The sequence below is a fragment of the Brienomyrus brachyistius genome, chromosome 23, assembly GCF_023856365.1.
Source record: "Brienomyrus brachyistius isolate T26 chromosome 23, BBRACH_0.4, whole genome shotgun sequence".
NCBI lineage: Eukaryota > Metazoa > Chordata > Actinopteri > Osteoglossiformes > Mormyridae > Brienomyrus > Brienomyrus brachyistius.
Window position 1 is genome coordinate 8,392,845 of NC_064555.1, and position 113,533 is coordinate 8,506,377.

At 45.1% G+C, this 113,533-nt stretch overlaps 13 protein-coding genes across 42 annotated transcripts; 8 read left to right on the forward strand and 5 right to left on the reverse strand.

Annotated features, from left to right (window-relative positions):
- Positions 1–14,885: 14,885 nt before the first annotated feature.
- Positions 14,886–21,181, reverse strand: LOC125719443 (protein FAM8A1-like). The gene is made up of 5 exons (XM_048994209.1): positions 20,642–21,181; positions 19,295–19,415; positions 17,927–18,050; positions 17,316–17,455; positions 14,886–17,201 (listed from the first exon to the last, which is right to left on the reverse strand). Exons 1-5 carry the CDS (start codon positions 20,988–20,990, stop codon positions 17,057–17,059), a joined length of 879 nt encoding a protein of 292 aa, XP_048850166.1. The 5' UTR covers positions 20,991–21,181; the 3' UTR covers positions 14,886–17,056.
- Positions 21,182–22,356: 1,175 nt separating this feature from the next.
- On the reverse strand, positions 22,357–25,659 carry lim2.4 (lens intrinsic membrane protein 2.4). 2 transcript variants are annotated; one of them, XM_048992810.1, is made up of 5 exons: positions 25,450–25,659; positions 24,429–24,624; positions 23,545–23,694; positions 22,779–22,913; positions 22,357–22,694 (listed from the first exon to the last, which is right to left on the reverse strand). In XM_048992810.1, exons 2-5 carry the CDS (start codon positions 24,601–24,603, stop codon positions 22,633–22,635), a joined length of 522 nt encoding a protein of 173 aa, XP_048848767.1. In that variant the 5' UTR covers positions 24,604–24,624; positions 25,450–25,659; the 3' UTR covers positions 22,357–22,632. The 2 variants fall into 2 exon arrangements, with proteins under 2 accessions (XP_048848767.1, XP_048848768.1); XM_048992811.1 differs by lacking the exon at positions 25,450–25,659 and having other exon boundaries at positions 24,429–25,397.
- Positions 25,660–26,784: 1,125 nt separating this feature from the next.
- On the forward strand, positions 26,785–35,302 carry LOC125718759 (upstream stimulatory factor 2-like). Of its 4 annotated transcripts, none has more exons than XM_048992803.1 (11): positions 26,785–27,625; positions 27,801–27,843; positions 28,633–28,676; positions 29,338–29,483; positions 30,652–30,771; positions 30,935–31,082; positions 31,239–31,326; positions 33,058–33,116; positions 33,539–33,633; positions 34,124–34,252; positions 34,420–35,302. In XM_048992803.1, the coding sequence occupies exons 2-11, from the start codon at positions 27,806–27,808 to the stop codon at positions 34,507–34,509; spliced, it is 957 nt and encodes a 318-aa protein (XP_048848760.1). In that variant the 5' UTR covers positions 26,785–27,625; positions 27,801–27,805; the 3' UTR covers positions 34,510–35,302. The 4 variants fall into 4 exon arrangements, with proteins under 4 accessions (XP_048848760.1, XP_048848759.1, XP_048848758.1 ...); XM_048992801.1 differs by having other exon boundaries at positions 26,786–27,625; positions 29,335–29,483; XM_048992802.1 differs by having other exon boundaries at positions 26,785–27,843.
- A 2,572-nt stretch (positions 35,303–37,874) lies between these two features.
- On the reverse strand, positions 37,875–40,574 carry si:dkey-211g8.9 (free fatty acid receptor 3). Its single transcript, XM_048992804.1, has one exon. The coding sequence runs from the start codon at positions 39,556–39,558 to the stop codon at positions 38,602–38,604; it is 957 nt and encodes a 318-aa protein (XP_048848761.1). The 5' UTR covers positions 39,559–40,574; the 3' UTR covers positions 37,875–38,601.
- A 135-nt stretch (positions 40,575–40,709) lies between these two features.
- tekt2 (tektin 2 (testicular)) lies at positions 40,710–47,499 on the reverse strand. 4 transcript variants are annotated; one of them, XM_048992798.1, is made up of 10 exons: positions 47,404–47,499; positions 45,080–45,274; positions 44,754–44,879; positions 44,411–44,616; positions 43,281–43,424; positions 42,429–42,543; positions 42,048–42,155; positions 41,754–41,897; positions 41,514–41,593; positions 40,712–41,334 (listed from the first exon to the last, which is right to left on the reverse strand). In XM_048992798.1, the coding sequence occupies exons 2-10, from the start codon at positions 45,233–45,235 to the stop codon at positions 41,139–41,141; spliced, it is 1,275 nt and encodes a 424-aa protein (XP_048848755.1). In that variant the 5' UTR covers positions 45,236–45,274; positions 47,404–47,499; the 3' UTR covers positions 40,712–41,138. The 4 variants fall into 4 exon arrangements, with proteins under 4 accessions (XP_048848756.1, XP_048848755.1, XP_048848753.1 ...); XM_048992796.1 differs by lacking the exon at positions 47,404–47,499 and adding an exon at positions 45,434–45,529 and having other exon boundaries at positions 45,080–45,254; XM_048992797.1 differs by lacking the exon at positions 47,404–47,499 and adding an exon at positions 45,434–45,514.
- Positions 46,237–56,733, forward strand: LOC125718757 (sodium/hydrogen exchanger 1-like). 5 transcript variants are annotated; one of them, XM_048992791.1, is made up of 12 exons: positions 46,237–46,803; positions 47,514–47,974; positions 48,726–48,976; positions 49,622–49,839; positions 49,985–50,187; positions 51,201–51,290; positions 51,875–51,945; positions 52,183–52,356; positions 52,664–52,778; positions 53,655–53,738; positions 53,897–53,969; positions 54,867–56,733. In XM_048992791.1, the coding sequence occupies exons 1-12, from the start codon at positions 46,542–46,544 to the stop codon at positions 54,893–54,895; spliced, it is 2,031 nt and encodes a 676-aa protein (XP_048848748.1). In that variant the 5' UTR covers positions 46,237–46,541; the 3' UTR covers positions 54,896–56,733. The 5 variants fall into 5 exon arrangements, 4 of the variants coding, with proteins under 4 accessions (XP_048848748.1, XP_048848751.1, XP_048848750.1 ...); XM_048992794.1 differs by having other exon boundaries at positions 48,926–48,976; positions 49,622–49,721; XM_048992793.1 differs by having other exon boundaries at positions 47,514–47,971.
- A 482-nt stretch (positions 56,734–57,215) lies between these two features.
- LOC125718763 (serine/arginine-rich splicing factor 10-like) lies at positions 57,216–61,074 on the forward strand. 2 transcript variants are annotated; one of them, XM_048992808.1, is made up of 6 exons: positions 57,216–57,374; positions 58,146–58,250; positions 59,258–59,361; positions 59,477–59,648; positions 59,828–59,884; positions 59,990–61,074. In XM_048992808.1, the coding sequence occupies exons 1-6, from the start codon at positions 57,310–57,312 to the stop codon at positions 60,273–60,275; spliced, it is 789 nt and encodes a 262-aa protein (XP_048848765.1). In that variant the 5' UTR covers positions 57,216–57,309; the 3' UTR covers positions 60,276–61,074. The 2 variants fall into 2 exon arrangements, with proteins under 2 accessions (XP_048848765.1, XP_048848766.1); XM_048992809.1 differs by lacking the exon at positions 58,146–58,250 and having other exon boundaries at positions 57,217–57,374; positions 58,459–59,361.
- Positions 61,075–61,504: 430 nt separating this feature from the next.
- On the forward strand, positions 61,505–64,811 carry LOC125718765 (akirin-2-like). The gene is made up of 5 exons (XM_048992812.1): positions 61,505–61,566; positions 61,680–61,868; positions 63,544–63,675; positions 64,029–64,100; positions 64,480–64,811. The coding sequence occupies exons 1-5, from the start codon at positions 61,509–61,511 to the stop codon at positions 64,488–64,490; spliced, it is 462 nt and encodes a 153-aa protein (XP_048848769.1). The 5' UTR covers positions 61,505–61,508; the 3' UTR covers positions 64,491–64,811.
- Positions 64,812–67,094, reverse strand: LOC125718766 (c-Myc-binding protein-like). Its single transcript, XM_048992813.1, has 5 exons — positions 66,941–67,094; positions 66,089–66,161; positions 65,952–66,000; positions 65,420–65,549; positions 64,812–65,021 (listed from the first exon to the last, which is right to left on the reverse strand). The coding sequence occupies exons 1-5, from the start codon at positions 66,989–66,991 to the stop codon at positions 64,980–64,982; spliced, it is 345 nt and encodes a 114-aa protein (XP_048848770.1). The 5' UTR covers positions 66,992–67,094; the 3' UTR covers positions 64,812–64,979.
- Positions 66,878–73,143, forward strand: LOC125718762 (four and a half LIM domains protein 3-like). Of its 2 annotated transcripts, none has more exons than XM_048992805.1 (6): positions 66,878–67,010; positions 70,901–71,062; positions 71,229–71,403; positions 71,633–71,802; positions 71,913–72,099; positions 72,548–73,143. In XM_048992805.1, exons 1-6 carry the CDS (start codon positions 66,960–66,962, stop codon positions 72,697–72,699), a joined length of 897 nt encoding a protein of 298 aa, XP_048848762.1. In that variant the 5' UTR covers positions 66,878–66,959; the 3' UTR covers positions 72,700–73,143. The 2 variants fall into 2 exon arrangements, with proteins under 2 accessions (XP_048848762.1, XP_048848764.1); XM_048992807.1 differs by lacking the exon at positions 66,878–67,010 and adding an exon at positions 68,893–69,315.
- Positions 73,144–73,149: 6 nt separating this feature from the next.
- stpg1 (sperm-tail PG-rich repeat containing 1) lies at positions 73,150–80,054 on the forward strand. 10 transcript variants are annotated; one of them, XM_048992825.1, is made up of 10 exons: positions 73,473–73,562; positions 74,944–75,076; positions 75,226–75,294; positions 75,382–75,491; positions 75,978–76,076; positions 76,771–76,950; positions 77,186–77,294; positions 78,629–78,797; positions 79,548–79,738; positions 79,855–80,054. In XM_048992825.1, exons 3-10 carry the CDS (start codon positions 75,279–75,281, stop codon positions 79,926–79,928), a joined length of 948 nt encoding a protein of 315 aa, XP_048848782.1. In that variant the 5' UTR covers positions 73,473–73,562; positions 74,944–75,076; positions 75,226–75,278; the 3' UTR covers positions 79,929–80,054. The 10 variants fall into 10 exon arrangements, with proteins under 10 accessions (XP_048848772.1, XP_048848782.1, XP_048848775.1 ...); XM_048992822.1 differs by having other exon boundaries at positions 73,528–73,562; positions 74,944–75,034; positions 75,240–75,294; XM_048992815.1 differs by lacking the exon at positions 74,944–75,076 and having other exon boundaries at positions 73,150–73,562.
- A 2,027-nt stretch (positions 80,055–82,081) lies between these two features.
- LOC125719326 (MAP7 domain-containing protein 1-like) lies at positions 82,082–98,421 on the forward strand. 7 transcript variants are annotated; one of them, XM_048993988.1, is made up of 19 exons: positions 82,082–82,443; positions 86,575–86,853; positions 87,236–87,304; positions 87,643–87,663; positions 87,933–88,096; positions 88,781–88,889; positions 90,133–90,237; positions 93,199–93,321; positions 93,554–93,663; positions 94,539–94,666; positions 94,930–95,102; positions 95,520–95,970; positions 96,144–96,258; positions 96,375–96,461; positions 96,564–96,614; positions 96,744–96,810; positions 96,963–97,041; positions 97,303–97,547; positions 97,720–98,421. In XM_048993988.1, exons 1-19 carry the CDS (start codon positions 82,398–82,400, stop codon positions 97,728–97,730), a joined length of 2,433 nt encoding a protein of 810 aa, XP_048849945.1. In that variant the 5' UTR covers positions 82,082–82,397; the 3' UTR covers positions 97,731–98,421. The 7 variants fall into 7 exon arrangements, with proteins under 7 accessions (XP_048849945.1, XP_048849946.1, XP_048849949.1 ...); XM_048993989.1 differs by having other exon boundaries at positions 96,378–96,461; XM_048993992.1 differs by having other exon boundaries at positions 86,575–86,778.
- Positions 98,422–99,520: 1,099 nt separating this feature from the next.
- Positions 99,521–110,395, forward strand: LOC125718889 (thyroid hormone receptor-associated protein 3-like). 2 transcript variants are annotated; one of them, XM_048993181.1, is made up of 11 exons: positions 99,521–99,826; positions 102,124–102,273; positions 102,384–103,097; positions 103,714–104,211; positions 104,314–104,486; positions 104,621–104,729; positions 104,817–104,898; positions 105,308–105,465; positions 105,561–105,747; positions 106,681–106,815; positions 107,208–110,395. In XM_048993181.1, the coding sequence occupies exons 2-11, from the start codon at positions 102,146–102,148 to the stop codon at positions 107,439–107,441; spliced, it is 2,418 nt and encodes an 805-aa protein (XP_048849138.1). In that variant the 5' UTR covers positions 99,521–99,826; positions 102,124–102,145; the 3' UTR covers positions 107,442–110,395. The 2 variants fall into 2 exon arrangements, with proteins under 2 accessions (XP_048849138.1, XP_048849139.1); XM_048993182.1 differs by having other exon boundaries at positions 107,282–110,395.
- Positions 110,396–113,533: the final 3,138 nt, after the last annotated feature.

Genomic DNA, 113,533 nt, shown 5'->3' on the forward strand with positions numbered 1-113,533 from the left:
ACAGACGCGCGCACACACACAAGCTGCATCATTCATGAGACGGTCACCTGAGTGTGTGTTGTGTCACGTCACCATCTGCAGTGCAGCCAGGATGAAATGAAACTCTAGTCTTTGGAATATGAATTACATACGTCAAGTCGGGCACTACTACACAACTTACTACGTGGACTGCCTCCTTCGAAGAGCGATCACTTAAGTAATCTTCTACTATTATAAAGCAACACAAATACATACAAAAACATTTTCAGCGATCAAAATGTTAGTTTATGCAACTTCCTAGCATTACAGCCCTGTAACATTGCCGCTTTATGAGATTACTGTAAAGAACGGGGTTTCTCTGAGAATGTTTTTAAAGCGTTAAGGCAGCAGACAAAACAGAATATAGGCTACTTCGTCTGTTTTATAATGTACCTGTGCTGTTATAGAGTACACTTGCACTTTAGCTGAATAAACAAATGTACTGATACAGAAGGGAACAACAATGGCCATTCTTATCAAGGCACTTGGTTCATGTTGATTTACTCATGCATATCCACTCTGCTATTTCTGATTCACTTCTGCGTAACGAAATCAAAACTCAACCAAAGCTGGTGGAAACATGGTCAAGCTGAAGTTTTAGAAAGCCTACACACATTGTAAATAGATTCTGATACTTTACTCATAAACTCTCTCTAGAAAAATCTGGCCAATGAGTAAACAATAAACTGTTATTTGCTTAGCCGAAGTGTAAATGTTGAAATTCTTCATTTTACCCATCATGCACCTGGACATTTCGACAGAGCCAGTTCTGCTCTAGGAAAAAGTAAAAGTGCAAGTCCCAAAATTAAACCATAAAACCTTTGGCGACACTTTAATCCACCATGTTTAAACACAGTGCTGCTTGCTGCCACAATCAAATTTTTATTCTTGATGGACTTTAATGGAGGGCATCTTGCATTTATGCAGTCCAGAAATTCTACAGTATGATCCTTCATGCATAAATAACTCACTAAAGGTAATCCCTGTATTCGGAATCCGTATCCACCCTCCAGTTAAATTCCCTTTCACCCTCATGCCTCTCCGCATGTGAATGGCCAATTGCTCTGTGAATTTAAAAAGCGTCAAATGTTTCTCGAGCCAAGCCTTGTTTAACGTGACTGGTATGAGGCTGCATCTGCGGCGAGCTCGCATGCAACGCTCCGTGAGGACCGTGAAACAAGTTCCTCGGCAGGCTGGAAACGAAAACAATTGTCATCAGACATTTTTCCCGACACGAGAGGCGTACGCTCGTTTTTTTTTTGTGCTCTAGTTTTTTTCCCTCCAAACAGAGCCAAGTGCGCCGTAGCTGTGAAAGAATTTCAAAGGATGTGTTAAAACCCACTGCGTTAAAAAAAAAATCAATTAAAACACCGTGCAACCCAAAGGCAGCAATGCATCTAGCACTGCAACGACTGGGGCCTCTGCTGGGAAAACCAAAGGAAGCGGAGAGAAGTCAGGAAATGCCTGTCAGACCCTACTGCTCCTCTGGCTCGACATTTGCTAGATGCCGGGCTGCACGAGGTACTGACGGGATCCGCACGTTCCAAAGGCAGCGGTCCACGCATACGCTGATGCAAAGGAGTTGCATTCGACAAATGAGAAACCTTCTTTGACAGGTTAAATTTGACTGGTCTTAGGTTAAAGTAGCGAGCTCCACAGTCTGTGATAGTGCTTTTTTATGCAAGGCTGAAAAATGTACAGATTTCCGCGTCCTTACATCGTTACCTCTTTAGGGCGTCGCTAATTGGACGGCAGATGTGCATCAGGCTTATGACCGAATAATACACTTTGTAACATTTCTGCAAAAGCAAGGGGGTGTGACATTTAAATCCCTGGGTAGTATTCCTGGCACCAGTGTAATGTATTCGCAATTTGAAAAAGCTTATAAAATGGATCCACTTATTTAAGAAGCTTATTAAACGTACCGTGAGCTTAAATGCGACATTTTAAAATTATTTTGTACTAAAGTTACAGCAAGCTAGATAAAAGTGAATTGAAATAATATTACATTTACGCCATATAATAATCTACAATTGAAATATTAATATTACAGCATTAACGAGTGCTTTTAAAGTATTTGTACGCCTAAACCAATCGTGAGTTTTTATGTATATGTTGTAGTGCGCCGCCTGTTCAAGTGCTCACTACACCACCTACTGGTAGTACTAGAGAATTGCTACAACAGAACAGCGAGCATCCAGCGCTGATCCCACATTGAATCTCTCAATAAAACAATAAAACAAAATCATTGACATAATAAATAAATTATCCAAGTGCTAACTTTCCATTTCATGAACTCGTTATCAGAAGCATTACCAATATAAATCATTAGATGTATGGAAAAGGAAACAAGTCACCAGTAAACATATTCCTTTTGAGAGGTGGTTAGTTAGCTTGATGGTTTACTGGTTAGCTGGCTGCACCAGGTACCAGCTTCATCACTGCTGAAATATGTTTAGATGGAACTTCACCTCACCTTGAAATTCACCTGGTATGTACATCTTGTCCACGATGTCCCCTGACTGTCCCGTCCATCTCTGACTCCAGTACTGAAAAACGGATGGGTGGTTCACTTACTTATCAAGCTTCCAAGACCAGGGGAAAAACAAAAAGTTAAAGTCGAGAGGTGTTTATGTTCTTGCACTGCAAACACCTGTTTTCCGTCGCGAGAGAGAGCCTCTACGTCGGAGCAACGCTGCTGAAAAAAATACCCATAACACCCCACGGTAACACCCACCTACAGAACGGACAGTACCGACAGCTGTGATCGCTCCAGAAGGTGTCACTGACAATTAGGTGCAAACACAGTTATTCTCTATAAATATGTTCTATCATAGCGAAAACATTAGCAAGTGGGAATATCATTCATCCTCCCATTTATCGAGCTGTTTGTTTTGCTATTTTTCTGCCTGTTCTCGTCTGAATACTAATTTTACAGAGAAGAAAAAATAATGGAAATTTTTGGAGGCCTATGTTAGAAACCTGACACTGTCCCCAAAGATGGGAATTAGTAGGGTTTAGTTTTATTCTTTTGATAAAATGCCTTTTATATCCAGTATTGAAATAAACAGAAGTCTGACATTATGGTGATTCTCACTCATTGTATTGCATTCCTTATTTTGTTCTTGCTTTACTGGGGTATTTTATTGTCTGTTAAGCAATGAATTCCACAGCTAAATGCATGTCAACGGAACATCAAGTGAGGTTACAGTATCTGCAAGTTCGACAAAAGCAAAATTCATCATTTGAAAGACCACTCCATAATTCCCATCTGTCATGGCAACAGGGAAATAAGTTATCCAGATCAGATGCATCACGTTCATAATCTTTGTACTAAGAAGACCCAATTTAATCAACTCATTTAATTCGGGGCAGATTAGCGGTAATCTTGAGGCACCTACTGGGATCATTGAGAAGTTTAGCCCTCAGTAGGCGGAGAACCCAACAGGACAAACATGGGGGGGGGTTACCCAGCCCTGTAATATGAATAATAAGCCTATGGGTGTTGCAAACATGTGGATCAGTTTGTGAGTGACACAGCATGAAATAGTCCCCACAAAGTGTGGGGTATGTTACAGCAATGAAGTCATGAAATACTGTGATCATGTGGGAGCCCAACACAGCATCCATCCGTCTATTAACCACTCATCCTGAATGGGAGCCTTGGAGCCTCACACAGCACACAAGGCCTGGGTCCACCCTGGACGGGATGCCAGTCCCCCATTGGGCACTGCACACTCACTCACTCCATGGGCAATGTGACCTCATACTATCATGCATGTTGCCATGGTCCAATGCGGTTAGACGAAATGGCACCTCTAAATTGTTTGTGCCTCATGATGGACTGGCATCCATTCACACTTTCTCCTGCCTAGTCCTCCTAAGCGTTCTGGGGTAGGCTCCAGGTTCCCTGCCCTCCCTAATGGTATGGAGGACGGACGCATATTCTCAAAATGTTATTTTATAATCACTGCGTACATCTGAGAAAGAACCAGAACTTTTTAACAGAAATGAGCAGAGTTACTGTCGCCCCCATTGAAAGGTCTAATCCTGAAACCTTCGATCTGCTGTTTGTTCAAGTCTATGTCAATACAGTAGCCTGACAGCCCAACTGTGAATCCTCCCCTCTTTTAATATGTGCCAAAATCAATAATTTCCTCGAAGCTAAACACCTCCAACAGCCAGATGCCCTACTTAAGCTTTTCTTTTCCATCGGCGTTGTTAATTGCTGGGTAGATTCCCGCTTGCTCATTTCCTTCACAACGAAACCCATGGTGCAGACGTGTGAGTGTGCCGCTCCCTCCTCACATGTGGGTTAATTGCTTTCTTCTCTAGTTTCTCTACTATTTTACTGGCCTAGAGCAGTGTTTCCCAATCCGGTCCTCGGGGACCCGCAGACAGTCCACGTTTCTGTTCCTTCCCGACTCCCTGCCAGAGCTGGGAGGAAGCAAAAATGTGGACCGGCTGTGGCCCCCCCAAGGACCAGGTTGGGAAATATTGGCATAGAAGTTTGAGCTGTGAAGATTTTCTTAGCGTTGAAATGTATATATAAGAAGACAAATTTAAGAAATGATTGAGGAAAATGAATAAAGAAGCATGATTATTTTAAGAGACAGCATGCAAAATTGCATACATTCCCTATATCAGCTGGTTGTCCCTGATCTTTCCACAGGGTCTTCCTTATCTAATGACTGTACCTTTAAATCTATGCAAGAAAAATTGTTTGCTATACTTTCTTACAGTAGCAGAGATAAAGCTCTCACAACTCCCTGCTATGCCGAGACCCACAGTCCCCCACAAATTCACCATCCAGTGAAGAGCACAGTACCAGCCTCCCAGGAGAGTAAGAGCTATCAGTTATGATTCCTGTCCTGAACAAGCTAGATAAGATTTCTAAAAAAAATACTCCCCTTGTCAGGGGTGGGAAGCCATAAAATCTGAATCAGCTTTTTTAAAATGACAAATCAAACCACTTTATGGTTTAAACGACACACAGCAGGGAGCTGGTTGGCTCAGCGGGATAAGCCTCTATGAGTGTAAGCAGAAGGTCATTGGTTCAAACCTGGTTTCAGCAGGATAGTCACCTGTGTGTGGACCCTTGAGCAAGGCCCTTAACCCTCAGCTCCCAAGGTGCTACATGCTGGCTAACCCTGCTCCAACCAAGCTTGCTCTCACCTTTCTGTGTGTTCCACAGTGACCAAGATACAGTAAGAGATAATTCTCCCCATGGGGATTAATAAAGGGTTTCTAATGCAATATGCTAGCTACAGAGTCTTCCTAAGCATGAAGAAAGGCAGCATGTGTCCATCATGAACTTCAATCAGTGAGATACACTCATGAAACTAAAGACGATGCATTGCTATGTATTTTATAACCACAGGCCGATTCCACGCTTGCTCTCTCCCTCTCTCTCTCTCTCTGTCCGAAGTCTCTGAAGATTTAAATGTCTGACCATCATAGATCCGGCCATTCAGATTATATAGGTTTACCGTCAAGTCACTCTATTGTCATTTCACGCACATGAAACGAACTTGGGATTCTACGGAGCTTCGGCAGCCAGCAGAACAGCTAAGCAATAAATCACGGAGGGATAAATAAAAGAATGTAGATAAAATAAAACGGAAGACAATAACACACTTGGACGTGTGACTTATTATTCTGTGTCTCTTTTTCTCTGAGCACCATCCTCCAGCGGGGCGTAAATAAAGCCCTCGCTTTCTAGCTTCGGCTAAGTGCGCTGAGAGCGGCACTCGCGTACCGGGAACGGCACGGCGCCATCGCACCGGTGGGTACCGTCATACATCGCGCCGCCGCTTTCTGTTCGTGGCTGCGGCTGATGAGGGACTTGCTGCCGCGACGGCGAGGTGCAGTTAAATCCCCGTCCGCACCGGCACCTTCCACTGTTAATTTAAGTTCACCTTTCGTTCTTTTTTTTTTGTGGTGGAGCTAAGATAAGGGGTGCGAGCATGGGAGGGCGTGGCAGCAGCGCGGAGCCGCCGAGGGCTGCGTAGTCTGCCATCAAAACCGGCTCCGTTTTCTAGGTCAAGGGCTCTCCCTGTGGCAGCGCGCCAGCATCCGCGCTCTCAGCATCCAGCGAAATGAATCAAGTTCCCATTGAAGCTCCCGGCTCGGATTCTGAAAGGGACAAGCGGGCCAGAGTTCAGTGTATGGTCCCGGAGGGGGACAGAGCCTGCATGTGAGTGTGTGTGCGTGTGCGTGTCCTTCTGTTCCTGAGCCAGCATCTGCGCTGTGCCTCTACGTGTGTCTGTAAATGTGTGCGCGTGGGTAGACGCTTGTATCTCTGTGTGTGTGGAGTCAGCAAAGGGGGAAGGACTGTAGCATTCGAGCAGGCAGAGAAGAGGTGACCTCTCTGGGTTTCTGCGGCTCCCTGGAGAGGGTTTACTGTACACAGAGGGCTCCAGAGAGGAGTCCTGTCAAGCTGAGAACAAAATCTGATATAAACCGGGTCCTGAGGCAGCTGGGGGCCATTCTGGGAACTGTTTGGACAAGCTTTTCGTCCCTCGTGTAAAGCCCAAGTCACTTGTCCAAGGACCAAGTTTTTACAGATGGTCAGCAAGGAGGTCCATGCTGGTCGCTGCCTTCCCAGCAGCCCCTCTGGTTCATGGAAGTTTCCAGAAGGACAGCAGAATGGTGCGTGCAGTCCACTCACCATCCATCCATCCAGCCAGCTTTAGGCCGTCTGTCTTTGCCTCATGGTGGCGCTGCAGGCCGCATGAAGACTAGCACCCTGGTCCAGACTACAATTCTCCCCTCACTGTGTGTGTATTCAGGGCCGGTTTCCCTCCAGGCCTTCAAGCTCAGGGTTCAGCTCTTCTGTGTCGAGTTCAATGCTGACAGTTATTTTTAACACGCCCCGGAACGGCAGAGTGCGCTCTGAGTTAGCGAGCCCTCAGCGATCGCTGATTGCGTTTCGTGACTCATGTCTTATCAGAGCAGACACAGACCGTGGCTGGACGCCATGTCTATCGTTCCCTCTCTATTTATGTTGATCAATAAAAGGCCATCGGAGACATCGAGCGAAGACGGCGAGGCCTGAAAAGCTATCAAAGCCAGCTCACCCCCCCCCTCCCAAGGTCAAACTCCACCAGGGGGCCGCGTCTTTACGCTGTTTCATAGCGTGCACATGAGCGTCACGGGGACACCTAAGCCGTCCCAGAAACTCACACAGACACACGCTGCCCCATGTGTGATTATTTTTGACACTAGTGCCGTGGACTCCTACCATACAGTACATACCTCAACCAACCTCACTAGCTTCCATGTCTGCAGGGAGCCCAATGTGGGCGGGGGGGGGGGGGGGGGGGGGCCTGGATGCCACCTCCCCCAGACTGGACTGCTGTTATTGAGAAGACCAACGCGCGCTGATGAGCCTGTCTTCACAGCCCAGACAGATTAATCTTTCCACCTTCCAACAGGTGCCTTGAAACCATGCAGTGGTCCTGTTGTTTGTTATGGTGGTATAATTAATTCCTGTGGTCTTCCAAGGTTAGGCGGTCCTCACCGTCCATCATCAGAGGCAGCGTGCGAGTCTTCGCTGTACCTTTAAACGGGACTCACAACGATCACATTCTCCCTGGGGGGCGTCACCTGATGCGCCCAGGCCAGCTGGAATACACCCTTGTTTTCCCGTCAAGACCCACAGGTGGTGTGAAGAGCGTTCGCACTGATTGTCACGGGGAGAATTCCTGACTCTGTATCGTCTGTAGTTCATCCTGAAAAGCCTGTCATTCCTGACTGGAAATTCGAACCCACCTGTGATCGTAAATCACAGGGCTTGTGTTTTTTTTTTGCCTAGGGGGCATGCGTGCGGTCCGCATTGCTTTGTAGTAACGTGATGATCAAAGCCTACGTTTAATTAGGCTGCGTATATTTGGCGTTGAGCGGGGGCAGTGTGTAATTAACGGCGGGGGTTTGTGGCACATTCATCAGGGCTGTAGAATCTAAGGTAATAATGAGTGGTGGAATCCCCTGCCTCAGCCCCCCCCCCCCCCCCCCCCCCACACGACCGAGCTCTGTCATCGAGTGCTTAGCCCCCCTAAGCTTGGTAGTACTACACGGCACAGCTGACAGCCCCGGCGAGGCAGCACATTCCACAAGATTACTACTTTGCATGCTTTGTGGGCCCCGAGCTCCCCGATTGGTCAGCTGGGCTCGAGCACAAGGGACGGAAGCAGCCAATAGGGAGTCGGCTTGTGAGACCAGGGAGACAAACTCGTAGTAAAACACAGCGGATTTCTTTCAGTTGGGATTTTGCCAATGGGATGAATTCAGGCCGTCCGTAACTGGGAATCGCGGTCAGAATGCTTGATAGTATTAAATTACTCAAGTCCCTCAGGCGTTCACTCTCTCTTCGTCATTATTTACACCCAGCCACGGTTATGCTAAATCTCGTCCAGGGGGGAAGTACACAATCAGCGAGCACCCCCGGGCTAGGCTCACAGCTGTGGCCAGTCGTGGTACGGCTCAGGATTAATAGCACAGGCGTTAAAATGTGCTGTGGCACTCCCTCCACTCTTGGGTGAAATCCCCGGCGAATCGAAACAGCTGACAGACAAGTCTGGGCAAACTCCCCCCCCCCCTTACTCAGCTGTTTAAAGTGTTTCACAAACAGCAGTTGTTCATGAATCAGTACATTTAATGCTTTGGATAATATCTCAAGTGAAATCCCAAAGCTTTTCGACAAAAACGCAGAGATAGGAATCTTATCAGGCCCATGGGATGTTAAGTAGGATGTATATCTGTAGCTTTTATTTCCTGAAATTAAATTCCACGTTAGTCTGTAAATGGGAGAATCTGATACATATTCCCTGAGCCTGGAAAAACAACTCATTTTGTCTGTGTCTTTCCTATGTGGCTTTCAACAGGCCTTTTAAGGTAATTCTATATGCACAAACAAAGCACAGTGAACACAGTAATCACGCCTGGGCCACTTAAAATACTATCAGTTATATTCTGCGGTAATAATATCCATGAAGAGCACAAGTTAGCAAATCTGCTGTCTTCCGGATAGTGTGAAGCGTGGGTTTAATTATAACCCGGTTCCCCAATTCCGTGAGGCTTTGTCACGTGACTGCCACTTCTGCTTCTCAGTTCCGTGGTGCATACTGGTGAACATATTGTCTCCTCAAATCCTCCTGAACTCGTTTCACTGTGAAACAAACACACAGCCTTGGAAGACCGGCCAGTAGGTATTTGATGTCTGAGTGTACGCTCTGTCTGACAAATCGGGCCATCTCTGCGGTCGTCGTGACGGCGTGTGCAGTGAGGAAGGTGCCACTTCTGACAAGCTATGATCTGCTTCCAGTCAGAAAGCCCGAAACCGTGACGTGTCACTTCCTCTGAGCATCGACACAAATCTGGCTTCCATCTTTGATACCTGTTTATATTAAAACTAATATACGGTTCAAGCTGGGTTGGGGTTAGCTCTCAGGGTTACGTTTTGGGGAATGGCAGTCAGCACTGCTGGGTCTTACTGCTATGATGCGAATATGTGTAGCTTGTAAGACTGGGAGCTTAGAAAATGTGGATGATACAGGTTAGTGATGGGGAGGCAAGAGTGTGGAGGTAGAGAAGTGAGAGTGGGGGGGTGAGGAGGCGGGGAGTGAGAGCAGAGGGAGTAATATTGGGGGAGTGACAGTAAGGGGAGACTGGGGGGGCGGGAGTGAGAGTGGGGTTAGGGTTAGTGAGAGTGGGGGGAGTGAGATTGAGGGGCAGGGTGAGAGTGAGAGTTGGGGGGGCAGCTTTGTGTTTCATCATCTATCAGAATATGATCATATATAAACTGGCATGGAAACATTAAAAAAATTAATTGCCAGAAATCGCCACAATCTATCGGGCAGAGGGGCATCACGCCGTTTTCATGCTATAAGTGCCTCGTCTGCATGTACTAGAACTTTCCAGCAGCCGAGCTGATGAGAGCCTCAGCGAGAGAAGCGTCAGGCGGGTCGTGCTGATTGTAATCCGCGGTTAGGCCTCTTCCTGACATTTATATTTATATATAAATCGTATATAAAAAAAGATATATGTTCTGTGGGAAGGAGAGCGTTGCTATGGTGACGGGAATAATGAAGGTGTAGGCGTCATTTGAATTACCAGAACGTTCAGAGACTGACACAAGCTGTAGCGCCTCGACATGGCCTGGTTCAGTCCTGGCATCACATGGCCCGGTTCAGTCCTGGCATCACATGGCCCGGTTCAGTCCTGGCATCACATGGCCCGGTTCAATCAGCCACGACGCAAAATGACAGCCGGCAGTGGTTCCTGTTATTAACCACATACACACGGCTGACAGATGTTATGCGAGTAAAGGCTGCAGGCAGTTCCTGCACCTGAGTGCGACCCTATGTTTACCACAGCGCCCCCTGCCTAGTGTGGCTGCCTCACGCCCTACCGATAAGCAGCCTGCCAGACACCTAGACAGATGTGGCTGAACAGAATCGTAAACATCATGTCCGGGGGACCGTATATGAAATACGATCATTCACAGTCTGACGGGATCATCAGTCCTCGCTACTTACTGGCTGCGTAAAACACTATGCATTTACATTAACGTTAAATCACTGGCGTGACACGGCTCTCGAGCTTGAGGGGCACGTGCTCACTCTGATTGGAACTCAAGTGCAGGAATAAACGTGCCCTTCTGTGATCTGATGGCACGACGCCTTGTGAAACGAATGACATTAAGCCGTTGTTACACTCTTGTTAGGTTACAGGCTGTGCTGTTCTTACATGTCTGCAGTACATTTCAGACGTATTAGACACGATCTGCAATATTATTACATTAATCAAAGTATGTTGATGGCTTTCTATTTAAGAATGTTTATGTTCGCTTAATATAATCCCCCAGGCCGACCCCCCCCCCCCCTCCCCGCCGCCATCTCAATCGTACGTAGCTTTGGATAAAAGCATCTGCTAATTATGTAAATGTAAGACGGACGGACACCTCCCACCTAGAACGTCTACCAGCCATTGGTTTCCTTTTTTAGTTCGTAGGGTAGCACTGACGAGACGGAGAGTCTGTTCACACTTCACCGTATCACAGCACGCAGACACGCTGTTTTCCGGGCCGCTTGTCGGCAGACTTCGCACCTTCCTCCGCCTGTACCGAGGTAGGGGCCCCACCCGTCGCGGAATCACTCTCCGCGGATACCCCTCCGAAGTACAGCCGACGGCTGATAAGTGGCACCCCTGCATGTACGGCATTCACACGGCGCGCTTAAAGCATTCGGCCCCCAAACAGAGGCAGGCCTGTTCCACGCACTGTCAGATATCAAACGGCTGCCTAACGGGCCGAGGGGCGATTGCTGATTCATCCCACGTGGGTGCAGCAATGCCAGCAGCCTGGCGCGGGTGCCACACGTGCCCCCTCCCCACCCGCAGGGTGCAGCATCTGCCACATAGGCAGGAGGTCCAGCCGCCGCCGTCTTGCTCCAGGGTGGATATTAGTCAGCGGGGACCTGGCATAACCGGCAGGAGCCATGGGGGGAGGAACCGTCCCACTAATGGAGGGGTCAGAGGTCAATAGGGGTGGTACACAGCGGTGGTGTTTATCACTACTCAAATCATGCATTTGTGTGGGGCCCTTGAGGTTCGGGGGGCCCCTGTCTGCTACTAACAGTCACTACACTTTGGGGGCAGGGGGACCCAAAAGCAGCAAACTTGGCCCCTGGTGAAATGTCAGGAACATGTGGCCCTAAACTCTCCTACATGCACAAGTCACTACCCTGTCACCAGAGCCCTCGTCTAGTAGGTTAGGGGAATGTCCAATAGGATGAATCATGTGACTGTAGGTCAAAGGGCCCAGACACAATCTGTGCTGTCACCACCGTAACCCTGCTGATGAATGGAGGTCACGAGCGTGCTCCAGGTAGATGAAGGTAAAGAGATTTAAATCACTCGGGAGAGCTGGAAGAAGGATGACGTCATCTCTCTGCCTCGACTCACGTTTTTATGAGCCGTGCTCAGCCCTGAACTCCCAGAGGGCACACGAGCTGCCCATAACGCCGTAACCCTCTGGGTGTGGAGAGGGACACTTCCATGGGAGGCGTGGAGATATCAGGCTCATTAGAGATATCAGGCCCCTCTGAAGACCCCGATGTGATAATCTGCTGATTGCTAATGCATGAAGATTAATGGAAGCTATTCAGGAATCTCTGAGCAATTTGGGAGCGGAAATGGGAGAGGGATTAAATAATAATCTGGAATTAGGACTCACCTGTCACCATGCGACAATGCCCAAAACCACAACTCAGAGGCTGCTGCATTCCCCAGCTGCGAGAGATGTCCAGGTTCTGTTTGTCCCTCCTGTGCGGCCATACAGTGACCTCAGACATCTGTCAGGCTCCACACGTCATGTGTGATGCACATCAGCACGCATATGGTCACACTGACCATCGTGGAGATGCGGGACCAGCGTGGGGGCCAGTGCACCCCCAGGCCTGACTGCCTTCCAGTTCCTTGGTCACCATCACTGACCAAGCTTAGGAGCCCTAAATAATGCCATATGTTTGTAAAGGGGGGCGTATGTTCTGTTCACTTTATAGACAAGTCACCGTTGAAAACAAATTAACAAGGTATGTATTTTTACATTAACGCGTACTTAATTATTCAAAGTTTAGAAAACATGTTCACCGCAAGATGATTGGTGGGTCCTTCAACCTGACTGGCCAATCGCTAAGCACTGTAAAGTTTAAATGGCACTGCTGCCTTCATAGAACTGGAAAATGTATGGCAGAAATAAGACAGAGCCAGGTTACTACCAGAGAAGCAGCTCTAACAATGAGGACAGATTATGCAGTGGTGACTCGATGTTTTGTATCTTCCCATGCAGTGTTTGCTCTGTAAAGTGCAAATGCTTCCGGATGATTCTGTGGGGAAGAGGACAACTTCAGCCCGTGATCGTACACCCAGTGTACGTGTATTCTCTGTGGAGCTATTAAACGTCTGATGTGTCCGTACGCCATCGCCAGTGAACGGGCAGAGCTCCCACCGAGGCTGCAATCACGTTGGCCGTTTTCCCTGTGCTCGGGGGGCTGAGATGGTATCTGCAGACACCGTCAATGAGTAACAGGGAAGGATTCACGGCCTTCGCAGGGCTGCCTGGCAGGGCAGGCAGGGAACAGATGTGCAGGGCAATAAAATCACTTCGGACCACATAAAAAAATAAAATTAAAACCAGGAGGAGGGATGAAAGGTTGCTTTTCTCAGAAAGGAGGCGGGCTGCTTGGCTGACAAAAATGAAGTCCCGCTTCCCAGAACAAAAACCATAGACATATACATCCCCCTCCCCCACCCGGGTGAGTGAGGAGCAGCATCACTGGGGACGGCGACGGAAAAGCGTCACTCGCCACGCCACCGATTACTGTCATTAGGCCGTAGTTTCACGGCCCAGGCCTTTGGGACCCCAGACGGACCATATTTTTGGGAGGGAATGTGTGGATGGTCTGGAGGTCCCTGAGGACTGGGACTGTAGCGGTTTCTCAGTTGTCTTCCCTGGAAGGTCAAGCAGGTCACCAGGGTGGGGACTTTCTGTATCTCTGGTGGTAAACTGGGACATTTGGTTAGGTGACCCAGCAACGAAATTCACCCAAGTCCACAGAATGAAAACCAGAGCCCACAGGAAATGACACCTGGGCAGAAAATCTATATAGTAAACTACACATTCCATCAATCAAATGCTGTTTTTTTTGTTTGTTTGTTTAGTGTTAAGTTTTTAAATTGTTTTTTAGACCTCATTCACAGCATTTCAGAAAAATGCTCTTTTCTCTTTTGTGAAAAAAGAACCCCTCCTGGATTTACACAGGAACAGGAGAGACACACAGCCCCTCTCCGGAGTTTGACGCCCAGTTCTATGTGACTCCCCAGCCCCCCACCCCCACCTCGCTTGTCTGTCTCTGCGGGGTTCTGAACGTTTCCCGTTAGACCCACGACCGCACCGTGCTTCCAGAACCGGGCCCTCTGGCACTGACACATGCACGTGTCATTTCCAAAGCACATACAGAACCTGCCTATGACACAGATTTATAACATTTCTCCGAAGAAGCCAGCAAATTAGAAAACGAAAAAAAAAATAAAACGGCAGAATCAGTAAAGCCTCATTAGCAAGAATATCACACGATGGAAATGTTAGCGACAGTACTGCGGCAGATGTCATGATGCAGTGCACGGAGAAACAAAGCCAAGGCCATTACGATGATGAAAAATAACCTTAGTTACGATGTAAGCAGAACGCAGGGAATAATAAACAGAGAACGTAAGGGCATTTTTTCGCGGAGGAGATGGGACGCACGCAGCGCCGTGTGCCTGCTGCCGACTCTCCCGCAGCTACGCACCAGCGAGCCGCCGCTTCCGGCCTGCGCTCTGACACCAACCCGGCCGTATGACCTCAGCCGAGCGCAAGAAGCAAGCCGCCCCAGCACACCACACAAACCGCCCATTTCCCCTACGAGTCAGAATTAAAGGATCACAAAACATTTTTTTTTCATAGTGTCCCGATTTCTTCTCTGACATTACACACTTAAATAAAACCAAGTCCGTCTGGGTCTACCGAGGTCAGTTGGAAACTAAAGCACATCGCGTGCTTGAAAATATTCCCACCGGTTACTAGACCGAGAATCACCGCTGCTTTGTTGCCCTCTAGTGACGAACTGTTATCCCTGCAAACAGTCAAGCTTATTAAATCTACAGAACTGCAATATGAATATATAATGCTTGTATGCGTGAAATGTACTCTATATTACCACAATTACGCACAGGAGAAGGAAATGGCATTTTGTCTTAAAATCAACTTGAATTGTAGGCGTTTTTACAGCTGACTGTTTACAATCACAGCCGGGAATACATGAAACTTGTTGCAAGAATGTTTATTGTTGCAGTCTCATTGAATAATACAAAACAAAAATACTGAAAATTGTATCAATATTTATTTGGTAGGGATGTAATTACAGATTGATATTCAACAAGGAAAGCAGAGAATGCCAATGGAAAGAATCAGCAGTTAATGCTGAAAAACACTCATCTCGTTTTCCTCCACTTACACACAAAAACCCAAATTAAAGTTACTTAAGTTTAAAGAGATAAACTATAGTGACCTTTTAAAGCACCAATATCCCGGCATTAAACCCACCATTAACGGCAGACGTCCCAAGTGTCGGCAGGTGACTGAGCCTCGTTAGGGACAGTAACCCCCCCACCAATCCGGGTTAGAGTGTCCCCACACTGTACACCCCCTCCCACAGGTCCCAGTTCCATTCTCCAGCTGAGTCCACTTAGCCCTATGTAAGACAGCCTCTGGACCTCTTTCAAAGCTCCCTCAGAAATGCACATATAACAAACATCACATGCTGACCTGGCCAGACCGCGCAGCTATGAAGCCCCCCAAAGCCCCCCGAAGCCACCAAATTAAATCACCCAAAAAGGAGTTTGCTCAAACAGCCCATTTTCTTCCTCAGAAGAATACAAAACGTTTTCCAAGTTAAAACATCAGTTTAACGAGCAGCGCTTTTCCCTCTGGCGACACACGTGCCTTTTACTCTGGATGCAGTTCAGGGCAAAGGTTCACAGCGATGGGGGGGGGGGGGGGGGGGCGCTCACACAGACCGGCTTAATGATGCAGATCAAGTACAAACCAGCACACTCCAACCACCACCAAAAACGCCCACGCATCCACTGTACGGCCACATTTCCCGTAAGGAGCTGGAGGGGGCCAAGAGCCTTCCCTACACAGGCAGGGGGGACATTCGGACGGGGCTCCATGAATTACCAATACCTTAAGTCCATCCATCCATCCATCCATGCTACAAGTGCAAGGCAGGAAGAACCTCTGACAGGACGCCCAACCCATTGCAGGGGACACAAACCATTCCAATACCTTTTATGTCAATACAAAATAAATAAAACTGGAATAAGCACTCAATCCAAAATACTATACATAACATACATAATAGCATAAGCACAGTATTACATTAGCAAGAAATACATAATGGCTTTTTAAATAATTCATAAACATTTTAAAACGCCTTTAAAACACAAAGCTGTTGACCATTTCCTGGCCAAATAGTGAAGTGTTAAATATAAATGCGGAGACACTGAAATTTTATTAGCAGGTTAATTTTAAGCGTCTGCAGAAAATGCACAGGCCGTAGCCCACCCCGTCTCCCTGATTTATTTAATTGCAGCTTATGAGGCGCCTGACGGCAAAGCAGCACCAAATGGTCCCACCGCAGGGCTGGATCCTCGGCACAACATGTAACTATTTCACAGAAACATTACAGAAACGCCGGGTGCATGTCGACCACAGGCTCGGCCGGCAAGGCCCATAAAGACAGGGGTCAGCTAAGGAACGGTCCAATTAACGGGTGACACTCTGAGTCAAGCCTCCACAACCACACAAGGCAGTTGGTGGAGAGCCGTTCAATGCTGCAGTGGCTCGGCACGTTCCCTCTCAGCGAGGCTGGCCAACAGCCATCTCCAGCGCTGCAGCTGACGTGATAAAACTCCTTCGAGCTCTTTGAGGTCTCTGCGGAAAATGCAAACCTTCTGGCCAAATGAGTTAAGACTGAGAAATCCCGTTCACCTTAAACGGATCACGGAGGTTCCCCACAGGTGAACCCTGAACGCGACAGCTCAGAAATGCCCTTGCCGTTTACATTTCGGGAGGTCAGACTATGCGGCAGGAACCTCAGGAATCTCGTCTCGGATGCTGCGAGGTACCTTCCCACAAACCACTTAAAGCCTGAACTCCACATTCCTTGATCAATCAATATCCTTAACAATTAGAAGTTTAATTTACAACTATAACCAGACTGACAATCATACAGCGAAAGAAAAAAAAAAAAATTAATTAAAAATGTGAATCGTGAAAGTGTCCCTGAAATGGTCGGTAGGTGTATGGAGAAGCTCATGGTGAGAAGCAGTCCTCAGGCACTCAGGCAAGCCCCCCACACCCCCCCCCCAACCCAATGGTTCGTCCCAGTCCCGTGTCTAAGGTAATGGGCAGTGCAGGGGCACCTAGCAGCCATCACCTGGCCCCGCTGCGTTTGACCACGATGGTGCCGGCCACAATGTCGTACACCGTCCTGTTGTGCTGAAAGAGGAGCAACGTGATGAAGGCCGGGAAGAAGAAAGCGATGGAGAAGTTCTTGTTCAGAGCTCGAACCGTGGACCTGGAAGGGTGGGCAGGGTTCTTATCATCGGGGGATCCGATAGGTGTCACATGACAACTACGCGTTCCACAATGAGCCAATGATATTCAATGTCGGGGGCCTCCCATTACTCACGCAGAAAGGGAGACGTTGGACGCAGGGATCACCCGAACCCGGCTGGGCCGGACCAGGATCGCCGAGTCGCACGTGACCACGCGAAGATCCAGGAGAAACTTCCCTGGGGTAGCTCCCCCTGCCCCCCATATACAGATAATCTGTAGCCAGGAAAGACGCAGACACAGGGGACAGATTCAAGATGCTATTACTGCCGACACGATTAGCCGATTAGCTTTTCTAATAACTGCATGTTATTCTAAGGACAGAGATTTCAAACACTGAGAATTCTGGAACCTGGTGAAGATGAATCGTTAACATAACATATCCACGATCAAACCTTTAACTTAGGCTGCACTCAATTCCTTAAAACACTGCTGTTAGCCAACGATTTTACACTGCGGACAGACCTTTCCACTGCCACATTATATTGGAAAACAGACTCTGCCTGTGATTTCTGTAACACGTGCAAAACATCAAGTTTAAAAATAAAGTCAATCGCAGAAGTGCCCGACTGTATGACCTAAACCCGACATTTCCGGAAATGTCAGTTCTAATTAGAACAGGTTTTGAGAGAGATGCATACTGTAGAAAAACAGTCATGCGAGTCCGGAGGTGTCTGAAAATCTCACCTCATAAAAGCAAACCAGGACCCTGTAGACCAGAGCCACTACCATCATTTTCTGGAGTTCCTCCATAGATGTGTCCTCGCTGATCTCTTCCACGATGAAATGCAGGGCCAACTTGGAGACGTCCCTGGGAGGAAATCAGCACGAACACTTTTTATGTGAGACACAGCTGTTCCAGCAAGTCAGCCAGAGGCCATTCAAACGAAAAAAAAAAATTAGAGCAAAAAAATAATCATGAGTGTTTCAGGGATATGGCTGATCTTTTAACGACTCATACTTGCAGAGGAAGAGTGTGACACTGCATCAGTCTGAGAACTTGCATGGAGCTATAGAGACAGGAAACACTGCTGTCCTCATTGCTGCTTTCTGGGCCGATATTAACACGTCTCATAGACATATTAAGGGCGTGCACTAGCCCACTCAAGGCATCCGCCCTGAATCCTTGGTCTTATTTACACTCCTTGTCGCTAAATACGCAGTACGGTAAATATTTTCACATACAACTTCTTGACCAAAGGAAGTGCCAGATAGCTGAATTTATGATTAATGATTTCATGTTTGTGCATGAGAATTTGCACGACTATTGTTATTAGGCAAGTATGTATTTTGCATGCATCTTCTCTCCCGACCAATAGTCTCAGTCTAGATTAATCTCCAAATAAGAACGGACCGTTTAAAAATAAGGCACGCTCAGGCCGAGTACTTTCCGAAACAGGAAACCACAGATACTGTCCTGTGCAGAATTAAGCAAATTATTATTACTATTAAAACAGATCATATATGACCTTACAGAGAGCGGAAACAACAAAATAAAGAGTCAGTCAGAGGGTTGCAAAACAATCGAAATCGCCAGACTTTGAAAAGTAACCGCCGTACAATCGATCATTTTGTGTTTTCTTTCAGTTAGTGAAGAAAGGTGCTAAAGTACGTCCTTCAAGCAAGCGAAGGGTAATAAACATTTGTAAAGCAGGGAACATATGTAGCATTTCTTCATTTTTCATTAGTTTAGTGCTAATTTTAATAGAATAGTCCATCCATCCATTTTCTAGACCTGTCCTATGCAGGGCCTAGGAACTCTTGTTATTAATTTTTATACTGAGATTAATTGTGGCAGGTACTCCAGCGTAAAAGTTACCTGAATGCTGTATATGGGAGCGTTTACTTATATGTAAACTTAGGGTACAACCCAAGACGCCACTGAGCATCAGCATAAGAGTGATGCAGTCACTACACGTTAGATCACCATTACTGAGTGACTGTAACCCCTGGAAAGGGCCATGTGCACCACGTCGATGTCATTCACCCCCCCCCCCCCCCCAGACAACCTCGAGACTGCGGACGGGTTGTAAAATTCATGGTTGTGTGACTCACTTCATACCACTTAGGTGCATGACGGTGAGGATAACTGCAGCCTTCATGCAGAACAGGATGATGAAATCCAGTACCTCGGCACAAAAGCGGTGCAGGGGTGTGGGGATGGTGAACTCGTGACCTGAAAGAGGAGAGAGGAGGGGCCTGGAGCTGAGAACCACATGGACAGTCGTCGTCAGCCAGAAGGGGCATGCCCTCCCACAGAAAAGGAGCAATACCTCAGAATCACAGTCCAAGTGATGCAAAAATAACGCAAAAGACCATCTAGACGTAATAAAGAAAAGCAAGTAATGTGACTCAGGATTTTTAAAAAAAACATTTGTTTGTGGGCAGTGGTGGCTTGATGGTTAGGGAAGCGCACTTATAACTGAAAGATTGCAGGTTCAAATCCCCAACCAGCAAGGCACCACTGAGGTACCCTGAGCAAGGTACCGCCCCCAAGCACTGCTCCCCGGGGCGCTGAATTAGCTGCCCCCTGCTATGTCACATTGTCACATATGGGTTAAATGCAAAGGACACAATTCATTGTTGTGCACTGTGTCAACACTGACCACTAAAATTCTTCCTTCCATACAACAAATTATTAGAAAAATAATTTTCTATATCAGTAGTTTCCATCAAGTGATACTACAGGGAAAGGCACCCCCAGCCCATAAACTTTGCTTGAAGCATGTGCGTATCTTTTAGCACAGGGCCCATTAATCACACCTCCTACACATGTGATAGGAAACTGGGCAGCACTGCATCTCACACTTCCAAGGCTGTGGGTTTGATTCCCACCCCAACTCTGTAGGTGGACTCTGCGCATTTTCTTAGTAGACAGTGAATATTCAAGATAGACTGGTATTATATCCAGGATGTCCCCTGTCCTGTATGTCCTGGAACAGGCTAAAGAGTCGACGTGACCCTCTCTGAATAAACATGGAAGATGGGTGTGTATTTACGAAGACCATAATCAAGTCGATCTTAGTTTAACTATGACTTTTACTTGTAAACAATGGTGGTTCGCAATCGGCTCATAGTTCAAGGTCAGGACACCCAGCATTGCTATAAACAACTCAAAAGTAATACGTCAATACTGTTGGATAACTACGGAAACATTTTTTTACACAAATATTTTCTTTCTAAACATGATCTGACACGAATTTGGAAAGTTATGTGCGTTATCCATGAACGTTAATATTAGAGAATCAGCAAATGAGCTGATTGTCTAATATAATGATAGCTATCTAGGTGAACAATACAAATGCACATTTCCTACGCGCAAGCGTCTAAGGCGTTTTAATGCACCAGCCTGTTACAGTCTCATACTGCATCGTGGAGTGTCATGCAGCCCGACTGAGTTACCTGCTTGCGGAACATTGCCGTTTTGCTGCTGCACCGGCCTGTCGGGGGAAGCGGGGGAGCCCGGGGCCGGGGAGGCAGCGCGATCAGAGGGCACTGTGGCGAGGAACTGAGCGTAATACCAGCTGCGACCGTCCAAAGCCGGTTGCCCCTGAGCCTCCGTCTGCGGGCTGCAGCAAGGAGGCAAAGGGGCCGCAAACGCTGCCATCCAGCTCTGCCAGTTCAGATAGCCGCAGTAATACTGCCACATCCATTCCTGTAGTTTGGCGCAGTACTCCGAGGTCTCGCTGTGCACCGGACTCTGCATGCTGCCCAAGCTCTCTCGTGCCTCCGAATCCTTTAGTGTTGCCATATTTCATTACCTGGTTAATCGTTTCACATTACCAAACTCTCTTCACCTGCGTCCGAAACAGGAAACGACGCGATGACGCCATGAGCGTGGCGAACGTGCATTAATATGTAACGTCGTACGCACAATGATGGAATTATCATGCAAAGTGTAAGTATATACCTAGACATAAAATGTACTATTGTGTCCTAAAATAATCAATTATAAAGTACGCCCACAAAAAAATGGGGTTGTTGAATTCAAAGCACCCCTATAATTTAGCAGTAATGGTATGGACCACCATGCCGATGTAGGCAAAGTGGGCGGGGCGTATGCGGTGGGAGCTCCGCCTTCAAATAGTCGCGAGTGTCACTATGACTGTGAGAAATATTTGCTTATAGTTAACATCGAAAAGGCAGTAAAACCAGTGAACCCATCCGCAGTGCGCATTCTTACATTAAGTCAAATTGTAACGTTAAGGTGCCATTAAAATTCTTTGATTCCACAAACTCCAGTTCTTACTTACACAAATGCGTAAATTAAAACAAATCTCTTACGCCAGCGAAAACACTGCAACCAGACATGAAATAATCAGCTAAATTATTTAAATATAAAGTGCTGTGACAAAGTGCTTTTTATCCCTTTCTTGACTGATATATTTCAGTAAGTTCTTTTGATCGCAGCATGGTGTGCAGTTGCTTGAGACCTCTTATCCAACTCTGCATTGTTGGAATGGTTCCGTTTCAGTGACGCGTAGATTCAACAGGGCTGTCAGCAAGGGTGTAATTTTGGCTGAAACATTGGGGAGGGGGGGGGGGTCCCCACCCCACCCATTACGGGAAAAACATGATTAATAGGGGGTTGTATTACCTGGTTTTGATTTATTGGACAGGCTACAACCCTCCCCCCACCCCCCTCATAATTTATGCCCATGGCTGTCAGTAATCAAGTTTGAATGTGTCGACTTTAATTTAACCTGTTATCATTTAGATTTTGTTCACTGATTGATCGAGTATCTATAACTTTGTCACATGGATGATACAGGTGCTGGTGAATTATTTTCCTTCAATAAATGAAATTATCGTTCAAATATTGTTTTATATTTACTCAGGTTGTTCTTTGTGTCATACTAAATTTTTATGAAGATCAGACACCAGGGTTTGCAGTTAAAAGGTGGATGGATGGATAAAAGGCTGCATGGTGCATTATATTAACAGTTATCTTCACTGAACACTGTAACTGAGCATTGCTAATGGCTGCACAGAAACTTACATATGCTTCCGGTATCTCAGGCTACAGTTCTTAGTCAGCATGTTTGGCTCTTTTGAGAAGAACGTTTACATACTAATTTTACCTATCAGTGAAATTGAAGGCAATAATTAGTCACCCAGATTGTAACAAACTTTATTGATCATTCAGTGAATGTGATTCTAACAGCATAGATCAACCTCTTTTATAAATAGGTAAATAGAATTGTAATATACAAAATCTGCTGTTGTCCACGTGATTGAGAGGGTCCACATGAGAGGGTCTCGCGCATGAGAAACCCAAACCCTCCATTACAGTGTTGCTCACACTGTGCTGATCCCAAACGGCTTTATCTTCTACCTCTTCAGTCTGGATCTGACTCTCCTCTTTTGCCATTTACTCATTTATAACCCCAGTGTTAGCGAGATCCAGTCACCCTTCTGCACTCGTGCATCCTGTATGCGCACATATAGAATATTCCTGCAACAGAAATTCGTTGGATGGAAATGCTGGATGGGGATTTTCAGAAAGTGCAAACGGTGCAGCACAATGTGAGGAACTTGCCTGCAAAGAACGTCATAAGTAGGGCCACCCAGCCAAGGATGTAGGACCATGAAAACCGCCAGTCGCCGAAGCGCCTGCCCAGGAAGTTGACGGTGACTCCAGTGTAGATGGCCATAGCCAGAAGGACAAAGAGAGCTGAGGAAATGGGTTTGAAGCAGAGCACGGCTTATCAGGTCAGGCAGAGAAAGCTAAGAATATCTACTTTTGTTGCTGTCATGTTTGTCTCGAATGCTTTTAATGCACAAACTGCATTAAGGTCAGGCTTGAACATTAGTAGATACACTGTAGCTTGTGCCATCCAGCCGTCCACTAATCCAGTATAGCTTGTGGAGAGCCTGTAGATTGTCATGGGAGGCACAGTGTACAATACAGGGGACACCCTGGCAGTCCATTACGGGCCACACACACCAAGACACACTATGTTTTTAGAGATGCCAGTTCACTTAACCTCATGTTTTTGGACTATGGAGGGAAACAAGAGTATCTGGAAGAAACACAGGTTAGTGCATGCAAACTACACAAAGGAGGAAGACTGGTAGGTTATTATAGGTAAATCTGGAAATAATGCTGCTTTTCATGTTATGACAGGTAAATAGTCTTTCAAGGAAAATTGATTTCCTGCAATTACAATTTATAAATACCATTACAGCATATTATGTCAAGCACACTTGGGAAACCATGTTGGAAAGAGTAGTGGAGAAAAATAAATGGAATTGTGGGGAAGCTCATTATGGGAGCTGTGGAACCTGCATGTCCTGGGACTCACCGGAGATGAAAAACATGATGCCAGCAGCGAAGGAGCGGTTGAACCTTTCGAAGGCTGAGAAGTGGGCGAAGGAGAGGATGCCCGCGATGATGCCAGCGAAGCAGGACATGGCAGAGAGAATCATGAAGGCTCGTGTGGCGTTCCAGTAAGCTGGGGATGGACCACATGTCAGTTCCTCTTCCGAGGTTATCCAGTTAAACTGAACTGTTTTGTACTGAACCACTGGTAGGAGTTTTACTTACACAAAAATGTTCTGAGGGCAGAACGAAAAATTATTGATTCAGAGAGATAACCAATCAGATTGTAGAGGAGACGAGGCCAACCAATCAGATGTCTTGGTCACACCTCCTATAGTTGCTTGGACCCACCTCCTCTACAATCCGATTTGTGATAGGTTTGTGTCAAAGGGAAAAAGTCTAGGAAAAAAAACTGCTGATACTTAGGAGTTAATAAAGACTCTGGGGTCCATAGGGGGGGCTGGCGGGAACTGGCCATCGGGAAGCTCAGAAATTTTCCTGGTGGGCTGGTCTTGTCAAGGGACGGACCTTCTTCCCCAATGCCACCTTAATGTAGTCTATATGAACACAACTGGAAAAATATACTAAAGGCAATTACCACCCACCCCAGTTGTGATAAAATATAGCCCGGGGGACCCACCCCTCAAGTTCGTGGCCAATTCCCGAGCTGCTTTTTGTTGCCAGTCCACCCCCCTGGAAGTGTCAGTCAACATATGGTGTAACCTCAGATGACCAGCAGGGGGTGATATACCAGCCAGTGACTGACAGAGTGCAGTGATCCTACCCATCATGGTGACCCGAGTATCGTATCTCCCTTATTCCAGAGTGACTGCAGGGAGTCAGAGATGCAACCACGCACTGACTCACCAATGCTGTCTGCTTGCATGTAGCACTTGCCGGACATGCAGTATCTCCACAGGCCCTGGTGGGCGAAGCTCCCCGAAAGTCGGTACTGCATCCAGTAGTCGGTGGCGGTGGACACCACCAGCAAGATGTTCGCCACAATGGCACAGAAGAGGCCCCCTCCCATGAAGCTGTACATCCCGAGAAGCTCTACAACACACTAAGGGACGGGTGGCCCCCATCATTACAGTGCAACGGAGCCATCATGTAAGAGTTTGGTGCACAGACCAGCTGCTATAAAAACTGTTGCGTTTCACAGTAACAATCCTGCTATTTAGCAGCAGAATGACACAGTGCATCACTGTACAATAGTGCAGTCGCTGTTATCACTATAGTTACTGATCAGCACTACTGCTATGATCAGTTACTGCAGTCTGGGCTCTGTTGCTGCAGGGAAATTAACATTTGTTTATTTTTATTTTTTTCTCCACCTAGTCCTCAGGGACTCCCAGACAATCAAGAATGAAGCAAAACAATCAAGAACACTGAGCACCTGGTACAAGAATGTTGGGAGTTGGGAGGGAGCAAAAATGTGGACTGTTTGGGGATCACTAATTTAAAGTCACGCAGTAATACCATTATACTAAACAATTTGCCTGAAAATCAAATTATGTTAGGGAAAATAATGTGGATCTAGAGGACAAATGATTTATTGTTATAGCAGAGTAATTGAATTTGATTTCAAAACAGGCTACCAAATATATATTCTATCATTCAATTAAACTGCAATATTCCATAAAAAAAAAATCACAGTTTGCTCATAATGTTTCGAAGCCAATATTCTGACGGCCTGTCACTCAAAGGTACCAGTTTCACTCAGGACGAAGCAGCAGATCACAGTGTTAGCTTCTAAAAAAAATTATTTTTAAAACTTTTATTCTTTATTTGTAATATAACTTGAATTTCTGGCCAGTCACCATTTCCCTGGTTTTCAGCCACTTTACAGGTGATTCTCCCATGACAGAAGCCACCCACAAGTTCCTACCTCAGTTGTCCAGGGAAAAGTTGCCGAACAGCCAGCAGTAAGAAGATCTGGAGACGGGAGATGCTGCGAGGCTGGACTGAGAGAGAAAGCGGAGGGGACCTCCTGAAGCTGAACTCCAAAAGGTTATCCACTCTGCTTTTCTGTCGATGGTGGCGAAATCCTTTAAAACAATTGCCCCAGAACAAATGGACTAGGACTTGCCCCGGTTGGGGGGGGGGGGGGGGGGGGGGCATGTGATGGGCCGTGGGCTGGGGGAGCAGAGCAGACATGATCAGTTTTTTGTGTGGCCTTCTGGAACCGTGGATGTGCAGAGGTTTGCAGTCCTGCTAGTTTCAAAGTAACCTGCTGAAGCTGACACTTCCACACAAAGAGCCACGACGCAGCAGCAGAGGGGGTGGGAACACAGCGTACGCGGCACCCCTGGCAACCACAAAGCCGCACTCACGCACTCGACAACAACATTCACTAGTAAGAACCACTAAGAACAACATTCCTCCTACTCTTATGGCACAAGCGATGGAAGCATTTTAATTTTTGTATTTTTCATCTGTGGGGCCCATCTGATTGCCTCACAGATACAAACACATATCAGATCATTTCCTCCAGGGGCCTGTATCATGAGGCAGTATTTCTTGCTTAGCCAGGTAACTATTGGACTTAAAGCACCCCAGTATACCAATATTATAGGGTTGACCAGATAATTCATGTCAGGGGAACACTATGAAGTTTTACAAACTACTTTTAAAAACTGAAAGGCTCCTGTGCTTGGTTAAATAGTTCAGTTCTTCTTAGGCTTTGACTGGTTTGTTTTCTTGATTGAAACGTTCATCCAGCTGCATCACATTAACATTAGTTACACAAGCATGATTATAGGAAAGTGACCAATCAACACACAGCAATAACTCAACGCTTAAGTGAAATCTACATCTTTTTAATTGAAATGTAGAGTTTACAAATCCGGTCCTAGCTCAAAGTGCATTATTTGAGCCCCCTAATATTACAAACGTATGCCTGCAAGTGTAGTGTATGTCGTTTGCAAAATTCACTTGTACCAAATAATAGACTCTCATTGGAAGCCACAGAATTTAAAACCAAATTATACATCAAGAAGTTCGTGCACGATGTGTACAAGTAATCTCCCAGTACATATGAATGACAAACAGGGCTTGTTTATTTCGTCGAACACGTGACTTTGTCATGTGGTCTACCCAAAAACCCGGATTGGATCCCGGCGGTCAGCTGAGAGGCACGCGGATTCGATCCCGCGTGTCAGCTGAGAGCCACGCATATGCCATTATTGTGCACAATGTTCTGTTTTAACTCACAATATCAGTTTATAGTAGCTTGGCTCCTAGGATTTACACTGAGGCGTAAAGCTGTGCTTCGCGGTGACAGATGACACTCACGTTATTGATTATAATCACTGCTCAGATTTATTTTCTCAGTGGTGATGTCCAGTTTATAAAATAAACATCCCGCCATCGGACAATGGAATTGTAGTCACTACACCACACAATACCCACGCAGCGTAAACCGAAAATGATACCTTCTTTTCCTAAAAGATAAGCGAAATTCACAAATTTTGGGTGGGAATAGCTTAAACGTTCCGGAGGCAATGGTATTATGAGAATTTCTAATACGTTTTACTGCATGTATATCACAGTTTCTTTAGTACAAACAAATGGACGTTTTCGCCATCGGTCGCGAGAACGGAAAAAACGGGGTTTCGACCTCCCACGAAAAAAAACTGGTTAGTTCATTAAAATTCCATCTGCTTATGTGAATCCAAGCAGACGCCAGTTGAATTTTTACAAACAAAATGTCGAAACTGACGCAGACAAACGATCTTCACTTCCCCATTGCTTTTCGAACCGGGAAAAGCGATCCAGCCTTAAACACTCGCCTTCGCTGTTATGCAAGCAGCACGACCGACTCCACTCCATATTTTGTCGCAAGCAAAGTTTTGCACCGAAACCCGCCGCAGGCTCGCGGATGCGTTCGCCCGAATCATTTGCCGCCTCGACGCGAAAATCGATAGAATAAAACCTCGACATTTTAAAGAAGAGGAAATTAAACGAATCGCTTGTCCTAAGTCCACATTTGCCGGACGAGCCGGGTGTGCATCAGGAACCGGCGCTGCGATAAGAGAGAGGGAGGGAGAGACAGGAAGCCGAGGGTAACGCGGACAAAGAGCACAAGCTCCCGGCGAGCCGCGGTCTCCATTTTAACTACTCGCATATATCTCACGTGTCCAGGACTGTCTTTCTCACATGACCCGTGTGTTTGTCCCCGTGATCAGCACTTCCATCTCCATCTATTACTGTCCCTGAATATATCACTTTGAATTTCAGACCTCATGGATATGCTCGATCAGACTTTGGACACAGTACCGAGGTAAGCGGCGGCCCGTTTCGCCACTCTCGCTTAAATGGCTTCCGTGGCTCGGCCTCCATGTTCTTAGCGGGGCCTGTTTTGCAAGTTTAAGTAACATTTGAAAGCTAAAATTGATGATGATTTTACAGTTTGCAGTGATTTGCCACAGTTTGCGTCGGTGTCTTCTCAAACACACCTAGATGTCTCTCGATTTGTATGAACGGGATGTTGTGAAATTTTAGCTGTTTTGCGATTAGGTTAAGCTACCAATAAGCTCTTCTGACATACAACATAAAGTTAGATATCAGATTTTTTTTTCGAAATTCCAACTTTAGCATTTTATTTAAATGATTTGTAATGTATGAATTAAACTTATTTTTTCCAAGATTTAAAAATTTATTACTGAGGTTTTATTAATATAAGTATGTTGCTATGTTGCTACTTAATTAGCAATTTTATCTAAATAGAATTAATTTTAAAATGACATATATACAATGTTTGGTACATGTTAGAAATGTTAAAAATGTTATGAACGGGACGGTTACATTGTCGCCGTTCAGGTTTAATGATTTGATAAGGGGGACTTTAGATGCCCCTTTGGGACACGAAGTTTGAAGACTGCAGCCCTGGTGCCTGCAGTATAACGCTCGCTGCACAGGGACTCTTCAGCTTTCGCAGTGCACGTCACTATTATCTAATATATGATATTTGAATGATTAGATTACCTTTTAAATATTTCTTGCCGTTTTCATACATTTAATGTCGAAAATTAATTGAGTTAAAGAAAAACGAATTTTTATTCTCTTCTAGTCACGAGAACCAAGAAAGCGAGGAGGTTGTACAACTACAGGAAGGTGGGCCTCTTCGGATATGCCGATTTCCATGTTTGTTATGTGTGCATGATTTAAAATCTAGGAGCTCAATCTAAAGATGGGGTGGGGGGCGGATATCATAACGCAGGCATTGTACCTGGTAAGCGCTGTCTTATCGACCCGGATGTGGTCAAAGTCCGTACATGCCGGAGAAGGGCTAGGGTTAGGACTACGTTTCGGTAGTCATTTCGGAGAACGAAAGCTGATAGATATTTGTCGCGTCTGCATGCTACGATGGCATAGCATCCAGATGTGCCCGCGTTTTCCGCGACATTAGTCGGATTTATGATCGCTATCTGTACTACCCATTCGTTTAAGGACACTCAATGCCGTGATATCCAGCTGCCAGGGGAAAATAGCCATATTGCTTCCCGATTTACTGTACTTATAATTATTCGGATTGTTTTTTAAATGCAGTCGTAGCTTGAAGTTTCAGTGCAGCTAAAGAAGGTGGGATATTTCTGGAGGCTGACATCTGCGACTGAGTTTGTTTCACATAACGCACTGTCTGCTAATCGTTTCAAATACCCTGTCGTTTTCCCGGAAGTTGCTGTGAGGTTTGTTAGAGACTTTCCTCCCGCTGTTGGCCATATGGTGTTGATATGGTTAGGGTCCAAACCTCTGCTTCTCTGTGTCTCAGAAGAAAGTCTAGGTGGGGAGGAGCAAGATTCCGTTACCATAGAGACTGTGCAGCAGGGAGCTGTTACCATAGAAACGGTCCAGCAGGCTGCCGCGTTTTCGGATCATAATGTCCAGTATCAGTTCCGCACAGAGAACAGCGGCGGACAGGTAAGTTGTACAGGTGATCAGACTGCAGCCCCATTAATTGGCACCGAATTTATTAACTTTGCCGTGCTTTGAGATTAAATTGTGTAACGTGAAAGTATTGAGACGACGCTAATGGGCGCCTTTGCCATAGGTTGTCATGTCAAATGTGGAATGGAGTTAGCAACATTTTTGTTTAAACGAAAGGTCACAACACAGTTGTCAACAGACAAATGAAAATTACAGTACTACTTAATAAATAGGCAAGAATAAGCAAACAATCAGAACTAGAGATACATTATAGACAAACGGGAAAAGATGTAAATGTTTATAAGATACCATCTTAAGACAACAACCCGGATCTACACATCAGAGATCTAGAGGTAGATTCAGAGCAGGGGAACCTTATTAGGGAAAGATCATCCTTCTTTTGTTTCAAGTCATGTCTTTATGGTGACCTTTACTGAAAAGATCAAGTATCAGTAGATCTTTTAAGTCTTTTTTTAATTTTATTATTATATATTTTTTTTGCATCAGTAAGGTTGTAACAGCTTAGTTATATAATTTGTAATATCCGGTATAATCTGAAGGTTCACAATTACAAGCTTTAAAAGTATGAAATGAAAAATTTTAATTCAACTTCAAAGGCAGCGGAATTTATTTTATTTTCCATATTTGTGGATGATATGGTCCAGGAGTTTTTGATGGATTATAAATAAAATTCATGGAGTTTATGAAGAAGGGAACTGTAGGGTCATTGAGAATATTTGTACAGGGAATCATGTGTTGAGATGCACTCGGCTTTAGGTTTCAGAGTGATGCTCTCTCTAGCCTGTATGTGTGTGTGGATTAGGTTTACATTACTTTGTGGGGACCATTTTTTTTAATGTTGTGGGGACCATTTTTCAGGTCTCCACAAAGATCTGTGAATGCAGTCAAAAAAATAAAAATGCCAAAAGTCTCACATTTTGTTTGGTTACTTATGGTTAAGGTTAGGGTTGGGTAGGGTTAAGGTCGTGATGTTGGGATTAGATTTTTCCCCATAGAAATGAATGGAGAGTCCCCACAAAGATATAATTACAAACCTGTGCATGCGCGTGCACGCATGTGTGTTTGTATTTTGTTCTGTAAACGCAATGGTCTCTTTTATGCGCGGAACCTGCTGTACTATTTTGGCCCTTCCCCTTTCCAGGTGACGTATCGAGTTGTCCAGGTAACAAACGAGCAGTTAGAAGCCGGAGGGGAGGGAGGTGGGACAATCAGTGTGGTCTCCGCGGCTGCTTTTCCTGGAAACCCTCAGGCAGCCGCCCAGGTGAGAGCGTCTGGGAGCCCGTGTCCGTGTGTCTGACGCTGGGCCGGATTCCCGCTCGCGTGCCTGTACGTGCACGTCCATATTGTGGCTGCGCCTCTGTCCTTTCTCACTACTTAAATGTGAGCCTGTTGTCTGTAATTATGTCTCCTTGATTTCTTCCAAGGCCGTGGCCCAGAACACCTTCAGTAACGGCGGCAGTCCCGCTGCGGAGTCAGGGGGCGAGACTCGCTTTACCTACTTCCCTGCAGCAGCCGTGAGTGACGGGACAGCTCTCTCTATACAGACGGACCAGGCGGCCACACAGGCAGGAAGTGAGTCATTCATCTGGACTAATTGGTTGGCACAGAAAGGATTGTTACATCACAGCAGTTCAATTGAGAAGGACCTCATCAAGCTAATTGACAGATTGCCTTTAAGCTACTCTGGGTGCTGGTGTGCTAAGCAGCCATCTCGATCTCTTCATTCAGGTCAGTTCTATGTCATGATGACTCCGTCCGACGTCTTGCAGTCTAACACGCCGCGTACCATCGCACCGCGCACGCATCCCTACTCCACGTAAGTGTCACCGACATACCTGCATATGTTCATTAAGGTCAGATCATGATCTGCCTCTGGTCAGTGGATCCTGCAGTTATGTGAGGAGAAGCTGAGTGGACCGAGTGCAGTGAACGGGAGCTTGCAGTGCAATTACAGTGCCTGCACTGAACTTAAAAAGAAAATGTCTGTGCGGAAAATAAGTGCAGATATGTTAAACTTTGCTTGTCAAGGGACTTTTGTTATGATTCCAATAAATTTCCAGCATTTTTGCAGAATTTAGCAAGCGTCCAGTGTAGGCCTGCCACTAACCATTGTTCACTGGATTAAACTATAAACTATTTTATCGATTGGTTAATTAATTTAAACATTTAATTTTCCTCCAGAAAATCTCATGGACCATTTTAGTTTAATTTTATTTTGATAACAACAAACTCTATGTAATCGCAGGGCTTTAGATAATGGACGCTGGCTTTTTGGCACTATACAGACATTATATTCACCCATAGTTTAATAAGCAGATTACTAGTATGTCCAAAATATTATTGATATGCGTATTGTGATGCCCAAAAGTTAATAATCTGTATAAATTTGGCATTATGTTTATGCTTATTAAATTCAGTTAGTGGAACACCCCATGCTGCTGTTTTGGTAAATCACAGAAGCAATAAGCAGTGAAGTGGCGGTGAAGAAATGGACAGCTTAGCAACTGCAGCATCTTTTATAAGAGGAGATATTGTGGATAAATAAGGTAAAAAAGACATTGGTGGTGTGGTGGTACTTTTTGCTGATTGGACTCCGACACATTTTTGGTATATATTGTTTTTATTTTTGTTTCTGTTCACGAATTATTTTCTTGTATTTAGTGTCCGTCTTCATTTCGGTTTTTGTTTTACGATAATATCACTGGTCCCAAGAAGCCCGATGCGCACGAACACACGCACTGGTCCCGTCAATCAGCGTAGAATAACCCCAGATTTTAGCCTAAACGTTTTCTTGAAACCACTTATTCAATGGAGATTCTAAGGTAGCAGGCAGACAACTTTATGGCTTTAATAATGAGTGTATTTAGCAGCTACAAGGACAAAAGATATTAAAGGGTGTCCTTACTAATTTAATAAATATGAATAGACAGCACTGTGGTTTTGCCTGCTCTGGCGGTCCGTCATCCAGACTAGTGCCTGTGAGTTTTCTCTTCAGATGCTCATGCATAGCGCTAGTGCTGCGTCATATGCCTTCAGAACTTTACAATGTAAAACCGCCTTTTTGTTTAGTGATGATTAGAACTTCTCCCAAATTTCCGTAGTGATATTAAAGGAAAACAGGTGTTATAATGAACTGAAGAGTCTCAGAAACCATAAAGCTAATTTTGTTGATGTCGACGCATGACTATGTCAACTAATTGTGGCAGCTCTAGTCCAAAGACCTTGAATTTCGGGTTCCCTGTCTGTTCTGCCTGGGAGTTTTTGCAGTGTGTCCTGGGTAGGTGGGATGTAGCAGCTAAGGCTTTGAGCAATTATGAGTGAATGAGCTGATCACTCTGCGAGTGTGTTTTACCATACAGGGAAAATGAGAAGTTCATTAGGTTGGTGTAAGTTCTACATGGTAGCTTCAGGTTACCCCAGGGAGACACTTGCTTTTCTCCGGTGGATGGGGTAGGTCATAGCTGATAGTCATGTATCTCCTGTGTATCTATCTGAGTGTGTGCCTGACTCTTGCTTGTGAACGTTGCTTCGTTCTCCTTTTCTGCAGAAAGTTGGAGGGGCCCCGAGCTCCCAGAGATGAAAGGAGGAGAGCACAGCACAATGAAGGTGAAGAGACCATTACAGTGTCCCCAAATAGTGTTTCCCCAACCTGGTCCTTGGGGATCCACAGACAGTGTACGTCTTTGCTCCTTCCCAGCTTCCGTCCAGAATGTGGACCACCGCCAGGTCCCTGAGGACCAGGTTGGGAAACACTGCACTAGAAGATCTTGGTGCATGATCATTTTTGTACATGATACTTTTATAAAAGACCTGGACCTTTGATGTAAAAAAAAAAAAAAAAAAAAACAACTGTTTGGATTAGCTGTGATCTGGGTCATTCTGGCTCTCCGCAACCTGCTCTGCATCCAGGCTATTGGCCACAGATATGTTAGTTGGCCTCAGTTGGGCCGTTGATTGAATGAATTGCATGAAGAATCGCCTTCAGTAACAAAAGAAGAAAATCATCATGTGACCTTTGTCGTTGGCAGTGGAGAGGCGGAGACGGGATAAGATCAACAACTGGATAGTTACGCTGTCCAAGATCATCCCTGACTGCAACGTGGACAACAGCAAGACTGGAGCGGTATGGTCTCAGTGTGCCTGCTGTGTGATGATGAGATGCTCCCAGTCGCCGGCTGTGTGCGGCGCCGGCTGTGTTGTTCTGAGGGTAACGCAAGTTCAGTCATTGGGCTAAATTTAACAGCAAACACATTTCTTTGCATGTAAAAGTACTTCAATCCCCCAGGCAAGATAGTGCCGGTGATTAATTTGATTGGCGTTGATTTGGGTGGTAGGTGCTCCAAGGAGATTTAATTATTCCAGGTTTGACTTTTTGTATTCTATATCAGTTTAATTTCAGAGTCAGATTAATTAATTTATTTCTTATTGATAATTATTTCTTAATGTTATACCTGACCTTTGCATCGTTCCATGGGGTAGATCTGAGATTCAGTATGAATTCTGTCTATGAGCATGTACTATACTGCTTCACTGTGTCAGTCCTGTGTGTGTGTGTGTGTGTGTGTGTGTGTGTGCGTGCGCGCCAGCTTCTGAATTACCCTTCTCTGTCCCAGAGTAAGGGTGGCATTCTCTCGAAAGCCTGTGATTACATCCGGGAGCTGCGGCAGGACCATCAGCAGCTACAGGAGGGCTGTAAGGAGGTGGAACGGCTACAGGTGGAGAATGAGGTGCTCCGGCAACAGGTATCAGCCACCGGCAGCTGATCCGAAACATCGCAGCTCTGGGAGTGTCAGTGTTGTCTGTTGTCACTCAGTATTGTTAGCATAGCGTTGCTTGAGCAAAGGAAGAACATGATCTCTGAAGTCTCCGCCGTTCCCCGGTGACCCCCGGCTCTCCTCCTGGGCTTCAGATCGAGGAGCTGAAGAACGAAAACGCCCTCCTGCGAGCTCAGCTACAACAGCACAGGATCGACGGCGTCGGCGACATGGCCGCCCACTGAACGGGGCGTTGCCTCGCGCTGAGACACGCGCCCCCTGCTGGACGACTAAGAGGACGTCGCTGCTGAGAAAGGGGACGCTCATGCATTTCTTCACGTCCTTGGGCCCGTTTGCAGGACAGAGGCGTGGGAGGCGGCGAGCGCGGCACCCCCTCGGCCGTGACCCCCTCTTTCACTCTGAGGAGCGGGCAGCGGCCAACCAGTCGTTAACCATGGGTATGTTCACCCATCTATGAACTATGAGGGTTTTTTGTATAATTGTCTTCGTTTATTATAACAATGCTTTTTTTTTTTTTTTTTGGTATTTTTCATCCTATGACTATTAATGTAATTGTTGCTAATATCATTTTTTTTTCTTTTTTTGTTCGTTTGTTTTTAATTTATTGGTGTCGCGGGGTGAGATGAAAGGCTCGTGATAGGAAATAGCTTGCAAGTCATTTAATAATCACTGGGCTGTACAGTTTGTGCACAATTATGAACCAATGGCCCCGAACAATATCTGGCATATTCGCTATAAAATGCTGAGGCCTGAATATTTGTTTTCAGTTTATTATAAACCACTGGGGTCTAGTCTGCTTTTGGCCTGATTTTGGCCTGGGCTGGTCAATCGCTGGCCTTGCCTGCCTCTTGTTTCACATGCTTTTGGCCTGGCCTGGCCTGGCCTGGCCTGCCTCCCTGTTTGGCAAACTTTTGCCCTGCTCAGCTTCTGGTCTGGACTGTTAGTCTTCTACTCTGCTCAGCATTTGCAAAATAATGTGTTAGCACTTCAGAGCTAATAAATCTTTAGTGAAATTTACTCTGAATCGTTAATATGTACTTTTTATAAAAAAAAAAAAAAAAACTTGTAAAACACTTATAAAAAGAAATAACATTTTCCACTGAGAATGAAATTTAGGCATTCTCGTTAATAAACATCCTCCATTTAGCCATGTTTGGTTATGGTCACGTCATATTACACATCCATAATGATTCTGCCCTATCAGCCGGGAAGTTTGGTTCTATATCATTTGTTCAATGCAGTTCACCAGAGAACCAGAGGGAAACAGGAATGCACCTTTCATTTCATTTCAGGACCTAAATAATTGTTTGATCCTCACAAACGTAGCCTCGGAAGAAAAAACACAAAAAATTTTAATATGCTATCATTTTTTCCCATTTTTTTTACTCCTATGTTACATGACAGATAGGTCTCAGCTACCATGTTAGATATTCTTGACAGCACAATTGGAAAAAGTTTCCTAAATGAATACGGCAGCACGTCTTAGCTGTGCAAAATTACACCCCAGTAATGCACAAAAGTTCCGGAACAGTATGTTTTGGACCATTGAGACCAAGCTGGAGATCCTAAACACACTAGCCAATCAATACCTCAATAGCTGAAGATGGAAAAAATCAGGATATTTGAACTGCCAAGTCAAAGTCTAGACCTCAACCCTAATAAAATGCTATGGCGGGATCTACAGAGAGCCATGCACAAATGGAGGCCCTCAAATATCAATGAGCTCCATCCTGCAGAAAATGTTTATTGTTGCTAAAGATACTGTAGGTCTGAATGTTACTGAATTATTGGCTGTATAGTGCATCTTCATTCCCACATGGTTTCTGAATGGTGGCTTACTTTTTGGAAAAAATAGCAACACATTGAAATTTGTTTTTTTGAATTATTTGTTCATGGAAGTTAGTGAGAACCACACATGTTATTTAGGCCCTGATGAATAAAAATATATCATTGGAGGAGGACGTACTTAATATTTCTCATGACTGTACAGCTGTATGTCTTACTGGTAGGACTGGGCAGTTCTGGGTAAGCGTGTGGTATTTGTGTGGGTGTGTGGGCGAGATGGAGTGTCGCCGCCTCGTCCCACATCTCCCACACCTCCGTCTCCTGTCCAAGATCACCTGCTGCCTCTGTGCCTCCTCACTTCCAATCTGCACTGAACCTGTCCTGCCTCTTCAGCTGTCTGCATCTCCTGTATCTCAGTAAGGTTCCCTGTAATCATCTCCCATGCTGGTAATAATATATGTCCCCCACCAATTAACCAGACCAATTAATTGCCAAGCCTATAACTCCTTTATAAGTTAGTAAGAAATAATGTTAAACTGGATTGTTAGTTATAAATTGTATGGAACTAAATACCTCCTGAGATTGTCTTGATATCAACACTCACACTGAAGATTATTTGCCTTTTACACAGAAATCTGTTATCACTGGATGACATCACTGTCTGGTCTATGATGTGATCAATGTTTAATAACCAATAAGAATCAATGATAGAAGTTTGACGTCATATTGTCATCCATCCATCCATCCATCCATTTTCCAAAGCACATATCCTGCTGGGTCACGGAGGGTCCGGAGCCTATCCCAGAAGTAATGGGCACAAGGCAGGGAACAACCCAGGATATGGAGCCAGCCCATCGCAGGGCACACTCACACACCATTCACTCACACATGCACACCTACGGGCAATTTAGCAAGTCCAATCAGCCTCAGCATGTTTTTGGACTGTGGGGGAAACCGGAACACCCGGAGGAAACCCCACGATGGGGAGAACATGCAAACTCCACACAAATGTGACCCAGGTGGAGACTCGAACCTGGGTCCCAGAGGTGTGAGGCAACAGTGCTAACCACTGCACCACCATTGGAGTTACCAAATTGTCCACAGTGCATGTGTGAGTGAATGGTGTGTGAGTGTGCCCTGTGATGAGTTGGCGCCTCATCCTGGGTTGTTCCCTGCCTTGTGCCCATTGCTTCTGGGATAGGCTCCAGACCCCCCGCGACCCAGTAGGATAAGCGGTTTGGAAAATGGATGGATGGATAGATGGATATCACAAAGCCACTGAATAGTAAGCAAAAAAGTCACATTTTTAAAAGCTGAATCACCAAGCTTTTATTTTAAGCATATGAAAAACAGATACAATAATATACACAACAAATCATTCAAGTATCCAAACAGGGGCGGTCGGTAAATTTCTGATGTACAATATCCTCATTCCACATTGATGCTATGAACGCTACTGGCCAGGAGGTGGCGACAACTGCATTGTAGAGGCTTCAGTATTGGTGGCTTCCAGAGCAGTCGAGGGGTGACAGATGCTGTAATTAATCGTTAGATATGGAGGCGATCTATCCCCCAGAAAATGCTTGCAAATTGTATGGCAATACTGTCTGTTTACTTGTTGTTCTCCCCAAATTAAGAGTATTTTTGATTAACCAGGGGGCTGATTTTGTGTAGCAGGTGCTCATATTACGAGGTGCTGAACTGCATTCTTATTTTGTAAAGCTAAATAGCAGGATGCTGAGGTGTAGGACTACATGTGTGTGCTGCTGTAGCTTTTAATTGTGCCGACTGTGAAAAATGAGCAGCAGGCGAATAACATGGCCACAGTACAAGTTATTATATGATTCAAACCCTACAATTTCTTCAGTTTTTTTTTTGTAAATTGACAAGGTGACGAAAAAATGGGAACATCAAGTCAGTGTTATCGTGAATCTTGTTTAGCTAGAGCCGTTCTTAAATCAGGGACCAGAGAATGAGAATCGACAAGAGCCACAAAGGTGGAGATCCCTCTGCTATCATTGTATCATTTTCTAAGTACTGTGACCAAAAACGAAGCACTTCTTACCTTTCATATTTCTAGCTGCTGATGGGCTTTTTGCTGCAGAGATGCCGCCAGTGGCTAATGGCATGCACTGTACACAAGATTATCGACAGTGTCTTTTGTCAAGTTTTACAAGATCTTTCTGCATACCCCAGGGAGCCCCATGTTGAAGAATGAATAAGACCGGTGTCATAAAAACCGGAACATTGCTGACTGCTAATGAGGACTCTCCACAGAGAGGCAGGATCCACTTAAACATAGCATTAGCAATTAGCGAATTAGCATTAGCATCCCAAAAACTTTTGGCTCCCTGTATTAAAACCTGAATAAGTACCTTAGCAGGGCCAGCATTCAGCTCACCTCAAACACAAACATCAGAATCAGAGTGAAGTCCATCTGAAGCCGGACCCCACAGGGAAACCAGAGTTATAAATCTCAAGTCATCGCATTCTTCTTGATCTGATCTCTGTTGTGATGACCGCGCTCCACTTCAGGTTTGTTTGTCACTGCTGCTGCTCAGTCTCTGCTGTGAGATTAGTGTCTGGCAAAACAAGCCAAGCCCTGGGGCCTGGCGGCCACACAACCTGGCTCTCAGGCACCTGGGGGGCCCTGGAGACAGCAGGAGCATGACGACAGGCTGAAGGAAGACATTGCAGGAGCTGGAGAGCATGGCCTCCTGTCTCCAGCTCACGTTACGGCCCTGCACAAATCCTACCACGTGGGACAGGTTGTAGGGGCTGTAGCAGACCACAAACACCACGAAGGTGGACAGGGCCACGGCGAGGACGCGCTTCTTCCGGCCCAGAGACAGGCTGGACCGCTGGACCAGCATCAGGCAGCGCAGGGTGCAGGTGGCAGTGATGACCAGGGGCAGCAGGAAAAGCAGGATGGCCATCTCCAGACGTAGGGGCAGGAGCACCTTCAGCTGCTCCGGGGTGAAGTTTTCATAGCAGGCCGAGCTGTTGTCATGGGGGCGCGTGGAGACAAAGTAGACATTTTCCTCGGCGACCAGGGCTAAACTTAGATGCAGGAGGACCAGGGCCCAGAGCCCGGCACTGATGCAGCAGGAGAGCTGGGCACGGCGGTACATCTTGTAGCTGATGGGGAAGGCGATGCTGAGGTAGCGGCCCACCGACATAGCGGTCAGCATAAGGCAGCTGCCATAGAGCGAGGCGAACAGGAAGAAGCTGTATGCAGGGCAGAGCGGCTCCGGCAGGGCCCAGGTCTCCAGAAGGATCTCGGCAGCCTTCACCGGCAGCCACACCACCAGTACCAGGTTGGCAGTGCACAAGTTGAGCGCGTACACCACGTTGGGCGTGGCACCGCGCTTCTGCACCTTCCGCACGAAGACGGCCAGCACCAGCAGGTTGGCTGGCAGGCCCAGCAGGAAGGTGACGGAGTAGACAGTCAGAAAGACAGAGTCACGCGCAGCCACCCCGGAGGTCATCGCTCGCAGCAATTGGCGGACCTCCAAGACATCTGCATCCCACCGCCTCGCAGCCAAACGTTAGCGTCTGGGTGCTAAGCCCTGTTGCGACAACGCTAAGGAATCCTCTAAACATCCACAGGTACACTCTCACTTCTTCGGCAGCAAAATATCCACATGTAACCTCTTCGAGTAGGTAAGCCTTTCATTAATGGGAGTCCCAATTCCAGTCAGATACCATCACCATGTTAACGTAATTGAAGTTCTTCTGATCCTGATGGAGAAACAGGTCCTCTCCTCCACGAACATGCAGCTGGACTGAGATAGGGAAGGAATGCAGGACCTGTAGTATGGACTGGGGGGGGGGCAGTCACCCAGAAGTAATCCACCTGGGGGCATTCGGCCGGAAATGATCTCGCCAGATGGCATTTAGCAGACACCTGGCCAGCAGCTGCGGCCGCATCCGAGTCCTTTAGTGAAATGATTCAGAATAATTGTGCTTTTTACGCAAATAGTGTCAATAAATAACTATGTACAAATGTACCTTTGGGAAGACGTGCAGACTGTATCCAGCCAAGCGTGTGTAAATTAATCTTATGGTCGTGCAATTAGGCTATAAAGGCTCCTGCTGTTGGTTGCGTGGGCTGGGTCATCTTAGCGGAGTCTATGTGGGCGGGGCTAAGCCACCTGTCACCAACCGAGGATGGAGCTCAGTCTCTTTGAAGTTAACCATAGCAAATCCCCAAAACTGCACCCTGCAATCCCAGCTCAAAGTACATCTACACATCATCAACAGAGAACTGTATGTTTCATAAAAATTAAGTTTAGGGTTATTGTGTGTAAGTTTAGTCTGTAACATATTTACCAAATGTCTAGTAAACATTTGAATGCACATCCAGTACATGTGCTGAACTCCATACCTAGTGACAAATGAAATGCTTCTTCTGTGCTGTTAACTAAAGCCTTGCTTGAAAGGGACTCCATGAAATCCTTAAGTCTCATTTAGACAAATATGAAGCTCAGAATCCTATTGCCACTCTTACTGTACTGTTCAATACTGTTTTTTTTTATAATTCCCTCTGTTTTCTTTTCATGAGACATCTTCTCAAACACATAGGTCCATGTTTACAATTTGAAAGACATTCAGGCAATCAGTGAGACAGCTAAACGGTTTATTACCAATAAAATCCCATCCAGATAAGTGCTTATTGCAGGTTCTCTCTTTCTACATCCTAATAAACATTTCCATTCCGCAATCAAAATTTTTCCCTCTGTTAACCCTTTAATAACAGGTGGTTTTAAAAGTTGTACCGCAAACAGTAAAATAACCTCAAAGATTCATCAGAGTAATCCCGTTCTGTACTTCTCCCATAATACCTACATTCTCCCAAAGTACCTCAATCGTTTACTACACTCCCACACATTTAACAATTATATGTTTTCAGAAAAGGTTTGATTTCTTCATCCTGAACAAAATTTAAACTCATCTTGCCACTTTATTTAGAAATCTAGTAGATCGACAGTACATATTCACTCTTACAATTTGACTTCAAATCCTAGAATAAGAAGGGCTTCAAGTGAATAGAATTAATGAGGGAGGCTCAGGGCTGTAGCTTTCCATCCCTGGTGGATTTGGTGAGCGAGGTGACGGTGCCAGGGTCCAGCTGGTCTCTGCTCACGTTTGCCAGGTGTTTTCTAGTTTCCAAGCTCTGCTGCTCCAGTGAGAGGGCGTCCAACTTACAAGAAAGGTCCTCCTCCATGCAGGCTTCATGCTGCTTCAGAATCTGCAGGGAGTGCCTGGGAGGAGATGGGGCACAGGACCCGGTCAAATAAGCAAGAGCCAATCCGCAAAGAGTCACATGGATATAAGCCAATCCCCCATCAGGACGTGGCAAACTCTGACATCATATCAACCATGATGAAGCCTGACTTTAACACTTGTCTCATATAACAAAGCATAATGAACAGAGACTTACTGGGCTTCGGAAAGTTTTTGCTTCAGGGATGTGGCAGAGCCATCGAGTTGTTTAGCCTCATCCAGCAGCCCGTACTGCACCTACACAAGCACAGAGTCAGTAAGAGTTAACGGTAACCCACTGGCACATAGTGGGAGTGTGTGCCTTACAATGGGTTGACGTCAAGTCCAGCATGTCCCCTGCTTTGTGCCCTCTGTAAGCGAGCAAAAAATGGATGGATGAATGGATGGATGGATATACCTGGTCCTGGCAGAGGTCAGCCCCTGGCCTCATGGTTCTGTTCTCCAAGCGAGTATGGACCAACTTTAGAGGAGCGTCTTTCGCCCGAAGATCTTCTTCCAGCCCACAGATGTCACGCTCTAGCTCGGTAATCTCTTCCTTGGTCTGACAGAGAAGATTAAACAAGCACAGAGTCACCCTATCCATCCCTACAGGAACAATGGACATTCATTTAATCTCCAGCCTCTCATATTACAGTACACAGGAGACGATGTAAAGAGGAAGGCGATGGCGTTGGAGACGCCCAGAACTAACAGTCTTTTGTTGCCAGAGCAACTCGTCGTACGCCTGCTGCAGATGGTGAGCCTGTTTGCGCAGAGCAAAATTGGTGGCGATGTACTGGGCCTGGAGTTCATTCTGAACCTGATGGAAGCAGCGGCAGAGTGAGGACAACAAAGGACCATAGTCACACACATCTCCCTGTAATGGAGTTCACAGTAAGCATGGTATAAATCTACCTGAGTCATGATCTTGCTGTGGGTCTCCTCTAACTACCTTACAATCACGGTCTAGTCCCTCTGGTCTTGGACAATATTGACAATAATTAATCAGCTTCGACTGAAAGTCCCTCCGAATTATTGTTAAAGCCATGTGCTCCTCTACCCAGTGTAAAGGCAGGTACAGGTGGCCCTTTACCTGGGCAATGGTCAGAATTATATCCTCCCTCAGGTTCAGAGAGGCCAGCATCTCCTCCTCTGCCCGGCTCACATTGTACCGGCTAAACTGCTCCCACTGCTGGGGAGTCGTGGACCTGAAGCAGAAATTTCTTTATGAAATCAAAGAAGCCTACTGAGAGATTTCAGATGCTACTTATAACATGTGTTGGTCTTCAGTGTATATCTAGGCAAACCACATAACTAAGTGTAGGTTTAGGCCTGGTGACTGAGTGCTCTAAACAAGTCTGAAGTTGTGCCTTAACAAAATAAAATAATTTGTTACTTTACTGTTACTGGTGCAGGGATGACATCTGACAGCTTCATTATATCATTATCCATCCATCCATCCATCCTTCCATCCATCCATCCATCCATCCATCCATTTTCTATATCTGCTTGTCCTATGCAGGATCACAGGGGCCCAGGGATGGGGGCCAACCCATCACAGATATTATATGTGAACAAATTTAAATATCTAATTTATAGCAATAATAATTCATAATAAACTATAGCCTATTATAGCTTAATTCTTAAATAAACAATCACAGTAAAATGAATACCTGACACAAGCACAATGATATCCAATATAATGCAGTGACTATATATCGCATACAGTGACTGTATTATTTAGAGCAGTGTTTCCAAACACAGTCCGCATGGATCCACAGACAGTCCCCGAGGACCAGCTGGAGAAACGCTGGACGATAAAACACTGGAAAATGTAAGCTGTATATTTACATAACATCGACACGATGTGTGTATAATACAGTAGCTGCTTGTGCCTTGTGAGCTTCTGCCCTGCACAGAGGAACATGTCTGCTGCACGTCTTACCCAGGAGGCACACGCAGAGGGTCGGGCTTCAGCGAGATGTCGGCTGATGTGACTGTGAGCGACAGGCACGTTCTGTCAACATCCAGGGCCTCCGTCTTGCTGTTCAGGTCAGATATAACCTGCTGTCGAGCCTCCTGTAACAAGCTTACATATCAATTGAAAAAACATGTAATCAGTTGCCGTTGCATTTGTTTAACTGGCACTTTTGCTCAAAGCATGGAAAGGCAGACAGTACGTTATAAATGTACAGCTGTCAATTATGCATGTATGTGCAGCTAGGCTGAGCTTCCAGTGAGTGAGCACTTATGTTTTTACTGCTTTTGCTAATGAAGGTGTCGCCTCTTTGGTGGGGGAATGCTGATTAACACTGGCAGCAAATCTAGGCTGTACCACATCCTTGTTCCCTGTGTTATGTGGTAAGGATGGATGGATGGATGGATGGATGGATGGACAGTCACCTGTGTGTGGGTTGTGGACAGTCTTTGATACATATGGTCAGTTTGTGTAGCCCTTGCTCGCTGTATATTCCTCTGACATCATGGGCTAGCATGCATTATTTGTTGCTAGGCAACCAGTTATGTTTGGTTGCATTCAGTGATTCGAAAGGATGAGCGTGTTTTTCGCCAGACTGCAGAGGCTGCTGTCCCCTTACCCTCAGCACCTGCTGCCATTAAACTTATGGTAGGGAAGCTCAGCTAAACCACACATTGCTACCAGCGGAGATGTTTCATAGCTCTTGCCCTGGGTGTCGAGAGACCTTCACACAAGGTCCATAAAACTACAGATTTCACGAGACCTGAGCTGATGATATATTGATCCATGACCAATAAGGAACCCAGATGTTCATGAGCGTAAATTATGGATGGGTGTGGGTGGGGTGGGGGGGGAGTTGTAACCTACCAAATAAATCAAAACTGGCCAATACAACCCCCCCCCCAAATAATCTCAAAATGGGTGAAGACCTCAACCCCTCCAATGGTCAACCCAAAGTTACGCCCTTGCGTATGCCAAGTAGCCCACTACAACTTGCTACAAGGTAGTGCTCTCTGGAGGGATGAGTCTGTGCTGTAATCTTGTAGGATAAGCAGCAGCCTTCTATCTGCACGGCCTCCCCCTCAGCAGTCCCTCACCACAGCTGCTGGAAGGCCTTGCTGGTCCTCTGCTGCAGGCTCCGCTGCGCCCTGCCAATCGCCTCCACCTCCTTCCTCAGCTCGGCCTCCACGGGATCGATGAGGAGCTCCCTGCCCCGTCGTCGTTCCCTGATGGTCAGACACTCTGTGCTCACCTCCAGGGGAACCGCTGTGGCAGACAGGGCCCGTTCTGTTTCCTCCTTAATCTGGGGGTGGAACAGTGAGATGGTCCCAGTCTAACAGTAACACCAATGCAGCATATTTAAAAATACTATGGACATCACCAAACTAGTGAAAGTTAGATAAAAGCCACCTTTGCAGACATTAAACATGACAGATTCACCTTTGTAAGCACCTTGATCTCCTGCGCTACATCCTGAGCACATGACTCCAATCTGTCCTTCCAGTTGGACACCTCCTGGATCCTCTCACTCAGTCTGCGACTGCTGTCACTCTTGTCCCATTGAGTCTAAAAGGCGTATTATCAAGATCATGCAGGAACCACAACTTGTCGGACTAGCTGTAGCTGCCATTGTGCTTATGGTTCTCCTCGTACCAGTTCTGCGCTAGTTCTCATATATGCTCTTTATATCAAGCGGAGATACCTGCCTTTTCTTTCGCACCATCGCGTGGTTCACTAGCCCCATTTTTATTACTTAATTTGTTTACCTTATTAGCAGTCTCATCCCGCAGGGCTCTTCCTTCCTGCCGGATCCGCTGAGATGCCAGTCGGCTCTGGGCAGCCGTGTTAGACATCAGCCTGTTGCTGCTCTCCCATTCCGCCACGCTGCATCGCTGCCCCGGCTTTCCGTTCAGAGCGGCCATTCAGACCGCGATCCCTCGGCTGAAAAAGCGAACCGGCCCCTTTAGCAAAGAAATAGGCTCATAGCGGACAGATTGCGCGTGCTTCTTTATCAGTGAACGTTTTCCTAACTTCAATATGGCAACTGTGCGGCGACAAATATAAAAATAAGAAGTAATACGTGAAACACTCATGGACGCTATAATGTCCGAACAGCTTACCTGTAAGTTTTTCTGCCCAAATTTTATGTGACTTATCTGGAGACTCTAGCAGGCACCGTTTCACAAAAGCAAACACGCCGTTTCTAGGTAACGCATACATCCAATAGTAATGCTGCGGTCGCAGCTTAATAATTAAATACTATCGTAAAATACCAACAAATCTGTCAAATGGCACGTAAAATAACACTACGAACGTCGTGTATTTACTTTATTGACTTAAAATAATCAGTCACATTATGAAAACACATGCAGAGGGAAATAAAATCGCAATTTCTCTAACTCGTTTAATGTCTATCTATCTATCTATCTATCTATCTATCTATCTATCTATCTATCTATATATCTATCTATCTATAGCGAAAATAATGCATATGAAATTACCAAAACAGAAATGAATGTCTGAACAGTAAATCGATTCTGGAGAAAATTCTGTTCTCATGCAATTAGTGATTGCATAATTTTTAATAACCATTTCCTTCACCTCAAGCTTACGTGACTTTTTGAAGTATTTCTCAAGATAGCGATGGTTTGGTTTTAACATTTTATTTTCCATTAATGTTTTGAGTTATCCTTTTGCAGTTATACAGAACTCGATTAAAAACAACCGCCTGAGAGTCCATCCATCCATCCATGCACCTATTTTAATTGTATTTATAAATAAAATTGTCTGTGATGTAATGCGCCACCAGACCCGTAGGTGTCGCTGGAACCCCGTGCACCTGCCGTCATACACATCACGCCGGCGCTGCTTTTTAAAAAAAGCGGCTGTAGGGTACTTGATAAACTGTTCTGTGACAAAGTTAGATAGAGTCCGCGAAGGACAGTCATGGAAACATACCCCCAACGTGCTAGAGTCTTTATAGGGATGTAGTTTTTGCAACAAAATAATTTTCCTTTCAATTTTCTAAGAGTGTATTGTAAGTATTTATAAATTGGTTAACTGATCAATTATAGCGGCATGCTGTTTTGTATATGTACGGGTGAAGTATTGTGCTGGTCGCCCGCACTTGCACAGTTATTGAAGAATGCGTTTTAAGAGCTAGTCTGGGTGCCTAAATTTGGATATACTTATATACGAGTTTCAAGGACAGTTTGTAATCTCGGAAGTATGTGTCGGTGGCAGTGGGACGTGGGATTAGTAATGCTTATTGTGATGAGTAACGCACTGCCAGCTTGCGATGGTGGCACCGCGGCCGTTGCCCTGAATGGGACACAGAGGCAGTGGAATGGGACCGAAAGGACACCTTTCCAACATGATCATGCCAATAACAGCAAAAAGACTTTCCCTGTCCTCGGTTTCAATTACGACCACGTTCGGACACACTTCCAGATCTCACTCTGGATCCTGCTGGCTTTCCTGATGAAACTTGGTGAGTAAACTCGTTTCCATCTTTGGTGTCCGTTACTCCGGTCAATCTGCACGGCTTGCTGCTGCAGACCGGTAAACGTGAAAATATTCGGGATTGTTACCTAAAACTGTCTCTAAAATATGTAAAGCTTGCGTTGAACTGGCGTCAGTCTGCTGTCTCGCGTTATCTATTGGGGCAGCACATTTCAGCATCTGTATCGGCCCAGATAAGACCCGGCGGCAACAGCACTCAGTATCAATTTCTGTGAAAGCTGATGGCCCGTAATCGCGGGCCCTGTGTTTGGGGCCAAATCTAAAGTGAGTTCGCATTGCCAAGCTAAAATGCCGCATCATCAGACTCATGCGTTACGCAGGAAGCGCCCAGATGGCTTCTGTTTATCAGGGAGGGAATGAGTGGCCGCAGACACGTGAAGGCGATGCGGCTCCTGGGGAAAAACAACCCATTTTACGGGGCACAGGGAACATCTGAGAGGTTGCTGCAAGTACTTGGTTATGGCAGTGAGGAATTCGCAAACTCAGGTCTCCGTGCAGATGTCGGGCAGTAATTAAAAGTAGGTACATGATGCTCAGTACATTATGTCAGACTAATGAAGGTACTTACTCATTGATTAGTGCAAGGTCATTCAGACCCCGTGTTGACCAAGGTTTGACTTAGTTCGGTGTGTTCTTCCAAGGAATTCTGTTTTAATTTGAGTGTTTGATCCTGCTCAGGGCTCCAGCTGATCCCACGGCTGTCCTGCATCGTGCCCGAGAGCTGCCTGCTTATTGTAGTGGGGCTCTTTGTGGGTCTGGTTATCCAGGTGGTGGGGGAGGAGCCTCCAGTGCTGGATTCAGAGTTCTTCTTCCTGTGCCTGCTGCCGCCCATCATCCTGGACGCCGGGTATTTCCTGCCCTTGCGGCCCTTCATGGAGAACCTGGGCACCATCCTGATGTTTGCGGTGCTGGGCACCCTGTGGAACGCCTTCTTCGTGGGCGGGATCTTGTATGGCGTGTGCCGGTTGGACAGTGCGCACCTGGCCGGCGTGGACCTGCTGGCTTGCCTGCTCTTCGGCTCCATGGTGTCGGCCGTGGACCCCGTGGCCGTGCTGGCCGTGTTCGAGGAGATTCACATCAACGAGCTTCTGTTCGTCCTGGTGTTCGGGGAATCGCTGCTGAATGACGCAGTAACCGTGGTGAGGCTTCTGGCCACATGGCTGAATTGTTGAACCCAGCGCAGGTCTGGAGCAGAAATTATAACCCGTGAACATAAATGTATTTCTTGAATTCTATCAACCTGACCATGTTACATTTCAGTTAGGCATTCAGGTAGCTAACACCCAGACATACAACCCTGGAAGACCTCGCCTCAGTCTTATGTTTCACCCACTTCTCAGTGAATAATATATATTTTACTTTGCAAACTGCAGCCTGGTTCTTCTCTGTTTCTCATGAAGAGCTTCTTCCTCGCTTTATGGGACTTCAGCCCTGTTTGTAGGAGCCTAATAATGAACAGCGCGCTTCACACCTGCACTTAATGTGTCCCAGTCCCTTTAACGGTCACTTGATGACATCCTCCCATTCATGAGAAATTGTGCGATAAGCGAACAGCCATCTCTGGCATTGGAAAGTCGCTCCTTCTGTTTCACTTTATTCTTGCATGCTGCTGTCAGAGAAATTTCGTGCCTGTAAGCAGCCTGTCTCACAGTGTAGCCTTCTGCCAGCAGAACTGGGATTAAACCAGGATTTAAAAATGCAGATTTAAAAATAAAATATGAAGTGGCCTGTTGTTTTTTTCCCCAGAGCTCTCCCTAATGGATTATTCCAGAAAATGTTTTTATCAAACCTCCCCCCCACCACTCACAGTCCCTATCTGTTCGTTGCTCTGATTATTAAGGCTCACGTATGTGTGTCGTGAGCCCCATGTGACGCTTCATATCTGCACAGGTTCTGTACCACCTTCTTGAGGAGTATGCGGGTGTGGGTTCTGTCAGCGCGCAGGATGTAGGCCTAGGCGTGCTCAGCTTCCTGGTGGTGTCACTGGGAGGGGTTCTGGTCGGCGTCATTTTTGCCGTCATGGCGGCCTTCACCTCCCGCTTCACCCTGCACAACCGCGTCATCGAGCCGCTCTTCGTCTTCCTATACAGCTACATGGCCTACCTTTCTGCGGAGGTCTTCCATCTGAGCGGCATCATGGCGTGAGTGAGCTCCATCTGTCCTCCTGTATCTGTCTGTCCTTCTGTCCTCTCGCCGATCTGCCCATCCCATCCGCCAATCCATTCCTGCTTATTTGTATCAGTCCAATAGCAGTCCAATTGCAGGCCAATATTTGTCATTCGGTTTATTTATAAGTTGAGACTGAGACCCACGGAGAGAAATTATGATTGCGTCACATTCGGGCTGCACGATATCATATCGAGATATCACATTGTGATATGTGACATTTTTGTTAGTAATATGATGATACTAATGTAGCAAAAAAGGTGACGAAATTACCCGAAACAAACTATAGCCAAATAGAACTTGCTATTATCTACCAATAGAGTGTGTCAGATGAGTTGGTGGTGTTGCTGTGAGTTGTATCAACAGATACAAAACAGTGCCAACAAATACGATATGATTATTGCCTCGCACAGATTGCGATGACAATGCAGAAACGATATATCGTACAGCCCTACTTCACATGAAGACCAGGCTCTGTATAGGGATCTGCAGCAAACAGTCTACCTGATTACTATTCAAAACCTTCCAGTGCTGTAGATGAATGACCATTGACTGCTGGAAGTCATAAGGGCATGTGTTTCATCCAGGCTCCTTTTGTCTTTAAACACATATTCCTACAGGCTGATTGCGTGCGGGGCAACCATGCACCCATACGTAGAAGCCAACGTGTCTCACAAGTCTCACACCACCATCAAGTACTTCCTGAAGATGTGGAGCAGTGTGAGTGAGACCCTTATCTTCATCTTCCTCGGTGTGTCCACGGTGGCCGGACCACACCTGTGGAACTGGACCTTCGTCACCGTCACCATCCTCCTCTGTCTCGTGTCCCGTGTGCTAGGTTAGGCCATCATGCTTTTGCTAAGGCACTAACTTAAATGACATTTGCTACAACGCTTTACTAGTTTAATGCTACGTTGACTTGCTAACACCGCTATAAGCGGATAGCTGTGTATAAGCGTTCCATTCGCATGTGCTTGCTGCAGGTGTGGTTGGCCTGACTTTCATCATCAATAAGTTTCGCGTGATCAAGCTGACCACCAAGGACCAGTTTATCGTGGCGTACGGTGGCCTGAGGGGGGCAATCGCCTTCTCCCTGGGCTTCCTGCTTGAGAAGGAGCACTTTCCAATGAGGAACCTTTTCCTGACTGCCATCATCACACTGATCTTTTTCACGGTGTTTGTGCAGGTAGGTACAGACTGAGCATGTGTGTGTGTGTGTGTGTATACCTGTTAAAGTAAAGTCGATCGTGGCTTTAAGACACTGACAGGATAATTGAAGCTGCTGGCATGTCGTAGAGGGTCATTGACGAGAACTACACTATATGGACAGAAGTATTGGGACACACTTCTTAATCATTGAATTTAAGTGTTTCATTCAGACCCATTGCCACAAGTGTATAAGATCAAGCACCCAGCCATGTAGTCAGGTTTACAAGCATTTGTGAAAGAGTGAGTGTTTCTGAAGGTCTCAGTGAATTCAAGTGCAGTTCTATCACAGGATGCCACCTTTGCAATAAGTCAGTTTGTGAAATTTCTTCCCCGCTAGATATTCCATGGTCAACTGTAAGCAGAATTATTGCAAAGTGGAAGCGTTTAGGGAACAAGAGAAACTCATCCACAGTGTCCTGTTGATTCAAGAAATGCAGAGTTCCAGACTTCCTCTGACATTAACTGCAGCACAAATACTGTGCGCTGGGAGCTACATGGAATGGAAGTCTCACATCTCCAAGCCCAGTGCCAAACGTTGGATGCAGTGGTGTAAAGTAGCTGCCACTGGTCTCTGGTGCAGTGGAAACGTGTTCTGTGGAGTGATGAATCAAAAATTTCCACAGACACACTGCAACATCTTGTGGCAGCCTTCCCTGGAGAGTGACAGCTGTTATAACTACAAAAGGGGGACCAACTCCATATTAATACCTATGGATGTTATAAAAGTCCCAGTAGGTGTAATGACCAGGTATCACAATACTTTTGTCCATATAGTGTAGCTACTGATAGCCGCGACTAGCAAATACTGATAAGGACCAATGTACTCTTTGCCTAATTTAATAATTGCATCGCTTATTGTGAGAAAACAACAGTTATGTTATTATTTTGAAACTAGTGTCTACATTTCAAAAGAGTAGATAAGCTGATTTTGGCATGGTCAGGCTGAGTAAGTATGTTGGAGAGTGTTGTCCGTCTGTCCACCTCTTCCAGGGCATGACCATTCGGCCGCTTGTAGACCTTCTGGCAGTGAAGCGGAAACAAGACTCGAAGCATTCCATCAACGAGGAGATCCACACCCAGGTCCTTGTCGCCCTGATCGCATGACAGAGATACATATGTCTCAGGGATCCTGGTCAGGTTCACAGAGTACATAATAAAGGCACTTACCTTAATAACGCTAAAATAAACCAGACTAACTTTCATTTAGATAATGTATTACTAAATATAGCATACTAGCATTTGTAAATCAAAATAATCATTTATTCAAGGGGCAGAAATATTTTTATAAACTGTTTCTTTATCAGTATACCGTTATAGAAAACACGCACCCATCCATCCATCGATCCATCCACCCATCCATCCATCCATCCATCCATCCATTCGTCTTCCACCCACTTTTCCAGTTCAGGGTTATGGCATGGTCCCGGATCCTGTCCTTACCAACACAGGGCACATAGCAGGTGCTCAACCAGATGTCTGTCTAACTCAAAGCACATAAATATACACACACTAATAAAACAGAATCCTAGCCCACCTTGCAGTGGGGATATGAGTTTGACATCCTGTGGTTAAAATTACAGAAGTTTTCCTGATCACCAACCACTAGTATGATCTACAACAAAGTTTTCTTGAGTTGTTTTTTTTTTTATGCTATTTTCTTTCAGGTTCTGGATCACCTGCTAACAGGTGTCGCACATGTCTGTGGACATTACGGCCATCACCACTGGAGGGACAAGTGAGTAATTTCGGCTCTGTGTTCCTCTCCGATGACTCTGGGTAACAGCTGAAGCACATAATGTTGAAAGCATCGTATGCCTGAATTCTGCAACTTCCCAGCTGAATGTGTTGTGGACAAACTTTGAAAAAAAGAAAGCAGTAATTTTGAAAACCTTTGTCTCTTCCTCACTCGGTCTCAGTCTCACAATCATCCTAATTTCTCTGTCTCTCTCCCCTCCCTTTTGCCTTTTGGCAGATTAACCCGCTTGGATAAGCAGTATGTGAAGAAGTGGCTGATTGCAGGTCAGCGGTCCGAGGAGCCCCAGCTTATCGCCTTCTACAGAACGCTGGCCGTAAACCAAGCTTTGGAGCTGCTGGAGAGTGGAGGTGAAATGCTGCCCTCTGCTGGCCCGTCCACAAACTCCTTGCAGTGAGTACCCTCACCTGGGCTGCCCTACCACTGCCTGCTGTTTTCATGTATTTAACCAGCTAGCCAATGGTTATACACTTAATAGACATGTTTTATGATCCGATATTCTCTTGAAGCCTCATCTACACTCTGCCAGGGGAGGTTTTCCTTCATGATTTACTGTGGCTTAATTGGAGCGGAGTAGGACCTGGCCAGTCACTGCCCTTGGAGAGAAGATGACATCGCGGCTGTCCTGTCATGTGACCAGCTCAGGGTCATGTGACCAGCTCAGGGTCAGGTGTTTATCCCAAGGCTCCATGCTTCCTAGGACCTTGAAGTCAAAGACCCAAGAGAATGACCAGTCATTGGCAAGGATCTCAAAAGATCGGAAGGAGGAGATTAGAAGAATCCTGCGTACGAACCTGCAAAGTACAGAGCAGAAGGTAGGAGCCAGAAACGTCTTTGGGGGGGCTGGTAATCACTTTTTTATACATAGTTAGAGTGCTCACAGACAGGCTTGGCTTGGGACACTTGCTTAATTCTGTAAAAATGTTGCAGAAAAATGCAAATTTATTGGTTTCATAACAAGAGTCCATCGACGAGCGACGTTTAACATATCTGCACATATCTTCCGCACAGTCATAATTTTTTTGACTGACTCATTCACTTCTGTTCTTGCCGTTTTGCTATTAATTGAAATTGTAGCCAGTGGCTCCCAAAGAGAAACTAAACAAAAATGTTTGGTGTTTCATGCTATTGCAAAGGTCTTACTGATTAAAAAGCACCAAGTGAGACTGCCTGTCAGTCAGCTTTATAGCTCAGAGCAGAATATAATTTAGGTTTCAATTTATTAGTACTTGAAATGAATGTAATGCATAAAACTACTGGTTGCTAAGCTAATGTGAATTAAAAAAAACAAATTAATAGAGTAATGATGTTTTTGTTATGAATCCAATAAATTAGCAACATTTTAACTGAATTAAGCAAGCATCCCAAGACTTTCTGTGAACCCCGCATTTGAATTTATCCATCCAGCCATATTCCTACTTATCCATTTGTGGAGATTTGCACTGTGTGTATTTATTATTACTATTAATAATTTTGCACTGAGTACTGTTCCTTCTTGCTGGCCTGGCCTACCACTGGATCCCCCCTTTAATTTAATGTTCCCAATGGATAATATCATATCTGTCAGCACCTGCAAGGTATGGTCCACAATTCTGCTTCACGAGAGCCTTCCTGTAATGACTGATTAGGAGGGTTAAGGAAGCTGTCCAGTGCTGGAAGTTAAGGTCTGTCTTCTGCTGGTTTCTCCCCAGCTTCACTCCTACAGCCAACACACCCAGGATGAAGCCTGGACTTTGCGAGTCCTCCACCGGAAGCAGGCAGAGATGGGGAGAAAGGTGAGGCCAGTCATCCACTTTGCTGCTCCAGAGTGTCCACAGGCCGTAGTAATCCAGCCATATTTATGTTTTATGAAATCATCACGGTAGTTGATCGATCCTCTGTCTCTGCTGTGAGTGCTGAAACTGAGCTCACTTCCCTTCCCCTTTCTGCACAGATGAGCATCTTCCTTGCCGATGCAGCCAAGCTGCAGGTCTCCCCTGTGCAGCACAGATCAAGGCTGGCCTCAGGTGAGCCGCGTGAGGCGGCGTCCTCCCCTTTAACTGTAGACCAGTGTATTTCAACCTTTTTTGAACCACGGCACATTTTTTACATTGAAAAAAATCCCACTGCACACCACCAACCAAAAATGTTACAAAATGACACTCTGTAGCCTAGTAATGACAAAATAGTCTCTCAGTTTATTTATACTCACTCAATGTGAAACCTGAGCCTGTCTGGATGAACACAAAGCTGATACCGTGGCAGGAATTGAAGACAGACAGACACACAAAGCTCTTCCTCATCAGCCCTCAGTCTCTCTCTGTTTTTAGTTTTTATATGAGTCAGGCTTGAAAAGCTCAGCTCATACAGAAATATTGTGTAAAATGGGAGTAATGCCGAAATAGCTTTGTTTGTTAAGAATACATCACTATTACAGCCCAGACACTCAGCAATGGCATATTCACAAATAATAATTAATTTTCAAAAAAGTTTTTTAGTTAAGTGAAATTTCCCCTGGTACACCTTACGATCTATTAGTGCGCCGAGACAGTGGTTGAAAATCACTGCTGTAGACCACAGGCCCACAGGTTGCTATATATGTCAGATTCCCAGTGACCCGCTGGTGCAGGGAGGAAATACCAAACTAATTATGGGATTAATTTTCTTAAACAACCACTAATGTGCTTAGATAATGAAGAGCTGTATTTACCCCAACCTAAAATGGCCTGGTCAGGAGGTCCTTGCTCTAAATCATGAACACCTGGGCATGGTGACATTGCACCTCCTGAGATATATTTTCCAAGTGGTCAGGTTTTGAGCTAAAGAGGAATCGGCTCCTTCCTGTTTTTTATTTGCCATACATGAAAGTGCAGCAGTGAGACTTCATCCTCTCCCACTCATCCATCCCACTCTCCCTCCATCAGCTCCCCAGATCTACAACTCTCGCCCCTGAACAGTCATTCCTCAGAGGAAGTTGCGATGTCAGCCTGGGCCCCTGCCTCCACAGAGCCGGTTCTGATGTTCCCTCAGTTCACCCCCCCCCCCCCCACCCCGTGAGAAGGTTTCCAGCAGAGAGACACTGAAAAAGGCTGCCGTTCTGATCCAGGGCCCAGCACTGGGGGGTCATCAGGAGCTGCACTGACAAAAACAAGTTTGAATTACAACAAAAGATTGTCTCAAACAGAAAGCCACATGTCAAAGACGGCGTCTAAAAGCAGTTGTATTGTATTCCTCCATTCCAAATGCAGTTAATCTTTGACATTTTGGTTGACCAAGTGTGGACTAATAGAGTGCAGGTAAATATTGGCTGCCAGGCCACAAGAATGTGCACCGTGAGTTACTTAGCACGCGCTGGGTCCCGAGAACGTGCACCGTGAGTCACTGAGCACGCGCTTGGTCCCGAGAACGTGCACCGTGAGTCACTGAGCACGCGCTTGGTCCCGAGAACGTGCACCGTGAGTCACTGAGCACGCGCTTGGTCCCGAGAACGTGCACCGTGAGTCACTGAGCACGCGCTTGGTCCCGGGAACGTGCACCGTGAGTCACTGAGCACGCGCTTGGTCCCGGGAACGTGCACCGTGAGTCACTGAGCATGCGCTGGGCCCCAAGCGGGGGCTTCATGTCAGCTCCAGGACCTCTGCCTCAGCAGGCTGCACTCTGCCACCTCACACGCAACACCAAATAGAATTACACTTAAAATGTTTTTGAGTTAAACTTCGGAGCCAAATTGGGGCCCTAAGCAGAATTTTATTTTGAGGGCCCCCCATTACAAAATGCAGTTAACAAGACATTCAATAAATGATAATCAGGGCCGCTGGAAAACTTAATCTCCAGCCCACATCTAGACAGAATGATCCTCTCTTCTGCCTCATGATTAGCAGGGTAGCTGTTGGGATGTTTATGTCACAAAGTTTTTCTTTTTTATTTCAACAACAAACCCACCTTCACATGAATCACGATTCTCCTCTTGTTTTGACTTTTCTTTCTTTTGCTGGTTCCCGGTTCATATTGCCGTTTGGAGGCCATCTCTCCACCTGCATGGATCCAACTGCCTGTCGGCGCATTTCACCGCTGATTGGTCAGATGCTGCCTGCTGTCAATCATTGCGGCAACGTCTGCAGTGTCAGATTACTCATCTCTTTTTTTTTCTCTCCTGCCTTGGGCTGACTTGATGCTCTATGCGTGCCTCACGGCAGCGATGCGCATTTGCAGACAATGCATCCCCTTGCAGAAAATGGGGGCTCCCCATGGATCGTGGGGCCCTACGCACAGCGTGTGTTCTGCGTGTAGGGAGGGACGGCACTGAATAAATGCATATATTTCTTTATTTGTATTTTAAAAGTTGGTTGACTTTATTTTTTTACATGCATTCACCAAAATTAGTACATTTTGCTTATCTGATTTTTGGGGTAAAACTGTGCCACACATGCATAGAAAAATCCACTTTTTGGCCACTAAAATAGATGAGGTTACCTTCTGGATCATTAAACTCATCTGATAGCCATATAAAGTTTGATGCTTTAGAACATAATGCATTGTTGCATGTTTAGCTAATGAATAGTGTATTAGCACTGTCAGTGTGCTGCCCCTCCTCGTGTAATGGTGGTGCAGGACTCCGTGCTTTCATAACCTTTTTTATAACATTTTTTGGTCTTTAATGGTTAATAAATGATACCTCACCATGTAGTTTACATGTATTTATTGACTGAATCAAACCCATTATTGTCCTGCATTAACTTGAAACATCTACTTTGATAATGTTATGTATTAAAATGATTTATCAGTCTTGAATTCCTAATCTCTTTAGAGATAGTGTGTCAAGCTCAGTCCTTTGACAGAATGTGTTTATGACAAACATAACTCATTGACTGATAATTTTGATGTTTTTTGCAAGATATTAATTACATTTATTAAAAAGTAGTTTTGTCATACATTAACGAAACAAATATAAGTTGATTACAAATGACACAAAATTGCATTTTAAGACTTGGATTGCATTTTGTCAAAATGGCACTGCCTAATATACCCGCAAAATTCCTCATACTAGTACTTGTGCTTTTATATTACAATTTGCAATGCTATAATAAAAATTTGATTAATGAACAATCAAAATGTTTCTTTTATACTTATGATAATATGGGAAATTTCTTGACGGGTACTCTGCGATGGGATGGCGACCCGTCATTGAATAGGTTATGGAAATCGGGCAGCCACATACCGGCATAATTATAGCGGGGCGGACTTCGCCTTTAAGGAGAAGCCTTCTGCGCGTGCGCAGTATCCTTTCCACGTGGTATAAGGCTGAACGCTTCGCTTTTGGCGCTGCAGCTTTGAGTACGTCAACTTATAGAAGCAGAATTATTAAAAATGGCAAGGTATTTGCGTCCCCCAAATACTTCACTGTTCATCAGAAATATTTCTGATGAGTCGAGGTAAGTAGGCCTAATTGATAGAAAGCGTTTGAATTGAATATTTTTGCGTTTATTTTGGTTTAGAAAATGAAACGCGGGTTGGTTTGGGCCTTCGGGGTAAAAAATACACTTGGTTACGAGACCTAGATTTTCCTTGCAAAAATGTCCGTACAAATGCCAAACGATTGTATTTCTTTTATTGAATTTCACCAGTTCCTTCGTTTGCATACTTGAAAACATCTGATAAATTTAGTGGACGAGCCTCTTGGTTTCGTTTCAGCAAATGGCCACGTTTTCACTACCCCGGGCGTTGCGTGCGAAAGCCCTGGTTTTCCTTGGGGGGTCCTTCTGCACGGTAATATAAAAGCTTTACAAGCGGCCCCATTGGTTACATTTAAAATACAGTCTGGCGTAAGTATAGCATTCGCCAGATTTTGCTCCCTGTAACTTGGTCAGTGAAGTCGCCGGTTTATATACAGCCTTGCGTCGTAGCAAACAGCGCCGTCCCGTCACTGCAGGCCGCGATTTACTTTTGTTTTACTTTTGATTTGCTCGTCCATCGCGCGTAGAATGAGATCTGATAGTTTGAGTGCAGCCAGCTGTTGGGTTAACTTAAACCAGTAAACCCTGTATTTTTATCCGAAGCATTTGAACTTTCTGATTTGCTTGCTGCTGTAGTCTCTGCACTAATCACTGCAATTGTAATGTCGGGTATTTTAATTTTTGTTGGCTGAGTGAGGCAAACGAGGGATTGAATTTAATTATAAATGAAACTGTTTTGCGGTGCTTCAGGCCGGAGGATTTACGTCGCGAGTTTGGTCGTTACGGCCCCATAGTAGATGTCTACATTCCCGTTGACTTCTATACACGTCGAACAAGAGGATTTGCATACATTCAATATCCTTTCATCACACCTCCTTTTAATGAATGGTATTTCACATTTAACGGGGGGAGGGGTGTTTGACCCCCCATTACGTTGTAATTGAGGAATGGCAGTATCTGGGAGGATGGACAGGATGGCACATGCTTACAGAAAGTCCTTATATGGACAATGACATGCGGAGATGTGTTTTCCTCCTAACTTATTCTTCTGTTGTTGCCCTAGAATATATAAAGTCCTTGCCTGTGGAGGCCTCACAGTCAGACCTGAGTAGGGTAGAGTCCAGGAATTAAACCAAGCTGCACAGACCATAAGGAAATCAGGCCTCGAGAGTGAGATAGTGTTCAGCTTGAAGAGTCCAAACTGAAAAGGGGACCAAGTTGGGCGTCAAAGCATCAATATATCTGCAAAAGAGGGATTATGGGAAAGCACAAGCAGGAAATCCAAGTTCTTCTGGAATGCAGTTAAAGATCTTAAAGGTCAAGATGAAGGTCAGTCAAGCATGTTTAAGGTAACAAACCTGGTTTTTGTATCCTGCCAAAAGCATATAAGCACCATGCATTGCAGACTAAACTTGAACAATATGCTAAAGTTTTAGTTTCTCTGCTTGTGTTCTTCAAGTGGATGCAGTGATTTATTTCTCAGGCATGGTGGCTACAGCTGTCTGATGACATCAGTGGATCTTTAATCTCCAGAAGAACTCCTTTTTGCCTCTTGTCACATTAGTGGGAGGAGGATTTAGCGTAGTAAAGAGACCAGAATTATGATTGGAAGGTTGCCGGTTGAGTCCCGTGAGGACTTCAGTTCTTCTTAAAGTAAGCAAGCGTTCAGTGAATGAATGAATGACTGAATATGAGCCCAGTTACCTGATATGATGAACCCAAAAGTAAAGCCCCTTTCAAGCTACGATTCGCCGGTTCTGCCGGAGGTGTATGTGGTGGGGTGGGGGGGGGTCCTGGCCGTGTTGATGTGCATGTAGAGCCCTGAGCCACATGGCTAGTTTAAAAGCCTTGACAGGCAGCATGTTTGAAGATGTGCGGGATGCCGAAGATGCCCTTCACAACCTGGACAGGAAGTGGGTGTGCGGGCGACAGATCGAGATCCAGTTCGCCCAAGGAGACCGAAAGAGTAAGACTGAGATTCACCCGAGATTCTTGTCTATGGAGCAGCTGGAAGCTTCCGGTCTTTGCCGTGTGAGAGACGCTGAAGTGGCGTGTGTTGGTGTCGCCCTGTGTTCCTGCAGCACCCAGTCAGATGAAGGTGAAGGAGAGGCGGTCGCCCCGCAGCTTCTCCCGCTACGATGACTACGACCGGGATGGGCGGCGGAGACGCTCGCGCAGTCGCAGTTACGACAGACGCAGGTCCCGCAGCCCCTCGTATGAGCGGAGGCCGCGCCGGTCCGAGAGCCCTCGGGAGTAAGGAACCCTTGCCTCAATTTCCCCAGGGGTCGGGCTGGGGATGAAGGTTCTCTCTCATAGATGTGTTATGGATGCAGTGAGCATTGACTTGTTCTAATGTTCTATTAGCTTATCGTTGGACATTAAGGGCATCCCTGCTTGTTAGTAAGTGGTCTTGCTAACTGCTTCCCTCCCAGGTCCCGTGGTCGTCCGTATGGCAGGCCTCGACGGAGCAGGAGTCGCGACAACGATAGGTGAGTTCTCCTTTTTCTCCATTGCGTCACTGGTTTAAACTGGATTTGGGCTGTGGTTCAATAAACTGCATGTGTAATATGTTCTGTTCCTTTACTCCCCCTTAGACACAAAGGTCAGCGTCGGGACTCCAGGCCCCAACCTGACATGCCTTCCCACTCCAGGTCACAGTCGCCTCCCCGGCCCAAGCGGGAATCCAGGGGCCAGTCTCGCTCCGCGTCCAAATCTCCGAGCCCCCCCCTCGGCGAGTTTCCTCCACGTGCCACCTCTCAGGAGCCCCAGAAAGACGAGCAGCTGCATTCTCCGTCCCGCTCTCTCTCCCGCTCTGCGTCTCGGTCCCGCTCTCGATCGCGATCTCGCTCCTGGGCTGGACGCAAGTCTGGGGGGCACTAGGCCCCCCCCTGTCATCACCCCAGTGCTTCTCTGCATTCTTTGCTGCAGTACTAGATTCTGTCTGAGCTGGGACTGGTTTGGACTGAGTTGTTGGGTCGTGCTTTTTTTTTTTTTTTTTTTTTTTTAAATGAAAACACCCTGTTCACAGATCCGGCGCCTCTAATGTATGCACAAAACAGTGGAAGTTCCTGGTTTAGGTTTTTAGGAAAGTTGTTTTGTTATAGTTTGGACTTGGAATTTTACTTCAGTGTTGTAAAGGTGACTGATAGACTGCCCTGTCTAAGCTGACGCATCACGTTCTCTGAAGCTAAGTTGATGGGTTGTTTCTTCTGCCCGCAAGATTTTTGTACCCGAAAACCTAAATTGTACCGCAGTGCATCGTGGTTTTGAATCAAATTTTTCCTAGTTAATGGTCTTCCACTGTGTGACTGACTCTGCAGATGTGCCCTCCACTTCCCGCAAGTCGCTCAATAAAAACCAGTTTGCTGCACTAGTGAACTGGCTCGGGGTGATGGAAGACAGTTAACTTGTGGACGGTTTTGATGGAGTAACTTTTAAACTTGTTTTATGATGTCCTCTCCCTTTGTGTACCGTGCGATAGCTTATCCACGTAGTTGGGAATGAATTTCCGTTGAAGAGATGCTCATTTTCTGAATCTGTAATTCTGGCTTGCTGTAAATGCCCAAAAATTTCATAAATTTGAAACTTTGCATTGAAATACACATGTACAAAGTCTTTGTTACATTCGCTGTTATGTTGTTTTTTTCCCGATTAAAGTTTGAATGTGTGTGTGTGTAAATGTTTAATCTTAATACCAACTTTAACTTGACCCCGGGAGACGTAATATTTTAAGCTGTTTGCAAATAGCTTTAAACTGGCTTTGTGAGTTTGGAGAGCTAAGTTCGTGAAACTGAGTACACGCCTCAGGCGTAAATCGGCTTAGACTGAAGTGCCGTCCAGCAATGAACAGGTTTGTGTACACTATTGCCGTTTATGTACCTCGGACACACAATAGAGGCCCTTCTATCAGCGGGACTTTTATGTCCTCGAGGCATTGCCTTTCACCTTGTAATTAATCAAAATTTTGCCGATTGGCAGTTTTTGCCACGACTCTTCCTGGGTCCCGTGTGAAAAACCGTATGTCTTAAAATGAGTGCATCTATTTGAAGTATAATTCGCAGTGTTGTGCGATTCCGTATTAGTATTTCTGTTCGCCTAATAGACGCTTGCGCCATGCGCCGCCCTGTCCCCGGAACCGGCGATCGCTCCCAGCTGACGTATGACACATGTGGTCGGTACTGGGGTGGCACCAGCTCGGGTTGCCGTACAGGGTACCAGTATCAGGGCGGGACCGCGCTTTGCCCCGGCGCTTCTGTTTTCATGCCGGGTGATCTGTCCTCGCAGTGCTATCCGCCGGTTCAGGCATGGCGTGCGGCGCCACATTAAGGCGCTCCGTGAAGTGGGACGATCTGCACGCTCCGCAGTCCCCCAAGCGCCGGAGGTGCGACCCGCTGGCCGGTGCCGCCAGCTCCGTTGTCCGAAGGTGCACCTTCGGCCCGCCGCCTCCGGCTGGACAGCAGAGGCTGACTCCAGGTGAGAATGACCGACATTTCATTTAGTTATAGTGATATTTATTGATATTATTTACTGACCCCGGTTTTGTTATTGCTTTATGTAAAGCTGCCATGACCTGATAATACCCGATTCGTTACTAACGCTCCAAGATCCCCGTATTTGTTAAACATGTGACCTCATCTGTTAACTGATTTTTCTTATAACTCGATAAAAGCTACGTCAGCTAACCTGTATGGAGTCTTACTTTGCAGTTTTTAAAAATTAAGTAAACGATATATAATACGTCATTTTTCTAATTATGTCACAGGCAGCCAACGCAGGCTGGCTGGAAGGCTCGGTGTGTCAATGGAGAGATTGCGCGTTTAGGGTTATTTGCTAAATGTAACAGATTAAAGTACTTTTATGAACCGAAGGTAGACGATGGATTCTTATTACCCAACATAACTAGCTACCGGTGTCTCTTGAAATTAAATGGCAGGGCTGGGACACTTCACCTCTGCGTCTGGATTACGATACCATTTGCCCGCCTGTGGAGTTTAAATCGTTATCTTGGATTGAACATACTGCAATGCAGCTGGTCAGTGGTCCAGCTGCACGGTCTGGGTTGGGTCCATTCAAGATGCCTGTGCAGAATTCTCGTCGTGCATGTGGCAAGAGCGCTGTTTCTGACAGATTGGCTGTGGAGAGTATGCCATTGAGGGGGTCTCATTTATCGATTATTGGTTATTGATTGTGTAATCTGGAATTTGTGTGTGGATAGCAGGCATGTTGGCTATGGCAGAGTCTTTAGAATTGAGGTACAGGTCTCCCTGGAGGCTGCGTTATCATGCGTCAGTTCCAGGGCCCCAAAAGTGAGGGAGGGGGCTCCCTTGCGATTCTCTCTGCTACTAACCTCTGCTTTCTGCCCTAAGTGCCTCTGTTGATCACGCCAGTCTTCCTCAGCGCCTTGTCCTCGTGTTTCATACCTACAGAGCAGATCTTCCACAGCGTCGAGCAGATGTCCCTGTCCTGTCCTGCACAGCCAGTGTAGCGTCTCATCCATAGAATGCTAAGAACAGCCCAACATTTTAGTTTATACTGTGAAATACACTTTACAAGAAAAACTACAAAATTATGTACTAGTCCTGTACATTCCAGCAAGTTAATACTTTTCCTAATTAAAATTACCCAGCTTGTAATGTCTGTGAACATGAATAATGTCATTAATGTAACCAAAGAGAAATATGGGACGTGAGACAGACAATAAGAGATTTGCATTCGCATTTCATAAGCGCTTGTAAAACTGCACATTGCACAAACAATTCATACTGCTCTGAAACAGAAATATAATGTTGCCTTTCAGCAGTTAACCAGAAGTGGTCAGTAAGGGGAGAGGAAAGCTTGTTATTCGAAGCCTTTCTGGTGAAACAGAAAGTCAAATTGAAAATAAACGCCACACAAAACAAGGTAATGCGGGTAATCCGAGCGGAACAGCCCTGACTTCTTATGGGTGAAATGCGGCCCCCTTTCTTGGACCCTTCTTCCTGTCTCCCCAGTACCTCTCTGCCTTTCTTGGCTGCTGATCATTGTTCATTATTCACTCTCCTTGATACGGACCCTTTAATTATGGGCCTGGTCTTGTGAGGAAATGAATGTTGTCCACGTGCCTGTTGCTTTTTTTAATTGTAATTTTTCATTCATTTTTTATTCACAGGTGTCTGTGACACGAGCGACCCCCCCGCCTTCACCTTGCGTCAGGTGGGCAACCTGTGTGAACAGCTGGCCAACGAGCACGAGCTGAGGGTCCGTGAGGAATACGAGGAAATCCTAAATACCAAGCTCTCAGGTATGTGGGACAGGCTGGCATCTGGAGGCTGGGGCAGAGAGGAGTGCCCTCTGTTGGTGGGTGGGGGTAAGCGACGTCAACCACTAAGTCAGGGGTAGGGATCCTGTTCCATGGAGGGCCGGTGTGGGTGCGGGTATTTCGGATGACCTCTCAATCAGCCAATAATAAATCAGTAGTTCTCAACTCCAGTCCTGGGGACCGACAGTTATTGGCTGATTGAGAGGCCATCCCAAATACCCGCACCCACACCGGCCCTCCATGGAGCAGGTTCTCCACCCCTGCACTAAGCATTAGTACATACTTCTGGTTAACTGCTCAAAGGCATTTAATGCGACATTATATTTTTGTTTCAGAGCAGTATGAATCGTTTGTGAAATTCACGCAAGACCTAATCATACAGCGATATGGAAGCCGGCCAGCCAGTTGTGAGTATTAACTGTATGGCTTGGGGGAACCTGGACTTTTCCATACCTCTTTGATGAAGGATACTGGTGGGAACAGAACCAAGGGAGGCACAAGGCACCATGGCTGATCATGAGCACCGCACAAGCCCTGCTGTTCCGGAGATGATCTGACCCAGCCATCTGACTATAATTATTTGGCCCTTGTCAAGGTCACTCAGATCTTTACCCCTGCCCATTTATTTTGCATTAAATGTCGACTACAAATTACAAATGTTAGCTTTGCGATTTAACCATTAGTGCCCAGCACAGGATTGAAACTGGCAGTTGTCAGCTCACTGACACAGATATAATCCACTGTAGAGCAGATGGTGCCATAAAAATCCTGTTCTCTCTTTTTCAGATGTTTCTTAAAGGCTCGATAATCCAACGGGTACCAGCGTCTCCTTCCAGAATGTGCCTGCTGCTCTCATTCCTATTGGTTATTGTTGTCTGATTTGACACTGTACTGATTCACATTTCTATCTGCATCTCTTTGCTGGGAAACTCCCCTCCATGCTCATACTGAAACAGCTGCTTTTGCTACTGTTTTGCGAGCCAAATGTGAAAATAATATATCCATCGCTTCCTCTGAAATGTCACTTTAAAATGTGTTACCTGCTTGTATAGTTCAAGGCTTTCTGCATGAAACATGTATTCCACAAGTAACTGTAATAAAACTAATGGTAGAATGGCTGATGCAAAGGTATTTATTTCTCTCAATATCAGTTGTAGATCAGCAGCAGAAAAAAGAGAGAGATCCTTTAAGCGACTCCTGCTAACTGAAATATGAATCATATTCCATTCACCGTGTTTTCAGTCCGGAGTTACCAGTACCAGCATGTCCACATCGACCAGAGTGTTTCAGCCTCTACTGTCCTCTGGAGCCAGTTCATACTGTAGGAGCTGGGAATGAGGAAAATGAGATTAATATTATGTACGCATGCATGCATGAGTGTGTGTGTGTGTGTGTGTGTGTGTGGGTTTACATAGATCACATTTGGGAACTAAAATTTCCCCAAAGTCGAGTAAAACCTGAAACTTCTACATTTTGGGACATTTTTCAGGTCCCCATTTGGATAACTTCAATTTTATAAAAATCTGAGAATGCAAAATGTAAAAATGCCAAAAAGTCTAGCATTTTGTTTGGTTACTTTTGAGAAAGGTTAGGGCTGGGTGGGGTTTAAGAGGGTCCTGATTCGAATAGGGTTTTTCCCATAGAAATGAATGGAAGGTCCCCGTTTAAACAGCAATGCCAATGTATGTGCGCGTGTGCGCACAAGTTTATAAGTGGATGTGCTCACCCTGTTTCTCAGATCTTTGTTTTCCTCCAGGAGATGCTGGTGCTTCCGCTGTAGCTCCATGAGCTCCAAGCTCAGTGTCTGTGATTCGGGACTCGCAACGCGGGACATGTCCAGGCGCTGACGCACGAAGCTGGCGCTCATTAAGACTCTTAACATGTATATCGATGCAAACATGCCGACATATGTAGCCTATACTAAATTCAAGTGGATGCAAAGGGATCGTCAAACTGTCCGTACACGGACAACATGTCTGTGGCAAAACGTTTTAACTTCAGGGCGAATACGTACTGTGTAGCCTACTTTTTAAAATACGATGTCCGTGGTGAAATTTGCATTTTGATCACAATATCCGTCAGAATTCACTATGTTGTTGACCACTGGCAACGCTATTGATTTTATTGGTAGTATTTGGCATCTAAACGCACTTAAAGGAATTAAATACCATTTGATTTCAAAATGTAAAGTGATTTCACGTCTCGCATTTCGCTGAATAATGAGAATATAGAAAACAAAAAACGTCTGCAAGGGATACTGCAAAGCATCATGCGGTTTGTCCTCGTCCTGACACAAAGCGACCAGCACTGCAGATGAGAAGTAGCATCTTATCGGATCGCTCAGTGGCCAAAAACAATTCCGATAACCCATGTCATTCTTTTTCAGGGTACATACCATTAGTCAGGGAGTCAAGGACATTGTTCTTTTCTAAATACCTCCGAAACTGCTCTCGTTTTGATTCTGAAACCTGAAACAGGGTTGATTTTATATAGATCGTACATTATGTAAGGCTAAATCGTAATTGCTATTCGATGTATTGAAAAAAAAATGGCAAGCACTAGATAAACAGATGACGTCACAGAATCGCACACAGGTGTCACCGGGCAGAACTCAAGCCGAAAAAGGGGGTGACTGCGGATAAGACCGGGTGGCGGCACCACTAGCAAACTTTTTAAAAATCCGCGTGATCGACTCTTGTTATTGGAAATGGTGAAAAAAATGAAGAAAATTTCCTTCCGGATTGAAACCAAATATAATGCCCGTACACGGATTCCGTTTGTCTAGTGCAAAATGACTTATACCTCGTGGGACCTAAATCAATCTATCATCCTGGTCAGTAACCTAGATACCTCGCTACTCATATCACCAGCGTTGCCAACTTTGGGCAGCTGGTTGGCGTCAGACGTTCAATTCCAAACATGTCTGCGCATACATTTACATGGATGTAAAAGTTTCATTAGCTTGTACATAGTCTGTAGGGTTTGCAAACTGTCCCGACACCTTTGATGTATCTAATTTTGGGTTTATAATGGAATAATATAAATTTGAGGCAACTGATTTCTTGCGTGAGTCTGAAAGCATCAGATGCATGAGTTGGCAACCCTGTATCACATTGCTAAAAATACATTATAGTACACGTCACCAGCTTTATCAATTAAGCAATTTTCTTTCAGAATATCGAAGTCACTAAAACAGTAGGATTTAATATTCGTTTCGGAGCCAGCTAAGGAAAGCGGTTCGGCTTACTCGGTGTAGCGCCATTGGGATGCAACAGGTCCTGTACGAACAGGGAAACATGCGCGCCTCCAATATACAGGTAGTTTAAAACGTAGATAAATGCGCGACGCTTGCAGGAAAATGCCGAGTGGTGCCCCGTCATCCAGCAGACTGCAATGTTTAATTTGCATAGGCCGTGAATGTAAAGTTAATTTTGCTAATTTTTTTCAGGTGTACGATTGTTAGAAATCCATCTCGTGAATGTGCTAAGTCGATTTTAAATGCTTTTGGAGGTCCTTATGTTCGATAAGAGCGGTTATAAATATTGTCATTCGAAACAATATACGTAGAATTGCCGACTTTGGTCACTTGCCTGGCATGAGATCGGTTCGAGACAAGTCTACACTCCCATTTACATGTAATAGTTTCATAATCTTGTAAATAGTCTGTGGGGTTTGCAAACTGCCCCAGCGTTTTTGATTTACTTAATTGTAGGATTATAATGGAATAATATAGATTTGCCGTAAGATTTCTTGCGGCAGCGTGAGTGTCAGGCCAGATGCATGAGAACTGGTAACCATGTCTACGTATAAGAAACGAAAAATTACCGATTAATAATACAAACCTGGAAAACCTTGGTTACGAAGCACCCTTTACCTGCATAGGATTATAGGTCTGTAAAGGCATAAGTTAATCGTTTTAACAGTCATGTATGAGCCATAAGCGTTAAAAAGGTGTGAGTAACCAAAATTTCCTATTATGAGGCAAACATACCTTTAAAAAATATAGCGGTCATCAGATACAACTAAATGGACAGGAAGTGAGATGACATTTATCCTTCAGCTCGAAGCAGTATCATTCCCGCTATTCCAGCAGGACGATCCGAGAATCGGGAAAGATTTGAATAGCTGTGACTGGTAGATATTGGCTGTATGCCGACCTTGTTACCGTGTGATGCTCTGGATGAGTAAATTGTTCATAGAAATTTCTAAATGATACACTGAAAATAACTTTTTATATGGTAAATCTATTATTGTAAGATGTGATGGCCTTTGGTTGCTCTTTATGCTTGCAAATTTCATAGTAGAAATTCATCTCGGCTGTAGTACGTTTTTACTGGACCAGCCCAGTCAGCAAAAGATACTAAGAAATTCTCCCAATTGAAAGTAACACCTTCCTACTGGTCTCCGAGCTAAAACCCAGATTTATTGACACCCTGCCGTCCAGTTGAAGTTATATATATATATATATATATATCAGGGCTCTTCAAATCTGGCCCTCGATTCCAAATCCAGGCCCTTTTTTCAGTTCTCCCTGGTAGTTAGTGTAATAATTATTGATTCTGATTGGCCAGAGGCTTCACACCTGGCTCACCAGTAAAGGGAGGCTGGAAAACCAGCAGCTAACGCTCGGACCCTGAGGACCGTAATTTGATTAGTCCTGGTATACATTGTAATAGTTCCATATATTATGCAACTTTGTAATGACTGTGTATGTGAGTAGTAATTTATACATTTAAAATAATCAAAGTACTTTTTTATTTTTTGTACTTTACTGCAACACAGACACTGCCTTCGTTACAATAACATACACACGAAACACATGCATCTATTTTCTTGACAACTCATATCCTTAAAAGGAGTCGTAGAAATAATATGTCTCTATGCGAGTCCCTTGCCTTAAATGTGCTTCTTGCGAAGTTCTGTAAAAAAAATCAATGTGAAAAAGATTTGCGTGGTTACCAGTCATGTAAAATTTAAAGAAACATTTCCTGTCACACCTTTTGCGGGTTTCAGACGGATATAATTCACACGCAGAATACCTGACATTCTATCAATTGTTATTTCACTGTTTGCCAAGTCCCTAAATGTAGTCGGACACCATTCCACAGCATTAAATATCTAGAAAGGTATAAAGTGCCTTTGTACACGAAGTTCTACGTTTGGCTTTGAAAAAGATTAGCAACGTGCCCAAATTTTGTTTGTTTGGTTGTTTTCTTATTTATTTGATGAAGCTTAACGACCGCTGTTCTTTAATAGGCCTCATTAGCACGTCAGACCGTGGGGGAAATGATGTTGTTAGTCTACATAATTTCTGGTAACGAGAGCGTTTCTATAGCAGTAGCATTTCGTCAATACAAATGATTTTATGATGAATCTAACATACTAACAGGAGTGGAGGCACGTGAATTTCCCTGTAGTACCATGACCTGAGGCGTGGGACGGAGGTGTGGCGGACGAGTCACTGTCTCACTGTAGGTTTTGGTGGCGTTAAAGAAACTTGTCTGTGCGTTGATCCGATCATAAAAAGCTCTGGAAAGACTGAGCGCGGTGCGTGAGCGCAGACTGAGGCGCTTCTCCGAACTAACACCCTTACTGCAGAACGACAAACTGAGGCTTCATTGCGTAAGTTCATATTTACTTTCCATGTGCTGCCATTATATAATACTATACTTACTATATAATTATATATAATACTACTACTACTACTACTACTACTACTACTACTAATAATAATAATAATAATAATAAAATATTGTTATTATTATTATTATAGTTGTTACTTTAACGATGGAAGTTACATGCAGGATTACGATAATAATATTACAGACAGAATTCAGAATAATTCGTGATCCACTTGGTTGATGAAATGAATAGCGTAGGTCTTTTTTTTGTTTGTTTTCAGTATTGATGTTACCTACAAACACTGTTTGCCTGCAGGCCCGTAGCCAGCTGTGAGGTCACCGAGGGCCGGACTAATTGTTTAAGAGCTAAAAATAAAATTTGACGCTAAATATTGACCTCAATAATGAATTATGCTAACTAACGTCTCGCATAGCTAATTATTATTTTATTATTATTTTTTTAAAAAAAGAAGAAAGCTTATGAAGGGGGCAGTATCAAAAATGTGATTGCGGAAACCCACCCTCGGGTTCCGGGAACTCACTATTCTTCCAACCCTGGCTACAACCTTGCTTGTATGTCTGTCTTCAAGTTAGGTGGCTGCATATTCTTCCTTAAATATTTAAATTAGACTTAGCAGAATTGTTGCTGAAATTTTGCCACTTCTTTAAGTCAGTTATTATGCTTTTGTTGTGGGGGGAAAAAAAACTCCCTCTTACTTTTTTCACCACATTTCATGTATTTGCTTGATGTTGTTATGGTACGAACACTGCTAGATCGATTAGCTCAGACTGGTGCTTTAACAGCAGGACATAAGACTGGCTTTCTCTACATTAACGTACAACCAGGCCCAGCCTCTGTTCATTACCGGGTAGAGTGACTTTCGAGACTTGGCTTGACACAACCATGTGTTCTGTTCTCAGTTTGTAGAGTGAAGAAGGATAGATCAAATCCCAGTAAATATGCTTCATTTGGGGGGATTTTTAAGCTCAAGGTAGATGTGAGAGTCCGGAGGAGGAACTTCATAGGACTCTTGGCCTGAGCTTCTGGCAAATCTTTCTGTGAACCTGTTTTAGACAATGTTTTTTTTTTTTTGTTTGTATTTGTTATCGCATTGTTTTCTTATGTCCTGTGCCACTGATATCTTTTCATGTTCAAATTTTGAAAGGGTTGGGTGTGTGACGGTTAGTCACAGAAATCCACCCCCCTATGCTCTTTCCGAACGAATGTCAGAAGAGTGAAACCCTAATGTGTCTTCATTCCTTCTCTAACGTAAATGATGTGTTCATTCATTCGCTGACCTGCACGATGATGTGTTCAGTCACTCACTGACTTGTGTGATGAGGTACTCATTCATTCACTGAACAAACTGACAGGGCATTCCTCACCACCTATTCCTCCACTGCCCTCCCCCTCCCCCCCCCCACCCCCACACACACACTCTCTCAACATTACTCTCTAATTCAGACAAAGCTAAATAGTAAATTTTAAACCCTGCAGTATACCTGCTGACAGGCCTTAGCTGTCTACCAGTCCGTTTGGAGTCCACTGCTGATCTCCCCTCCTTTTGTCTGGCTGGCTTTCACAGGACAACATGAGTAAGGCCTTCGACTGCGTCGGCTGCAGAACCTCTCTGTACGGCCGCAGGTTCATCCGTGTGAAGGAGCAGCCACACTGTGTTCCCTGCTATGACGAGCTGTGCGCTAAGACCTGTGCGGGTTGTGGGCAGCTGATTGGGCACAATTCCACGGTGTGTATCTTTTTGGGGGAGGGCTTTACTCATAGGCTCGCGCCAGTTTTACTTTACATTCCCTGAGCATTGGTTACATCAGGATATAAACATCATCCTGTTCAGGGAAAAAACATCGTCTGTGAGGATTCTCATCTTTTCTTTCCATTCACCCTCCTGTATCTAGGAGCTTTTCTTTGAGGACAAGCACTACCATGATTGCTGCCTCAGCTGTTTCCACTGCCGCCGGTCCCTAGCTGACCAGGCTTTCAGCAGCCAGGAGGGGGCGCTGCTGTGTAAAGACTGCCACTGCAGGGAGTTTGCCGCACAGTGTCACGCCTGCAATATGCCGATTTTACCAGGTAAAAAAAAACACTTCTGCTACTTTGCATACATTTGCATCACTTACTACCTTAAAGATACTTGACTTTTTCTTCTGGTCTGACAATGGAGGCAGGCATTTCTTGCCAGCTTCTAGATTCTTTCGCTGCCCCTTATTGGCCTCATCTCATTAGTGTCTAACCTGCATGGGGACCATCACTGTGAATTATCATTGCTCCACAGTAAGATCCCCTCATCTCCACTTTTTAGGATCACGGAGGCTGGAGCTCGACGGAGTCACATGGCACGATGACTGCTTTATCTGCCAAAGCTGTGAGAAGCCTATTGGCTCCCAAGGATACTTCCCACACAAAGGCCAGTACTTCTGTGTGGCATGTCATGAGAACAAGATGTCACCCCGGTGTGGGCACTGTAAGCAGGTGAGACGGTCTACATGGCAGTGATCAGTGTATAGGCATAGACAGGGTTGGCCATGGAGCAAATACCAGTATGACAATACCCCTGCCCTAAGCACTGCATTTCCTGGTAGGCACTCCCAGAGGGTGGCGTGATCTACCAGGGCGTCTTCTGGCACAGGAAGTGCTTGCTCTGCGCTTCCTGTCGTGCCCCGCTGGCTGACCAGAGCTTCACCTCACATCAGGACAAACCGTGCTGCCTGATCTGCTACAACAGGCTGTACGCCAATAAGTGTGAGGCGTGTGGGGAGCCCATTACAGGCAGGTGTCCGTCACGGAAATGCACGTGAAGGTAGCCCGAGGTACAGGCAGTGGCCAGGTTAAGAACGTCTGACTTGCGGACAGCTCGTACTTATGAATGGACTGTCGTAAGGCCTATTATGTTAAACGGAGTTAAATACAGTGACTCGTAATAATGAACGCGCGCACTGCATTGTGATGCTCCTGAAAACATTGCGCGCCTCCAGTGGTTTATCAGCTCAAGGTGCAGTGCAGTACAGTATGCAGTTACTTTTTATTGCAATATAATTATTAAGTACCGTATTATTTTTCCGACTTGCCTACAAATTTTACTTAGAGACAGACTTAGGGAACAGAACTCATTCGTAACTTGGCTGTACTACATTTACACTGAAGGGCGTCATATTGCCTGCATCCTGGAGGTCTGTTGTTTACTGCTGAGCACTGAGGGTGTGTCACTCTTGTGCAGGTCAGGAGGAGGTGAAGTACATCACTTTCGGGGAGCGTCAGTGGCACCGGGCCTGTTTTACCTGCTCACTCTGCACTGCGTCACTGGTGGGCGTCGGCTTCTACTCCTCCAACGATCGTATCCTCTGTCGTGACTGCAATAGGACCCAGTAAGCTGCGAAGGCTCCGCCCCCTGAGCCGTTTCGGCACCAGTCGGATCTGATCTGAAGCTGTCTAACAAACCGATCTATTCACTGCAACAGTCTCACTACCCGCAGTTCGGCTGCACCCAGCCAAATGTTACCTCGGAGCGCAACCTCTGGCACGTGCTGAGATGTCGTTCAGCCTCAAAGTCGTCGATCAATAGTGCTAAACCTTCCTGCACATAAGCAACGAGAAGGGACTTCAGGTCGTGTTGATTCATTCATCGTTTTACTTTCACTCTGTGTTAACAGTATATACCTGCATCTCTAAAGTTCTTATGTTTTCTCAGTAATAGATGAATGATCTATGGCCTGTTTTTTCTTTGTTTAGAATTATTTGTCAGGTTTTTCATTATTTTCATACTAGTGACTCAGTCACTCTACGCCTAAGACTGTGCATATTTTCGAAATAAAAATTTTCATCTTCTGTTTGGCATTCATATTTTCAAGTTGAACTTTCGAAATAGACACAAGGCCACCCAAAATGAACTCCCTCCTACAGTAACCCTATTATTACCATTCATAAATAATTGTGGAAATTTACTCAGAAAAATTCTGTACGGCGACCTTACGTATAGTGTACATATTTTCTGGCTTTCAGAAGCAAAATACCCACACGCACGCACACACAAATCTATACATACCACTTTATAATTTTCTAAATTAGCATCTGAGTAAGAAACAGTATGTTTTCACCTGCAGAAATCTTTATTTCCTTAAGAAAAGGGGCTTGGTTAAGTGATTTGTTCTTGCCATTGTGCAAACGGTTTCCCGGCTGTTATAGCAACGTACGCAAACAGTCCATTGGCACTGTGTGGAAAGTGCATTACATTGGTGAGAACATTGGCTTCTCTGTTTATTTTTATATAAATGCTCAAATATAATAGTACATAGCACTAGCTTTAAAAAGCCTCTATTTCCTAATAGTTGCTTAAAATTTTATTCGCATTTATTTATCGGACAGAGTAATTATTGCATGTACGGCAAAGCACACTAAACGCAAAATGTCAGCGGAAATAAAAGAATATATCCGCTAAGTCGTGTGTTTCTCTCAGCATCGTGTATGTGACACTAATGAGGAAATGGCACGGGTGTATACAAGTTACGTTTTTGCGTGCAGGAATTTACAGACGGTTCAACGCTCGCCATCGAGACATCGCCCATGTCATTCAGAAAGAGATGGAAATAGTGATTATTTTCAAGGAATCGGTCGTTTTAAATTCGTTTACTGAAAGCTTAATACTTTCCGGGGGCGTTTATTATCCTGTTTCTGCTGGAGTACATAAGTGGGCCGATGTCTATATGCAGTATACAGTATATAGGCTGATCTGTACGTTTCAGCGTTGTATGATCGCTGGCGTTGCTCTTTAACACCTACCCTGTGTGTTTTATATGTACAAAACAAAGACAATTGTCAACGATTTATGTGACGGAGAAGTTATGTAGGCTATGTTACAGTTACTATTTAGATTGCCTATTTGTATTTGTGATGTCATCGTAATTGCATTATTTGCTTTGAAATGTAATAACTTTAAACATGCAGTTAATATCGTATGTTTTACACGTTTTAAAATGTTGGTTATTTTTAAGAGGCTGTTTTAATATTAAAATGATCTTGGGGTCGCCAACTCTTACGCATCAGTGTGACACTCGTGCTTTCAGATTCTAACGCTCATGCAAGAAATCGTTCGGCAAACCTGTATTATTCCATTATAAACAGAAAATTAGCTACATCAAAAGCGCTGGGGTAGTTCGCAAACCCTACAGACGATTTACAATATAATGATACTATTACATACATGTATAGCCTATGTATGCGCAGCCTTCTCTGGAATTGAAAATCTGGCGGCCCTGTAAATTATCTGCTTTTTACAGAACATTATATATGATCCACCTAAACATCTGCACAGTTTATAACACAACTCATTTACCGTAACAAAACAAAAGTTTACCTACATAAATCTTTTAGCAGAAATAAGTGCGCTAGCTATTATTATTATTATTGTTGTTAGAGAAATATACATTATTATTATTGTCATTTTGTTAGTTACCATACTTGAAAACAACGCCCTGCAGCAGCCTTATCTTAATTTAGCAATTCTGAATTCGCATAGCAGTTCTGAAGAAACTGTCGCTTGAATATTTCCATCCCATATATGGTGATAAATAATGCTAAATGTCATTTGCATCTCCTGTTTGTGTACCTCAATATAAGAGACTGCGAGGGGAATTCCACTTTCGAAGTTGGCTGTGTCCGACTGAGAGGCTGACACCTCGATGTCAGGACCGGACTTCCCTTGCAGCAAGTAAAAGATCGTTACAGCTGTCCGTGTTGTTTTCAGAGACTGGTTGGTTTTCAGCGTATGTTTAGGGGAAAATACCCAACAATTGTTATTATTATTATTGTTTTAGTTATACAATTAAAATTCTACCTGTGTTTTGCGTATGACTGGTTAAATGGAGATGATGGAAGATAACTGTGTAGCGTTTAATTCAGGCCGTTCCCTGCAGAGATATCCAGGAAGATACTATACAAAAGAAAAACCTCAGATGGACGCGAATGGCAGTGAGTGTGCCTCTTATTCATGTTGTCTGACGAAAATGCTGTTTTAGGGAATGTTTTAATAAAAAATAATATACGGGTATTTCCTAGGCCTTGGACCGGCTTCAATCCCTACTAGATACCAGATTGTGGTGAAAAGTAACACAGACAAGAAAGGTTTCTCCTCAGGGACCAAGAGGTTCATTTCTAAGGATGTCCAGGTGAAAACGAGACCATCAAAAACCCAACCAATTAGCATACTTTTCTAAAGAGGTGATTAGTTGTCAATAGACAAAAGGACGCTTCAAAAACCATTTGTTGTATTTTCTGACCCCGCTAGATGGCGCTGTTCATAAAAGGGCTCAAATCATGCTCCATAGCAAACCAGGAGCACTAATTAGCTCATGAGGCCACCTGCTGGTCATCACTAGTTGTCAGTGTGTCGCTGTAGAACTGCAAGCCTTTCTTCCAAGTGTCTAAACGGAAAACGGAAATCTTTCGCTGAATATATTTGTTTGCCTATTTTGGAAGGCTCCCCTAAATCACATTCTGTATGAGTACTGTGAAAATGACTACAAAGTTTTCATAAATCCATTACCAGTGACAGAAACAAATGATATTAGCCTAACATCATGCACAAACACAGCTATGGTGGTAATTCAGGTACCAGCATGTCAGTGATCGGATCTCTGATGTCCGTCCTGCAGAGTGACACTCCAGGACCAGGCTCCTACATTTCCCAGCAGTCTGCAGACCTCATCAGCCCCTCATTCTCCACGAAGGGCACCGGCGGTTTCGCATCGCAGGTCATCTTCTGAGCCTCCGTGCAGCCAAGACTCCGTCAGTAGAGTTCGTCAGTAGAGGATCAGAAGACCAAATTAATTGTAGCTGATACAGCTACAGGAATTAGCATTGTCAAAAACCTTGATGTTATTAGGGCTGGTCAATTAATTGAATTTCAATTTTAGTTACAATTTTACCATCCAATTATCAAAACAACTGCGAGATAAGACAATTATTGTGCTCCATTTCATCTCGCAGTGATGCTCCCCCTTTGTCTTGCGTTATACACCCAACACACCCCTTTGCAGCCCATTTTTATTTGGTTCTCAGTTCAATTATATCTGGATTTCAAGGAAATGCACTGTTAAAAAGATAAGGTGGTTTAAAGATTAAATAAATGCATGATACATAACTACATTTCTTTCGAAAAGCAAGAATAGATAGTTCTCCTTCTTTAAAGGCTATCATCGTAAGCAGTAGTGCTTAAGCAAGGTGGAGAATGTAGTATTATAGATCAGAGGTGGAGAGCTCAGGTCCAGAAAGTAAAAATATAGGTTTTGTTTCATCCAACCAGCTGAGTACTGTGTGACTGTGGCTCTTACTCAGCTGGTTGATTGAAGCAAAACCTTGGTCTGGATTTGTACTTTCGTACCAGAACTTTCCATCTCTGACGCAGATGCATGTGTGCCATGTAAGAAGATTGCTGTCCACCTCTAGGCCGCCCGTATGCCTCGTCCCCCCCGCCGTTGCACCCCCGGGCCCAGTGTCTACAACCTTCAGGCTTCCCTGCTGTCCAAGTTCAGCTCCGCCAAGGGCTGCACCAGAGTCTTCTGTATGCCCATAGCCGTGAAGGTGGAAGTCCCGCAGAATCAGACGCCTGCTCCCAACCAGTACCATGTGTGTAGCTCAAAGCCTGTGAAGAACTGGCTACTTCTACACCGCTGATCAGATTGTGGCAGTTTTATAATGAGTTTCCATGGATCTCTTTGTGACTGAAGTTTAGTGTATGTTCCCGAGATTTAGCAACTTTTGTTCTTCACGGCTCCAGCATCGTTGCTTGGATTCTAGCATCTGCTAATATTGGTTAATTTCTATGAATGAACATTTCAATGTTGTCTATTGAGAGTTTTAGGTTTCTTTTAATGGGGTTGAGAGGAACAGCACTGTATCCGCCCGGTCTTCATTTGTATCGAAGACCAGCAGAAGCGGCCTGCACCACGCTGTAGAAGGTCCATCTCCATGTAAGATACTTCAGCACACTGTGTCACACGGTCTGGCATGGACACTTCTTCTGAGCTTCTGCCATCAGTCTGGGAGTCATGTGACTGGTGTGTGAAGGCTGTACAGCTGTGGAAAAAATTAAGAGACCTCTCCCTATTTTTTAAGAATCTGCTAATCCTGGTTTAAGCCTATTTCCGCTGGCACAGACCACAGTACACAAGAATACGGTGAAGCAGGAGATACTGGGAACGACCGGAAACCAGCCAGATTTAGCAGAAGTGACTTTCTAGCGCCAGAGATATCCATTACCTTATCCAGCAGTGCCTCCTGAATTGGTTGATGACATTAAGTGACCTTCAAATGGAATGGGAAACATTAAGTGGTGTGAAGTGCAGGGCTGAAGTTCCATAAAGCAAGGATGAAGCCCTTTATATCAATGAGAAACAGAGAAGAGTCACGTTGGAGTTTACAAAAATAAGTATATTTCACACAGCTTACCCATAAATTTAGAAATGCGTGAAACCTTTTTCTTTCCAGAGCTGTATAAGGCCCACATGGCCTAGTTATGTGGCAAACATGTACAAAAGCAGACTAGTGCTGTCTGCACACTATATGAAGGCTTCGCGTGTGTCATGTAAATCGGGGGGGGGGGGGGGGGGGGTCTGCCACAGTGATTTGCCAAGTTCTATCTCTATCCCTATTAACCGCTCTGGCAGTAGCCCCGCACTTATAAGCAATGCAATGAAACTTGTAGTGCAGCAATTTTTAATTGTATATATTTTTTTATCTAGTATCTTTATAATTGGACCTTATAGCTGTCTGTAGTTAGACTGCAGAACAATTGGCTTTAGAAAAAACACGCTATTTGTACCGTATTTCAACCAGATATTCCCCTAGTATTTACCTTTCGTTAGGTAACTGCAGTGCCTCCTAGTGGTCAGGCAGCATGATATGAAATAATTTCAAAGTTTTGTTATATTGTTAATTTGTAAAATATACATTTAATATTTGTGCATAGTGAGCAGGCTGGAAATAAGCGTAATGGGGCCTGCATATGACCCCGCGGACCGCCAGTGGTCCATCCCTAATGTAAACAATGCAGAAGCACCATATAACGATATGTGCAGTAAAAGAAGTGACTAGTTTTGAAATGCATGGTTTTCCAGCCATTATCTACATGCTTCCTGGCTTTTGTAGCCGGAATCTGCCTGCTGGAGTTTTCTGAATCCACAAATTATTATGTTCTATCAGAATTAATTTGAATAAGTCATGTGACTGCTGTGAATGTGTGTGGTTGGATAGGCTGTTTTGAAAAGTGTATCTGAAGAGGCTTTGTGGTTTTCTCCTGTCTAAGGTCATTATGCTGTAAATGATGCCCTAACCAAGACGCCCCCTAAGGTGCCCGTCTCCTGCTTTAAGTCTGGATCCAGCCGTATTCAGCCCCCAGTGATCAGCCAAGCCCCAGGGCCGGGAACCTATAAACCAAACCAGCCCCCTGAGCCCATTAAGAGGACCATTTTCCCGTGAGTCGTCCCCTGTGGCTTGTATTTATCAGGGCCTGACAGCCATGGGAGATACTGACCAGCTCCCTCACAGCTGCACAAAACAGCATGAATTTGCCTGGGGGACTGAATGCATGATCACTGATTCACTGTGCACTGGCCCAGTGTCTGTGGGGCATAATCGAGGAAGTTGTCCCAGGCCCAGCCCAGAGGGGTGGGGGCAGCGGGGGTTCATGCCCAGGAGAGCAGAGATCTTCATGCGGGGGCCCTGTTGAATTTGTTTTATACCGTGCCCAGGAATTATGCAAACCGGCCCTGACTGTGCGCCCCATTTATTAAAACTCATAAATATCATGAACATATATGCATCCTTTCTGAAAAGGGATATTTTTGCAGTTCCTTTGTGCGGTAACATGCCATTTTGCCCGATTCAATTCACCCTTATTCACAGTTTGACCTAACCCCAATCGATATTTCACTATTATTGCATAATATTCACAGATGTCCCATTTGAATTATACATTATCTTGTGGTCGCTGCACAGTACAGAAAACAACAGAGGACAGAGGTGGAATTGCCACGGCAACTACCGATGATAATGGGCAATTTTCCAGAACCATTCTAGGTTATTCTTTGAATTAGCACCACCTGCCATTTTGCAGAGTGAATGTGACCATCTGGTTCTGTGGTAATTCTAGTTTATGATAGATTTAAACTGTAACTCAAAATGTTTAGATAAAAAAAATTCTGTCCCATTAACATACAACCTAGGAAGAAGCACTACTTGGTATTGGCTGCCTCGGCTGTGCCCATGCCAAAGACCCCTCCCCTCCCAGGGCCTGGCCAGTACAACATTGTGGACTACAAAGGCCCACACAGAAAGTGCATGTCTAGTGCAGTGTTCATGTCAGGGACAAGTCGATGGATCGGAGAAACAGGCAGAGATGGACTTCCTGGGCCAGGTAGGGCCAAGTTGATAAATCTAACACTACTGCTATTGACAGGCAATAACTGGAACCTCTAAGTGGTGAGTACTGATTTCAGTTAAAGACTCTGTGAAATTCCCATCTTTTTGTAGGTCTCTACGATCCCCGGATACCTGCAAAGCAGTCGTTTCTGTACAACATCTCCAAGAGATGGATCCCTGCATGAAGATCAGTCTCTCCTTCTATATGTTTGCGTGTGACTTACGGTGGAGAAGACGAGATGTACGTGTGACATCCAATAAACTGGTTACAGTGAAGAGACAAGTTCAGTGCTTATAATTAGATTTCTAAATAAACTAATTCATTTCCCAACTAGCCAGCTACCAGATAATCAGAATTGTTACTTAACCCAAAGTCCTCCCATCCACTAGAGGGAAGTAACTCTTACTTTTATCCCTTTCTGGAATAGCTGTGGGTAGCACAGATTAGCAATGCTCTGTGTCATGTCTCTAGGGTTGTGGGGTTTGAATCCCACCTCCCGTCTGTATGACATTCTCTCCATGTTCACATTGGTTTTGTCCAGGTACTGTGGTTTCCTCCCACAGTCCAAAAGCATGTAGTTAGGCTAACTGACGTCTCTAAATTATCCATAGTGAGCGTGCGCCTCATGATATGCTGGCATTCTGTCCAGGGTATACCTCAGACACCATAGTGCCCAATGCTGCCTGGAATCACCTCCAGGCCCCTCGCTGCAATCCTGACAAGGTTAAGTGGTTAGATGATGGATGGAGTAGCAGTGTCCTGCTTTCGGGAGGCTCCTGGGCACTTTTGCAGCTACCAAGGGGATCAGTGCTCTGCTGAGTATTAGAATTTCCTTTTAAACCACAGGAGCTCAGCATTTCTATTATGTATTACTGTCATGGTTCCTTGTTACGGTCTTCATCTCCTGCTTGCCTCGTTAAAGTGTTTCAGCTCCTAGTCACGCAGCCTCATGCTCCTGGCTCCACTCCCAGCTCACTGCTCTGCCCCTCCGTCTTTGTTTTCCATCCTGTCCCAGCTCAGGTTGGATTCCAATCTCAGATTGTCTCGCATCGGCTGGTCGCTGAGGTAATGGAGTCCTCAGTGCACTGAACACCGCAGTTTCTCTCTCTCTGCCAGCTTTGCGTAGCAGGACAGACCGACAGCACTGTGTGTCCTGATCGAGAAACCTGACACCGCGAGACAATCTCCATGCAACTTTCAGTCACACTAAGTTGTTCATGCTATTCCAGCTATGGTGTGAAACAATCTGATTGGCTGTGGACCTTTCGGTCTGAAGTGGCCATATAGCTGTTTGTGAGCATCTACTCGATGATGTATGCCCGTCTAGGGACACAGCAGTAACAGTAAGTGTACAGTAGCACAATCCCTCTTTCTGGCTGGATGCTGTGAGAGACAAAACGAGTGACGCTGGTACAGATCTGAGCTCACAATGAGCTCCTTCATGCCTCCGCTGTGACCTCCCTGCCCAATAGACAGAGAGAGTGTTCTGCTTGCAGGGTTGTGATACCGGTACATGAAGATCCTGAGGTCTGCAGTACCGCAAGTCTATGTGATGTTACCGTCTTATGACCAGTGTAGGTTATTTTTGAACATAATCTACAGAACAGACCTGATACAGATCATGTCCACTGGGAAACATAAATGAACTTGTTTACAAGTTACTTTATGCCAACGAATATGAAAAGGTCGTTATTTGGCATGTGGGGAGAGGTATTATCTAACCTACTCCCCCACCACCTCCACCAAGTCATTCAGAGTATGACTGAATACATTTCAAATATTACTATCTGTTTTATTACATATTTCACGAAATTCTGCTATCCTGTGGATTATCTTCATCATCCTGAATGGTAGCTGTTTAACTGCCAGTTGATCTTAATAGCATCTATTTACCAGAACTTTCTGAAGATTTGTTCAGATGTTATCTATGAACATCAGAACAAAGCATCAATGATGTGTTCTGAGGACAAAACTCCGCATCATCAGATAATCCGAATAACCCATCTCAGATGTGGCAAACTGGGAGAATGTAACGAGTGACATTTTAACATATTTTCGGTGACAGCCTTTTAATTTAACTTCAAGGCAGCAACGGGATTCTTTGGAGGACAAAACTATCCCGGAAAACAGGGAGTTTAATCGCATACTATCAGAATTTTACATAAAATAAGGCCCCTAAAATACAAGAACGATGCGATGTTATATTTTAAATACAAAATGTACTAATTAAGTATACATAGAATTTGTTTTCACCTTGGGGTAATATTTCAGTTTTAAAAATATGAACGCTTCCCCCCTGGTGCACTTGGTTTAGCCTACTTAGGGACCAAAATCCTAAGGCTCAGAAACCGAACATCAGCTGTTGCCCTGTATCGGGCATCAACGCCTGCGTCTTGGCTAAGTTTTATTAACGTTGTGCTGGAGCAAAATCAGTAATTCGTGGTCACATGGGTTACTCATTATAATTTTCAAGTTACTATTAATACGACAATTTAAATATTTTTAATATTCAAGTATTGTAATTGTTTTAGTAATAATATCCAGCGCATTTCGTTTTATACTGCGGGGTTAAAGCGACTATTTCTCCGATTCAGAGTTGGAGGAATGTTTTCGGCTGGATAACGTGGAGTGAAGAAGCTCATGATTTTTAAAGATGGATTGCACAGCTTTCAAAGACAATTCTGAAAAGGCTGCGGATCGTAAGTTATCTTTCACATTTGATATACGTTTGATCGCCTTTGCGAATTTGCTCTCCCGCATGCATAATTCAGAAAGAAGTGTCCTTGATTAAATCATTTAAATCGGAATGACCTCTTTCGTCTTTCGCAGCATGTCAATGTCAACGAAATCGCTGAGAATATTTATGTAAAATCTGTAGTCCGTGTGTGGATAGAATCACTAACTGACATACCTTTATATTTTATCTCAAACCTTGCATTTTCAAGATTTTAACCTGACTGCGTAGTTGGAATTTTCACCAGACGTGTCCCCATAGAAATGTACGAGAGGCAGTTGCATTGCGTGTAAAGTAACGTTACAAACGTTTCCCTTAATTACAGTCTAGAGTATCTCTACTAAATAAAGCATTTTCTCTTTCGTTCACGATAACATTTTATTGTAATTACTTTTTTATTGTAATATTAAGATTGATGCATGCAGATTTATTTTTGCCTGTAGAATACTAGATTTCCCTTGCGGAAAAGAGAAAGTGAAATACAAGTCTTTCTTTTTCATAAATACATTTTAATTTATTATTTAATAACATTACCATGTTATTAGATCAGGGAATATTAACCCGTTAGTACATCTCCCGAAGATCAATCCTCTGTTCCCCACATCTGTATAGCTTAAATCATTTCACATTGAAGGCGACTATAAGCCCCTTTATCTAAGTTATTTTTACGTGTGTTCGTGTGTCTTACCAATTACGATTAAACGAGATGTAGAATCGAGTCGCGCCGGTTAAAGGTGGGAGTTCGACTGATGTCTAGCTGTCTAAAATTACCGCAGGATGCAGAAGATCGCCATTTCAGAAACAACAATATACCCCGCTATGTATTTGCTAATGAGTGGGTGCAATGATAAAAATCGTTTAAAAAAACGCCAATAGCCATTATTCTGTAAATATTTGTGATATATCGAGCCAAAACCTGGAATCGTGGCATCTTTTTACCTGCCAAAAACGAGCAGACTGCCGCTCACACGTGACCAACATTCTGATTCTAAAACGGCTGGTAGCGCCGGGCGCACCTCCCCCAGAAAATGGATAAATCTGTGTCACCCTACTGTACGATTTACCTCGGTCTTCACCTTAGTCTACGCATGATGCACTAAACATTAAAACTGAGCGCTGTGAACAGCATCCAGCCATTGTGATTGGTGTGGTAAGCTTGACGTGCAAGTCATTGTCATTTGTTAAGAGTGTGGCTTCTGGTAATTAGCTGATTACCATGAGTTTGAGCAGGGAAAACTGCAAACTGTGCTGGATTCTGGCCTCCTAGGACCGGAATTAGGGAACCGTGGTTTATTGGCATTGTTCTTCTCATATATCCCTCAAAATCAACAGCACATGTTATCAGTGTTCAGGCGGCATTCATTCAGATAGTGCTTAAGAATCTTAAGAATTTCACATGGTTTATTATCAGTTGGCTTTACTGCAATCCATTCATATGTTTGCGGATTTACTAAACCATCCAAGGTTGAGTAACAGCAACATGCCAAAGGTATTTTTACAGGTTATAGCAAAGTATCCACAAATTTTAATGATTTCTTCTTAGTTACTTTTAATTTCATAATTAGCATTATTTTATACTGTATGTCTGTATACATATTAACAATATAAGAAATTAACTCTGCCCGAAACTGTTTATCCTGGCCTCTATTCCTTGTAGTCCTGACCCTTTGCTTCAGGCTGGTTATCAGCTAGAGCTCATGTGTAAGTATGGACATAAATAATCAGCCAGTACGAATCCCCTGGACCCTCATAAATGAGGGCAGCTTTCAACCCCTCAGTGCTCAACCCAAAGTTATGCCCTTGGGTGTAAATATTGGTTATGGATGCTGATGGAGATCGGGAAGTTCTCCCTATCTCTACACTGTCTGCATTCTCCACATTCTCCTTTCGGATCATTTCATTGATTTTCTGAGTAGGAGAATCCACATTTATTGTGGGAAGCAGACTTGTCCTTTGATCCTCCTGTAATGGGCCAAAAATGGTAACTAGCAAGATTTGTGTTTTGGAACCGACGGGGACTCTTTTTGTCCGAATGTTGACATTTACATGCAGCTAGACAAATCAAAAGGGTCCAGAGGAAATCATGCTGTGTTTGGATCAGGGGGACGCGCGCTACTGATGTTGTGCACAGAAAAACATACAAGAATACAGCCAGTTAGCCTGAGCAACACACAAATTGGGTTTGCAAAGACAGCGACAGCAGCATGTGACGGAAACTGAAGGGATTAATTATTTCTGTCGGTTCAGTAGGAATTTTGTTATTTAGGAGATTTGCTAGAAAATATTAATCGGCCTGTGTGATGCCCTTTCAGTTTTTCCCTTTGCTTTAGTGTGTTGTATAGCTTTATGTGCATGTAAATGGTCTATTGAACCTTAAAGGTTCAAAGTTAATGCCAAAGGAAGTAACTCTCAGCAGAGAAACCGCTCTTCTCTAATCTGCCTGAAACATATCGTTGGAATTCCAGCCCTTACTTCCAAGGCATGGTGAGGTCACCTCGTAACAAAATTCTTATTGGCTGCCTCCCTGCAAGACAGGGGCAGAATGCGTAGGGCAAGCTGACCAGTCAGAGCACACAGGGGGGTGGGACTTAAAACTCTAACAGAGCGTTTCAGACATAGGGTGGATAGAGGTGTCCAGTATGAGAAGAATAATGTGTTTACGAAACATTAAAGCATGTAAATCTGTTCAAGTTTACGCCAAAAATAAAATTACGAATAATGAAGATGAGCAGAATAGGGTCCCTTTTAAGATCTGTTTTGGCCAAAAGCGGGATAAAAAGACTTAAGTGTGTTTCCCCAGGGAATGATGGTGAGATGGCATCTCTGGTGAAAGAGAGAAAAGGGGAGGTGAAAGAAGGACTCTCATAGTGATGGTACTCCGATTTTCCTCCAGTGAAGCAATTGATTTCGTAAAATGACAAGACATGTTACATCTGTATGTTTAATGAGTTTGGGGTGGATACCTCAGAAGGTAGTCTAATCGAGATGTTAAGGCATGTTTGTTTAGCGCAATACAGAGTCAGCATGCGATACTGACCCTGGGGTAAGTGGCAGGCTGCTCAGCAATGACAAGCAGCCTGACTGTCGCTCAGAATGAGAGCAGGAGGTCCCAGCCGTCTCGAGGTCTGTCTAACACGGCCTACTTTTCATCAGTCTGACGCTGCCGGACAGGTATTCTCTGGCGCGGCACTGGGACCGGCCCCTTCCTCTCGCGATTCCCCTTCACGCAGACCCCATACCCGCTCACCTACTATCTGCCTTTCTGGTTGACCCAGTTCCCTTCAGCTGCCAGCTCAATCCCCTGATTCTGACTGCTGGCCCCACTTACCCACATTTGAATTTTATATTTATGTTATTTAGCAGATGCTGCGGTCCAAAGCAATGTACGAGTAAGGGGCAGAGATCAAGGCCAGCCGGTGTCCCTTGAGTGATTAGGGTTCATGGGCGTTATGGTGACTTCACTCTGCCAGCCACAAGCTCAAGGTCATTTATCCCCGAAGGCCATTTACTCTCTGTTTATTGCATATTGCACTGGGGTTAATCGCTTTCCCTTTTAGTCTCATATTTGAATCTATTTTCTACTTTTCCATTTAAACCTGGATTAGTCTAGTCTCTACTTTTTGTCCTTTATATGAAATATTTGGCATATTTATAGCCTGGACTCACAGGGGGGGGGTCACTCTGTGTGTTTTTTTGCACCGTCACTCGCTTTGACTCACACAGACTCTCGCTCGGCGTGCGACGGCGATGCCGGCAGTGTCTCACGCGCGCAGTGTTTCGCAGTGCCCCGCAGTGTTTCGCAGTGCCCGTCACGGTGTCTTTCACGCTGCCTTGCACTAGCTAGCCGGAAGGCAGGGCCCAGTCGAGGGTTTGCACCTCGGAGAATCGCATTGGTATTGGACAACTGTCAGTGAACTCGTAGAATAACGGGCTCACCTTGTGGGGGGGGGGGGGGGGGGGACATGCATTAGACTGAGGGTTTTTGCCTTCTAGAAAACAGCTGTCGGTTTCAAAGCCTCGGTAAGCTTTGTCTAAGTAGACAGGGAGGAGCCGGCTTCACTGCTATTAGCCATGTTTTTCACTCTCCCCCCATCAGTGCTCCCATCTGGACCGGAGATGAGCTCTGAGCAAAAGCAAGCAGCGTCTCCTGACCTCCCAAAAACAGCTGAGAGTTCAGACACACACGCCCTGCCCCAAACGGACTGTCATGTGATCACGGACTGCACTGCGAGCAAAGACAAAGCGGCGAAAAAGGACTCGGTCAAGACTGACGGCGCCCCCACCCTTCAAACAGACATCGGTAAACCACACGGGGATTCAGCCCCAGACGCAGGGCCTCTCCCTGTAACTACTGATACCCCCCCGGCAAAAAACGGTACGCCTGTTCACTGACCCCCAGCCCATGACAGCCACCCTAACCTCTCTCCTTTTACCATTTTAACTCATGGAAAATTCATCCCTAAATGAATCAGTGTAGCATACATACGTATGTCATTAGATTGCGTGAAAACAGATCATTATTGGTTTCAAACTCCACCCCCTTCTTTACATTAATACCCTTCCCTCATATATGAATATTCAATATTCCATAGCAATATAATCAAATAAAAAAGCCAAACTCTGTATGTTCTGCATGTAGATTGCTGGGGTGGAGGTCAGTCATTTATTGATCTGTTAGGGCACTTTAGCGCTACTGTAGCTGAGAAATGTAGTCATGAACGTGACCTGCAAAGGAGATGCATCGTCTCTCTGTGCAGAGGCCGTGAAAGCTGAAGAGAGACACAAGCTGGCCAGGCAGAGGAGAGAGGAACGGGCCAAGCACATGGGTGAGCTAATTACACAGGAGGAATGACTGCTTTTAGCGGTGATGTCAGACGTTAACAGGATGCTAATGAATTAATCACTATTGACACTGAATGTGACCTTTTCCACTTATTTCCCTCTAATAATTACAGCTGGGAAACATGTTACTAAGCAGCTCTTCTTGACTCCCTTACTGCGCCTAACCTGCATTGCCGTGTGACTTTCTTACCTGCATTGCCATGTGACTTCCTTACCTGCATTACCATGTGACTTCCTTACCTGCGTTGCCATGTGACTGCCTTACCTGAGTTGCCATTGGTCCACTTGCATGATTGACAGTGTCTCCTATCTCTGTCTGCAGAGGAGCGTAGCCAGCAGCAAGGTAAGAAGTACAGTGGAGTTTGCAGATAACTCCATAGTTTGTCATTCATTTCGCGTTTTTTATACTTTTTAATTGTAGTCTGTCTGTCACTCTTGTCTTGTTTGATTAGTACTGAGTTTCTCAGCACACTTGCTGTAGGGCTGCTCAAAAGTTTATTCTGCTTCCATCGCTCTAGCTGTAGAGCTCAATCCATCCTCCATCCATAGATAGGCAGGCATTTCCTTGTGCTACTGACACAAGCAACAGCCCTGCATTCCCTCCCGCCCCAGCTGCCAAAAGAGCCCACTGGCTGGAGAAGGAGGAGAAGGCGCGCCGTCTAAGGGACCAGCAACTGGGGGACCGACGGAGGAAGCTGGAGGAGCAGCGTCTGCTGGCAGAGAGGCGACGAGCCATATTGGAGGAGAAGCAGCGGGAGAAGCTGGAGAAGAACAAGGTGGGGGAACTGAAGAGGAGATGCCTGGGAGCTGAGGAGGAGGTGTCAGGGAGCTGAAAGGGAGGTGTCAGGGAGCTGAGGAGGTGTTACAGAGTTAAGGAGTGTCAGGGAACTGAGGAAGAGATATCAGGGAGCTGAAGAGGTGTCAGGGAGCTGAGGAGGTGTCACAGAGTTAAGGAGTGTCCAGGAACTGAGGAAGAGGTGTTAGGGAGTTGAGGAGGAGGTGTCACAGAGTTAAGGAGTGTCAGGGAACTGAGGAAGAGGTATCAGGGAGCTGAGGAGGTGTCAGGGAGCTGAGGAGGTGTCACAGACTTAAGGAGTGCTAGGGAACTGAGGGAGAGGTATCAGGGAGCTGAGGAGGAGGTGTCAGGGAGACAGCGACAGGGTCTGGCTGACTGGATGTCATACTGTACATTGAATGGGAAGGTGGGGGAAGTTTGCTGAACCACAAGACTCTCAGTGAGCTTGGGTTGGTACCAACAGCAGCCAAACAGCAGCAGTGAAACTGGACAACTAGAAGCTTCTGAACTGCATATGAAAATAGGGGCCTTAAGTGAACCCCTTTGTGCTGAGCTACATGTACGCTGCCCATTGGAGATGTTAGCCCCAGGTTGGGTGAGTTGTTGATTTTCAGCGTGCATGGTGGCTGCATGTGACTCTCTCTTTTTCTGGGCCATCTTTCAGGCTCGCTACGAAGCAGCAGTGAAGAGGTCTGTGAAGAAGACCTGGGCAGAAATCCGGCAACAGAGGGGGTCTTGGGCCGGAGGCCTGAACCAGAACTCTCGGAGGGAAAGTGAGTCCTACAGCGGTGCCAGAGCTGGAACCGCTAAGAGGGGCTCGCTGCTGCTGGAACTGGAATAGCACCACAGCATTCAGAATCACTCAGAACACCTCAAAGTTGTCCCACCACAGTCATTGCTGCACTCTCTGCACTCTCTCTCTAGTCCGGTAGTCAATGGTGTATCCACTTTTACTCTGTACTATTCATTTATGGTACACTCCGCATCAGTTCATTGGTTAATGGTGCAATCTGTCTGAACCCTCTGCAGCTACTTAGTGGTACACTCCACTTTCTCCTGTCCAACAATTAATGGTGTATTCCCCTAGTCAGTCATATTGTACCTTTTATCTGATGCTCCTGCCCCACTGTCACCTGTCCAGCTTGTTATTGGCTAACCCTTCCTACCCCCATGAAACGGCCAATGGTATATTCCACTTTTGTCTGTCGAGTCGGTCTGTGGCAAAAGGCAAACATGTGGCCAGACAGGTTTCCTAGTACTTACTGGTTATGTTTTATTTGGAAGCTGGTGGGTTGGTGTCTCAGCACATTCTTCTTGGGAGTGTCTGCGTGGAATATGAGGGTGTTAAACTAAAAAAGATTACAGGAAAATACAGGGTTTGTCTTAATTTTCCATAATGGATAATATCTTGGCTTCAAGATGGTTGATTGTGTCTTTCATAGAGCTCGCAGATCTTCAGCTTACTCCCGTAAATTGCAGTCTAAGTCACATCCCTCCACGGCCTAGTCCTCAGCTTTACGAAACAGGAGCTCATATAGTAACTTGTAGTCTATAGCTGTGTCCATCTGTGATCGCATTTTGGGCCTCTCGGTCTGTAATGGTGTTTTGGATCTTTCACTCTGTAATGGTGTTGGGCCTCTCAGTCTGTAGTTGTGAGTGAGATCTCATAGTCTGTTAGGCTTTTTGGTCTTTAATTGTGTGTTGGAAGTTTATGCACCATGAGGTTGGTCTTGCAATCTTTTGGTCTTCCTGGGCAATTGGCTTCTTGGTCTGTGGTTGTGTATAGAGACTCCTGGTCAGCAGGTAGTGATTTGAGTCTGTGATTGTGTGTCGAACTTACCGCACTGCGTCCGAATAGCCGTTTCGCCTTGGAAACACACCACTCTTCTGTGAGGGTCCGTTAGCCAAAAGCTCCGTTTCAGATCACCTGGGAGGGAAACCCCAGTTCCTGGCCCCCTCAAAGGCAAGGCCCACCTTGTGAACTATGTTGAACCATGTTCGTTCTCCCTGGTGCAGGTAGATGCTCAGCATCGATGGTCAACTTGACGAAACAGGTGGACTCAGTTATTAGCAAGAGGCTGTCGAAGTCCTCTGCCACCCTGTGGAACTCTCCCTGCCAAAGTAAGAAGCCCCACCCCTCAACAAGCCTCGTCATGTCTCCGCCCCCCAGGCCTCTCCCGGCTCTCACTGTTTTCCTGTCGTTTGCAGTCGCCTGCTAATCACCACCCCACCTGTCCTCCTGGCCATCTTGGTTTCATTTTCTACCCTTGCATTTGGACCTACCCTGAGAGTTTTTGGATTTCATATTGTCACGTGTCTACATTTCTCCGCTGCACGTGCTGATTTACCGTCCTGACCCCTCTGTACCGAGCTGAGGAGGTTGTGGGTTTCCACCGAGCTTGTGAAAAGTCAGCAAATCCGCACCGGTATCTATGTACAGGGCAGCCCACACTCAAACAGTGTGTAGCTTCACTTCATTCTAGGGAACTAGGGCACTAAATGAAATTTCAAAAATAGCAACCAGTTAATGTACAAGGCACCACAGCTTCTTACCATTAAGGTGGAAAACAGCGAGGCTACACAGTTCTATTAGTAAAAAGGTTTTTCTTTTTATGTGTGTTGCATTAAAAAAATGCATGTAAGGGAAATGCACTGAGAAATGTCTGCAATATTATTAGTTTTAGCACATTCCCCAGGCAAAGAGATTCCCAGTTGCCTGATCCTGGCAGTCAAATCTCTGTGCTGGGTACATTACAGCCAAGCTTTTAATGAACCAGCTTTGATTAAGTATTCATTATGAATATCATTCAGGGTAATCGTGCATAATCATAAATCACAGTAAACACCAGGGTCCCAATCGGTCACATGTGAAACCTCCATGACGTCGTTTTCAGTCTGAGAACAGGCTGCAAATGACTGGCTGATGTGGGAACCAATCAGAGTAAAGAGCCTGGAATAGACCTCAAAAAATGTAAAGCTGGTATTATCTATTAAAGTTATTCTAATGGAAAGCAGATAGTAAAATAACATCATTAAATAATAATAATAATAGTATTGGAAAAAGCATCAATTATCATACATTTTCTATTTATTCAATACTTAGCACTTTAGCTAAGCTACTTAGTAGTATTGAGTGGCTGAGGACTTCAGAGACTAAGTAAAGTCCAAAAATTCAAAATTTTAACTGAGTGACAGATCTGAACTGCATTGCATGTTATTTACTTGTAAAAAAATAAAACATACAATTTCAGTCTTGTGCTGCCTTCAAGTCCTACTCGGAAGATCTGACTAGGGAGTTGGGAAATTGTAATTATGACATGACGCATGTTCAAGTGGCTGTCGGAGCGAAATGGAGGTGATAAGGAAGTTGCTTTTTGTTTTGCTATAATTTTTCGTTCCTCCAGCGCCAAAACACATTCGTAGCGTTAACTGAGCTTTTCGTAAACCCTTCCTCAAACAACAGGTAGTTGAACAGCCACATAACAGATATTGAGACAAAAAACCTATAGTTGTTTTTTCACCATTTAATAACAATCTTCTCGACATTCAAAACAATTCAGAGTTTTTAATGACACGCTACATAAAATTTGCTACTTTCAAACTAATTTGCCTTTTACGGTGGGGCTATCCATTGCCTCCGCCATGATTGTTGCAATGACACGCCCCCAAGTCGGGAAATTTCCCACTGGTAAATATGACTTTGTAGTAGCGCTCATCTGCTCTCATCTCGTATTTACCATTTTTCCGACATGACTTGAAGGCTGGATTATTCACTTATGAAGGCATAGCCTTCCACAATTGGTAAAGACCTCCGGTAACGTTTAAAGGCTATAATTTGTAGGCAGAGGAGCCAATGACATGTCGGCTGTTTGTGTATTTGCTGAGCAAGCGTGGGACCCCCTAGATGCAAACCAGCACTGCAGTAATCCCTGTTTAGTCTCCCATGGCCACTTGGAGTGCAAGATAACGATGACATTCGCACACCCTGCTGACACTCATTAGACGGTTTAATGACTGGGCCATTATTGCGGGAGCAGCAGAAACCAGCATTGCCAATTAATGTTGGATCGTTACTGCAGATTGACCAATGCTGAAGCTTTTTTTTGCAGTTTCAATGGAGACCAACATGATTACATGATGCTGGATGACTGATGCTGTTTGAAGGGAAACCAGCATGTCTAATCAATGTTGGAGCATAACTCCAGGTCCCACAGAATAGGGAAGCATTCCATAATTTTGCTTCTCTGCTTAGAGATGGTCCACACTCACCAGCCAACCATGACCCTGATGGGAAGGAAAACAGTTTCAACTAAAAATGACGAGATGTGAAGCACTGGAACCGCCGGGATTTGGAAATACGGAAACAGATCAGTAGGGACCTATGCAGGTGACTCCCCCAAAGTCTAGGTGTCATTACAACCACGGAAGGCCTGGATGAAGATGATGATGATAATTCGACTTGGGTACATCTCGTGAAGGCCCTGGCAAATGAACTCTAAGACAATATAAGAGGAGTGACTACTGGAGGTGATGCATGCTGGGAAATTGCTGGCTAGCTGGTGTGTATTGGTTAGGTAGCCAAAGGTTCACGGTATGGGCTGTAGAGGTGACAGTACAGATGGAGATGGTGGTATTCACCAGTTCACAGCCTTGGGACAGGCACACAGCCATGCGCTGGATATCGTTTGCGTGGCATTGGTACCATTCGCACGCCTCAATCGACGGTGAGTGCCTTCCTATGTACACGAGGCGCACCATGTAACTTCCTGAGAGTGTAGCGGTTGTCGTGCCTTATGGTTTGCTGCCGACCGCACTGATGCAGCCCCTTCATCGTTAGTGATATAGGAGACGGGTCCATACTGTTGGGGATTGAAGGTAGAAAGATTTAACATCCCATTTCCTAGCCCCGTGTAGGTGGTTGGTGGGTGTCGCTGTACTTCGCTGTGTTGGTGGAAGCTGGTGTGTGAAGGGTGCCGTTTCTGCTGTACGGTCTCTGGCCAGCTTGTGGGTCTCTTTACTCGTTTGTTTAGCAGAGGCGAGATGCGAATGTGTGCCGGTACTGAGAGCGCCCTCTTGTGTCAGCCCGCAGACGGCAGCTCAGCCCGTGGGAGGCCAGCATTGTGGAGCGCCTGATGAGACCCACCCTATCCTTTCTGGCACGGAGTCGTAGTGCCACCACTCTGATGAGCAGCACCCTGGGGGCCCGTGAGTACCAGACGCCCTCTGTCTCAGGGACACTCGTCGCCCTCCCCCGAAGCCCTTTACTCCCCAAGCCCTGCTCCACAGTCGCCAAGCCCCACGCTTGGAGCAGATCCTGGAACATCCCTGTAGGGTCCCTAGTCCTCCCACTGTTCATCTTCCTAGTTTCTAGTCCTTGGTCGGTTCCTACTTTTGTATTTCAGTGTATAGAGTCTAACATCTCCTGATTCCCACCTAGACTCGCCTGCAGGATTCAATTCACCACTATCAACCTGTGGTGAGCAGCGCTCCCAGCGATTCCAGGTGTCAGCCAGCACACCTAACATTGCCCCCCGCAAGCAGGACTCAGTGAGTCTCTCTCTCATCACTTCTCCTGAACGCATCTCCCTTCGAACAACTGTAATAGACCCTCGCTGTGTGTTGAGGAACTCATGGGGGCGAATCAAACACTAGTCTTCATTTACTGGTAGCACACTGCGGAAACCCTGAGGAGGATCTCATGAGCTGCAGTAGTGACCAAAAATCTTAAGCAGCCAAAGAAAGTGATGTTTAAATGATCTCGTTGGCATAAAACGCTGCTATCGCGCCTATCAAAGTGTGTTAGCTTAGCCATTTCAAAACCTTTGCTTCGGACACCCTGTTCAACAACCATGAAATACACCCATGTATTTTTTGACTAGACCAATAGTACACCTCGTATAGCTAATCAATATCTTTTTTAACTAATTAAGTTAATTAATTAATGGAACGGCTGTGCTGCTCCTGATGAGAAATTCGGGAACTGAAGCAGTGTTCATCTAGCCATCCAAAAAGATAGCAGTAATTTTTTACAGATCAGAAGAAAGATGCCTTTTATATTGTATTTAATCTGTACTGTTTTGTTGTATTGCATTGTACTGGAGAGACACCAACAAATTGTGCGTGCGACATACACACATGGCCAATGAACCTGATTCTGATTCCGAAATTCTTGCCAGTTTTTATTGTGTTGCAGTTCATTTTCATTTGTTCTAATGGTAAATTTTTGTTCTTAGCAAAAGTGCACTTGGTACCCAGACAAATAGCTTTAAACATTTCTTTTGACTGCCTAATAATTCATCACAGTAATTAGTTCGAAGTTAGAGATCGTTGTCGACGCACCACGGCACACGGTGCACGACAGTGCTGTACCTATTGGGTTTTTTGCAATGTCCCGTTTATCTTGTTTGCTTTCTGTATCAAAGATGGAAAGGAGACGAAAAGAAAAGAAAGACAAGGAGAGAGAGAATGAGAAGGAGAAGAATGCGCTCTCTAAGCAGAGCCTGAAGATGAGGCAGTCCATGCCCAGCTTAAAGCCCAGGGTTCAGCCCAGGTACTAGCTGGCACAGAACTTGTCTCTGAACAGACCTGACCAATCAGAACACAAGGACACCATCTGCCAATGAAGAGTCACACAGAAATGCCCCCCAGGGGGTCTTTAGCTGAGAGAGAAGCGCTGCTAGCTGATGTTTACAAAGACAGGAGATTTATGTTTATTTTCTCAACCAACTTCCTTTGGAATTAATGAAGTTTCTGTCTGTCTGTCTGTCTGTCAAACACCAATACGCACTGTCACCCTCCACCCTCCATAAACAGCCCCACCTCCCCCAGGACCATATCCAAACCGAGTGGATCAGAGACCCCCGCAGGCTCCAAGACGCACCCCAGGAGAGCGAAGACACCCGCTCGAGTGCCACCAAGAGCAGCCTCCCCCGTCACTGGTGGGAAAATGAGAGTGTCACGCCAGCCTGTGGCTACTGAGAAGAAAGGTACTTTAATGAAGAGGCCAGGCTGTCAGATAATGACTCGTCCAGCAGTGTGATCTCAAGAAAGATCAGATGGAATGTGATGATCGACCTGGTAGCCAATCAGGGATGCCGACTGCATTTCCATGTCTGTCTTATGATGTGAAGGAAGGATCAGGCAGGTCTCAGAGCACCATGCGTCAGCTGCCTCTCACTAACTAAATGACTGAAGTATTACAAATCACATCACAGAGCACCATGCTGGAAGTCCCTTCTGTTATTGTTTCTGCTCTCTGGAGGTTTTATATTTCAGCTCTGCTTAAAGGTTCTTTGGATTTCAACTGATTTCTCCTGCTGGTGTTTGAATGTTTAATTTCACTTTGATCTTCTCTAGATGTCCCAATGGCCTCATCGTTTTTTTAATCCTGGTCTCTTTCACAGGCTCAGCTGGCGTTCCTGCCATCGTCGTGTCTGCTGCCTTGGCCACACCCCTTTCGAAAAGCACACCAGTCATAGCTTCCACTCAAAAGCAGCCTTCACCAGGCCCCAAGCCTCATTCCATGGTCAAGCTAATGGCAGTTGCCGATACTAAAAAGGCCCCACCAACCACCATCCAGATGAAAGCACTGTCCCAGAGTACACCAATCATAACGCCCACTCCGAAACAAACTCCGCCCACCATTAACCCGGCCACACCCCTCTCCCTCAGCCGACCAGTCCAAACTCCCAGCCCCAAACAAGCCTCAGCAGAGTCCACTCCCCCTCATACCTCAGCTGCACCTGGCAGGTTCAGCGCTGGAACCACAGACCCAGAAGAAGCCGCGCGGAGCCTGGCGGAGAAACGACGACAGGCCCGTGAGCAGAGGGAGAGGCGGGACCAGGAGCGAGGCCGGTCAGCGCACAGGGCATGGCTGCCGGAGCATCATTAGGGCTGCTGCTCTTAGCTTAGACACACCCCTAGCAACGCAGCGGGTGAAGCATGCTGGCATGGCGTGATGAGCAGCTTGTCTGACATGTGACCACTTTGCTTTTGCGCTGCTCTGATGGTCCACGCTTGCTGTCTAGGCCAGAGTGTCGGGTGCCGGCAGTGAAGAAGGCACAGGAGGGGGATACACAAAAGCGGGGCGAAGCTCTGTCAGTGGAGACACCAGCGATGGAGCAGACACAGCAGCAGAGGCGGGTGAGTACTTCACGGAGAAGCCATGTCCGACTCAGACAGAGGTTAACTCGCGTTAGCGTAATGCTTACCACAGCGGGCAAAGCCTGAGGCTCGCTAACCGCCAGTGCTGCCGTCAGCAGGAGGACGCTGCGGCCGAGGAAAGACGACTTGTCCGAGAAAGACACTTCCAGAAGGAGGGACAGGAGCGCCTGGAGAGGAAGAAGGTCAGTGTTCCCCGCAGATGGGCCCCTTGTGCTCCAACGGTGGAGTAACTGCACGTCCCTGCTGTTGCTGTCCTGCTCACCTCTTGTTTCTCTTCATTGCAGCGTCTCGACGAGATCATGAAACGGACACGCAAGCCCGACAGCGGGGAGAAGGTATGACTTCAGCTGACGCCACTGCGCTTGGGCGATTCAGCGAACATTTTGGACATGAATCCCCTCATCCTGTCCTGCCGATTTATGCGCTGTGTTGGACAGGTAACCCCTAACCCTTCCTCTCCGCAGACAGAGGACTCCTTGGCTGCCCTGGCCGACTGCGCAGATATGCAGGTGATCCAGGACAGTGGCACAGGTCAGTCGATAGCATGCTGGAGCAGAAAAATAGGCAGCAGGATGTACTGAGCTACATGCCGCTTAAAAAGCATGAAATCCTAGAACTTGGAAACCAGATTCACTGGTCTTCAAAAATGTAAAATGTGCTGAGATCATGTAATCTGTCCGCAGTGTTGGCAGGCCACCAGAAAGACCCGACTGGTGTCAAAGATCCAGCAATGGGCCAATCACTGGAAAGCTTACAATACAGGTGAAATTAAGTTGTTTTACATTCTCTTGCTTTTGTAGGAATAGAAATCATACTGAATGATTCTAATGTATACTTCTAAATCACCATAAATATAACCAGCAGAAGCACTGATTGTAGTAAGTAAAGTTTTCAGTTCATTCCAGGTCGAATTTACTTCATAAGCTTAAACATGTGATTCTGGTCTGTGTAGTAGCACTTGCCTGAGGACAGGTTGCGTGTCTGCAGATAGACGGCACTGAAGATAACTGTGTTGTCTCCCAGCCCTGCCAACCGAGGTTCGGCCGCTGTGATGAACGGCATCCAGACAGCCAAACAGAATGGAATTGCCGTCACAGCTGTGGCTTCTGAACTTGAGGAGATCGTCCATCTCTCAAATCACAACAATGCCAACAGCAGGGGGCCGGATAGGTCAGAGACTGACATCCACAGCGAGCCAATATTAGTCTTCAAGGGCGGGTCTCCCTTCCTGATGAGGGCTAGCACCATGCAGCCGCAGCACGTGACAGGTGATTGGTCAAATTTTTTCAAACATAGTCATGAGATGGTAGATACCAACTGTAGAAGCAGGACAGTGTGAAGTGGTCAAATTTGGAAATGTATGCATCTTCATTTTGGTGTAATTCATGGATCCATGCATGCACTCCCCTACTCTCTTGTCAAACTTTGTCACTCTTCCAGAAGTCCTCTAGGCAGCTGGAAGACGACCCTTCAAGAGCACCAGGCCAAAAATGACGGATAGGCCTAACAGGAGAGAGCTTCCAGATTCACTCACAGACAAATGGATTCTCGCAGAAGGTTCCTTGGAGTATTACTTGTAGAACAAAAAAAAAACACACTGAATTGTTCTATGTTCAATTTCCTTATAAACATTACAGTGGAAGATTGTGTTACTATTTAACAGACAGAGTAATGCATTTAATAACCAGTGAGTGAGGAAATGCACAGATATCAGATTATTCTTGTTGTAATAATCATGATTACTGTTACAATGATAACAAAGTGTTTTTCATTTTGTCTCTAGTGCTTTAGTTATTTAAAGGGAAGGTATTCTGGGTGCAATGTAGGAATAGTGTAATGTTCCCTTCATTTCCTTCACCTTGGGTCAGTGTAATTAAGGCATACAGTATGTGGGCAAGTCCTGTCATGAAGAATGAAAGATGCATCTTTTTAATGACTTTTATGGATGAAAATTTTAGCCTAACTTAGTATGGTGAAGGACAACATGAAAAGTCTCACCCAGTGATCTGCATGTGCAATGTATTTGTAAAAGTAATTTACTCATACTTTTTTTAAATATTGTGCTGCTTAACCACAAATAACAGAAATTGTCTAATATAATTAAAAGTTAATGTGAACACTAAAGTAAAGTGGAAATCATGATTAGATTTCTGAGAATTTTCCTTTCGAACTTCCTCACATCTGCCAACTGGTTATCCAGGACAAGGTCACCAACCACCTCGCCCATGGAGGCATGAGCACAAGAACAGGAGAGCACCATGGAGAAGATGCCATCCCATTACAAAACACAGATGTTCAGAAACACAGCTAGGGGAAAACTTTACTAATACAGAGCAGGGGTGGGATTTCAACACAGAGCTATACAGGTGTGAGGTAATAGCGACATAGGGCAACCGCAAACTCCAAGGTGAAAAAAATTATGTATATAAAGTGTATTTCTTCAGTTCTGATCTCTGCTTTTGATTTTATTGTTTACATTTACCTGAATAGTACACAAATGTGGCCTGACCTTGGTCAAATTTACACCATATACAGCGATTTAACTGATATTTCTCTACCATTCTCATACAGCTAGGTATTCAGCTGGAGCAATTTAGGTTAGATAACTGATATAGCAGTCAAATCCTTCTGGACTGGAAATGTTCACGTTAGGCTCTTCAGCCACAATAATTCCTGCTCTGATGTGGGCTCAAAATTCGTTTTTATATTATTTTTATAAGGCCTATTAATGTTCAACTTCTCGAGTCTTTTGTTAATTATAGATAACTTGAAAGATAAACATAAAAACTAGTTTGAATGGGCCGTCTAATCAGTTTTCTTGACGCGTTACGTTTATGCTTAGTATGTAACGATGTTATTGAATACATTTTGATGCTTTTCCAGAGGTAAAATGTCAGCACACTTCAAACATCGCAACACATCTCTTAATGCTTTAATCTTGATTGAAAGACTCAAACCATTTTAAATATAATGAACTGCTAGAAACGGTACACATATTAGAATAACCGGTCCTTCGCATTCTGGAATATTTCCTGTCTTCATTCAGTCTGCTTATTCATCTTAATTAGCCCGGTCCTTCATAACCCTGGGAGTAAAGTCCTTATAAAGTCCTTTTATGTACCTAATTGGACAATAATTTTTTGCACTCAAACTGGACATTACGTCTGTATTCTATACTGCATTTTAACAGCGTTTCGTTGCGTCGTTTCGGAATGCAAGTGTCGCGTGAGTTAACAGCACGAGAAAGCCAGAGCGTGCGCCCGATATCCGGACGGAAGTGACAGGCAGCCGTTAGACCACATTTGTGTTTTCCGCTTCCAATGTCAATTCGACGATAAACGCCTTCATTCGGTTGTTGTATATGTTGGTTAATGCCTGTTTAACAAGACATGAAGAAATGTTTTCGCTGAAAAAGATCCCGACAGCAAACAAGGAAGGAATTTCGACCTTGTGCTTGTAAGCGACTCACTAGCTTCACTAGCGCCCAACTGCAGCTAACTGTGTACGCGGAGCAGGATCACAGACGTAAAACCAGACAAGCAGCCAGGTATTTATTTATGAAGATATTTTGTACGTGGTGAGTGAATGAAATAGATTAACAGAGCTACATGGTCAGTTACTTTTGTAAGGAAATATGTTTTATCGAAAGTACTGGCGAGCTTTGTTAGCATGTCAGCAATCCAATGTTTCCTTGCTGCGTGATTAGCAGCCCATGCTAAGCTAAGTGAAACGAGCCGAGTTCGGTTATATTTTTACGCAGCCGTGTAGCTAAATTTATATATTTATTTAATCACAAGTAATATTATTTGGTTTTGTTGCCTGTTGACTCTGCTAGTTGATAGAGGGCCGACGTTACGATGCAGTTTCAGTGCTGGTGCATAGGGTTAAAAGCTGTACGTTGCTTTCAAGAGATGACGTTCCCTTAGTCAGTATTGAAACTGAATGAAATATCTGTGTCGGGATGGTCGTACAGCATAAAAACTCTCTAGCTATTTAAGACGGAGCTTTTTGGTAACCTGTAGGAAGAGGCCCGGCACGCAGCCCCGTTTTTTATAACTGCGAATGAAGAGATGATTTATATTCGAGTAGCTGCAGTGCTTGTAGTAAGTCTCTCTTTTCGATTAACACTAATTTTAACGGTAGCAATATTTTTGTTATACTTCACGTCGCTTCAGTAAAACTGCTTTTGGTATAAATGCGTGTTTGTATGGTCTGTTATGTCACGCAATCACTCGGGCCGTGTATTCGTTAATTTTGATAATATGACACTCCCAGTAATAATTGAGCTTATTTCACACTTGAGTATTGCTTCAGGAAAGATGCCATTATAAAAGAACAAAGGCATGAAACAAATCCAAGTAGGTGCATGTGATCTCTCCTGATGTTCTTTTAGCCTTTCTTGTAAGCCGGACTGCATGTCTGCATGTCTGTAGTAGGGAACTGTTAATGTGAAGCTATAAATTGCTGAGTGTGTGTATATATAATATATATGAGTGAGAGTCCAGTATATGTGTGCATGTTTGGGAATAAAATTAAGTTGTTTTTTTATGCAGGAGGAAGATGCCTTCATTTGTGGTCTGCATTTGTGGGCAGTGTAGATCTGGTGCTGCTTTGTAGGAGAGAGAGGGGCTTTTGGCACCTTGCAGGCTTGCAGTTTCAATGCTGATTCTGAGACACTGAGCTGACTTCCGTTTCTATATTATGAGTTTTCTCAAAGGGGATTTCCAGTTTGGGGTAGTAGTAGGAGAGTTAGTCACTTGCAGATGGATTCTAATGCACCCTTTCTATGGCCCTTTTAGTTCTTTGTTTCATTGCCATGTCATAAATTAACCTCCTGTTAGAAGAGTACATTCCCTTGTTAGACAGATATTTTTCATTCCCATTCAACTGGGACTGCTTGACTGAAAGTGGCCAGACTCTTGTACATCTCTTATAAGTTGTGCTAGTTTTCATTAAACCTTTTTTTTTCTACACCACACATCCAACTTTGTGTCCTTCAGCCCATGTGACTTTGTGTCATTTTCTGTACAACTGTTGGCAGGTGTAAAATGGAATCCTGTCATTGAATTAAAGAAGCTTTTCTGATGATTTCTGAAGTCATTCAGAAGAACACCTAACCTGTTTCAAAATGGAACTTACTACCAGCTTTGCAAAGAAATGTTCCTGATTTTAATCATTAACATTTTATCAGATGAGGACAGAATGTGCAAACATGACTAGTTGTAAAAAAAAATTAAAATATAGCTTAGTTCTGGATATCAACCTACCCTCCACTAAACACCCAGCATCCCGTAGCCTGGTGGAATACTGCCATGGACTGCTACTGGTTTGCAAACTGGGGGTTCGGAACCCCTAGCCAAGGCAAACATGCAGTGTGACCTGCCGAATGTGTATGAAAGCCTGTCTTAAAGTGATGGTACATCACTTATTGCTGTTTACACCAATTTGTTATGCAAATGTAAAAGTTAGTTTTTGTTAATATTCTTAGGGAGTTTTGGGTAGTGCTCACTGTTCACAATTTTCCACTTTTTTCTGCACAATTTTGTGTCTGCATTTTGGGGCTGAATTTACCTTGTTTGTGTTGCACTATTCACTGGCACTGACATGCAGCCTACTAGCATGATATTACTAGTGCGATAGAAACACCTGTTCTGTTCTGTCTTGTTTTTCCATTACTTCAGAAGGTTATCCTGGCTGTTGCTGTGTGGCTTGTTAACTGTAGCAGTAATGCTATATGGCCTATTACAAGTAGAAAGACTTCCATATCTGCTTTTTCAAATGATTGTGACATACTGCTTTTAGGCCAAATGCCAACTTTAGATGTTTTGCTGTACTCTCCCAAAGATTTGAAGAGACTACTGTAGACATGTCTGAAAAAAAGGCTCCGAAGTCCCCTTCTCGATCTAAGTCGAAGTCTGGGTCCAGGTCCAGATCTCGATCTTTATCCAATTCCCGCTCCAGAAGCCGGTCACGGTCCAGGAAACACCGATACAGGTATAAATCTCATTGTGTACCCTTGGTACAATCTGTTGTCACTTTTTTTTTTTTTTTAGTTTTGCAGTTTGGTTCCTAGTCAGTGATCTCTTACTTTGTTTTATTTCAAGCTCTAGGTCTCGATCTCGCTCCAGATCTCAGTCGGCATCTCATGGAAGGGACCGGAACTATCCCAGAGAATACCAAAACAACCGTGGTTACAACCGCGGTTACAACCGTGGATACCGCAGGCCCTATTACTACCGTCCGCGAGGACGGGGATTTTTCCCACGGGGCCGCTACCAGAGAGGTGGGGGCTATGGCTACAATGGGTACCGATCCAACAACTGGCAGAACCAACGGGGTCAACAGTCACACGAGCAGAACCAGAACAGCCCCAGGAGAGGGCGCTCCCGCTCTCGTTCACGCACTCCCCGAAGGCGATCAGGGAGCCCTTGCTCACGCAGCAGGTCTCGCTACTCTGACCGCTCTTCATCGGTCCGTTCCCGTCGGTCTTCCTCTTCCCCTTCTTCACGTTCCTCCTCTCCCCCGGCCAAGCGCAGCACCAAGGAGACAAAAGAGAGAGCCACTGAGGAGAAGGGGCCTGCAGCATCAGACTATGCCAGTCCACAGCTGCGCTCCGCTGTGGTTGTCAGCCAGGGACTGCCATCAGGCTCTCAGACTGGGGCTTCTAGCATCAGCGCCCCCTCTTGGAAAAGCATCGGCCCTGCACCCACCAGCAAGAGCCCACCAGGCCCTGTGGCTGGAGTGTCTGGTTTTGGGTTCTTCTCAAAGGAGGATCAGAAGGCAGGAGAAAAGACTGCCATCTCCTCTGCCTTTAAGAAGTATGTCCCATCTCTCTTTAAATGTCCTCTTTTTCTGTCTGATCTCTTTTTCCTATTTAAGATGCTTGCTCAGTGCTGGGTTATAATTATTTGTGTTTCAATTTGTTTAGTCTGTGCTCAGCTTCAAAGATCCTGGGAAGAATATTTAAAATGGGAGCCATTGCCGCCCTCCCAAGTTAATTAACCAAAGTTGTGGCTTTTCTGTCTTCTGCTGTGCATTAAAAGGAAGTTGTATGCAATCCAAATATTTAAGAGATGTCTGGGTAAAAATAGAAGTAAGTATTCCCATTTTATATGATTGTGGTTGGTTCTTATCAGTTGCTGGATAACTTGTCTTTGGTTGTAATTTGCTTTCTGTGGCACTTCAAGGTTTGGTGTGCTGCTCTGATGACACACGGTGATGTGGGCAGAAAGGCTTCATGGGAGTTGTAGTAATTCCTGGACTGTAATGCTTGGATAAGTGCTGAGATAGAGGTCCTTTGGCTGCTGTTACCTGCATGTTCTTCATGTGGCAGATCTGAAGCCTTCTATTTGAATGCTTTTGCATAAAGCAAAAACCTAACAAAGCGTGCAATGTGAACATGTCTTCAGGCTGCTCTTCTTTCTGATTGGCCAGGTTCTTGGCAGAGCACCAGAGTAAAAAGGGGTCGGAATGGGAGGGGGATCCCAGTGCTGCTGAGGGAGGCACCAAGAAGTCCTCTGTTTTCCCGTATGCTGCTGAGGAGGTGAAGGAGGAGTCTCGGTCCCGGCCCCGGATGAAGGAGCGCGAAGTGGAAGACGAGCCCAAGCCTAAGGGCAGAGCAGCCCCTCCAAGTCGGGGGTCACTCGATGACGGCATTGGCAAATGGGCAGAGCTGGCCCCTTTGCCCCCAGGCAAAGATGTGCCCCGGCCTGAGGAGGAGTGCAATGACCTGGAGGACATGGAAGAAGAGCTGTATTTGAGTCGTAAGCAGGAACGTGCAGCTGCCGCCAGGAGGGAACGGGAGGGTCCATCCCCAGACAGGCCTCCAAAGGGCAGGAGAAAGGAGCGGCCTGGGGACAGTCCCCCTCGTGCAAGATGGGGGGAGGAGGACCTCAGTTTCAGTCTGAGCTCCAGCCATTACGAGCAGCCCACGTAAGTGCAGTCGTGGTACGCCTCTCTCCTCGGGGGCAGGGATTTCTCATGACCTTCCCCGTTCGGAACTCGGGGTAAACCACGATGTCTCCTTGCATGCAGCTCCTCTGACATTCTGACTAAGGAGCGCCGCATCTCTCGGGACCTGGTCCACCCGGCCAAAGAGAACCGAGAATTTCGCTCCATCTTCCATCATATCCAGGCGGCGCAGTTTCGTCGGAGCCCCTCCGAGCTGTTTGCTCAGCACATTGTCACCATTGTGCACCACATCAAAGGTGACACCCCCCGCCCCCCAGCCTTGTTTTTAGTCATGTCATATCTGCAATGATGAACCTGCACCGTAGCATTTTTGCAGCATTTTTTTGGCCAGTCATTTAGATCTTGACATGTAAGACTTGTGTGTTTGCAGCGCAACATTTCCCCTCTCCAGAGATGACGCTGAATGAGCGTTTTTCCATGTACCAGCGCAGAGCTGCTGAGAAGGAGATGAGGTCCCGAAAAAGCCCTGAAATCCACAGGTAGCACAGATCGCTGGGCTGAAGGGCCTCACACTGACCTCGCACCGAAGCATTGATGGTCATGCGATTTTTCATTTCTTTCCTCAGGAGGATTGACATTTCCCCCAGTGCATTTAAAAAGTACTCCCACCAGTTTGAGGAAGTGAAACATGAGGAAGTCGGCTACAAGGTGATAATTCAGTGACTCTAAAATGATTTTTCTACAGAATGACCCTCCAGCAGTTGCCCGCACCTTTGTGCTGCTTTCTGTCTGACGACGTTTCACATGGGTTACTGTTGTGTTATGACAATGAAAGAGGTCATGTGAATCACCTTACTTTTGCAGCATGTTTCAGATGCACTTGTTTTATATTTGTCAATCATATTTGGAAGCCTTAGTTAGCAGCAGGCTTGCATTCCTTTCTGCCCTGCTTTTTCGGGACACACTTTCTACGTCACTGCTGAATTTCTTCTTTTCAGCCTTTTCTTTTTTTTCTTGCCTTCAAAGATACAGCATCTTACTTTAATTCTGTATGCTCATGTGCCTCTTTGCACGAGCAGTCAAGCAAGCGCTAATGCAGCTGACCGTGATTTTCTAGGATATGGGGAAGAAAGTGCGGAGCGACGTGCCCGACATGTGGCTGGACGTGGCGCAGCACGTGAGCTACCCGGAGAGAGAGCATCGGCCCGCAGGGAGGGAGCTCGCAGACTCACCGGGCTCCACGGAGAAACCCACCAAGCACCGCAAGAAGTCCAAGTGTGTCTTGCCGAATTTCATCAAGCCACGTGCGGGTACAGTCTCTGGTTCTTACTGAGTGCTGAAGGCCCTTCCTCATTCATGTTTTCCCGCAGGAAAAGCAAGAAGAAGCGCTCTCGTTCATCATCCTCATCATCCTCTTCATCCCGTTCCTACCGTGCTCCTGAAAAGGGTGCACAGGACAGTCACCCAGGGGAGGAGGGATTCAGCCGCAGCTGCCCGCCGCCACCTCTGGAGCAGGCTGCCGCCTCTGAGGAGAAAGGTCACGAGCCTGGGGGCTTTGTAAGTGTGCCTCGTGTCCTCACCCCTCCCCGCGTGTCCCTGGGCGCCGTTTCTGCCCATGACCTACTATTTCTGCTACAGACAGCCCACTCTCAGTTACTGTGCAGCCTAACCTGCTGCATTGGTGATTTATGTAGTGCTTGTTATATTCTGCAGATATTCTGCAAACATTTCCTGTGTTCCCAGTATAATGAACGTATAACAATGGATGAGTGTTATCTTTTACATTTTGCATGCTTTATGTTTAGCTGGGTAATTTCTTGTTAAAATTGTGAGTTTCGGCAAATCTAAAATTAATCAAACACAAGATTAAGCCTTGTTTCTAAGATTCCTTGTGGTCTTAAATGACCTTTGTGCTCGTTCTTATGAGCTGATATGAAGTGAAAGTGATTGTCCTTGTTGATACACCATAGCACACAGTATACAACGAAATCTGTCCTCTGCATTTAACCCATATGTGACATAGCCGGGGGCAGCTAATTCAGTGCCAGAGGAGCAGTGTGTGGGGGTGGAACCTTGCTCAGGGTACCTTTTTGGTTGGGGATTTGAACCAGCAACCTGTTAATCACAAGCACGCTTCCCTAACCTTTAGGCCACTGCCCCAATTTCCTCAGGAACAATCTGAAATGTTACTAGATTTTTTTGCAGTGTATATAATCTTTATTATGCATGTCTCTCTGCAGTGGTTGTGACAAATTACATAATAGATATTGCACAAAGCTTTAAATTTTAAATTGGATATTTATTGCATATGCAGAAAATCTTGGATCCTCATATTGGCCTGGTTCCTGTTTTGGCTTCCCTGAACCCTTGGTTATGCTCTTTGTGTTGTCTTCCTGTCCAGGGATTACATCATTGCTTTTTGGATGTAATTTGCTATCCTCCTCACCTATCTGATGACCTTTCTCTGCCTGCACATTTTTTTTTTTTTAGCACTTCAGAATCAGAGGCCGCGGGTGGAACAGGGGGAATTACTCGAGGAATGGGAATCCCCCGAACACGGAAGTCCACCCCCCTGAGGAGGAGTGGGACCCAGAGTACACGCCGAAGAGCAGGAGGTACTACCTGGTGAGTGCTGTCTGGTCGGGTAGAAACGCGATATCAGTACCTGTTCTCAAGCTCCCTGCTGGCGATCCACTTCACTTTTTAAGAACAGACCTTACTTCATGTGCAGTAATGAAAGTAAGTAGACAGCTACTATTTCCAAAGACTGATTTTAAATTGCTAGATTGGATCTCTTGGGGCCCAGTTAGTCTCTAGTAAATGGAATGGAAATTATACCATCCCACTAGGTAAGAAGATGACATGCTTGTCTGATAAGGGAATAGATTTATATATTCTGTATAAATAAAAACATTCTCTAGAATGATTAATACCGCAACCCTTGCTGGCCAAGTGATTATGGGAGATGGATGGAAGTCATAGATTTATTTACTTTGATGTTTGAAAATGCTTTTTAGCATGATGACCGGGGTGGGGACAGGAAGTGGCTGAACCCGGGGGCTCATGGCCGTGGATCCTTCCCTCACCCAAGGGGGCAGTACCCAGGAGCACGCGGGGGATTCCTGTACCCAAAAGGCAGCCCCAAGTGGACCCACGACAAATTTCAGAGCGGTGAAGAAGAGGGGGAGCTGCGGGAGGAGGACGGGGAGCTGGGCCCACCGGAGGTGGTAGGCATGCCATCCAAGATGTAGCTGCACACCACCTGAGCAGCCCAGCCTCTGCAATGTCTGTCTCACGAGGGGCAGGGTAGGTGCAGCACATTTTAACGAAAGAGAGAAAAATCACTCACTGCTGGACTGCCCCACCATATCCAGCGTCCAGGACTCCCTTGTCCCCAGTGTGGCAGGTAGCCTGTTTTCAGTCAGTCATGCACAGTCATGACACATTTTACAACTTCAAAGAGAAGAAGTGTGTGCTCTAGTGTTACAGTGAAAGCAGGCATAAATACATGTGGAATATCGCAGTGAAAATACAAAGATGTTCTGGAAGTAACATTGTGGGCTCTACTGCGTTATGAGCTTCCCCTCAGAAATAAATGGATAGTTTTATTTTGTAATGATTCATGGTGACTTCTGTTTGTTCTAATGTAGAGAATATGCTATTCAGTTTGCCTTCCATTTTGTTAATATGAAGCCATTGTGGCACTTTTCATTCACATGGAAGTTTTTATAATGTTCAGTACACCCTGCTGTGTGCTGTATGGTGATTTGTAAGCTTTTGATTGTCTTTAGCTTCCAGTGTCTAACACTGATCTGTGGGGAGGGTGTGACCTTCTAAACTCATCCAGAGGACAACTGCTGTTAATCCTATGTCTTATATAAAACGACAAACTACTCTTCACCACTGTAATTATAAGACGGTCTGCAAACAAAGGCATTGCTTTCATTTTAATATTTATTCATGTTCAACTAGTAAGAATCAGCTGTGGAGATGAAAACATGCAGCTATGTTGTGATGGCATCTCCGGTGCCCAGGCCCCTAATACAGCCTGAGAGAATCCAGTCACAGTACGGAGTTGCTTGATCAGATCAGATCAGGTTTAGCTTCATGTAGAAGTGATGAGGGCAAATCTATGGCTCTTGCCCCCAAACACTTTATTTCTTCTTCTGCTGCTTCTTCAAGCAGTGGAAATATTTAGTGCAAGGTTAGTTTTACACTTGAAGCTGCTCAGTACTCTCTGCAGCGACCTTTTCCTTTCTTCCCTGAGTGAGGAAGCTCTCATGTGGTGCTCCAAGGGAACGAACTTGCCTCCTGCTTCTCCCGTGGAGGCTGCTGTCATCCACATTCTCACATCCTCCCATAATTGCTTATCTTAACTGTAACTTTCTTAACTGTCAGTCTTGGCAAAGTTGTCCGTCTTGTGTGTAGACCAGAATACCTTAGGGTCACTCAGAATCTAGTCCTGGCCTGTCTGCAGCCTGAAGATCCTTATTAACTTAATTGGTCATTTGTACTCATTGCATCCATGCAGTATTGCATCCATGCATCTTACTGGTTCTAAAAAGACCAGGGCTGGTGTCCATGCGGCTCTAAATTCTCATGGTTCTCTCCTCCAGTCAGCTGTTAAAAGAAAATGTAGGCAGTTCTATTTAGGTTCCAGCGCGGTGGGGGCTGTGTGTGATGGTAAGATGCAAACAAATAAGTGATTTAAAGGGCAGGACAGTAAATGACCAGATTGTTACACTGTCCATTATCCTGCCTACCCAGGTATAATGAGAACTAGTAACTAAACAAAGATTCCTTAAATGCTGAAAAATGATTTGAGGCTGATTGGGCTGGTTGACAGTATTACAAAAAGCATTTTTATGCTTTTGGTGTGACGTGATTGACTGCAGATAGGACACTTTGTAGGTGTCATTGCCGGGAGGTGGGAGAACCATTGACCTAGAGCTTTACTAACACCCAGTGTAAGATCAGTAGTGGTCATTTCTGTCGTTAGGCTATACAGGCATTATGGGACAGGGCTTGGGTCCAAGGCCTGGCCTGTCCAATCACAGGCTTACACCCTCTTGCCTCCCCACATAAATGTCAGCCAATCGCAGTCTCTTTCTCTGGTGAATGTAAACAGAAAAAGTGCAAGGCAATACCGTTCTTTAATATGTAATTGATTAAGATGCCACGTAACAACAAACAAAAAAAAATAAACGTTTTGGATAATTGATGTACTAAAGAAACCTGTATTTTATAGAGTGATGATTCTGGTAGTAGGATGCTGCCAAATGACCTGGTTATACATGCATGTGACAGAAGGTGTTTCTTGGTTTATCTTGGTTTGACACTTGTACAGTGTGCAAATGTCTTCCCTGCACCCCCCCCTCCGGCAACCCTGCATTGGACAAGCGGGTTGAGGAATGACTGTTGCTCATTGCAACCATAATGTTAATGGCAGCATACATGAGTGCATATTGGCTTCTATTTAATCAGTGTTTAACCAAAAACAAGCTTATTTATACATGTTCATGGGTCATAACAGGGTAATTCAATTTAAATTGAAGCAGCAATTTATTCATTGTCAAGGATATGACTGGGCCATCGGGCCCAATCCTGATGTCTCAAATGCGGCCTGCATTTTCTATATTACCTTGCATGCAAGCTTGCTTCAGTAAAAAGTACTGGATTCTCTTTTGGGATTTACATTGGGTTTCTTTGTGAGCAAATTCTAGGGATGGGAGGCGAGCCAGAAAATTCTTGCTTTTGCTTTATTTCTTTATTTGAAGTTCATATGTTTTGTTTTTTCCCCCTTTTTTTTATAACCCTGTTGCTGCTTTGTGCTGTTTCCCATAGTGCTTTGTGACGCATCATCTGGCAGAGGACTGTAATCTAAGGGCTCCATCCAGCTCCTTTCAATTCGGTTCTGTTCCCTGTTCAAACATTTTTCCCTCCTTAAACCTTTTCTTGGTACGTTACACTTTGACGTCTCATCACTTGGCAGGTTGCTATACAAAATTCTGTTAAATGTTCATGGTTATTCTAATATCTAATGCTCTGTGTTCAGCTGAATATAGTTTGTTTAAACGTTACTTTAATGCAGCTCATATTTTATGTTCTCTTTGCCCTTTAAATGATTGGAAGTCTTCTACTGTTCATCTTTTGTCAACATTAATAGTTGATTTTCTTTCAATAAATCACTGAATTCCTGAAGAAATCTTGTGTATGTGTGCATTCATTAAATGTAATTGCTTTCGTTTATGATATTTAGCATTTTATTGGTTAATTTAATTGTATTAATGGACCATTAAATACATAGTAACTCAGAAGAACCTCCTTATTCAGTAGCGCTCTCGTGTGGATTTTGTCCCAAATAGATTTGCTGCGCTCTTTCAGGTATGTGGCATGCAGTCCTTTCCTTGTATAATCCAAATAAGTGAACATTATTTGATAGGCTTCTTTATAGGACAGCAATGTCAATCCGTAACATGTCCAAGTGACATGAGGGCACCTCCCTCTGGCAAATCACATGCTGTTTTTTTTTTTTTTTAACTAATTGGGGGTTCAGTACTGACCTGTAACGTGAAACTTTCTTTTTTTTGTTTAATTCACCAATACGTCTGTTTCTGTTGTATGCTTGTTCAACGCCGATGGAGCAGACGAGGCAGACGTGTTGTAAACAGGCGTGACATTTGCCCACTTGTCCTTTTCAGGGTTTGGGGGATCGGGGGCTGCAAGCTATGAGCACAAGGCAGGAAATAAACCCAGACGGGCTGCCAACCCATCATAGGGTACACCCTCCTGTCACGCACACTCACACCTACGGACAAGATAGATCGACCTTTTCTTGTATTCATGTAGTCTTGAAATTGAATGTGTTCTCGGTAGCACGTTTTCACAAGCCACTAGGTAACATGGTGTCGTGCATTTACATTAAATGATTAGAGCTTGGTAATACATAACATCTATCCATTTTGTGTAAGTGGTTGTTGAGTATAGGGTCGCTGTGAGCCTGGAATTTATAAATAAAAGAATTTGTTAAATCGCCGTATTGCAGAGATTTAACAACAAAAAAACAACACATGATAAAATAAAGAATAGTCTCAGGATTTTTTTTCCAAAATATACTGTTCAAGTGGACACCATAGAACCAGACAATGCAGTCAAACCTTGGTTATATTTATAACTAAAAATAGGCCTACATTGTGAATTCAGCTGGATGACTTCTCTCGGCCACATTCATAGAGCACGTTGTCCTTCTATTTCCTCTGGTCTGTTTTTAAAGCTTCAATTTATCGTTTGATGACCTAACCTGTTCCCCTCCCAGCTAATGGGACCTTCCTAGGGTGGCAGTGTCCTTCAGGTGACCTTCGCTAAGCTGCGTTCTGATTGGTTCTTGTATATATCTCATGAATCCCCTATGTACACATTTATCCTGAAGTGCATCTCAATTAACCTCGAAGTTAAAATATCTTCTCTTGCAGAAACAGCTAATTATTGAAGCCACAATAAACCCATCTGTGAACTACTATCCGCCGTGTATTATCTTGACATCCTTATGATGTCGCTGAGAACGCTTCCTTTAATGTTTATCAGTCTCGATGGCGAAATGTATGTCTTGGACCAATGTCTGCGAGCTCAGGATATCCCAATCAAAAGAGCCAAGAAAGGTAATCCCTAACTGCCAACGCGCAACAATTTAGCAAAACATTCACTTCTGCTTAAATACACTTTGCTGTTAAGAATGTTTCAGTCATGGAAGCAAGATCTGATCTAATGTGCAAAAAAAATTATTCCTGCTATGGGGAATAAAACCAGACATAATACAGTACAAAGGAGCCCTTTACACGCCCTCCACTTCATTTGGCTGACATTCCCATCAACGCACTGAAATATTTAAGTTCACTGCTGCCTAAAGGTTCACCACTGACTACACTAGATCATGTAGCCCTTATAATTCACTACTATAATAGGCAGCCTGGCATTCTCTATTTTTAAAACGATCAGCTGCTTGGGCTGGTGAGAGAAGGGGTATTGTGAGACCCTCTGTATCTTGTTTTACAACAGAATAGAACTTCACTCAGGATTAATGATCGGAACATATTTCAGTATTTTAAGTAACTATACACTGAATGGTTCCACAGTACTTTCCGGTCCAGAAAGTAAAAGTCCAAGTCAGGTTTTTGTTTCAACCAGCAAGTGATGTACTCTGTTACTGCAGCTCTTCATACTGAACAGGTTGGTTGAAACCCTCCAGGGTTGAGGGTTTGTATCCTGGCTACATGATTCTGCATGTTTTTTTCATGTCTGTAACTTCACAACACAGGCACTGAATTGTAGCTTTAGCGTCCTGAGCTGCAAAGCCCTGAATACCTTAGTAGCCTAGTCTCTGGTCATACCATGTTTGGAATAGCTCCTGGGAACTGACATCCACCATAGCCATTCTCTTCTCATGCGACTCTTTGCTTCCATCCTCCACCAACCCACCTTGCCCAGCAGTCATTAATGATGTCTTAAGTGTGCTGTTCAACAAGGTCTTTATGGAGGAGCTGTTTAAGCAGCAGGAGCTGTATTCCAAATGCACCTTGAACATAGTGCTATAGAGGCTGGCTCACTTCTCCATCATGAGGCTAAACCCAGCCAGCATGGACAAGGTACTGTCAGGGGCGGAGCCAGACCTGTGGGTGGCCAGACTGGTCTGGGCAGGCTGATGGGGGACCCCCTGGTGGCCACTGGGCTCTAAGCAACCCAGCTTTTGCCTTGGGCAGGCCCTGACTGTATCTGATGTATCTATTGCACTTCTGGGTGCCGCAGGTGAGCACAGCCCCTAACCAGCTGGCCATGGAGGAGCTGAATGGTACATACACCTTGGACAGAACTGCAGTCCATAGCAGCTCACACTGTGGACCATTCACCATCTGTCTTTGGACCTCAGGAGGAAAGACATGCGATATAAGGATGACATGCTGACTCCACCCACACAAACACACCATCAGGTTCATAACCAGAAATAAATTTAGGCGCCTCTCTATAAATTTTACACACAAGGAGGAGTCATCCACTTCGATACATTTTGAAGACTGGGGGCTGAACAAATTTTCAAGGAGGGTTTAATCTCAGAATTTTATTCCTAGTTATCTGCATGATCGGTAGCAAAAACATATTTTATGGGGGGGTGGTGCAAACCTGTTTTTTAATACTACTGTGCCACCTGTTGTGGAATATTATATATCTGCATTTTGATGCATTAACTTCCTTGACCTGCTGCACAGATGGAACTTTATATGTATATTTATCAATTTGTAGTCTGTGGATGTAATATTTTAATTTTGTGGCATAACATTTTTTTATATAG

Excerpts from the sequence above, each read along its gene's own strand:
- LOC125718763 (XM_048992808.1), top strand. The coding sequence starts at position 57,310 with ATGGCAAGGTATTTGCGTCCCCCAAATACTTCACTGTTCATCAGAAAT. Across the intron at positions 59,362-59,476 it reads CGCCCAAGGAGACCGAAAGA|CACCCAGTCAGATGAAGGTG; the intron begins GTAAGACTGAGA and ends GTGTTCCTGCAG. Across the intron at positions 59,885-59,989 it reads AGGAGTCGCGACAACGATAG|ACACAAAGGTCAGCGTCGGG; the intron begins GTGAGTTCTCCT and ends ACTCCCCCTTAG.
- LOC125718765 (XM_048992812.1), top strand. The coding sequence starts at position 61,509 with ATGCGCCGCCCTGTCCCCGGAACCGGCGATCGCTCCCAGCTGACGTAT. Across the intron at positions 61,567-61,679 it reads GCTGACGTATGACACATGTG|TGCTATCCGCCGGTTCAGGC; the intron begins GTCGGTACTGGG and ends CTGTCCTCGCAG. Across the intron at positions 63,676-64,028 it reads CCTAAATACCAAGCTCTCAG|AGCAGTATGAATCGTTTGTG; the intron begins GTATGTGGGACA and ends TTTTTGTTTCAG.
- si:dkey-211g8.9 (XM_048992804.1), bottom strand. The coding sequence starts at position 39,558 with ATGACCTCCGGGGTGGCTGCGCGTGACTCTGTCTTTCTGACTGTCTAC.
- tekt2 (XM_048992798.1), bottom strand. The coding sequence starts at position 45,235 with ATGGCCGCTCTGAACGGAAAGCCGGGGCAGCGATGCAGCGTGGCGGAA. Across the intron at positions 44,880-45,079 it reads GGGATGAGACTGCTAATAAG|ACTCAATGGGACAAGAGTGA; the intron begins GTAAACAAATTA and ends TACGCCTTTTAG. Across the intron at positions 41,594-41,753 it reads CTGACCTCTGCCAGGACCAG|GTGCAGTACGGGCTGCTGGA; the intron begins GTATATCCATCC and ends GTGCTTGTGTAG.
- LOC125718762 (XM_048992805.1), top strand. The coding sequence starts at position 66,960 with ATGCAACAGGTCCTGTACGAACAGGGAAACATGCGCGCCTCCAATATA. Across the intron at positions 67,011-70,900 it reads TGCGCGCCTCCAATATACAG|GACAACATGAGTAAGGCCTT; the intron begins GTAGTTTAAAAC and ends TGGCTTTCACAG. Across the intron at positions 71,803-71,912 it reads GGTGTGGGCACTGTAAGCAG|GCACTCCCAGAGGGTGGCGT; the intron begins GTGAGACGGTCT and ends ATTTCCTGGTAG.
- LOC125718889 (XM_048993181.1), top strand. The coding sequence starts at position 102,146 with ATGTCTGAAAAAAAGGCTCCGAAGTCCCCTTCTCGATCTAAGTCGAAG. Across the intron at positions 102,274-102,383 it reads TCCAGGAAACACCGATACAG|CTCTAGGTCTCGATCTCGCT; the intron begins GTATAAATCTCA and ends TTTTATTTCAAG. Across the intron at positions 104,212-104,313 it reads AGCCATTACGAGCAGCCCAC|CTCCTCTGACATTCTGACTA; the intron begins GTAAGTGCAGTC and ends CCTTGCATGCAG.
- LOC125719443 (XM_048994209.1), bottom strand. The coding sequence starts at position 20,990 with ATGGCAACACTAAAGGATTCGGAGGCACGAGAGAGCTTGGGCAGCATG. Across the intron at positions 18,051-19,294 it reads ATGCACCTAAGTGGTATGAA|GGACGTCTCCAAGTTGGCCC; the intron begins GTGAGTCACACA and ends ATTTCCTCCCAG. Across the intron at positions 17,456-17,926 it reads TCCTGGTTTGCTTTTATGAG|ATTATCTGTATATGGGGGGC; the intron begins GTGAGATTTTCA and ends TCCTGGCTACAG.
- LOC125718759 (XM_048992801.1), top strand. The coding sequence starts at position 27,806 with ATGGATATGCTCGATCAGACTTTGGACACAGTACCGAG. Across the intron at positions 29,484-30,651 it reads CAGAGAACAGCGGCGGACAG|GTGACGTATCGAGTTGTCCA; the intron begins GTAAGTTGTACA and ends TCCCCTTTCCAG. Across the intron at positions 30,772-30,934 it reads ACCCTCAGGCAGCCGCCCAG|GCCGTGGCCCAGAACACCTT; the intron begins GTGAGAGCGTCT and ends ATTTCTTCCAAG.
- LOC125719326 (XM_048993988.1), top strand. The coding sequence starts at position 82,398 with ATGGATTGCACAGCTTTCAAAGACAATTCTGAAAAGGCTGCGGATC. Across the intron at positions 88,890-90,132 it reads CCAGAACTCTCGGAGGGAAA|GTAGATGCTCAGCATCGATG; the intron begins GTGAGTCCTACA and ends TCCCTGGTGCAG. Across the intron at positions 97,042-97,302 it reads CTGGAAAGCTTACAATACAG|CCCTGCCAACCGAGGTTCGG; the intron begins GTGAAATTAAGT and ends GTTGTCTCCCAG.
- LOC125718757 (XM_048992791.1), top strand. The coding sequence starts at position 46,542 with ATGTGTCGGTGGCAGTGGGACGTGGGATTAGTAATGCTTATTGTGATG. Across the intron at positions 52,357-52,663 it reads CCGTCCACAAACTCCTTGCA|GACCTTGAAGTCAAAGACCC; the intron begins GTGAGTACCCTC and ends CATGCTTCCTAG. Across the intron at positions 52,779-53,654 it reads TGCAAAGTACAGAGCAGAAG|CTTCACTCCTACAGCCAACA; the intron begins GTAGGAGCCAGA and ends GTTTCTCCCCAG.
- lim2.4 (XM_048992810.1), bottom strand. The coding sequence starts at position 24,603 with ATGTACAGCTTCATGGGAGGGGGCCTCTTCTGTGCCATTGTGGCGAAC. Across the intron at positions 23,695-24,428 it reads CATGCAAGCAGACAGCATTG|CTTACTGGAACGCCACACGA; the intron begins GTGAGTCAGTGC and ends GTCCATCCCCAG. Across the intron at positions 22,914-23,544 it reads CATCATGTTTTTCATCTCCG|CTCTCTTTGTCCTTCTGGCT; the intron begins GTGAGTCCCAGG and ends CCATTTCCTCAG.
- stpg1 (XM_048992815.1), top strand. The coding sequence starts at position 73,415 with ATGTTTTCACCTGCAGAAATCTTTATTTCCTTAAGAAAAGGGGCTTGG. Across the intron at positions 73,563-75,225 it reads GTGGAAAGTGCATTACATTG|GCCGTTCCCTGCAGAGATAT; the intron begins GTGAGAACATTG and ends CGTTTAATTCAG. Across the intron at positions 76,077-76,770 it reads CCGGCGGTTTCGCATCGCAG|GCCGCCCGTATGCCTCGTCC; the intron begins GTCATCTTCTGA and ends GTCCACCTCTAG.
- LOC125718766 (XM_048992813.1), bottom strand. The coding sequence starts at position 66,991 with ATGTTTCCCTGTTCGTACAGGACCTGTTGCATCCCAATGGCGCTACAC. Across the intron at positions 66,162-66,940 it reads TCCCAATGGCGCTACACCGA|GTTTCAGAATCAAAACGAGA; the intron begins GTAAGCCGAACC and ends ACCCTGTTTCAG. Across the intron at positions 65,022-65,419 it reads ACAAAGATCTGAGAAACAGG|CTCCTACAGTATGAACTGGC; the intron begins GTGAGCACATCC and ends CCTCATTCCCAG.